We start from the raw sequence: 130872 nt of genomic DNA on the forward strand, positions 1-130872 counted from the left end.
GAATTTTATGTTTGCCAGCGCACAACTTCAACTAATATCTTTATCATTTAGTTAAAGATCATAAAAAAGCTGTTATTATGTAACTATATTTCGAGACAAACCCAATAACATTTTATATAATAACATAGTAGTATTAACAACAAAACTAGATTAATTTTTTAGTTGTGGAGATAAATCATTGAGTAATCAAACCTTCATTTAGTTGTATGATTCTTGATCACCTCAGGTGTTTGAAGTTGCGCCTTCATTGCATGTAATAGAATTGCGAAAAACTGGAGGTGACACATTGGAGTTTCATAAGGTAGGTGAAAATGCATTCGTAATGAACTTAATTGGTAGTGTTTTGAAATTCTGGAAATTCAGGTATTTCCTAGTGAATTAACTCCTTCCATATATGTTTTCTTTTCTATGACAGTTCTTCAAGAATTTCTCATCAGGATTAAAAGACGTCGTTTGGAAAACTGATACTATTGATGAAGAGTCAAGGTTATGAAAAACTATCACTACCCTGCCAACCATTATCTGAAGTATATAGTGTTCCTACATGATAACATGAACAACATTCTGAGTCATGTCAGAAATGGGAAACCCTTCTTTTTGGTGAGGGTGGCAGAAAAGGCGGCCGTTGGTGCAAGAAATGGATGCCTAAGGTAGAATTTAGATGCTAGGGCAAGCTATCTGATTGTTTCAAGTGATGGTTAACCCTCCCCCCTCTGAATTCAGAACCAGGGGTGTGATGTGGTGCACCAACTTATGAATTGGTTGGATATCTTGTTTATGGATCATAATGAAGTTGTTCAATGAACAGACTGTGTTTTGAAGGCTTAAATTTGTGTCATTGATCAAAATTTTCTGCATCTTTTTCTAATTTTCTTTCCGTCATTAAACCTCTGTTGGTTGTGGGTGACTAGATGATAGCTTGATGACATATTGTCCATACTATCGATGTATTAAGGGTCTATCGGTAGTTTTAGGGGCATTTGTGAATTAAATTTTAATAGTATTAGGTCATGTTTGGGTTGAGCTTGAGCTTGAGCTGAACTAAACTAAAGTGAGTTAAACTGAACTAAAACTCCCTAGGAACAATGCCACATGGCACAGTTTTTTTTTTATGCACGCCTTTTAATATATTTGTATAGATAATGTTTGTGATATAATGGTAAGAGATGGAACAATAGGTGATAGCTACTGTATTGATATCGTCTTTGATTTTCTAGGTCCTAGGATCAAATTTAATCCCTTCCAAGAGGGATTGTCAATCCCCCATCTCCTTGACAGAGGGCTTCAACATACCTGTTTCACGAGGGGTTTTTTGGGATGAAAATTCCTTATTTTTTTGCCACTATACATAGGTTTGAACAGTGAGAGGTTTTAGCTTAATAAAATTTATCTATAAAGAAAAAAGCTACGCAATTTATAGTTGTATAGAACAAAACAAGTGCAGTTATAGATGTTAGGATTGATGGCATACGCAATTATGTGTTAGAAACAGTACTATCGCGAAATTAACATAAGAAACAGCAATAAAGATCACACAAGAAGATTTAACGTGTAAACCTGAGAATCGGGAGAAAATCCACGAATGAATGCATTAAGACTTTCAATGATGTGTATGATACGGAGAATTACAAGATCTCTTTTGATCTAACCTAATCACCCTTGAACCCGAATCTCCAATACCGAGCTCGAACCCGTGTTTAACCAAACACCTCGCATCTTGGCTTTTTCTCTCTCAACCACTTATGCTTGCCATGACATTCAAATAACAATAAACGACTATGACATATTTATACTAGGTTAACAATTAGGAAATCTAGCTAAATGAGGTATCGCAATCAAGAAGAAAACGTGTCGAATAGCTCGAAAAAGCCAATACCAGACGCTCAAACCCGCAGGCACGGGCTGCTGGCTTGCGGGCTGGGGCTAGACCTGCGAGCTGACGGTCACTCAAGCCTTTTCGACTCTCAAACTTGCAAACCCGCGGGTTGCTGCTATGCCTCGAGGCTTTACATCTCATCACATACACACCCACATCTAGCAACAAACTCACCCCTACACACAAAATGCGTTACCCAAAAATAGATGCAACTTTAGATGTACACTTAATTCCTCCAAAAAAGAAATTGCTAGTTCTTTTCAGCTAGCTAGTTTGGGGATCGCTAGCATACTTTTAGATGATGATAAGCTCCAAATTTTTTTCATTCTAAACTAGTTTTTCAGGTCTCTTGCTATTAAAAATCCTCCTTTCTATCTATTTTAAAGACTTTTCTACCAAGTACAGTGTTCTTTCTCAATGGTTTATACAATATTGTAATCAACATTGAATTTTCGTCTACGATCTATACGTTCTACAATTTTTAAGGGTACATATATGATTAGCTTCTCGTTTGATGTTAACTTAAGATTTTTTTGGGTCATATAGTGGTTCAAGTTGGTTGTGTACATAATTAATTGGTTCAGTTTCTTGTTAGAATTTATTAGTAGTATTTCATTGTGTTATTAGTCATCTTATTGTGACGTCAAGTCGTCAATGCATGCTAATGTTTGTTTGATCATGTCATCATGATTCATGGCATCTAATTTTTTTAGTTCATCTTTAGGATCTACTCCCCTAAAAGAGTAAACGCAGTTTTTTTTGCCCCCCTTTCGGGAACCCATGGTAAGATGAATTACCTCTAGGCTGCCCTCGCACAGGCCACTCATTCAGAGGCCCAACAAGCCCCAACCTCTAGGGTGCTTATTTCTATTTTACACGGTCTCCAAGACGTAACGACTGTGACCTTTAATATCTTCAATTTCGTATTAATAAAAAATATAAAAAGTTGATATTATGAAACTATATATTGAGACGAATCTAACAAGATCCTACATGAATATGTTTTTTATATATACAAATGAGAATATTCGGTCAAAAATTTTAAAATTTGATCCACCAAAAATGAAGTAGGCACTGTATTATGGGACTGAGGGAGTAATATATTAATATAACACTATAAACCGTAGTCGTATGTATGTATGATAGATACTAATACGATGATACCAAGAATATACTTGTGATAGACCTCAAGTATATATACAACGAGGTAGCTATAAGCTATATGCATGTATGAGACTGAGAGCATTAACTGTGTGAGTTGCACAAGTCAAAAACATGACATGATGACGATCCACTATCATAGTATCATAGTCACAACTCACAACTTACAAGCGATCCAATTGCATGATATTAGTTGCAAATTAGAGTGGCATGATGTTGAACTGCATTAAAGTCGGACGTCTCCAACTTCATCAGCATGTTCATATTTATATTGCTGCATCTGCTGATCTGCATTATTCACTTTGTCCTTTCACTTTTTGATCATATACTACCAATTTAATTTTACAGAATTCCTACTACCTTTACATTTAATCCAAGAAAATGGGAGTCTGTCAATTTTTTTTCACCACTACATGATAGTAGGGTTACCTTAGCTTCTTTCATTACCTTAATAGATAATAGGAGAAGGTTTTTTTTTTTGACATCTCATCTATATAACGCTCTATAATACCTAATTAAATTTAATTCTTTATCAAAATATGTCGTTCCAAATTAAAATAGTTAAGAGATGCAAACAAAAGGATCATTGATAAATGAGGTACAACCATAATGATGATTCAAAACTTCTTTCAATTTTGGGGACCTTGCTATATATCTTTCACTTTTCTCCACAAGGGCAACTTTAGTAATGACTAGGTTAGTCAAGGCTACTATGACCATTTCCCTTGGTCATTGAGGAGAATGCTTGCTGGATTTAAGTTCGTTCTCTTGCAATTTAATGTATATGTTAAACATTACATACTTAAAATTTTATATATTTGAGTTTTATTTTGGGTTGATCTTTTTTATAGTCAGAAGTGGGTGTATATGTCAAAATGGATCATGAGGCATGATCAACTTTTGGAAGATGAGAGAGAGAAAGAGAGAGATAACATGTTTTTTAGATGATGAGTGGTCATGCTCTTAATAAGTCAGCTATAATAACTTGATTTCATTTAACTTGTTATACATGGTTCATCTAAGAGTTGGTTATTTGGCCTAATCTAGTATAGGGTACAAAATAAGACACACCTTTAATTTTTTCATAAATAATAGTAAAGAAAATGATCCTGATCAGACCCTCAACCCTCGTGTATTTTTAGTCCAATATTTGTAGATTAGACAATTGTGAATAGGGGGAAAAGGTAAGGAAAATCTCACCATCAAACACCTTAATTATCTTGGTAAGATTCAAAACCACGACTTTTAGGATATGAGGTAAGACTCTTACTAAGTGACTCACTTGATACTAGCTCCTCTGTCCTTAAAATATAATAGCTCAATTTTCTCTTCTTAATTTGTCTCACAAAGATTACTACATTTTCTTTTTAGGTGGCGTCCATAGGTACCACAATAATCTATTGTTATTATTCCTCCTACCCTCACAAAAAGGCAAAACTACCTACTCACTCAATACAACTCTTAAAAAAAAGAAATAGGGCATATACATCACGGAATGAAGGGAGGGAGTCTTATCATTAAACATTATTTTCGTGTAGAAATTGAGGATTGCTGAGTAGGAATGAGCCCCGAGAACGTTCGCTTGAGCTGATCGTCCGTAGACTACTTCGAGGTTGTTCCGGGATCGCCCCTCCAACGCTCAAGTCAGTTGAGAATTCCCATGTCCCCTAGAGCCGCGGAATGATGCTAAAACGGTCGTAAAAGTTGTTATAATACCCGTTAAAAGCCATGGGAGTTCTTAATATATTATTCCATGTCCCCTAGAGCCATCCCAAGACATTCGATGCAAGGGTCCCGTGGACGTCTACAAGCGTCACTTATAGCTTCAATTTTGACCGTTTTAAGGCTCCTTTGGGACCGGTCATATTTTTCGCCAAAAACCTTCCTATGGGGTGCGCCAAGACTTATAATGCATCCGGGATGCTTCTCACCATCTGAATTGCCCCAAAATGCCACCAAACGTCCCATTTATTATTTTATCGTGCAGCCACGGAATGACCCACAAATGGTCGTAAAAGCTATTATTATGCGCGTTCAAAGCTGTGAGAGTCCTAAATATACCATCCCATGTCCCCTCGAGGCATCCCACGACATTCGGTGCACAAGTCTCGTGGACATTTAAAAGCGTGACTTATAGCCTTCAATTTTGACCGTTTTAGAGATCCTTCGGGCCTAGTCATCTTTTTCGCCCAAAATCTTGCTATGGGGTGCGGCACGGCTTATAACGCATCTCGGGTGCTTCGCACCATCCGAATTGCCCCAGAATGCCACCAAACAACCCATATATTATTTTGTCGTGCAACCACGGAATGACTCTGAACGGTCGTAAAAGGTATTTTTATGTCCGTTCAAAACCGTGGGAGTCCTTAATATACCATCCCATGTACCCTCGAGGCATCCCACTACATTTCGTGCACGGGTCTCGTGGACGTCTAAAAGCGTGACTTATAGCCTTCAATTTTGACTGTTTTAGGGCTCCTCCGATCCCAGTCATATTTTTCTCCCAAAACCTTCCAATGCGGTGTGGGATGACTATAATGCATCTCGAATGCTTTGCACCATCTCTATTACCCCAGAATGCAACAACTGACCCATTTATTATTTTGTCCCGCACCTATGGAATGGCCCCGAAATGGTCGTAAAAAGTATTCTTATGTTCGTTCAAAGTCGTGGGAGTCCTAAATATACCATCACATGTCCCATCAAGGCATCTCAAGACATTTGGTTCACGGTTCCCGAGGACGTCTAAAAGCGTGACTTATAGCCTTTAATTTTGACCGTTTTAGGGATCCTCCGGGCCCGGTCATATTTTTCGCCGAAACCTATCCTGTCGAGTGCGGCACAACTTATAATACATCTCGGGTGCTTTGCACCATTTGAATTATCCCAGAATGCCATCAAACCACCCATTTATGATTTTGTAGTGCTCCCACGGAATAACGCCGAAACGGTTGTAAAAGTTGTTCTTATGCTCGCTCAAAGCCGTGGGAGTTCCTAATATACCATCCCATTTCCCCTAGAGCCATACCACGACATTCGGTGCAGGGGCCTCGTGGACGTCTAAAATCGTGACTGGTAGACTTCAATTTTGACCGTTTTAAGGCTCCTCCGGGCCAGGTCATATTTTTCAACAAAAGCCTTCCTACGGGGTGCACAAGACTTATAATGCATCCCGGATGCTTTGCATTATCTGAAGTTCCCCAAAATGCAACCAAACGACCTATTTATTATTTTGTCGTGCTGCCATAGAATGATCCCAAATCGGTCGTAAAAGTTGTTCTTATGCTTGTTCATAGTCGTGGGAGTCCTTAATATACCATCCCAAGTCCTTTCGAGGCATCCCATGACATTTGGTGCAGGATTCTCGTGGTCTTCCCAAAGGATGACTTATAGCCTTCAATTTTGACCGTTTTAGGGTTCATCTCCTCCGGGCCCATTCATATTTTACATCGAAAACCTTCCTATGGGATGTGGACGACTTATAATGCATCCCTGGTGCTTCACACCATCTGAATGGCCCCAGAATGCCATCAAACAACCCATATATGATTTTGTGGTGTGGCCACGAAATGGCGCCGAAACGATCGTAAAAGTTGTTTTTGTGCCCGTTCAAAGTCTTGAGATTTCTTAATATACCATCTCATGTCCCCTAGAGCCATCGCACGACATTCGGTGCAGGGGTCCGTGGACGTGTAAAAGCGTGACTTATAGCCTTCAATTTTGACTGTTTTAGAGCTCCTCTTGGCTCGGTCATATTTTTAGCCGAAAACCTTCCTATGAGGTGTGGCACGACTTATAATGCATCCTGGATGTTTTGCACCATCTGAATTGCCCCAGAATGCCATCAAACCACCCTATTATGATTTTGTGGTGCAGCCACGGAATGGCCCCGAAACAGTCGTAAATATTGTTCTTATGCCCGTTCAAAGCCATGGAAGTCCTTAATATACCATCCAATGTCCCCTCGAGGCATCTCACGACATTTGGTGTATGGGTCTATGGGACGTTTAAAAGCGAGACTTATAATATATAGCCTTCAATTTTGACTGTTTTACGGCTCTTCTGGGCTCGATTATATTTTTCAACCAAAAACCTTCCAATGGGGTACATCATGATTTATAATGCATCCCGGGTGCTTCGCATTATCTGAATTGCCCCAAATGCCACCAAACGACCCTTTTATTATTTTGTCGTGCTGCCACGAAATGACCTCAAAACGGTCGTAAAAGTTGTTCTTATGCCCGTTCAAAGTTGTGGGAGTCCTTAATATACCATCCCATGTCCCCTCGAGACGTCCGATGACATTCGGTGCACAAGTCATGGGGAAGTCTAAAAGTGTGACTTATAGTCTTCAATTTTGACCGTTTTAGGGCTCCTCCGGGCCCGGTCATATTTTTCGCCCAAAACCTTCATGTGGGGTGCAACACGACTTATAATGTATCCCGGGTGCTTTGCACAATCAGAATTACCTCAGAATGCCATCAAATCACCCATATATGATTTTGTGGTGCGGCCACGGAATGGCGTCGAAACAGTCGTAAAAGTTGTTCTTATTGCCCTTCAAAGACGTGGGAGTTCTTAATATACCATTCCATCTTGAGATAAAGAGAGAAAGTCTAGATGATGCTCTAGTTTGTTAGGTGAGAATTCAATACCCCTTCATTGATGGAATTGTTGGAATTGTTGGTATTTATAGCATTGAGAATTCCCTAATAGATAACATGGATGGGATGAGCTTTTTTGGGATCAATAGCTAAGTTGCCTTTTCAGGCATTTGACCTTTTCAGCCCCATTTGTGGATCCCTAGATGATCTGGAGCTAGGTCAACTCCCAGATGGCACCCATTGTGTCTGGTAACTTATGATGACGAGGCATATACATTGGGCGGACCCTTTATTGAGCCCAAACAATACTTATGATTGGTATATGTTGTGAACGCATTCAAACAATTATATGCATCTTTATATAGGCTTATATTTCGAGAAAATTTCAGTAAAATCCTTATGATTAGGTGAAACTGACAAACTATGCAAGATATGACTAAAAGGACATAATAGGTTCGCATCATTTGGGTGGTTAGCTTTGTTCCATTTGAGGAGCGAGTGATTATATAGCAACCTACTTATTGAGTTATTATGATTAACCTAATTGATAGTTGGTCTTTGATGCGAATTGTCTCACTTTATTTGATGTGTTATGGCCTTATGGAAGGGACACATAACAAATCATCCTTCATTAATTGTATAATTAGTCGTTCTCAACGCGATTAGTATAACAATTTAATTACCTAAGTTCGTTTTCATGTTATGCTAATTAGAACTAGGATATTGTTGAACTTGTCAAATGTTTCAGCTTAACTGAATTTCCAATCAGTTTGTTGCATTGAGTTGATCAAGTTGTCTGGAGAAGGCTCATATTCCATGCATTCACTAAAAAGTAAAAAGTACTAGTGGATATTTTTGATAGAATATCATATAACACCAATCGAAGAATGGAATATGTTCTTATTAATGTGACCATGATTGTTCCAATCGTAGCTCCCGCATACATTTCAATCCAAATCTTGTGTTCCCCAAATTATGTATCACTTGTAGTGTTATCAAATTATGCATCATTTTAATAATCACTCCCTCTTCCCAAATTAACTGCCGCATATTCCTGTTTTTGGGATGCAATTTAGCTGTAACATACTTTTGATAGATTTGCTCTTTACTTTTTCACTAAAGTTGCACCCCACTCCCGCTAGGGGTGTGCAAAAATATCCGATCCGAAAATCCGCCGATCCGATCCGAAATTTCGGATATCCGATCCGATTTTAAGATTTCGGATATTTCGGATTGGATATCCGGAAAAAAATCGGGTTTTCGGATCGGATACGGATCGGGATTTTTCAAAAATTTCAACGGACCCGATCCGAAAATCCGGTGATCCGATCCGAAAACCCGGTGATTCGATCCGAAAAGTTCGGATATCCAAAAATTTCGGATCGGATTCGGATCGCAATTTCCCCGATCCGAAATTTTCGGATCGGATCCGATCCGATATCCGATATCCAACATTGAACACCCCTAACTCCCGCCCTCCCACTTTTTTCTCTCTATTTTCCTTTTTCTCTTAAAAAAATTGTCTATAATTTTAGGGCAACTAAATTAGGAGGGAGAGAGTAAAAAACAAAAAAAAAATATAATTATTACTTGCTCTGTATCTCTCTCGTAAATGTTGTCAATTTTAAGGATCCTTCTGTTAGTTGTGACTTGAAATCTTGTGAAAATGACATAAGGTTGACTTTGAATACACATTTCTCTCAATCTATAAATGATTTTTATGTGATTCAAATTAAAAATGATAGCATGTTCCAAGAGTTTTCCAACGACAGGTCATATATGTCCAATTCCGCTGAGAAACGAAAAAGTTATGGTTGTTTTACGAAGAATGGTCGAATTGGAACTTCGACTCGCCCAATCTGACGGATTTTGGCCCGACGCGTTTTTCATGGGTTTTAAACCCTAATTTTTTAAGCCGTCATTAGAGTTATATTAGGAGATTTTTATAGGGTTTATTAGGGTTTTCTTATGTTATAAAATGACCCTATTGGTGAATGGTGATCATTGTTTGACACACACTTTAAGCCATTAAGATTTCAATGGCTCCTTTTATATTCTCTTCGTTTTTCTCCATTATAGTGAAGAAGCTCTCGAATCGCTCACGTGTGGACGTAAGTCTATTTTGACCGAACCACTTAAATCATTGTGTTCTTCTTTGTTTATTTTTTTTATGTTCTTCTCCTTTTATTATTTCATTGACTTGTTCCGCATTAATCAAACACTACAACACACATCCCAAACACATTCTATCATTATCTTAGAAATCATCAACACGTTTTTGTATGTATCTTTCAATATAAGACTTGAGTATTGTCTTCCACGATAAGAAACAAATAGGAAATTAAAGGTGGGTGTTTAACTGTTTATCTGTTAAGAACACCACTTAATATTATCTCATTAATCATTTTCCCATTATGAGTTTGTTGCTTAAACCAATTTTTGAGAGTTGCCCAATCACAAAACTGTCCTCCCCATTGCAATAAATGGCGTGCGTCATTTCTTGACGACTTAATAGTATAACTATAACCCATTATTCCAACTACATCCATGTGCCACAGTGCCACTCCAAGCAACAATATATTTAATGGTTGCATTTATAAGCACGACTATACTCAACTCAAGTAACTCAACCCCGTTTACAAGGACATAGCTACGTCTAAAGGACACGTTTTACAGCTATTGTAGAAAGGTAAAGATGGCAGTGGCCAGTAGGAGTGGGGAGCCTGCGTGCTTGGCCTGAAGGCTGAAGCACGGCAAGACCCGGTATGAAAGCACAGCACGACACAACAATAAACTTGAGCTACATTTTTGAATGAGAAAGCATGATACGTACAAAACTTGAGCATTAACACTTAAAAGTGTGCTGCAATCATGGTTTTAAATTTTAGGTACGGAATGACATGAGCTGGCTCCTAGGGTCAAGCCATGTTTGAGTCTAGAGGCGGATCTAGCGTGGACGATTCATGTGTTCAATTGAACCCAAGAATTTTTTTTTTTTAAAACAAAAAGAAAAATCTGGCTTAGACATAAGCCAGTGTGTCGTGTTAGGCCATATATTACTAGTTGCATATGCACGCGATGCGTGCGTCGATAATCTTATGTAGTCATATACAAATGGACATGTTTTTTTATCTAAATTATTTGAATAGTGATGTAAATTTTTGAGGTTCTTTTGTAGATGTTATCATCTTTTTAAATTAAAGGTGAATGATTTTTAATTGTTCATTACTGTCACTGTAAAATTTGGTTGATAATTTAATAATTTTCTTTTCAGTGACTTTAGTATAGTTCTTTAACAATTATAAATGTTAATAAACCATATTGTTTGAACTTTGTAAATATGAAATATTATGTTATCACGATATATTGCTAACTTTTTTTGGTTGAAGATTCTAATTGATTTCGTGAATTGATTGTGTCAATCTAGTTTTTGAAGTTATTAATGGTATTGCATATTCCATTTTTGACCTACTCATATGGCAAGTTTCGTTGATTCTCATTTTTCAATTTTTTACTAAAAGAAAAATATTATTTTAAATTATTAGAGGGTATTTTAATCATTTCAAAAGAAGACACCACACCTCCTCCCTTGACTTATATAATAGAGATATGTGCATGCACTACCCTATCCCGTGGCACGAGCAATGTCATCTTTATCGAAAGGACAAGCCCAAACTTTTTTATCTTCCTACCTTATCAATAAAGTAGCTCTGTTTTATATTGTGTGGCGAACTAGTAAAGTACGTACTTCTCTTGCTCAATGATATTGATATACTATTTATCTTAGATTCTAGTTACCTTAATTCACATGAAAAATTAGAATTGGGAATTATAATTTGAGACGGAGGGAGTAATATAAAACTATTTCTGAGGCCTCAACTATCAACTTAAACTTTTGGTTAAGTTTAACCTTTCATATGATACCAAAGTCATTGTGACATAAGGTCATAGTTAATCTCATCCACCCCTCATTTCCAAGTGGAGTATTTAGCCTCGGGTATGCGGGAGGCAAGTGTTGCATCCGTCTAATGGGCTCTTGCTTGAGGGGGCATGATAGAGTATATATATAACTAATTTTGGGGACTTAACTTTCAGTTTAAACTTTTGGTTGAATTGGTCCTTTGACATATTTGTTTTCGCAAAATATCAATATAATATTATTTTTGAGTCATAGAAACCGGTGAATTACTAATTAACATAATCCAAAGGTGTTTATAATCTTACAACAAATTATTAGGAAAGAGAAAGAGTAGTTAAAATTTACAAGTTAGCATACAATTAACACTACATGTATTTCTCAAATGTTATAATGTAGGTTGGGAGAATGACACATCTACCCTTGATCGTATTCACCAACTAACAATAGAAAATGAAGAAATTATTTGTACGTATTGCTTAATTGGATATAAACATTAATGTCTATCTGTAATGAGGGAATCACTCGTTGGATAAACAAGTAGTATTTTTCATGCATGTTGTTTTACGTAATCATGATAATGTTGCATCGTCAATATATACTCCACTATGATTAGCTCATTCCCTCTGCCCTCATCATTTTCATTTCCGGGTCATTATATCATTATGATTTCATTATGTTCATGAAGAAAAGGATGAGTCATGTGAATATGTGATGGGACTTGGGAGGGGAGGGGAAACAAGTAATTATGGATCAAATGGCTAGATTAAAGTTGTTCCACATGAATGTATTAGGATAGTACTTTTAATTAGGATAAAAAAGGTATTTGCGGTACAAACATCATTTTGTATTCAAGTGATTAGTGATTTAGAGTACAACAATGAACACTCAAAATCCAATTTGTTATATTCCCTTTTTATTTTGCTTTCATCTTTTTCTAAAATAAGATTAGGTAGCAAAAATAAATTAAACAGTTTTTTCACCGGAACTCCCGAGTTTTCACGAAATTCATCGAGTACCCTCGCACTTTTGAAAATATATCTGGTACTCTTCAATTTCAACATAATACACCCATATGTCCTCAAATCAGGGAGGACCTTGGAACCTTGACTTCATGCTAAACTTCATCCGCAACTCCCTCCATTCCAAACTGAAAGCAAAAATAATTCACAAGCACCGAGAATCAAATGTCGTAGCTGATGCTTTGGCAAAACAAGGACTCCGTAGGGAGAATGAATTCCTTGCTTGGATGTAAAATGAGTGAAACATAGAGAAATCATGAATGTATATGTGTAGTCCTTGACGCCATTCTCATTGAATTGGCTTGCTGTAACAACTGGGCTTGAGCCTAAAAGCAGCAATAAAAGTTACAAATTATCAAAAAAAAAACCCTAACCCTAACCCTAATTCTAAACACTAACCCCAACCCCTAACCCTCTCCCACCCTCCCACCACCCTCACCCTAGCAGTTCGCCCCACCCTCCGGCAGCTCCCCCTCACCCCCACCTTCTCACGGGTCCCCTACCCCCTCGACCCTCCCACAGCTCCCCCCACCCCATATTTGATTTCCTCACCCTCCCTCACCCATGTCGAATCCCTCCTCCTCCACATCTTCGTCGAATTCCGCGAACTGGGAGAGTTGATGAGCGAGCTGGTTGTAGACGACGAGCGAGAGGGTGGGGGATGGATTGAGTTGCAGACAACGACAAGTTGGGCTGCAAAATTGGGGGGGTGGAATTAGAATTTGGTGGGGGAGGGGGGATTCGTAGTAGAGATGGCCAACAGTGCGGGCCAATCCATCCCATCCAACCCAGCCCACCTCGTGGGTCATGTGGGCCGGGCTCGCAAAAAGCCCGGTCCAGCCCAGCTCAAACCGTGAAATTGGTGGGTGGGTCGTGGGCCAGATTTCTTGAGCCCAGTCCACTAAAGCCCGCTACTAAAACCGCCCAGCCCGGACCACGAAACCGGTTCAACCCAACCCATGAACCAGACCAACCCAGTCCAAGTTATTATTGAACAAAATTGTGTATATTTTAATCAAATTGTATATATTTAAATCAAATTGCATATATTATAATTCAATAAAATTTTAAAATACTTCCTCCGTTTTTGTTTAGATGTTACACTTTCTATTTTAGGAAGTTTTAAATTAGATGTTACACTTTTATTTTGGGTAATAACTTCTCTCTATCTTCTCCTATCACATGTTCACATGGGATCCTTTTGTTTTTCATTCTCTCTATCTCTCTCCTCTTCAAAAATTACCTAGGAGTCTGTGATTTGAAAAGTGTAACATCTAAAAAAAATGGAGGAAGTAATGAAATTATTCATTAATTTTAATAATTCTATATATTTTTATTCATTTTAAAGATTTTATATAACAATAATGAATAATTTTGAAAAAAAATATCTAATGTCGGCCCGCCAGCCCGGTCCAGCCCACTAGACCCACGAACCGCCAGAACCGCTTCTCGAACCGTGAAAACCGGTAACAGATCGGTGTGGGCCAAGACTTTTCAGCCCGCGGACCAGCCCACCCAACCCATGAATTTCACGGTCCGGTCCTGGGCCGTGAAATCTCAGCCCAGCCCGCTACGGCCCACGGTCCGGCCCGCCCAGCCCGCTACGGCCCACGGTCCGGCCCGCCCAGCCCGCACCAGTGGCCATCACTAATTCGTAGTGGTGGGGAAGGTGCGTGGTGGAATTCGACAGGGGATAAGGGAGCTGCGGGAGGGTCGACATGGGTGAGGGGGGAGCTGCGGGAGGTTAGGGGAGGGGGAGCTGCGGGAGGGAGGAGCTGCCGGGGTGGGGTGGTAAGAGGGTAGGGGAAGGTGGTGGAGGGTTAGGGTTTAGGTTTAGGAATTAGGGTTACAATTATGATTAGGGTTAGTGTTTAGGGGTTTGGGTTAGTATTTAGGGTTAGGGTTAATTAGGATTTAAATTAGATAATTAGGGTTAATGACTAAAGACGGTAAACGTCGTTAGTCATTAAGGGCATCTGGGTGTATTATGTTGAAACTGAGGGGTACCAAGTGTATTTCCAAAAGTGCGAGGGTACCCGGTGAATTTCGTTAAAACTCGGGGGTATTTGATGAAAAACCGAAAACTAAACCATCATCTCATCCCAAAAAAAATTGACAATGATAACTCTTCGGGATAATAAGAAAGGTAAGATAGAATGAAAGTTTATCTTTTTCGCAATAAATATACGCATACACTATATGCATTCACAAGTCAATACATTTATATCGTTATACCCCCATGAATCAAGGTTTGGCGTAGTAGTAAAAATTTGACCTCATAACTTCAAAATTATGAGATCAAACCCCACTAGGGGTTCGTTGGAGGGGGTGATGTTTCCCTTACCACCCTCCTTCCTCCCAAGGAATCTGACTTGCAAACTTGACTGGTAAAACTTGAGCGAAGTATTATTTCAGTATGGTCATCAATCTCGATCACATGATATGTAAACGACACTCAATTATTTAAAGATATAGAATTTTTTTTTTTACTATGAGAAATGATCGGCTCGAAAACCAACTCGTGTCAAGCTAATAGCTTGGATAACACACTAGCTCAAAGTCTGAGTATAAGGCTAAAAAGCCTAAAAGACAATAACCTAAGAAGATCCATTACAACCACAAGAGAAATCCTCGACATATGTTTGGATGGAGATTGAACCGTGGACAAAACCGTATACTTTTCCACTAAGCTACCACCTCTGTTTTTTTTTTCTTTTAAATTGTGTATCTTTACTTAGTTGCTTACAAACTAGTAGATACATACAAAATTAATTGAATCTTATTACCTTACCCAAACTTAAAATTCTTAAGATTTTGTGCTTTAAAACAACTTGGGTCCCTTTTTTGCCGCCCAATAAGGTCAATCTCTTCATTAATCTTTCCCATTTCTCATTTAATGCTCTCCCTCCATAATGGCCAAGTCACCTAAAAACCACCCACCAACTTTCCTAAGTCCCATGGTATAATTAAAACTTTAGAAACATACTTCTTAATTCTTATATATAATAAAAGGGTTATGCTATATGCAGCCCTTAGGGTTGCATATAAGACATAAATACACTACTTAAAATGGAAATAAGTTGTGAATTTATTGAAATTTTTTACATCAATCGATGTAATAAATGATTAATTAATGCAACTTATTTCCATTTTTAGCTTCTTATATACAGCCCTTAGGGCTGCATATAGCTTTTCCCAAATAAAATACTACTTTTTATATAAGTAACAAAAGTTCATGAAAATGCCACATGGGTCCACCCAAAATTATGCTTCTATATTTGATCAAAAAACATATACTAGAAACCCAAAGAATCAGAAAATCATTGTTCCTACTTCAAGGTTTACTTGAACGAAATCTACTAAATTTCCCCCCACCTCTTCTTTGGTCAATTGCTTCAACTTTCCCTACATATTAAGTATTAACACTTCAATATTATATCATTTTTTTTGACACAAAAAACTGTCAAACCTTAGTAGCTTACCTATTTTTATTAATTCCCTCTTCATTAAAAATAAAATTAAATCATATTTCCTTGTTTGGGTAGTTGAGCTATCTATCCAATTCCATGAACTACTCACATTCAATTCCTTAATAATCCAGCTTTCTAGCAGCTCATCTTCTCCTATTTGTATACTTTCACACTATACTATATATACCCTACCCAAACACACCCTTATTCTTCCATTAAACTACACAAAATCACTCCAAAATTTTTTTTTTCAAAAAAAAAAAAAGAAAAACCCATCTTCTTCTTCACATTTTCTCACCATTTTTTTTCTTCCATCTTACTAACAACCACACCTAAACGTAAAAGTATAATCTCCTATTTGATGGGATTTTGATGATATCTTCAATTTTAGGTGATCTTCTCTTAGACTTTTTTCTACACATATATATAAAAAAAAGCACCCATCAAATATTTTTAAGGTTAGATTATAAGAAAGGTACAATCTTGTTGTAAGAGAAGAGAAAAGTGTTAAAAAAAATGGCGAGTATAGAGATGGATAAAGAGAGATTAATGGCGGAAATGGCGTTTAAGGATGAAGATTCTATCGTCATAAAAATCCGTCGAAAATTACCAGATTTTCTTCAGTCTGTAAAGCTCAAATATGTCAAGTTAGGTTATGGGTACATTCTTAAATTACCCACTTCAATCTTTGTATTTCTCGTCGCTTTACCACTTTTATTGTCAACTTTGGTTCAGTTAACCGGTTTAAGAATGGACCGGGTTTCTGATTTATGGACCAATCGTGCGGTCTTTCTTGATACGGCTACCGGTTTAACCGGTTTAGTTGTGTTACTTGTGGTTTTGGCGGTCTATTGGGCGAACCGGACTAGACATGTTTATCTAGTTGATTTTGCATGTTTTAAACCGGAGGATGAGAGAAAAATGTCGGTCGAGTCGTTTCTTAAAATGACCGAAGATTCGGGTGCGTTTAATGAGGAAATGGTTCATTTCCAAAAGAGGATTGCAACCCGGTCCGGTTTAGGAGACGAGACGTATTTTGCAAAGGGAATTACGTCTAAACCGCCTAATTTGTCGATGGCCGAGGCTCGGTCCGAGGCCGAGTCAGTGATTTTTAAAACGGTCGATGCTTTACTAGAGAAAACCGGGGTTAGACCGGAAGATATTGATATATTGATAGTAAATTGCAGTTTGTTTAACCCAACTCCATCTCTTTCTTCAATGATTGTAAATCATTATAAATTAAAGCCCACAATTAAGACCTTTAATTTGGGTGGAATGGGCTGTAGTGCAGGGTTGATATCTATTGACTTAGCCCAAAACTTACTGAAAGCAAGGCCCAATTCAACTGCCTTAGTTTTTAGCACAGAAAATATCACTCAAAATTGGTATTTTGGTAATGACCGATCGATGTTATTGTGCAATTGTATTTTCCGGATGGGTGGTGCTGCTGTACTTTTATCGAACAAGGCTAAAGATGGTCGTTTAGCCAAGTACGAGTTAATTCATACGGTCCGAACCCATAAGGGTTCGGACCATAATAGTTACAATTGCGTATATCAAAAAGAAGACGAAAAAGGTATGGTTGGAGTTTCATTAGCACGTGAGTTGATGGCGGTTGCAGGTGACGCGCTCAAAACGAACATAACTACCTTGGGCCCACTAGTCTTACCATGGTCAGAACAACTTATGTTTTTGGCAACTTTGGTTAGGCGTAAGGTGTTAAAGCAGGTTAAAGTCAAACCATACATACCAGATTTTAAAAAGGCATTTGAACATTTTTGCATACATGCTGGTGGAAGGGCAGTGTTAGATGAGATGGAGAAGAATTTACAACTTAGTAGTTGGCACATGGAACCTTCTAGAATGACTCTACATAGGTTTGGGAACACGTCGAGTAGTTCGCTTTGGTATGAACTAGCCTACACCGAGGCTAAGGGTCGGGTTAAGGCCGGGGACCGGATTTGGCAAATTGCGTTCGGGTCAGGTTTTAAATGTAATAGTGCGGTTTGGCGAGCTTTGAGGGAGGTTCAGGTTGGGAAGTCTAGGACTAACCCATGGATTGACTCGATGGACAAGTATCCTGTGAAGATTAATCTTGCTTAGGTGCAATCATGTTATTCAAGTGGTTGGTTGGTTGGTTGGAACTTGGAAGGATTATTATTGGAGGGAATGTGTTTGGTACAAGTTTGGCCAATAATTTTTTGGCTATGGGATTTGTTTGTAGCAATTCAATTAGCTCAAGTTGTTTGTTTGAGATGAATATATATGTAATTTGTTTGATTATTTGAAGAAAAGATTCACTTGTAATTGTATGATGAAACTAAATATTATTTTCACAAGTTTATTACATTGACTTGGAAGTGAATAATATTCTATTTTATAAATAATTAAGTTGTATTAATAAGAAGTTATTGTCTAAGGTACAAACCAAATGTGACATGTCCTTCATTTCATAATAATACTCGTGACACAAATATTTTTGACATGCAATTCTAGTAGAGTGTTAGACAATGTGAGTGACAAAATTATGAACTACAATTCCTCCATTTTTCTTTTACTTGTAGCGTTATTGTTTAGAGAATAGTAAATTTGAGAATCAAGACTGGTTTAGTTGATGTCGTCATGTAACTGAACCGTGTTAACACCAGTCAGACGACTCATACCAATTTAAGATAATTGATGCAAGTAAAGATACTCAAGACCAATCCCATGGGGATATTTATTGTTTTGATGTAAACACAATAGGGTGCGGAGGAGGATTTTATGTGGAGATTCATCGGAGGAGGAAGATCATGAAGTTTAGTAATATATGCTATTATCTGGAGATGAAGGATTTTGTGTTTAAACTCTGAAGATATAGGCTTTTGACTTGAAATTCGCACTTGTAGATGATATTTGTGAAGACATACTGGTACATATAAGCCACCATTATCTGCAAGTATAATTGATGCATTTTTTTAAAACTTCCATATAGATACAAACAGGGGTTGCACGGACACGGGACACTGACACGGACACGGGGTTCGGGGACATGTAGATTCGCGGAAACGCAAATTCTAAAAGTTAAAGAATGCGAGGGAAACGTTAGAGAACACGATATTTTTACAGTTTTAATAGTAAATTAAGCTATATTTTCAGAGATTTAGAGATATTGAAAGGAAAAAGTAAGGTTGAGAGGGAAAACATTTCTTCTAGTAACAAAAAACTATTTTGGTCTCGTTTCAATCCACTATTTATCTTCAAGAGAAAATTCAGAGTGTCTGAAAGTGTCATGAAGTGTCGGAAACGTTTAAAGTATCGAAAACGCGACACGTTGACCCAAAAAGAGTGTCCGTGCATCATAGAATTACAAACAGGGGTTGATATAGATTGTGTTAAATCGATCTCCTGTAGTAGATCGTTTCTCATATAGTTCATTGGTTGATCAGCGTATTGGACTACAAAGGTTGGATTTAATTTATCACATAAATTGGAGTGCTGTTGTTAAATTTTGGCCTTGATTAGTGTTGTTAATCTATTTACTTAGTGCAGAATTGAGAATATATGCTTCTTAGAGAACATAAGTACTCTTATGTGGGTTCCCCTCAAAAAAAAAAAAGTACTCTTATGTGGGTTATAGTTATCAATTAAGTATTTATAAAATAGGAAAAATTGTTTTAAATAAGTCAATCTTTATACGGTCTTCTCATTTTAAGTCGACTTTTTGATTATTGTTGATTGAGTTAGGCTTGTATGCCTGTTTTCTTCTATTGAGACTATGTTTAGTTCACCTGAAATTTTCTGATCTGAACTTATTTTTTCTGATCTGATCTGATTTACAATATCTTATCTTTTAGATTTTTCTCAATATATAAGAAAAAATATAGTCATGTGTGGTCTTGTTTGATTCGTCTCAATGAGTACTTTATTAATATTCAATTATTATAATTTTTACTAATATGTAATGAAAGATATTTAATAGTAATCATAATTTTTAAATATAAGCATGATCTGATCAACTGATCTGATCTGATTAGATCTGAAATAAGCAAAAATAAGGTGAACTGAACATGGCCTGAGTTTTAACCATTTTGTGACTTGTTTAGTAAGTTACTTATAATAAGTGTTACAATGTCCCACCCCCACCCTCGCTTGTTTTAGAAGGAGCATTGTAACACGTATCATAAGTAACCTATTAAACAAGTCACAAACAGGTTAAAAAACTCAATAGAAGAAAACAAACCTACAAGTCTAACTCTGATAATCAAAAAGTAAACTTAAAAGGAAAAGATCGCGCAAAAATTGACTTATTTAAAATAATTTTTCCTATAAAATAATCACGTCCAATTGATGTCTTCGGATTATCGTTAATTTGGACTACACTAAGTCAAAAATTTATAAATTTGAGAATTGAGATCCAAACCGAGGATTTGATTAATATTTAAGTAATCTGGTTCCAATTGACTTGACTGGTCATTCCCATCTTATTCATGTGAAATTATGGACAACCTTAATCAGAGCACTAGCTCATTCTAATGTTCTTTCATTTACTTGCTTAGTTTGTAGATTTATCTTTAATTTTTTTTATAACTTGTTTTTCCCATATTTTTGTATGAGTGGCCTCAAATAATCATAATACTTTCTCTGTTTTTTATTATAATTTTGTAAGATTTTTTCAGTTTAAAATTGGTAGAAAGTTAGTCTATGAAAAATTTAAACACAAAAAACTTACTAGTCAAAATGTTATACACAAAAAACTAAGGGAAATTTGTTAGAAATCATTTTGTAAATGCCATTTTTTTTTAAGGAAACCACCCATTAAAAAAATATAGCAAGAAACCACTTTATTTTTATGAACTTTTTTTTTTCTTTTTGCGAGATGAAACTTTTTGTCGAAATCCAATCATTAAGTTATATTTTGATACATTGACTGATTGACTCACACGTGCACATCACGTGACTCATTTAACCTTTCGATTTCATTTCATTTCTTTTCCTTTTATATTTCTCCTCAATATCATTCTTTGTAATAACCTTTCCTATCTCTAAAACTCTTCACTACAAATCTGGCGGAAAATAAAAGAAACTGAGGAATGAAAATAAAAATCAATAATCGAAATTTAACAAGAAGTTTTATCTTACAAAAAAAAAATTATATAAATGATTTCGTGCCAATTTTGTTTATAGGTAATTTGTCACAGCTGACATATAACACATATGGTATTGGTGGCTAACAAGTTTTCCTAAAAGTTTTTAGGAATTGGACTGAGTAAGACATTCTGATATCAAGCCTAACATATCGATACTAATTAATTATGCATATGCAACCAATCAACGAAGGAATTTTCCTGTTTCCTTCATGAGCTAATTAATATACGAGTTTGACTTGTACTATATTATACTATTATATTATCATTATATAACAACGAATTGTTAGATGGTGGACTCGTGTCTACCATTCTAATGGTAGACACGGGACAAAACGCAACCCAAAAAATATAAAACGCGTGAAATTAATGTACATCAACTGTTTTTCAATGAACATCGATCTCGACGATTCTCTTTTGTTAACCTTTATCTTTATGTTTCTTATTAGTTTGTTTATTGCATATATTTCTTTGTATGTTTATTAGGTTGATTGATTGTTCATCAGATGTTTCCTCTTATATTCATCTTTTTTCTTGTTGTTCATTGCTGATTTAGATGTTCATTGAGCCTCGTGTGTTGTTCTTTTGCTTAGTTTATTCATTGAAGATATTGTTTCGTTCATTATTGTTGAATGATGCGTACCATTTAGATGGTAGCCTCGTGTCTACCATCTAAAACCAGATTAAATTTTCCTTTTTTTTAAAAAAAAGCATATAAAATCCAACCTGTGGACGCTAGTGAGATGAACATGCATGAAACTCCATCAAATTAAAACATGTTTATTTCCTTATTTTCTCTTTTTATAAAAATAATATTCAAATAACTTACTCCATACTCCATCTAAATTATTCTAACATATATAAGATCAAGTACTAATTTTCCTAGCAACTTCCTTTTCGTATTTCCTAGTGCATTATATATAGGAATGCACCTTGCCCAAAAACAAGTTGATATCATAGATCAAATTAATAACATATGGAATTGCTAGGACGCTTTAGAAGAGCAGTCAATAAGTTGACATTTTTGTTAAGTCTCCACAAGTACCTTACAAGCAGCACATGGCAAGTAGCTTCATTGATAAGATCTCGAACTCCGGCAGCCATCACCGGCCCCCTTCAATGGAGGCGTAGGCGGCGCCGCGCTTTTAGCTTCAACGATCGTCCAGGATTAAGAGCTTGTGTAGAGGTTATAGTTGTTGATGATGATGATGTTCATTGTACTCATACATATGATGTTGATTATGATGGTGAAGAAGAAGATAATTGTTGCCGATCAGAGGGCTCTAGTAACGCAACCTCACCTCATCCACTACGACGTACAACAAGTTATCCATTAGAAGCTGATGTAGATAAACAAGCTGAGATGTTTATTGACAATTTTTATAAGCATTTAGTTTATGAAAAACAAGTTTCATTGAATTTAAGGTATTGTAGGGAAACATCATCTAGCACTAGCTTCAATTCTTCTATTGATGATGCCATTCTTTTTCCCACATAATTTAGTATAATTAGATCTTATTTATGTCTATTCATCTTATAATTTCCTTTCATTTCATTTTCTTAGATCATGGTTGAGAATTTAAGAATGAAGAGTTTGTGATTATTAAGGGGACCTATAATTTTAGAGGTATCTTGATCAAATGATTGGATTTTTAACAATGTATTTTTTTGTAACATATTCATGAGTTATCTTTCGAGAACAACCTCTGGTTGACTGGTTGTGCTTTTTGTTTCATGCGTGTTAATTGTGATTAATACTAGTCAAATTATTTTTAAACACTTTTTTATGTTTTTTTTTATTGGATGTGGTTACTTAAGAGAGATATTTACTTCATTCGTTCAAGATTGCAACAGTGTTACATGAAATCCAATGTACTTTTTTTTTGGACAAGAAAAAAAGTCAAAAACCTCCATTTACATGAAACTTGAAAGCCAATGTTAAAATATGAGATATTGATATTAATTGTCACGATGCATTTTCCTCCTTTGCCATAGCATCTACCATGTGATCAAATGGTAGGTTTGGTGGTGTAGAGGTTGTGTGGCTGTATGTTTATTGCTTATTGTTGCGGTGGTATTGTTGCGGCTTATATATATGGTGGTGGTTAGTGCCTTAGTGGTGGTGTGGGGTGCAATGGTGGTGGTTGGCAATGATGATGGTTTTGTTAGCAGTGGTGCGTTGGTGGTGGTGTCGACAATGGAGTGTTGTTGGTGGTGGTGGTGGTGGTGTTTGCAGCGGTGTGTTGGTTCGTTGGTGGTGTTTGTTGATGGTTATCTTTTTAATTAAGTTAATTAAAATTTAAATTGATTGATTAAATTTGAACGAATTAGAACAAGACACGTGTGCAATTAACCCATTTTACAGGTCACCAACTTATTTCAACATGTTACAGTTCAATATAAGCAAATCGTACTAAAAGGTTATATTATTGAATAATAACCAAAAGGTTGGATTAATTGAGCAAACGATTCAAAAATTGAATTATTAGAATCAATTTTTCCTAAAAAATATCAAACTTTTTATATGGTCACACTCACGACTCACCGTATGGCGTATTGGTATCCAAAAGAAAGAAAAAAAAAATAGAAAATCAGATTTATTTTATTTGAACCGAATTGTATTACATCTACCTATTAGAGATTTATTATACCTCCAATTTTAAACCACAAAAAATTCGCATTCCTAAAAGTAAAACCTTAGTTTATAACATCCACATAATTTGGTTCTCGTTTTGGTTCTATATGATGCCAAATTTATGACATTCTTAGACCGTTGATTATACAAAATCATGTGGCTTACCACCGCCACTCAAACCTTCCATCCATCAACAACACCCTTCCTCCCCTTCTCGAAACTTCCACAACCACCGGCACAGCCCTTTTCCAACCTCCAATCACGTCCCAAAAACCGACACCTGGCAGTCACCGCCTCTTCCGAAAATGTAAGTGGGTTGGGCCAAGCAGTATTCAGCGCCACAAAATCCGGCCCAACAGCAGAAGAACAGCCCAACAAAGGGAAAGAGATAAGTGGGTCGGATATTTTGTGGGCTATGCAAAGAGCAAGTGTGAAAAAAGCTAATACCAAGAAGAAGCAGAAGAAAAAAGGGTCAGGAGATTTGAAGAGAGATAATAATGGGAAAAAAGTTGTTGATTATGATAAGATCCGACCCTTAACCGTTAAGAGTGATTGGGCTACCCGATTGGATGATTTGGAGAAACGTCTTCAAGAATTCTCTTCTCTGTGAACAGCTGCGTTAGTCTCTTGTTTTGCGCTCCACTTAAAAGAAAATTAAGGTAGGTCTTAGGAGTATTGTTAAAATGTTTATAGCTTTATATACTACATAAATGTTTGTGTTTTTCATCAATTTGATATTGATATACAAAACTCTAGTCTTGGGTACATCTTACACCTATGGCTGGTCTGTCAGTTTAGTTATACAGGTCAATATTTGAGCATTTGGGAATCCTTTAGGTAGTGAGGTTCGAATTTATAACCTCAAAGTCATACAAGATGAGTTTCCCACCACCTCCGATTAATGAGTTAATTGTATGCTGAGGTTGTCTTGTAGTATTAATCTAATGCAAATTGAACTCTTTGTCTAATTAATTTGTTAATTTGTCTGTTTGTAAGACAATAATCTTGAATGACTAATTATTAGTCATCTAACCTTTAATAGATTAATTAGAAAGTCAATGCTTCACATGTATTAAGGATATTTATATCAATCTAATGATTTTTAGGTGACTTCTTGTATATTAGCCACTAGGTTTCCTACAATACACGATCAAGGTAAATTAAGGAATGTGGAAAACTAGTCATTTACATAATTAGTGTTTGGATCAGTTCTAGTAGGGGGAAAAGAACACTCTCAAGTCTCAATCCACAAGAAAAAAGCAGGGGAAATGAGGCATCGCTTGGTTGGGCTTAAGTCCACTTATTAAAAAGTGGGCTGATCTATGTGAATTTGATATTAGTAAAATCAAATAAACAAGAAGCCATAGTTATGAAGCAATACTTGTACTCCGGCTGTTTTCTCAAAGTTTAGAATTCACATGCCTTTACTTATTATTGGGAGGGGAGGGGTAGTCTCAAAAATATTTCCGTACAAATTAAACTTAGTTTTTTTATCCATATGAGCCATGAAAGCAGTATAAAAAAAGGGGAGGAGGGTTCGAACTGTGACATATCGTTCACCATACCGCAATCTTAATCACTAGTACAAGACATTCTTGATACAAATTAACCTTACTACTATACTACTATTTGCATAAAAATTAAACTAGTATTATCGTCCGATTTGCATAAAAAAATGAACAATAAATTGTCGAAAGCTCAAATATATTGCAATACAAGATTTGATCAAATATGTTCGCAAACACAAAATTCGATCAACAGTAGCTGTTATGTGTTTAACAACTATATCTAGCTATCGTTTTTTTTTTTTTTTGAAGGGAACCCCAAAGGGAGATTATATTATATCATTCATCGCCAAAGACATAACATCAACCGGAATATCATCAACCAAATGGGCCAACAGATGAGCTACTCTATTTCTGGAATGTTTAACAAAAGACCAACTAACATTGTCAAAACAACCAACAAAAGCTAAAATATCATCTATAACACATACATTTTCATCCTTAAATAACTCAGGCCTTACTTCTCTTCGACTTATATTTCTCCATTAGATTTCACTTTTCTACAAACCTTAGCTTCTTTATAGACTCTTCCTGCCTTACAAAAGTACCCCTTATTAGGTGCACAATGAATATCTTCAGAACATATGCAAAGTCCTTCAAGTGCACACCCTTCTTTATAAATACTCAACCCTTCTTTCACTCCCAGAATTTGATCTGTCCACTCATTTGAAAACAAACCTAAAGGATCATATCTTTGTTTCACATCCAAGAACTTTTCGCCATCTTTGTACTTCTTAATCGCGCCTTCAAAGGCTATGTTCCGATTCTTCCCCCAATGTGGCATACCTCCATACTTAAACATGGCCATTTGCTCGATCTCCTCAAGTATGTCCTGGAACATCTTAGGAGCTAAGGGGTCTTTGCTTCGATAATAAGTAATATCGAAGTCTATTCCATCTTCGTCCTTTCCAAGATAAGCAGTAGAGGTAGTAACATATCTCATTAGGATGCCATTATAGAGTTCTAAGATACACAATGATTTTGGCTCAAGTTCAACTAGTTTTTGTACTTCTTGAATGAAGTTCTTTACCCTTGAAATACCTATACTAAATCCACTAATGAAGAAGAATTGACCATTAATTCTTGGATCCCATGCACAATATGATTTAAGTAAACAAGAACCTTGGTTAATGCATCCTCCTGCTGATTGAAGTTTATTTTGATAACCGATCACAGGGTAGCCCGTAAAGACTTTACCTGCACAAACAATTTAGATTAGCATCAATTAACATACAACCTAAATAAACAATTTAGCGTTGATCAGTTATGACCCAGGTCCCTCAGCATCTGATTAGAGCAGGGTCTGATTCAAAGTTCGAACTATGGCTTAGAACAATGCACTTGGACCGACTTAGGCTATGTTTAGTTCACCTTATTTTTGTTTATTTCAGATCTAATCAGATCAGATCACATTACATCAGATTAGAAAAAATAAGTTCAGTTCAGATCAGATCAGTTCAAATCATGTTTATATTTAAAAATCATAATATCTTTCATTACATATTAGTAAAAATTATAATAATTGAATATTAATAAAGTACTCATTGAGACGAATCAAACAAGACCCCACATGACTATATTTTTTCTTATATATTGATAAAAATCTAAAAGATAAGATCTTATAATCAGATCAGATCAGTTCAGATCAGAAAAAATAAGTTCAGATCAGATAAGTTCAGATCAGAAAATTTCAGGTGAACTAAACATAGCCTTATTTAGCCGCAACATGCCCCAATGCTATGGCATACATTTATAAGAAATTAGTGAAAATGAGATGAGAGAAAGAAGATGAGTACCATTGTTGGTAAGTCCAAATGCTATGGCCTCTAGTGTTGATGTTATTGCATTTCCCCAGAAGCATTTTAAGTCAGCATAGCCAAATGCTTCTGCAGACTCCTCTGAATGAAGAGATAAAAGCGATATGAGTATAATAAGCTAGGATGATATAAATTAAGCAACCAAAAATCTACAATAACATGTTAGTATCATAATAAGAATAATAACAAAAAACACGTTATGCTATTTGAAGATAAGTTCTAATAAGTTCAAGATAAACCAAGAAACCTACCTATTTTTCTATTAGCTCTCAAGACAGATGCGGCATTCGAACGGAAGGGTAAAAAATGATTAACACCATTGCCAGGAGTAGTAGAGGGAACTCTGTCGTCGATCCTATATAAAACTTGACGCTGGCTTGGATACCATGTTATGTCTGCGAATTCATGTTTATTCCCAAAATTTAAGGCTTGCTCTCCTAAATCATTGTCATTGTCCTTTGCACCATAAGTGATTGATCTCTTGAAGAGAGACTCCATTTTGAATGTTACCTTCACAATTCACACATATCAATTAACCATGCCAATTAGGCATTGGCTACTTAGTTCCTATGCCACGTAGTTGGACCGGGATGGCCAGGCCTCTCCAAGTCCCCCACGTAGCTTCGCCCCTGACTATGATAAACAAATTTATGATGTATTCTTAAAACTTCTTCAAAAGGAATACTAAATAGATCAGAGAGCTTTTTGCGAGAAGTGTTTATTTATTCCAGAAACGGAGGAAGTAATAATTATTATTGCGTTAGTACCTGAGAAATGACTCCAAGAACACCAAGTGAGACTTTGGCTGCATCAAGATCAGTATCGCCATCCTTAAGAGTTTGATTCTTATAGTAACCATCTTTAGCCTGACCTGGACTAATAATCCTGAGCTCCACAACATAGTCATGAACTGCACTTCCTTTCTGCCACCATGAACTTCCATGAGCACCTGTTCCGAGCATCCCTCCAACAGTGAGTCCCCACCAGTAGGGCGTATGAGGCAACGCTAGCTTCGCTTTCGCCGCCTCCTTGATCAGCTGTTTCAGCGTCATGCCACTTTGTACTGTAATTTCTTTAGCCTGTTTGTCCACTTTCACTATATTGTTAAGCTTTTTTGTGCTTATGAGTAGGCTGTCTTCTCCATCAGGGCACACCAATTTGGGAATACTGTGACTATATCTGGTTGCTACCTGTTAAATATAGATAGAGGTAATCATGTAGATGTTCATTATTGTAATCCACAATTATAGTTGCAGGTATTAGAAAAACATATGAAAATGAAGAATGTGATAGGTCAAGATTCAATTCAGTGGATAGCTAGAAGATGTATTTCCTAGTTTGTAATTATCTTTTAGGAGTATTCTTGTATATCTTTCCTAGCTTGTTTATAGGAAAGTTAGGTATTTTAGGGTTGTGTATAGTAGTATATATGGCTGTACATTACGTTTGATAATACACAAGAAATATATGTCCTAAACACATCTAGCCTTCTTATTCTTAACAAAATGAGAAGAAAACTTCCATGCCATTGTCTGTACTATTGTTTGTGTCGTGCAATGTTACTGGTCCACATCATCAAATTAAAATAGCTCATTAATTTTTTTAAAAATTAATACAAAAATTAATTGACATCAACCAATAAGAATGAGTCGCGTAAATTATGATACACACACATAATTAAGTAGGAGATTAATTAGAGTAGATTTTTTACATGTTAAACCCGTGATTTCATTAGTGATTCAAGGTTGTTTTTTTTTTTTTTTTGAAGGGCAAGGTTATTAATTATTAAATGGACAATTATTATTGAGAAGAGAATCACTTGTACGAGGAGTCTAAATATTCAAATTTCTTTCTTGAAAAATCAAACTTTAGATTTGACAAAAGCTCAACACAAAATTGTAATTCTCGTCAGCGGTAATCTTATGACGAAGTGACGTCCAAAGGTAAGGATAAAATTGCTAAGAAATTTGCTATCAACTAAATTTTTAAAAAAGAGATTTGGTTTTATATAAAAATCGAGAAATTTGGTACAGTAGGAGTAAGTTCCAAAAGAGATGGTAATGGAGTACATGCATGATTGCCATGATATCGTATAAATTCTACGACAATGCATGTTTGCCAAGTAGAAAAAGACGTAGTTGGTAGTCTCGACCAAATTTCTTTTGTATCCTTAATGTACTTAACTTGTCAAAAAATAATTAATACTCACTACATATCTTTTGGACATACATATCCAGGCAATGAAGAAATTAAAAGCCACCTCTAAAGTCTAATATCAGATGAAAAAATAGATATATGAGGAAAGAGTGATTAATAATAGGTAGTTTATATATTTGATCTATTCCTACAAACTAATTATCAAAATTTGACCCTTGGATTTAATGGTGTGATTTCCTATCTGTTATATGGGAGACCAAGGTTTAAATTTTGGTGGAAGCAAAAATTTCAATATTGTTGGAGAGGGGACTAAGGGGTTTGGGGCTTGTTGGACCTCTGGGTGAGACCCTTTAATTTGCGAGGGCAGCTCAGAGAAAATTTATCTTAATTACCACGGGTTTCTGAAGAAGGCCAAATTTTTTTTTTTGAAATTTGACATGTTATAGCCTTATAGGTCCAATGCATGGACTATTTGTTGTATTGATAAATTTGGATAACAAACCAGTAGTACTAACAAACATATATATATATATACCTTCATCTTTCTCTTTTTCATAGTAGCAGTAGCAACAGCTGAAATGAGCTCAGCTTCAGTGGTCGGATAAACAGCATCAGCTGCCCGGCAGACACTCCGATCAGGGAACGCGCCTTGTGAGTTGGTGATGGTGCAGTTCGAGTCGCCGGAGAAGCATTTGATTGGCTCCTCCGGAGGAATACAATCACATGTAACGGTACAACACCATTGAAGCACAAAGTAGCTAACTAGAAGAAGAAAACAACACTTTGACACATACATAGCCATTTTTTGTCAATAAGATTCTCCTCTAGTAAAATACATATGGTTAGGTTTATTTTTAGGTATAGAACAAGCTCTTATGTATTATTATTTGCACACAGCACATATATGGAGTTTTGCGGGAGTGGTTAAGAAAGCGATGTATCTTTAAATTAGGATCAATTTATTTGCTAGCTTATAGAAAAAGGTACCATATATTGATTATTCAAGGTCAATTTACTGAAGGATTTTCTACAAGTTTTACTCAGATTAATACAGATTTTTTTATGTAAGGCCATAACACGTTCTTGGAATAAATTTGTTCTTTTTTTGTTGGCTAGGACTTGAAAGATAGTTTTATTCTGATTTACATTATTGTTTTGTCACCGATAGTTCAAGGCCGGGAAATCAGGTTGTCTAATTAGTTTGATATATACCGACAACAACCAATAATCTTCCCAAATTATTAGAGTAGACGGTTTAATTTTAATATAAAATTAGTCGAATTTAATATTGAATTTTTTTAATAAGCTCGTTCCATTTTAATTTAGTGAAACTATTGGGTCAGACCGTCTGACCCAATATATTTCATCGGACGAAGCCGCAAGAACGGCGCCGCTGCTCCTTCTTCATCTTCTTCCTCCGCCTCCGCCGCCGCCGCTGCTCCTACTAATCCTATTGTTAAAGCTTTTATGTTTGTGTTCATCATTTTTTCCTTGTTGATTTTGATTTCAGATGTTTTTTCTGTATTGGAGAAGATAGAATGAGAGATTTGGATTTTAATTTTTGAGATGGATTTGTAGTTTTGAAGCTATTATAAAGTCAACGATACAATAACAGTAATACAATGAGGTTGTTGGATTTGGCTTCGTTGACTAGTATGTAGAGTTGAATATTTGGTTATACTTGTCACTTGGAATCAAATTTAATGTGGTTTTGCACCTCTTTGAGCACACGGAGTGACATGGGAGCAAGATGCCATTGATGTCGAATGAAGAAGAAGGAGAAAGTGAGAGGAAAGCAGAGGTTAGTGTTTATTTTTTTTAATTTTAGTTAGTTGTTAAATGAAAGAATAAAAAAACTAAGAATCCAAGTTACATTCATTTAGAGGTAAGTTACTTTCATTTAGAGGTAATAATTTACATCCAACTGAAAAAAATTTAAAACCAACTGAAAAAAAATTTGAAACCAACTGAAAAAAAAATTGAAGCCAACTGATTTTTTTTTGAAACCAACTGAAAAAAATTGAAACCAACTGAAAGTCGTTCGACCAAAAATTATGGTCGGACGGTCTGACACAATACCATCTCTTTATTTTAACTCAACATTATTCTAGTCATCCCTCCTCTTTTCCTTTGTTTTCTACAACAGACAATTTCAAAAAATAACCCAGTAGTCAAACTGAATGGATTGAACTAATAACTAAATGTATTAAACTGGTCACTAAATAGTTAGAGAATGTCATTACTGAATAGATTAAACCGGTCACGAAATAGATTAAACTGATCCTTAAATAGATTAAACTAGTCACTATATTAAAAAACGGTGTCGTACTCTCTTCTTAATATTGAGCTCGAGCCATGCCTAATTTTAAACTAAAAAGTAGACAGTATTTTACAAGACCAACTGAATAATCTTTGGCTGCAACTTCATTAAATTAAGGGATACATGCGAATAATTTACCTCCAATCCATGTTAATGAAATGGAACGATCAAAGTATTTCGTTTTAAATAATAGTGATGTATACGACTTAAGACATTTACGGCCCGTTTTGTAGTTGGTCATAAATGGTGGTAATGAGAATGAATTTATGTGTAAATTTATGAGAAATATCATTGTCCATTTCCATGGTAATGCTAATTTATCCTAAAGTGTCCAATTTCCTTCTTGAATTTTCATTCCCATCTAATACCACCTTGTAGGTGGTAATGAGTGGTAATGAAAATTGCTTCCCCTTGGAGACAAAAACACAAGTTTATTTTAGATATTTTGATTCTAAATGCAAATGGGTGAGATTGCTTACCCATGGAGAAAAAAATACCTCCCCATAGAGATTTTAGGGGTGTTTCCCTAATAAAATTACACTTAAAATTCATTCCCATTACCGCAATTTATTAACGACTACAAAACGGGCCGTTAAGAAAATCGGTAACATTTTCTAGATCAGAGAACTATATTAATGACTTCATGACTTCTCAACATAATTATCTCGAGTTTGGACTAAAAATGAGTGCTGAAATGAGAGGAGACACTTAGTTGGAATCTTTTTTCTTTTGTATATTGTGTTTATTGAATCGGCTTTTACATTATTCTTATGTGTTACATGATAATTTAGGAAGTATTTACTCGACTATGGTGAATTACATGATATAAAGGACATTAATTCTTAGAACTTTTGCATTAAGTTAAGCAAGAAGTATTGAGTAAGATTACTATGAATTATTAATTTTTTGCAGTACTACAAACTCGAGCATCTTTGTAGACTCTTCCTGGTCGACAAAAGTATCCCTTAGTAGGAGCACAATGACTATCTTGAGAGCATATACATAACCCTTCAAGGGCACACCCTTCTTTAACTATACTCAAACCTTCTTCCAACCCAAGCACTTGATTGATCCACTCACTTGAAAACAATCCCTTTGGATCAAACCTCTTCATAACCTTTATGAACTCCCCACCACTTTTGTATTTCTTGATCGCGCCTTCAAAGGCCAAGTTTCGATTCTTTCCCCAATGTGGCAATCCTCCATACTTAAACATTGCCATTTGCTCCATCTCTTCGAGTATATCCTCAAAGAGTCGTGGGGTCAAGGGATTCTTGCTTCGATAATAGGTGATGTCGAAATCTATGCCATCTTCTTGCTTTCCAAGGTACGCGGTTGAGGCCTTAACATACCTCATTAATATGCCATTGTATTGCTCAGTGCCACAAAAGGATTTAGGTTCTAGAGATACTAATTTTTGGACATCTTGGATGAAGGCTTTCACTTTAGACATGCCAATGCTAAATGTGGTTTGGTGGAAGAACTCCCCCTTAACTCTTGAATCCCATGGACATGCTGTGGTTAGTGCATCTTCTCGACTGTCTAGGCATGTTCCCGATGATTGCAAACGATTTTGGTATCCAACCACTGGGTAGCCGGTAAAGAGGACTCCTAGAAATTGATGATAATAATAAGAGTTATTATAGAACAAGTTTTGGATGTGTTGTAACAAAATCAACAAAGCAACAAAGAAATAAAGAACATTCGACAGATGAATTTAAGTGGTTTACTAACAATGTGTTAGCTGCTACGTACACAATTAAAGGGATAAATCGTTTTTATTATCTTTGAGGAGAGAGTACAAATTACGGAATGTGAAGGCAGAAGTTAATTATAAAGTTTATATAGTACCCTTCTAGTTAACCTAAACGAAATAGGCCAGATAAGACCCTTAAACATAGAAACTAATCCCCAATGCTGGGTTATTTCGAGTGCGACTACAAATGTAAGGCATTCCAGCAGGGTGAAACCTTGCCACATAGCATTACCATTGTTTGTGAGTCCATATGCATTAGCTCGAAGTAGAGACGTTGTAAGTTTAGCACCGATGCATTTGCCTTCAGCATCTCCTCTTGATTCTTGATTCTCCTCTGAACTCATTAGCATTAGCTTAAGCATGAAATTATACTCAATTAAGAATAATGTCAACAACAAAAATAAATTTCTTCTTGTTAACATGAGAGTCTATGAATTAAGCTTGAATGGTACCTGAGGACCTAATGATCGCTAATGCAGCTGAAAGCGTTGAGCGAAACCCAGTGAAGTCATTTAGACCATTGCCTTTCGTCGTAAGGGGAACTCGATCATCAATGCGATACATGACTTCTTTTCTGCTCGGATACCATGTTAGATCAGCGAATTCATGCTGGTTACCGAAGATTAGGGCTTGATCTCCCAAGTCAGAATCTATCTTTTTTGTGTAAGTGATGGACCGCTTGAAGATGGGTTCTAGTTTCAAAGTTACCTTCAATGTACATTGAAATAAGTCTTATAAGCTTCTCAGATCAATCTTGGGTATTATCACTCCAAAAGTTTGCCAACTAATCTAGTTGGCATCTAGATTCGCCAATGCATATTTTTAACCATTAATATCTTTATTTCCCATGCTAAATTTAGAAACAATACGAAACGGACCCGGGTGACCCGAACAAGGAGGATGAGAGATTTGGTCTACTTTATAAGCTCAAAGGAGGTTCCATACTAAAACCAATTGGTGGTAGGAGGAGTGACTCGTAATTTTATAAAGTGGTTTAGTCTCTTCTCTTTCTCCAATGTAGGACACTCACTTGTGGTGATTAATGGTATTCAACATAGTCTAAGTAAAAATTATAAAAAGTTGATATCTTGTTATGTATAAGTTGAGAAGAATCTAAAAAAATCCCACATGACAATATATTTCTTTTTTGAAAAAGCATAAAACACTGTCAAATGATAATAATGTGAATAGTGCAAAAGTCAAATCGTGTTAAGTATTTTCAAACGAAGCTTTTCAACGGAACACTTGTATACTTATTATAAGAGTTTGCTCTTAGGATTTGTTATTATTTAATATAACTAGTTTTGTTACTATTACCTATTATTATATTTTTAAGTTTTTTTTCCATCAATTAATTAATCATAATGTTGTCGTGCCTAAATCTAATCTCTCTTTCAAACCCTAGCATCTATTAGTATTCTAGTATGGGATTCCATCGATTTTATATCGGCGGAGAGCCCTAAATACTGCTATGTTCATTGCTTTATTATTAGTTTTATTAGTATATAATTAATTTTTAATAACTTTTCATCCTCTTGTAGGGTCGTTGTTATCTCCTTCTTGTGTAAAGGTTGTCTCCATTAATATGATGGATTTATCTACTCTCGTCTTGAGAGTCTTGGTTTATTATTTAGTTGGGAAGTTTCAAAATGTGAAAAATCAAACTTATTGTTTGAATATCAAAAATAACAAGATGAAGGTCGGAATTCAATTTACTACTACATCAGGCATAAAAAATGTTGAGTCATCAAATTTCATTTATGGTTAAAATATTACCATATCAAAAAAGTGGATACGAAGAGTTGATAATAGTAAATTGGATAAAAAATCTCAAATTAATGTTTTAGATTATCATTTCGTTATTTTTTTTATTCTTTAGATTACTCCATTATGAGAAGGATATCCTAATTTTATGTCATGTACTAAAAAAAATTGGTGCAACTTATGGTCCTACTCGAACTGATCAATTATTGTCTTCAAGTTAATGTTATTCATACCTGCGAAATTACTCCAAGAACACCAAGGGAGACCTTAGCAGCATCAAGATCTACATCAGTCTCATTAAGAGTTCGGATCTTAACATACCCGTCTTTAGGTCCACCGGGGCTAACAATCCGGAGCTCCACAACATGGTCATGAACTGCACTGCCCATTCCCCACAATGAGCTTCCATGTGCACCAGTGCCTAGCATCCCTCCTATGGTAAGCCCCCACCAGTAGGGTGCATAAGGCAGCGATAAGTTTGCCTTTGCCGCCTCGTTGATCAGCTGTCGGAGGGTTACTCCGCTGTCGACCGTCATTGTTTTGGCGGTAGTGTCGATTTTATGTATCTTGTTGAGGTTTTTGGTGCTTATTAGAAGTCCATCCTTCCCGTCGGGGCATACCAACTTTGGTATGCTATGCGAGAAACGTGTTGCTACCTGTTATCAGTTAATAAGGTCATTTCATTTTGGGAGGAATTTGCGTCAAATATCTAGTTAAGTACTCTCTCGAAATCTTTTTAATTATCGAACTTACATTTTTTTACGTATGTCAATGCAAAACTTTAAACATTTATATTTTTGTATTTGTAAAAATCATAAAAAAGTACATATTAATAAAATACATGTTAAGACGAATTTAACAAGATACTACATCACTATATTTTTATTCATGTGTAAATCATAAACTCTGGTCAAAGCGAAATTTGTGAATAGTATACTGAAAAATGTCAAAATATAACTATTAAAAATAAACAGAGATAAGTACTGATGATGTTTAGCATGTTCAAAGAGAAGAATATGACCATCAGTTAAAGATAGGTGGGTAGCATGCATTAACAAACTCGCAAGTGACGAGGAGAAGAAATTAACTTATAGATATAAAGAGATATTTAGAAGAGAACAATCCTTTATTCCTTATTTTAAGGGTGTATGTATACATGATCATATATAACTCACATATAGTTCCTAATTATCCTCACAATGAAAGTACGGTTTAAATTATTTGTGAGTATTCAATTTAGAGGAGGTAGTATTAAATATCATGAAGTGAGAAATCTACCTATTGTACATTAAAGTTTAACTCCCATCAGTCCTTAGATCATCTATCTATATTGCATAAATTTACTATTTGTTTAAGAAATTTTATTTTGTTAACATTTTCAAACCTTTCCCCTAAGAAAATATTGAGAATATGTAGGTCAACTAGTATCCATTACACCCACACTTTGAAGAGGTAATACTTACTACAATACTACCAAGAATCCTTAAGTCAAACAGTATGCATGGTTTCCTATCTCCCACATGGGAGACCAATGTTCAAATATTGGTGGAAGCAGATTTCAATGTTCGGGGGTTGAGGTTCTTGTTGGGCCTTTGGGTGAGTGGTTCCATGCGAGGCAGCTTTATAGAAAATTCTTCTTACCAAGAGGTTGGGGCAAAAAAAAAAAACCTTACTACAATACCTTCATCTTTCTGTTGTTCTTGGTTGCTTCAGCCACGGCCGCAATAAGCTCGTCTTCTGAGGTCGGATACATGGCTTCAGCCACCCGACAAGTGGTTCGATCCGGAAACATTCCATAGGAGTTGGTTATGGTGCAATTTGAGTTTTTAGTTGAGCATTTGATTGGATCTTCAGGAGGACTGCAGCCAACATTGTAGAGTAATAGGCAAAAGCATAAAATATGAATTGTTGTTGGTGAGAAATAACGTTTTTTGCAAGAGAAAAAAGACATGATTATTTAAGAAGATAGCTCTATGACCATATATTATGCATTATGTAAATATGTACTGTGACCTATATATGTCATAGGGCGGATATACATATATATATATATATATATACACATAATTACAAGCATATATCATGTAAATAGAAGTATATATTTATTATGCTTTAAAGTCAAGCTGAGGAATTAAAATTTGTGGGTAACTAATTAGTACCTTGTATGGTTATAGATGCACGCAGTTTCTAAGCAATTGCTTTTGATTGAGAAGTTACGTGGGGCTTGGATATTTCTACATGTATGCATTTAGAACATATAATGGTGGAGTTTAAGGGATTGATAGCACCAAAAAACATTGTTTAATCTTTACTTCTCAAAAGCTAGAAGTTATCTCGCTCCCTGAATGTCATGATCATGGTTTTTGCTACATTGAGTACTAACTGTATCTTTATTTTCAACCACTATTTAATCTCTCTATATATTTAAAACCTAAGACAAACAAATGTCATGTTGTCATATATACTTTCCCCTCTTTCATACAACTAAATGAGACATTAAACAATAAAAATGTATGTTTCAAGACGCAACACAAATGGTGTCAAGCACCCGCTCAAAGTTATAAGTCACGTCGGCTTTCCTAGGATCGTTTCGGGAGATCAAATATGACCATGTCGGAGAAATCCAAAAATGTCCCAAAAACAACCAAAATGGAAGGTAATCATACACACTTTTCAGACTTTCGTGGGGCCCGAGCTCCAAACACCACAGGATGCCTCTTACGGACATGGCAGGTCATTGAAAAGGAGTCATGTAGCTTGGAACCAATATGAGGATGCCTTTACGTTCGTTTCAAGACAGTTTTATGTTTCACGAGAAATGAACAAATGATGTGTTTAGAGGCTTTTCGAGGCAACAAAAAATGGTGCCAAGCACCCGCACAACATTAATGACTTCGGCTTTCCTATAAACGTTTAGGAAGAAAATATGGCTAGGCCCAGAGAAGTCCAAAAATGTCGCAAAAACAACCAAAATTGAAGGTTATAATACACACTTTCGGACTTTCTCGGGGTCCGAGCTCCGAACGCCACGAGATGGCTCCTAGGGTCATGGGAGATCATTAAAAAGGAGTCATGTGGCTTGGAATCAATATGTGGTTACCTTTACGTTCATTCCGATGCAGTTTTAGGTTTCACAAGAAATGAACAAATGGGGTGTTTAAAAGCTTTTCGAGGCAATACTAATGGTGCCAGACACTCGTGCAACGTTACAAGTCACTTCGGCTTTTTCTAATGAACATTTCGGAGGGAAACATGGCCAAGCAAGGAGAAGTCCGAAATTTCCCCAAAAGCAATCAAAATTGAAGGTTATAATACACGTTTTCGGACATTACGGGATTCGAGCTCCAAACGCCACGGGATGGATCTTGGGGACATGGGGGAACATTGGAAAGGAGTCATATGTCTTGGAACGAATATGTGGATGCCTTTATGTTGATTTCGAGGCAATTTTGGGTTTCACGAGAAATGAATAAATGGGGTGTTCAGAAACTTTTCTGAACCATGCAAATGGTGTCAAGCAGCCGTGAAACGTTACAAGTCACGTCGGTACTCCTAAGAATGCTTCGGAAGAAAATATGACCAGATCCGGAGAAATACAAAAATGTCGCAAAAACAACCAAAATAGAGGTTATACTACACACTTTCGAAATTTCCCGGGGTCCGAGTTCCGAATGACACGGGATGCTTCCTAGGGGGCATGGGAGGTTATTAGAAAGGAGTCATGTGGCTTGGAACGAATATGTTGATGCCTTTACGATTATTTCACGGCAATTTTCGGTTTCACGAGAAATGAACAAATGGGGTGTTCAGAGAATTTTCGAGGCAATACAATTTGTGCCAAGCACCCACGCAATAATATAAGTCACGTCAGCATTCCCACGTTTGTTTCGGGACAAAATATGACTAGGACCAGAGAAGTAAGAAATGACCCAAAAAATCAAAAATTAAAGATTATAATACATACTTTCGGATTTTCCCGGGTCCCGAGCTCCGAATGCCGCGGGATGCTTAGCTCCTAGGGGCATGCATGTAAGGTTATTGGAAAGGATTCATGTGGCTTGGAACGAGTATGTGGACACCTTTACGTTCATTTCGAGGCAGTTTTAAATTTCACGAGAAATGAATAAATGGGGTGTTTATAGGCTTTTCGAGGCAACAAAAATGGTGTCAAGCACTCGCACAACATTACAAGTCACATCGGCTTTCCTAGAAATGTTTCGGGAGAAAATATGATCAGGCCCGAAAAAATCCAAAAATGTCTTAAAAACACACCCAAAATTGAAGGTTAATACACGCTTTCGGACTTTCCCGGGGTTCGAGCTCCGAACGTCACAGGATGCTTCTTAGGGCCATGGGAGGTCACTGGAAAGGAGCCATTTGGCTTGGAACGAATATATGATGCATTTACATGCATTTCGAGATAATTTTAAGTTTCACGAGAAATGAACAAATGGGTGTTTAGAGGCTTTTCGACGCAACACAAATGGTGCCAAGTACCAGCGTTAATTTACAAGTCACGTCGGCCTTCCTAGAAACGTTTCAAGAGAAAATATGACCAGGCCTGAAAACGTCCAAAAATGTCCCAAAAACAGCCAAAATTGAAGGTTATAATACACGCTTTCGGACTTTCCCTGGGCCCTAGCTTCGAACGCCAGTGGATGCCTCGTAGAGGTATGGGAGGTCATTTGAAAGGAGTCATGTGGCTTGGAACAGATATATGGATGCCTTTATGTTCATTTCAAGACAAGTTTAGATTTCACGAGAAATGAACAAACGGGTTGTTTAAAGGCTTTTCGAGGCAACAGAAATGGTGTCAAATACCCACACAACGTTACAAGTCACGTCGGCTTTTTTAGGAATGTTTAGGGAGAAAATATGACCAGGCCCGAAGAAGTCCAAAAAATGTCCTAAAAACACCCAAAATTGAAGGTTATAATACACGCTTTCGGACTTTCCCGGGGATCGAGATCCTAACGCCACGGGATGCCTCCTAGGTCCATGGGAGGTCATTGGAAAATAGTAATGTGGCTTGGAATAAATATGTGGATGCCTTTACGTTCTTTTCAAGGGAATTTGGATTTCACGAGAAATGAACAAATGGGGTACGTGTTAGAAGCTTTTCAAGGCAATGCAAATTGTGCCGAGGACCCATGCAACGTTACAAGTCATGTAGGCACTCCTAGGAATGTTTTGGGAGAAAATATGACCAAGCCCGGAAAAGTCCAAAAATGTCCCCAAAAACAACCAAAATTGAAGGTCATAACACATGATTTCAGACTTTCCCGGTGCCCGAGCTTCGAACGCCACGGGATGCCTCCTAGGGTCATGGGAGGTCATTGGAAAGGAGTCATGTGGCTTGGAATGAATATATGGATGTCTTTACGTTCATTTCAAGGCAATGTTGGGTTTCACGAGAAATCAAATGGGGTGTTCAGAGGCTTTTCGAGGCAATGTAAATGTTGCCAAGCACACACGCAATATTATAAGTCAAGTCGGCACTCCTAGATGTGTCGGAAGAAAATATGACCAGGTCGTGGAAGTCCAAAAATGTCGCAAAAAACTGCCAAAATTGAAAGTTATAAGTAGTAAAAACTAAAGGTGACCCAATCCGATTAAAATTTATATGAACTAATACTACCTATGTTCTTTTTTTATTACAACAATATTTTTGGACACAATTTTCAAGAATTTGGAACAAATGAGTAGTTTAGCATAAAAAGTAACTCTTTAATTAACTAGAGTAGGAGAGAAATCATCCTTAGAAAATAAAAGCAATTTTATATAGCAAAGTGATTAATGCTGGTTTTAATAAGATAAAGTAAGGGCAATATTGTCAATTAAAGTTGCGTTTTATACCGAAATTGGAATTGTTGCGATAGATGTGAAACTACCCAAAATAGTATTTATTGTAATATAAAAAGAACGGAGGAAGTATATTGTAACCTCGTCTCGCATGTATGAATCTATAATATGTAAACTTTTGTGTATTATAGGAGCTTTAGTGTTTTACCATTTAATACAACCATACATCATCTATTCTAAAATAAGTAAGATGTTGATGGAAACTGTAAAATTAAAGAATGTAAAGAGATAGATTCAAAAAAAAAATTGTGACCTATGTGCAAAAAGAGTCGATCTTATAAGAGACTCTAATTTTAATTTAAAATTAGGCTCTTTTTTTTGTAAGATGAAGGGGACTAACTTGAGGGAGATATGGAAAATTACTCAAATGAGTCCTATAAGGTTTGATCCCTTCTCAGGATAGCAGATGGGAAGTGGTACCACTACGTATTCCGCCACCTCAACCTCAATTAGGCAACTGTTCAAGTTCAATATTATGAAAAGAATAACCACTTTTTGAATACAGTGAATAGTTTAAGCTATGTCGATTAACAAAAGTAAAATTAGCTTGCAACAAGATTTGAACCCGGACCTCTTGCTATAATAACATGACACAATTACCATCTCAATCAATTTTTAATCATGCTTTAAGTGTCCACATTATTATATTTGTATCTTTTAAATGTTGAGTTTTCCTTAACATATTTTAGTGGGAATAAAAAAAATGCATATTAAGTGCGGAAACACAATACCAACGACGCCAGGGTCTAAATACTAGTTGGATATACAAGTCCGAGTAATATAACTACATAAGTACTACGTAGTTACGTGTGGCAATATTAAATTGAAACTAAAGGAACCGCAACTTAATTATTATGGAGTAAAGATCACACCAGTTCTAGTTGATGTTCAATATAATGACGAGAGAGACAGATAGATTGCTTCTTACATAAAAGGCCTTCACCGGAAAAATAAGGCCTTTATCAGTTCAGCACTCTTTCTTCGACATGATATACATGCATTGAGTATTTGTCTGCTATTATGAGGTATGTTTTTCCTCAATCTCACTACCTCAGAATAGCTATACAAATTGAAAATTATAGCTAATTATGCTCCGTTCTATTTACCTAAAAAATTATTTATATTAAGATCAATAATTTTTTATGAGTTGAAGACTTTGTCTATGTATATGTTTATAAGATAATAGAAATTTGAAATGGAAGTGCAAATCTTTCATTCGACTAATTTATATATGGTCAAACCACGTGTTAGTTCGTAGAAGGTAAAAATATGAATATTGATATTAAAAAATCTGCCCTTTTTTTGGTTTCATTTTCTATTAAAAATATGAGAGTATAATATATCAATGTTGTTTTTAGTTGTCCAAGATGCAACTTTCACTCTTGATATTTTTTATTGTGTAACTTTAAAAATTAATGAAAATTATGTATTTTGAGAAATACATTACATCCAGATGAATCTAACGAGATTTAATGTACCTATATTTTTATTATGTATAAATAGCAAACCACAATCAAAGTGAAGTAGATGTTATTTTTGACTTGAAATTTTGTGAAAATGGTAAATAAGGCTGACTTTAAAATGCACATATCTCTCAATCATAAATTTTTTTGATGTGATTAAAATTGTAGGTGATAGCTTGTTCAAAGAGATTTTCAATGATAGGTCAAATGCTCAATTCCGTTAAGAAACGAAAAAGTTATGGTTGTTTTACGAAGCGTTGTCGAATTGGAATTTCGCCCGGTAGCGAAGTACGATTGGGCTTACAACGCTCGATCGAGCCCGAGACATCAGCCAATTTGAATTGATGACGGAGATTTTGGCGCCGGATGCACGATTTCTTTCCGGATTTTGTATGGAGTATATTTTAGGGTTTATTAAGAGGTTTCCTTATGTTATAAAATAACGTTCTTGGTGTTTATTATACACACAAATTTTAGCCTCTAGTATTCTTAGGACTTCTTGTAATTATTCTCTCTGTTTTTTCTCCATCATATATAGTGAATTGAAGAAGCTCTCGATTCCCCCACCTGTGGACGTACGTAGGTCTATTTTAATTGAATCACGTAAAGTCTTGTGTTTCTTTCTGTTTATCTTCTTTATTGTTTGTCTCATCCTTATTATTTCATTGACTTGTTCTGCATTAATCAAATTACAACACCCAATTTCCTAACAGTAGATAAATAGTGTTGAAATAAAAATGAAAAAACTAAAATAATGAATGAAGTATCTAGTAATCTGATATAATGTTCCTGGTAAGGCTTATTCAATCTAGTACCTACTCAAATCGAAGAGGTGTTCTTGCATCTCATTGTAGGTACAAAAATGTCAAAGACAACAAGTCAACAATGATATACACGGAAATCAAATACTTGTAGAGATGAAGCCATTGACATTGAAGTATTAAAATTGGTATTACTAAAGCTCAATTACTTGTAGAGGTGAGGAAATTGACATTTGATGGTGCACCAAGTAGGGACAAAAGTGTAGTTATCATGCTTATATTCAATTAGTAAAATTGAAATATATCCGCCTATATATATTAAATATCTTGAATTACAAACCAAAATAACTTACTCTTTCTGTTTCAAACATAAAACAAGCAAACACGATATTCGAGGTTGAACTTTGACCTGCATTACTCTCAGTTCATATTGATATAAATTTATAAAAAGAATAATATTATACTAAGAATTTTCACAACAAAATCTAATGGTATAACTTTTAAAAATCTAACTTGTCATATTGTAAAAGATAATTATGATAAAAAAAAATCATATAATATGTGTACTTTATATTTTGAAACGAATGAAGTAAGTATTTCACATAATTTCAGGACAAACAAAAAGTAACATGAATTTACTTGTTTGACAAGTTTATTCTTCAAATCAGTTCATTTATGTTAATGTTTTAAACAATAGTAAAAATTATTTAAAGTTACCTATTACTCGAAGGTAGTAGTGTAGTACTCCCTATGCTTGTTGTTCTATCTTTTGGGGATTTTTTTTCCCTTCTCTCTCTCTTATTTCAAAGTTCCTCACATGTTATTATAACCTCACGAAATTCAAAAATTATTAAAAGAGACAGTCTAATTTCAATATAAAAGTAAATCTAGTCACTAAATATATTAAACTAGTCACCAAAAAAAATTAACATAGTTATTATTGGGCTAATTCTCTTTCTAAAAGTAAACGTTCATCTGTCGTATTTTCCAATAGCCAATAGGCTGTAAAGTCAAATAGAATTAGTAAAATCACAAAATCGATCTTCATCGACATCTTTTTATCCGTGTCTTTATTTGCCTTGCATTTTTATGAGATACTTGAATTATAATTCCTCCAATTAAAAATTTATGCACTTGAATGTTAAACGTGTCGGCGTGTAGCATTACTATTTTTTCTCTACATTTTTACAATAATCAAAGTATATTCACTTCAGAAAATAAATTGTTTTTATGGTATCGTTTGAGAAGTACAAGTGATGTAAGAAGGTTAGCGGATAAGTTGGATGACGAAGTTCGTCAAAATAGACTGAAATGCGTCAAAATAGACTGAAATGCGTCAAAATATACTGAAATGATTTCTACTAATCGGGCCTCCAGAGTCCGGTTACTTATTGTAATACCTTTCTGGAAGCGGAACGGGCCAACGAGTCAAACTCACCGTTATGCCGTGATCTATAGGCTTTTTAAGCCTTCCGAGTTCGTTTAGGGCCCGAAAACAGTATGTTAATTATTTCCGGATATTATTATTTCCTTAATTTCGTATTAAGGTTTTGTGTTAAGTATTTAAACATTATTAGGTCATTATTGGGAGGCGGTTTTTGATCTTCAATAATATCTCAGATTTCCTACTATTTTCTGGTGGATTCCAGATTTTTACAGATTTATCGCTTGTAAATCTGTTTGTTCTTGATCGAAATTAGCACTTATTTCTCTGAATTTTCCGACTGCGTCAACAAACTTCAGCAATTTCATGTCAAACAATAAGCTATAATGAGAAGGGTGAAGCTTTGTTTAAAGTTGGTAATAGACGTGTGAACTTCAACATACAAGGATCCCGTATAATATTCCAATGACTATCTCAGAAATCAATGAACTCCAAATATACAATCACTTTCATACTTTAATTTACGTTGGTGAACTAATCAGAGATTTAAGGACCTACGAATCAAGATTCAGTTTAATCTTTATAATCGTTTGACATCAATTACCATAATTTTGGTATTTGAGCTGTTCCACGCGTGACACCTGTACATGTTTTCTAAATTATAAAACGTGTAAAGAGTCTTTGCCACTTAACGTGAACCTTAATGCACTTCACTAGCAAATTTGTGGCATGTTTAATTTTCAAGAGGACTGTACTAAAATGGTGTCAAGTGAGAGCTTGATTTTGGGGGGTTTTTTGTATCACTTCTTTTGTTAGGATGTGCATAGTCATTATCTTATCCTTTCACAATGGAAACGTATGGATTATGAAACTTTTACTTGAGAGTACTTTACAAGATGTTGAACACAAATGTTAGATTTATTGGGTTATTAGTTTGAATTTTGATAGATTTGGACATGTTCGACAATAGTAGATGTGGTAGTAGTTTATAGTTATGAGAGTAGCTGTTAGCTATGTTGATAACTATTAGTGGTTGGTGTGTAGGTGTTCACTATTAGTTGTTCAAGTAGTGGTATAAGATTTTGATGTTTGGTAAAAGAAGTTGTCAGAATAGCTGTTTACAAATAACTAGTTAAAAACTCAAACATAACTTTAATGTATAATTTATACAATACTAAACGCTATTCCAAAAACTACAAATTGTAGCTTTTGACTAACACTACTAAAACACTACTATTACACTACTACCTTACCAAACACTACTATTTCTCTTAATTAGTGTTTTAATCGAATCAAGACACTAAAAGTTACTTAAAAAATTTATATTGGACAGACTCCTAGTGGGTTAGACTACATGAGAATTGAAAAACATGTTATTTCTAGTTTTGACTAGTTTTAACACGTTTCAATTCGAAGGTTTTTTTAGGGTTTTGATATTTACTACCCTTAAGATTGCAAATAAACATTAAATAAATTACCTAAAATGGTATTATTTGAGGAATTTATGACATAACCATGATATCACGCATCAATTGATATAATTAATGTTTATTTATCTCTTAATATTTTCACTTTTGGCTTTTTATATGCAACCTCAAGTACTGCATATATCATATATTAGTTAATTAGTATAAATAACATTCAAATAAAATTAAAGCCTTTGAGTAAGAAGCCCAATTCCAAACATCGACCATTTTCATATTGATGGCAAGAGCCCACATGTGAAATGAATCAAATAGTCCAGGATATAGACTTTCAACGGCCCATATCTTCTGTACTTGAGTTTCTGCAATATAAAGACAATCCAGGAGACTATCTCTACGAAGTACAATTGTACAAACAAGTAAAATCCAAATATAACATCATTCTTTATACTCTCTTCATATTTGTTTACCTTGCTATATTTTGAATAATTGATATCTCTTTTTATTTGCTATATTTTTTAATTTGGTAATTATGGTCGACCAAAAAATATTAATATTCTCGTTTATATTTGTCATCTTTATATCTATCGTATTTTCTGGTGCTAGATAACAATATAACATATTATTTCTGTTTTTCTTTTATTAAAAAAACAATCACAAATTGAATCTAACAAGGGATGAAGTATCAGATAATTTTGACAATTTTAATGTATATGATCTTGTTGTTTTTGACATAAAGATTCTTGTCCTTAGAAAGATTTTCATGATGATAGTCAGTGGCTACTAGTCGTGTAACTAGTCAGAAATGGTCGTTGCATTTCATCAATTTCTGTAATCTTACATAATTTTCAGTGAAGTTGATTTGTTGACTAATAGCTTTGCAATTTTTTTGGGTCCTTTCAAAATCTCTGTAGCTTATTTGCTTTCTGTAAGAACACTGGAAAAATGAGTCTACAAGTAACAGTGAGAATCTTTTACTAGGTTTCAATGTGACTAGCAATTTCCCTTGAGTAAAAGGTCAAAAATTAACCCGATATAATTTAGTGAGAGTAAAAGTGTGAAACAAAGTTATTGAGAGGGTTAAAGAGCACATAACATTTTCAAGTAAAGTTGGCATCAGGTTAAGTTAGCTCAAAGCACGATACGACCCAATATGAAAAAAATACAACTCGACAAGCACATCTCAATATGAGATACTAACTTCAATACGAAATAAAAAGCTTAATCACCATTTTTATGCTCAAACACACCCCAAAGGTTGTGTCATGAGTATACCTTAGTCCAAAGGTTGTGTCATGAGTATACCTTAGTTTTAGGTCTAGCCAGCCCTAGCCTAGCATGGGCATGAGCCAGCGTGTAGTGCATGGCCAATGCCATCTTAATATGATACAAATTACATTAGTTCACTACAAGTCACTACTGAAAAATGACGTATACAATTAGGTTCAGTAGTTAATCAATTTGAATCGAATTCAAGTAAATGTCTAGCAAAGTTAGCAGCATATGATTGCATTTGGTTTTGATTTGCTTCATGGAAATTCAATCAAAGATTAGTCACAAAGAGCTTAGACTCGGTTCAATTATATTGAATCAATCACATTATAGAGAAACAGGAAAAATCGTAGATTATAGTCCACGAATTTGAGCGTCGCGGGGCCCGAGCATCGGTGCCCATGGGGTGCACCCCATGGTCGTGGGAGGCCCTCTAAAGGCACACTTGTGCCCTGAAAGGAGCAGGTGGTGCCGACCGGAGACCCTCGTAGGCCTACCGAGGATCATGCCAAGCGAACTGATGAAAGGCAAAATTGGGAAGGAAATGAGTGTTTGAGGTGCCCTGGGGATCCTCAAGGACCCCGAGGACCGTATGGAGTTCCGGGACGAAAAAACTCGCAGGACTCCGAGAAGTCGGAAAATGGCCCGAAACAGGAAAAATCTTGGATTATAGTCCGCAAACCGGTGCCCATGGGGTGCACCCCAAGGTCATGGGAGGCCCTATAAAGACACACTCGTGCCTTGGAAAGGGCATGTGGTGCCAGCCGGAGGCCCTCGTAGGCCTACCGAGGGTCGTGTCAAGCAGGCCAAGGGAAGGCAAAAGTAGGAAGGAAATGAGGGTCTGAGGCTCCTTGGGGATCTTCAATTATCCCGGGGACCCTATGGAGGTCCGAGACGAAAAAACTCGTCGGGCACCGAAAAGTCGAAAAATGGCTCGAAAAGAGGAAAAATCGTGGATTATAGTCCACGTATTCGCGGCCCTGCGGGTCCCGGGCACCGGTTTCCATGGGATGCACCCCAAGGTCGTGGGAGGCTCTATAAAGGCACACTCGTGCCTTGGATAGGGAATGTGGTGCCAGCCGGAGGCCCTCGTAGGCCTACCGAGAGTCGTGCCAATCGAGTCAAGGGAAGGCAAAAGTGGGAAGGAAATGAGGGCCTGAGGCTCCATGAGGATCTTCAATTACCCCGGGGACCCTATGTAGGTACGTGACGAAAAAACTCGTCGGGCCCCGGGAATTTCGTGAATGGCCCAAAAACTGAAAAAAGCGTGGATTATAGTCCATGGATCCGGTCCCCTCGGTGCCCGGGCACCGGTGCCCATGGGGTGCACCCCAGGGCCTTAGGAGGCCCTTTGAAGGCACACTCGTGCTGGTAAGGATCATGTTGAGCCGTCCGGAGGCCGTCTTGAGCCTAGTTAGGGTCGTGCCTAGTCAGCCAATGGAAGGAAAAAGTGGACGGAGAATGAAGGTCCGAGGGCCCGGGGGATCATCAGGTACTCTGGGGCCTTGAATGTTTTTCCGAAACGTGAAATATTTTTCAAGTATTTTCCCCTATTTTTCACTTTTTTCGCCTATTTTTACCCATTTTTCGAAATAAATTACTTTTTTGAAAAAAAATGTAAATTAAGTATACGTCCAAATATTTTTTCCAAATATTTACTTACTCCATGAGTCCGAAGCGGGGCACTACCTCTTTTTAGACCAAAGGTCTGTTTTGCGGGCCGATCAGGGCGGAGGACATTATCAGTTAGGGAGTTTGGCTGGGGCGGCACATTTGTTATCGTCCTAAGATGTGCTCAACGAGAACAAAATTCTCGTGTGGAATAGAAGGGTAAAAGCTCGTTTGATTCTGATTTTCTGTACGAATACAAACCGTGAAAGCGTGGCCTAACGATCCTTTAGACCTTTGGAATTTCAAGTTAGAGGTGTCAGAAAAGTTACCACGGGGATAACTGACTTGTGATAGCCAAGCGTTCATTAATTTGAATCAAATTCAAGAAAGTTAGCAGCATTTGGTTGCATTTGGTTTGCTTCATGAAAATTCAATCAAAAATTAGTCACATAGAGCTTAGAGTCAGTTCAATTATATTGAATCAATCACTTTATGGAATGGAGTAATAAGCTATACTATGTTAATTTTGCCAAGTCTTCACTTTACAAAGATAAATTTCAGGTCTACTAAATTAAGATAAGTTCAATTAAGTACAAACAAGTTTGATTAAGTTTAAATTAAACATAACACCTTATATCATAAACTTCAATAAGTTTCAATAAGTTCGATCAAAATAAATTCAGTCCAGATAACTTCAGGAGAATTTAAGTACAAGAAAGTACTCTAGAAATTATATTATCATATATTTTACTCCTTTCAAAGTTGCAATGAAATACACATGACATATTCCAATGAATGTCTCTCTCGGAAGTCCCTCAGTTAGAAAATGGCATCTTTAACTGGGGCATAGAAATTACCACCATGGTAGAGAAGACAAGAAGCATACAAGTCTTATCCTTTGCTGGCTAAAGGGCTGGTATTGAAAGATCCACGTAGAAGCATTTACATTTGAAAAAACAAACAAATAGTACAAAATTGCTCAATTAGAATAACATTTAGAATGTCACAAATTATATGATTACATGGGTAATACACAATTAAATGATAAAATCAACCAAACCACAGGGTGGAGAAGATACACCCAATAAAACTACAAACATAAACATTAATGAACCAACTACCAATATCAAATCATTGGATTCACATTTCAGAAAAATTAATGAAAACTCCCCCACCCTGATCTTAATTGTCTAGCAAAGTTAGCAGCATATTATTATCTCAACCACCTTCTAAGATCAGTGGTTGAGGAAGGAGAAATCTCACCTCCAAGGCTATCAGTACAGCAAGATGAATAGTTTGACTGTTGCTCCATCATCCCCAATTGAACATTTACACTCTTAAAACTTGGGCTCCTCAAATTATAACTCCCATACCCCATCCCACTATATGGGTCAGGATTGGGAAATGACAACCTCTTTTTAGCCCCGGCTCCGGCACCTGGCCCGCCTCGGTCTCGCTCGGGTGTCGAGGGCCGTTGCCTTGGAGCGCTTTGAGTCCGGAGTCGAGCCTTAGCTGATTCGGTGGCTGCCATGTAATTAGGCTTGGGTCCACCACTGCTGGTGGTAGCAGCATTGGCAGTGGCAGCTCCCCTCTGATTTGGTTGGATGTTACCATTATAGAAGTAATTTGATCTCAAACTTGGTGTTTGACACACTTGACTGTTGTAGCTCCTTTCTTCTCTAATACACCGTGGGCTTGCAGAGCGGACTTGTATGGGCCGAGCCCGAGATGGAGACGGGGTACTGGATGGTGGATGTTGATGTTGATGTTGTGAATGGGATTGAGCCCTACTGTGAAGAGGTGAGGACGGACGTTGATTGTGGTATTGAGCTTGATAATGATTTGCTGTTGTTGATGTTACTGATCTTCTGAAGTTCGGAACTAAATAAGAGTAAGGCTGAGAAGTGTCCATTTCAACGGTTTTTATTGAGTCTCTATGATCAGTTGAAGCTCTGCCTCTCATAGAAGGAGAAGGAGCAATGCTGGAATCCCATTGTTTAGTAGCCATCCACCTATCTAGCCATCTCGGTTTCTCCTCCAACTCTTCTTCTCCAACTGAGCTCCTATCGCTTCTCCACATCTTTTTTGTCCAAATTTGACACACAAATAACACTAATGAGCTCCAAAATGCACACAAACAGAGGCCTAGAAATTCCCATTTCACAACCGAACATTTTTGGTCCGTAATAGTTATTTTTTGGTGTTTAGAGAGCCACAAGGGCATGTGATGAGAATCGATCCCAAGATATCCTGGAACCCAGAGGAAAGCTCTAACCAACTGAGTTATCCCTCACTCTCTATTCGTAATACTTTTTGATTGTATATTCAGCAAAAGATAAAAACTAGTATCCTGAATCATATACTTCATGTCGTTAATGAAAACTAACATATCACCACCATCTATTCACATTAATTTTATGATATCTTGGTTTCAATAAGCTAAGTTTCTGCTGGTATGAACAAAAATATGTCCATAATCGGATATGAACTAGGGAGCTCTGCAATAAGCAAAATAAGGCGGAGGTTGGAATACCTGGTGAGAGAAGGCATGGGAAAGGCTCTTTTCTCGCTTTAAAGCAGCATCTTTCCTATTCTGCAACATTGCTTTAACTTCTTCAATGGTGTGTGGCCTTTCATCCCAATCATCTGCTAAGCTGCTTGGCTCTCTCGAATGTGACTATTACATTTAATGATTCCAATTAAAATGAAGGCAAACAACAAAAAGAAAAGATAAAGATAAAAGAATAGCTAGAATTGGGGCTTACAAGTGATCTTCTCTCTGCTATATCCTGAAGATAGCGGGACTCTACAATACTATTTGTGTCACTGAAAGTAGATTTCCTGCTACCATCATGAGATAATCTCATGCGTTGATCAAGTACTCGAGCTTGAACTCTAACCAAAGCTTGCATGCATTTCAATGTCATTTTAGCTTGTTTTCTTACATTATGTCCTCTAACTAAAGCTTGCAACTTTACCAATCCTTTCAACGCTCTGAGTGCCCTCCTAGCCTTTATCCCAATACACCCAAAATCAATCAAAATCAATCAATCAGAGATTGTTGAATCTTGTAATATTTATTTGAAGGAAAGTAGTACTTACCAAATATCCTCTGAAGGCAGTCTGAATGAGAGTAGCTGCACAATCTTCTCTTGGCGGATTAACATTGGTGGGTGATGGATGAGTAAGCCTAGCAGCCTCCATTGCAGCATGTGCGGTAGCGACAGCGGCTTCGGCGGCAGCAGCTGTGGCCACAGCCACAGCAATGGCGTGTCTCTGCTCAGACACATCACTTCCTGTGGGTGCTGCATTCATAGGACTACTCCCTTTCACATGTGGGCTCTGCTGCACAGCTGGTGTTGTAGATGATGATTCTTGTTGGTTATTGGCTTTCTTGAAAAGCCATCTTCTTTTTTCTTTCTTCTGAAACATGAAAAAGGATAACACCATTAACACCCACAAAACTATTTGCAGGAAAAATCTAATACTTTTAACATTTGAACAGAACTATAAACAAGACCTTTTCATCATCTTGATCCTCTAATGGAGGGTCATGATGATCTTCTTTTCTTCTGCAATTTCTACCCTTATCATGACTTTCTTTAGTTGGAGATCTAAAAGCCCTTTTAACTGCAGTCAACCAAGAACTACCACCTTTCTTCCCCATAGATCATGACATTCAGATCTTAAAACTGTACATTTACCCCCCAAGTTACAGCATTTTTCATCAATACAAAGCTAGTAAAAGAATGAAGAAAGCTAAAATCCTATAAATTTATGAATGAGATTTGATTAATAAATGCAGATGAGATGAGAGAAAGGAGGGAAACAGTGCTACTCAAAAAATGACTATGGAGGGAAAGAAAGGTGAACAACAAAAATAACTTCACTGGTAAAGGTGAGAGATTTTTAGTGGGCATAAGCGTGGTGGGTGTCAGAAGGTGCGTCATTTACTTACAACTACTAAAATAATAGTATTGCTTTAATTTCATAAAACAATAAAATTCTAGATTCTAGAGTAAGTACTCAGTCAAGGTAAGATAACTCAGAAATAATAATAATACATGAAAAGTACTACAGATCTCTTTCTTTATTTTGCTTTCTTATTCTGGGGAAAAGGATAACAAGAATAAATAAAGCCAGGCATTGAAGGTAGTGATTTATAGTGAGCAAGCTGACTGATAAAATCGAGAACTTTGAAAGCTTTGAGAGTGAGTTGGAGAGAGAATAATGAGTAGATCAGAAGTAAGGGAGAAAAAAAAAAACAGAGGAAGGGATGACATGCACAAGAATCAAGGGTAGTTGTATGAGTGGGAAAGCTATTTTTATGAATTTCTAACTTTACTTGAAGCAAATTGTAAAGAAAAATATAAATGAAGATTGGGAGAAAAGCTTAAAAGTGTCTCTCCAATTCTGGTCACTCCTCTCATGGCATCACGTGTTGTGGAGCAGGGAAGTAGGCAAAGTTTCACTCACATACCAAGCCACTTGATATATTTTTCATGTACTACTTCCTCCGTTTCTTTTTACTCGCTACATTTTTTATTATGGGAAGTTTTACATTACTTGCTACACTTCTTTTTTGGGCAATAAACTCTCTCTATCTCTCTCCTCCCACATGAGTCCCTTTTCTTTTTACTCTCTACCTCTCTCTTCTCCAAAAATTGCCTAGGAGTCCGTGAAATGAGAAGTGTAGCGAGTAAAAAGAAACGGAGGAAGTATTATGTTTGTTGAAAATCTATCATATATAGTATTCCATGGTTGTTATAAGTGTCTCAATGATACTCCTATCGAGCTACATCATAATAGAATCTACTAATGAGAAAATTTTATGTGGTTTGCGCTTACATATTGGGTTTAAATTAAGTTTCTTATTATAAAGTGGATATATAATCACATTTATCCGACTAAAATTATTAATTAAGAGATGACGATAGAAGCATCATTAAGAGTTAAGACACTCCTTAAACCAAAAAGGTATTATAAAGACTTTGAGGAAGGTGGTATAAGTGGTACACTATAGATTTTGAACTTGTATGAACATACAAAACAAACAACACATGGCTACAAGAATAAGAGAGAGAGAGATTGGAGTACTAGTACTGTAGAGTCTGTAGTAGGGCTAAGCCCTAGGTGTGCGGGGGGTCATTGAAGAGCGTTGCATGTTGGCAAGCTGTCCCAAAGTTTGGTGGACTTATATGATAATTGACCCTCATCTCTAAAGTACTACTGTTCTAGTAACTTGGCAGCAGCCACTCAGCCAGCAGTTGAAATACCAGAATTAAATAATACTACTTGAAAATTAATAAAAGGGTAATGGGTGGCTTTCAGTAGCAGAGCAAGAATGACTGGTCAAAAGTATTTAAGATTCCTCAGGTTGGGTACTGGGTAGCAGGGTAAATAATACAGTAAAATGACTCTCAGGCCTCAGCTCATGTTATCTGCCAGGTTTATTTAATTATCCCTCTGCACGTAATATCTACCATCTCATTCTACATCCGAGTGTAATTTCAACCTTTTACATACCCGGTTGTATGATGAATATACTGGACCTCCAAGCTAATACTCCTAGTCCTCGCTATCAATAGCCTGGGCCTCCTAACTAATACTCCTAGTCCTCGCTATCAATAGTTACGTACTTGAGTTTACATCAATGTTATGCAACTAACCACTAGTTTTTAGACCGAAAATGATTGTCACGTTTTTTCTATTATTGGTCCCTTTTTTTTTGAGGGGATTCAACTATTGGTTCCTCAATTATCTTAAAATTCGAGTACCCTTCATCATTAAGAGTCCGGCTATTTAGAGAATTATTTTCCACCAATTTGATACATTTAGGCTATGTTTAGTTCACCTGAAATTTTCTGATCTGAACTTATCTGATCTGAACTTATTTTTTCTGATCTGATCTGATCTGAACTTATTTTTTCTAATTACAAGATCTTATCTTTTAGATTTTTCTCAATATATAAGAAAAAATATAGTCATGTGGGGTCTTGTTTAATTCGTCTCAATGAGTACTTTATTAATATTCAATTATTATAATTTTTACTAATATGTAATGAAAGATATAATGATTTTTAAATATAAGCATAATCTGAACTGATCTGAACTGAACTTATTTTTTCTAATCTAATCTGATCTGATCTGATTAGATCTGAAATAAGCAAAAATAAGGTGAACTGAACATAGCCTTATTTCACTTGGGCCTCATACCAATACCACCTCCTTCGCTCGAGAATTAATTTAACCTTTTTCCACCAATAATAACCTTAAGCTAGGATGAGGGATTGGTAATGTACAGACTATAGAGCATTGACTGACAGTGAGTCATTTGTTAAGAAAGGAAACATACAACTGGAAATACTAGTTTTGTTTTTTTTTATAAAATAAGAAAAAAATATTTGGAGCGTCGCTTATCTATGCACGCACGATTCAGCCAGTCATGTTTATTTATGTAAAACATGCTAATTATGCTATAAGAACTAGTAATTAAGTACAACTGTCCTAAGTTTCCACTAATATAGATACTACCCACATCATAACTTCACATGTCTCTCGGTTGCTTCCCTTATCATTTAGGCAATATCCATTCCATCAAATTATGAACAATACAAATTCATGATCTGATGTCACTAACAAATGTAGTAAGTTATAAATGCAAATCTGTAATGGTAGGTCTAATGCAATGAGTTTAAGAGGGCCACACAGTAAAATTTTTAGGTAGGTTTAGTATAACAACTTCATATCATAATTCGACATCATGATGCCTAATCTCTTCATGTTAGCTCATGGAAACAGACATTTGAACACTTCACATTCAACAAAATAGGTACCTATATACTTCTTTCGTTTTTTTTTTAATTACAACATTTTGACTTTTCTACTATTCACAATTCACACTTTGACCGTACATGATGATCTGTACACAAAGATAAACATAGTCATATGAGATCTTCTTTGATTCGTCTCAATATGTAGTTTTCTAATATCAATTTGCATAATTTCAATTCCATAACTAAAGTTATTAAATGGTCAACATTGTGCCTCGTCAAGTATCATAATGCAGATGTTGCAATTAAAAAAGAACGGAGGAAATATACATGTATGACTAATGAAATATCCTAGTCTTGGCGTCCCAGTGATAGCTTTACGTATCATTCAGCATCGCTTCCTCATTCTTTATTTCTACAAATTCCATTTTCCAAGGAGTACCTAAAGTTTTATGGATTGGTGCTATATAAAGAGTTAGAATCTTATCAAACTCTATCTAAGCTTTTTTGGTTTCTCTTTTCCCATAATACAATATTTTCAAGTTTTCCGTACTTAGAACTAAGAACATAAAGAAATCTTGTTCTCCCAACTTTTTGTTAAAATCAGCTTTTCCTTTCTTTTCTGCTAAGCTAACATCAATCAGTGCATCCTCCAACCACCTTAGGCAAGACAATATTTCATCATTAACCACAGCATGAATCAAGTACTAGTGACTAGTGAGAAACAACATATCTTACATTACATGAATGTGACCTTTTCCTTGTTCTTGACAATAACACTTGTAATACACACAATCAAAGACTTGAGAGCAAATAACAAACGGAGTACGAGGAAACTTACAATATTGTTAGGCTGTAGAATAAGATTGCCTCTGGCTCTTCCAGTGTCAGCCAAATTACTAACGAGTGTAATGCTATAGCATTAGCAAGCACCATGTTTGAGATTATTCAAATGTGGTTACAGATACAGAAGTAGGATTCTCACATATCAAGTTTGAAGGCTGTTTAGGGCCAGTGCAGCAGTGCTCCACGTCTGGAGATCTGGGTTTTGGGAGGGCCTCATTCACCACGATTCCGGCCTGATCAATAACTTGGATAAGAGATTTAAGTCGGTAATGGGAACTATTCTTCCAGCTAGTTGAACAGTATGAGGACTAACTCTGAGAAAAATTCGGCAGGCTCATTGAGAGAAATTATTTTGCCAAGGGTCTTCCACCTTACTGTTCCCGAGAACTGAAATCTTCATACGTACCTAATCCATAAGGACCATAAGAAAGAGGAGCTTGAACTAGTTAGTGGGAAAGATCCAGAGTAAATCTGCAGAATGATAATAAATTGTCAGAGGAAACTCGATTCAGAACAGCGGATAGTCTTCTAGCTATATTAGCAGGATCGAAAACAAGTTTAGTTATTCAGAAGATGTCGAGGCCATCCTAAGATCAATAAGAGAGGGAAAAAAGGCTTCATGACACTGAGTAGGAAAAAGCAGCACCATTTCAGAACACAGTAGACCTTTGAATTTCTTTTTCTAACAATGAAGTTCAGAATATTAGCGGGTAGGCAGTAACACACTAATATCAACATAATCAAAGTCGCATATGCCGAGGAGATCACCATCATGATTCGTACATACATTGCACCAGAATGTTTTGTGCAACTGCATTAAAGCCTACAATGAGTTTGGAAAATAGATGATATAGGAATTCTATTTGGATTAGAGTGCGAGGGAACTGATTCTTTTTGCGCCTAGAGAAGTTGATCATTTCAATTCATCTGATTAACACAATAGAAGATTTCAGTGAAGCTAATTAGCACAGCATGTTCCATCACAACAAGAACTAAGCAGCTAGCATATGATGGTGCATCATAATAACATAGTGTCAACACTTAGGTCCTCCGTCATAGCTTGGATACATACAGTGCTCCTCTTACAACAGTCCGAAACTTGACTCACAACTTCTTGAAAGGCAGAATCGATGTTGAGTCAACACCCTTGTACTTAGGTTGATGCAGGACCCTTCTGAAGAAGCATAAAAACCTTTCCCTCTGATTTCGCCCAACAATAATGGAAGCAATTTAACAAAGAGATATATATTTGATGATTAGGATCCCATTAAAACCCCACATCCCTCATGAATCAAAGCCAAGTATTTTCTTCCACTCTCAGCTCCAAAGCAACAAACTAGATTTCAGCATTAGTACATAAAGAGGAAACAACAAAACCTTTCCTTTACCGATCAGAAGGTTGTGCCATTTATAGCCAGCTAATTTCCGAATGAAAGAAATCGTCAAATCGCTACAAAGGCATCCCCATTTCCTAACACTCGTTTTTAAGATACCTAATGCACCATATCGCCGAGGGGAGGGGGGTGGATTTCTCAACTCAGCATAACTATCCCGACCCCTTTGTAGTGTGCCCTCCACCAGTAAACCTTGCTTGAAACCTTATCATATACAAGCTCATTGATAAGTCCTAGCACTAACAGAATTCTTGGCTTATTGATCATACTCGTTATGGATGATCACTAGTTTATCACCATGTAATAAAATAAGTGAAGGAATGTCGAAATAAGTAAAGATAAGTTCAAATAATACATAAGCTCTGACATTTTATAAAACAAGTTCATATAAGTCAAATAAATTCTGATGAACTTCAATATAAGCCAAAATAAGTTGGATAGAAGTATAGAACACACCTAAGTCATTCCAAAGCCTCCATAATCTCCCGAGCATACCTAGAACTAGGTGCACCCTCTCACATCTTTTTGCACATTATATGTTTGTTCATTTGAGCAAGATCTAAGACAAATGCGCCAAAAATGTGCTTGAGAGCACATAGTTCTAGATGCTCCCGAGAGCACCTAAGAATTTGCAAAGTCATTTAGGTTCACCCTCTCTGACATTCACGTATTACTAACGCAACACCACTAAAGTCCATTATAAAGATACGAAAACCATCTATTGATTTCTGAAACTAAAATTACTTCCATTGATTGGAAGTCATACTATCTAACTAAATCAAGTAAAATCCAACCATTGCCCTAACGAAAATCAGACATTACGATTAGGGTTAGGTTTTAGCATAAGTTTTAACAAATTTCTCATTTAAAAATCATCATTTGCTGCTTGTTATTAGGTGATTGTGGAAGTTTAGCCAAATAACTGAAATTTCAAACTTCTAACAACAACAACAAAAAAAAAGGCGGCAAAATCATAGCAGAGTAACAAATCGCAAATTTACAATCACACTTAGACAAAACTTGAAATAAAGAAAGATAAAATCGAGGAACAACAATAATATAACCTAATTCAAGAATTAGACGCAAAAACTATGCATAATTTATTATCAACACCATGAATTCTGACCAGCAAAATTCAACCAAAAAAAAAAAGACGATTATGAATTTTCAAATGTAAGAATAATACGTAAACAAGAATATGAAAAACTGGAGAATTTAACATTTATTAATCGATAAATACGGTACCGTTTGACCGTCTGCGATCGATGTTGAAGATGATCCATCAGACCATCATAAGCTTCTAACCAACCAAGTGGTCTTGATATAGTAGTTGCTCACTTTACTTAATCAATTGATCAGGGTTCGATACTCGATCTTTGTGAAAGAAAAAATAGATTCTTGGCTAGCCTTCTATCCTTAAGTGGAGCACTCGAGACGAGGAGATTAGTCATTACTATCGGGCCGAGTTAAAAAAAAGAAAAAAGCTTTTAGACTTTTTTTTCTTTTTTTGTAAGACTTGAAACCAGAGAAAAAAGAAAGTGCTATAATGGGCCACATAAAACTGGGCCAAATTTTACTGATTGGATTCACAGGCCCAAAAAAGGAAAATCACAACATTGAAGGTTTTGGACTTCTGGTGCAAGTACATAAACTGTGAATTTGTGACTAGCTTGTTTTAAAACTAGTTGTTTGATTGGGATATGCTATATGTTGTTAGATGAAAGTAATTGCAATATATACCTCCATTTAACAATACATGCATTGCTTCCGTTTTTTTACATGTTACACTTTCTATTTCAGAAAGTTTAAAATTAAATGTTATACTTTCATTTTGGATAATAACTTCTTTCTATCTCTCTCCTATCACATGTTCACATGGGAGTCTTTTGCTTTCTTTCTCTCTATCTCTCTGCTCTCCAAAAATTGCCTACAAATTCGTGATTTAAAAGTGTAACATGTAAAAGAAACCGATAAAGTACTACTTTTATATAGCACATAAATCAAGGTTCAGGAGAAAGAGGGTTGTGATTGCAAATCTAATCCATGTGTTTATGTTTAAAAGTAGGGGATGTATTGTGAAACATTCAAAGAGAAAAATGATGCATGTATTGTAACATGGAGTTAGTACTTCATTTATTTATGTATAACAGTATAAGTATCACATTTTTTATACTTATACATTTAATAATCATTATAACTTATCACGTTAAATTACATGTCATAAACTCATAATAAATGTTCAATTCTTTCTGGAACGGAGTGAGTATTTTAGGGCCCGTTCGTTATCGTTTTTTGTTTTCAGTTTTCAGTTTTCAAAATCATCATGTTCCCAATAAGTTTGACTAAGTTTTTATTCATTATACGGGTATCATATGACTTTGAAAATCAAAAAACCAAAAAACAGAAAACCATAGTAATACCGAACAGGCTTTAGTTATTTTCCTGTTTAATCTTTCATTTGGCTCAACTCACAGCTCTTATACGGTTATACCATATCAAATTTCAATTCATTATGACCCACATTAAAAAAGAGCTGATCGCCTGATCACGTACAAGACCAGTAAAGTTTAGACTCAATATTCCACTGCTTTAATTTACATGTTAGTCATTGTTTCTTTATTCTTTCATATAAGACAACTAACATGTGCCTTTCTTGTTGGAGTACCTTTAATACAAACTTAAGAGTAACTAATAATATATGGACGTCTCATTATGAAAGATTAAGATTTCTATTTAAGAAGAAAAGTGCAAAAGGCATTAGACATTTACGACTACTGTTTGTCAAGCTTGTTGGATGATTGGAGCATGGTCTAGTATTTAGCTTTAAACATTATGGTTATTTAGCAAGTTCATTTTGTAAAAGAAGCTGCTTTTATAGGTGAGTAACAAGAAGTATTTTATTCGTTTTGAATCCCGTATGGATTAATTAAGTCTGGTTATATAAACAAGGTTGTATGGAACTAGAGGGAAAGAGTAGGGAGGATCCCAACTTTACTAGATTTCGAAGTGTCTTTAACGTATAATTTTGAGATGATGTATGCGAACTTTTATTATTAGACGACAAAGTAATAATTGGCTAAAAAACAAAAGAAAGAACCAGATCGTAAATGGAAAATGGTATCCCAGCAAATACACAGATAAATTAAAGGAGCCTTTTGAAGGGAAAAAAAAGGGTGAATGAAGAAACTCACTTGGTATTTCTTACCTTTAAATCACATCAAACACAGAAAGATATGATTTATAGTTTTTGCAGCCATTTCTTGTCAAATAAGTGATATGCTTTATACTTTAACTAAAAGATAAACCATTGATTGAAAGATTGAATATTTATCATGGGATTATTTTCTCGTAGCTAGTTCTTGCATAGCTAGTTTCCAAACGAAAGGATCATATAATTATAACTTACAAGTTACAACCAAAGATGCTTAAACACCTATCATCAACCATAAAGTTTATTGCATTATTTACAACTAACATACGCTGGCTGCTGGACTGTGGGAACAAACTAGGCAGGGCCGATGCGGGTGCCACATTAATTAGGCTAGGCCTAAAACGGGTCAAGGAGAAGTAGTGTCATGTAGCCATGTAGGGCTCATGTCACGTTTTCAAAAGAGGAGTCCATAAACTGTTCAACTCACGTCATGTCTCATGTGATCGTGTCAATAAGCCCATGTACCGTCTGATCAAACGGACGTGTTATGTCGACGGACTTTCTTTAAAATTTTGTTTCGGTTAAAGATGAGCATACCGACTCATCATGCGAATGCCAAATTTTCAAAAGTGGAGTCCATGAACCATTCAACTTACTTTTTTTTCGTGTGATCATGTCGATAAGCCCTTGCACCGTCTAACCAAATGGACACGTTATGTCGATAGGCTCCCTTACGATTTTGTTTTTAAAATGAGCATATCGTCCCATCATGCTAATGCCAAATTTTCAAAAGAGGAGTCCATGGACCGTTCAACTCATGTTTTTTCTCGTGTCAATAAGCCCATGCACCGTTTGACCAAACAGACATGTTATGTTGATGGGCTCCCATTAAGATTATTTTTCAGTTAAAAATAAGTAGAGAGGGTCACTGGTGCGGTTTGGGTGGACTGGTACGCGGGCCCTAGTAGGCCAGACTAATATTTCACGGCCCACGATCGGACCGTGAAATTCACGATTTGGACGGGCTGGTCCACGGGCTGAAAAATCTTGGCCTACATCAGTCTATTACCGGTTTTCATGGTTCGAAAAGCGGTTCTGGCGGGCCAACATGAGAATTTTTTTAAAAAATTATTTAATCATTGGAATCATTTATTGTTGTTACATAAAACCTTTAAAATTAATTAAATATATACAATTATTAATATTAATGAATATTTTGTTATTTTTTAATTTGATTGAATTATAATATATGAAATTTGATTAAAATATATACAATTTGATTAGAATGTACACAATTTGGTTGAATAATTACTTGGGTTGTGCTTGTCCGGTTCATTGGTCAGGCTAGACCGATTTCCTGGAGCGGGCTTAGCGGTTTTATTAGTGGGCTTTCGTGGGTTGGGCTCAAAAAAACACCCACCAATTTCACGGTTCGAGCTGGACTAGAACAAACTTTTCGTGGGCTCAACTCACACAATTCGAGAGACAGGTTGGACTGGATGGGTGGATTAGTCCGTACTGGTGGACCATCTCTAAAAATAAGCATACCGGCCCATCAGGCTAATTCCAAATTTGAAATTAGTGACTATATATAGCCAATAATAGCCTATAGCCTGCTAATGTGCCTTTCCAGCCATGCCGAGTTAGGGTGCGTTCTCTTCACCTTAAAAAATTAACTTTTAGATCCAATAAGTTCAGTTCAGTTCAGATAAGTTTCAATCAGGTCCAATCAGGGCAATAAGGTCCACTCAAGTCTAATAAGATCCAATAAGTTCCAATATAATCAGGTGCAATAAGTTTCAATCAGGTCTAATAAGGTCCAATAAGTTTCAATCAGGTGCAATAAGTTCCAATTAGGTCCAATAAGATCCAATAAGTTTTAATAAGATTTAAATAGTCAATGATCAATAAACATTTGTATTATTGTCCATTATTTTATTATGTGAAAGTATTGGGTCAGACCGTCTGACCAAATACTTACTGTCAGACGGGCTGACCCAAATGAAAAAAAAAAAATTCTGGCTCCAAAACGACAACGTTGGCGTTTTTGTTGGTCTCAATTTCGATTTCAGTTTCTGTGGGTCGTTCAGCTTTGGAGATTGAAATCTCCATTGGAGTGCTTATTTTCTTCGCGAAAGTTGCTTTGCTGAATATGGCGGAATTGAAGTATCCGAGATGATGCAGAGTATCAGAGAGAGAGAAACAAGTAAAATCGCATGAGAAGGGAAGAGAAAGAAATCAAATTTTTTATGATTTTGGGAATTTGAAGGAAGCCGAAATTTACAGTTATAGTTTTAAAATCTTGATGAAATTGAAACAAAATTGAGACAAAAATAAAGAGGAGAGAGAAAATGGAGGAAAGTGAAGTAAAAAGAAAGCGTATCTGTACTCCCAAGTCTGGAAACCAGATTTGTAGAGAAGAAAGTGCAAATTACTCTTAAAGGTATTATTTTTCATTTTCACTTGTTTTTCATTCATTTGGTCTTTTGTTTTCTTTCAGTTGGACTTTGTTTTCTTTCAGTTGGACTTTCTTTTCTTTCAGTTAGACTTTCTTTTCTTTCAGTTGGACTTTATTTTCTTTCAGTTGGACTTTATTTTCTTTCAGTTGGACCAACTGAAAGAAATAATGGGCCAACTGAAAGAAATAATGGACTAACTGAAACAAAATGAAGACTACCTGAAGAAAAATGTAGACTACCTGAAAAAGAATAAAGACCAACTGAAACCCAAGTAAGTCTAACTGAAGCACAAAAACCCACTAAAAAACAAAGAAGACTAATTGAAAACAAAATGGAGACTACCTGAAAAAAAATTGGAACCACCTGAAAAAAAAATGAAGACTACCTGAAAAAAAATTGGAACCACCTGAAAGTCGTCCGACCAAGATTATGGTCGGACGAGTCCGACACAATACGTTCTCTTTTATTATTCATATCACTATTAGTTGATTATGTTACTATTAGAATTTTAATTAAAGTACCACAATGATTATATCGTATTATACTTGTATTATTGTCTATTATTTTATTATTCATATTACTATTAGTTGATTATGTTATTATTAAAAAAAATTGAATTAAACTACCACAATGTATAGTATTATACTTGTATTATTGTATTATTTTATTATTTATATTACTATTAACAAGACTATTAGATATATTAGTGGTCAAAATTGTATATAGGCAAGTATATAAATTGTTTTTTTTTTTTGTTAAATTGTTTATTGTAAGAGATAATTAATAGTAATTATTTGTTAAAAGGGCAAATTTGAATAATAATTATTTCATAATAAATTTTGAGGGATAGTACGTTAGGGGTAATATTTATGTTATAACTCATCAATTTTTTTTGTCTAATTAGGTCAAATAAGTTTCAATTAGGTCCAATAAGGTCTAATAAGTTTTAATAAGGTCCAATAAGTTTCAATCAGGTCCAATAATGATCTAATAAGTTCCAATCAGGTCTAATATGTTCCAACAAGGTTCAATCAAGACCAATAAGTTGAATCAGGTCCAATCAGTTCTACTAAATTCAGTTCAGGTCCAATAAGTTAAGTTCAGATAAATTCAGGATTATTCAGGTGAAGAGAACGCACCCTTAATAACAGGCTCAGGTAAAGCCAAATAGCTTGTGCCAGGCTGCTAACCATGGACGGCTCGAGCCGTCATATTTTGAAAGCTATGTTGCAGAAAAGACTATTCATCAACCTGAAAATTATTACCCGAAAATCCAAATAGATACATTCATCGGATAATACCTCGATAGTGAAAGCTATGCTGCAAAAAAGACTATTCATCAACTTGAAAACTATTGCCCCAAAATCTAAATGGATACATTCATTGATTCATCCGATAATAGTATGATACCTAAATAACAAGGACGTATGTAATCCCCTCTCTCGTACGTTGTATACTTGTATGGCTTATACGTTCACACGTATCGAATTAGACAAAATCGTTAGTTAATCAAGTATCAGTCTCATATTGATGATATGAATAACTACTGTGAATTTTACGTTACTTTTGAATGTGACAAATATGGCATCAATTACAAAAGAGATCGTCTTTGATTTTCCCCTGAGATCTTTAAAATGCGGCTATCGAAGTGGAGAGTTAGCCCTCGATCTTTTGAATTTATAGAATTGAACGGTGTTAATTATGACTTGAAATCTTGTGAATGGCATAAGGCTAACTTTGAATGCAGATATCTCCCAATCTATAAATGGTTTTGATGTGATTCAAATTGGAGGTGATAGCTTGTTCAAAGAGCTTTCCAACGATAGGTCATATGCCTAATTTCGCTGAGAAACGAGAAAGTTATGACTGTTTTACGAAAAACTGGTGAAACTGTTTCGTCCCGGGCCCGACCGGGCGGATTTCGCCCGACCCTGTCGGGCGGTGCGCGGTTTTGCGCGCTGAACGCGTTTTTCGATATATTTTTCGTTTTAAAGTTATCTTTTAGGGTTTGTACGGGGTTTCTTATATCATAAAAGGGTTTCCTAGTGTTCATTATTATTGACACAACTTATGAAACACTTTTAGCCTCTAGATTTATGACTCCTTGTATTATTCTCTCTGATTTTCTCCAATATAGTGAAGAAGCTCTAATCCCCCACCTGTGGATGTAGGTCAAATTTGACTGAACCACGTAAATCCTTATGTTATTAGTTTGTTCATCTTGATTATTTTCTCACCCTTATTATTTCATTGATTTTATGTTCCGCATTAATCAAACTACAACACCCTATTTCCTAACAAACGGGATATTGAAGTAAACTAAATTGAGAGAAACTAAACGACTGAGAGTAGTGCAACTAAACTGAACTTAATTGAGCTAAAATAAACTGAAAATAAGTACAAAAGAACACAACCTTATCGCCTTCACTTATATTTTAAACTTAAAAAAAATTGATTGTCGTAAGCCCTTATACTATGTATTATTGGTTTTATTGTTTATGGTATCTTACTAAAGTTGAGAATTTCATTACTGCTCAAGTTTCTCTAATTAAGGGATATTACTACTAAATGGAGATGGACATGGACCCAAGCCACGTCAACACCCAGTTGAATCCGACCTATTTGAAGAGTACGGGTCTAAAATATTGAGACTTATTGGGTTTGGATCGAATATGTTTCTATGTGGTAAAATTCAAATTTGAGTTCGGGTCTCATGAATAATTTCAGAATTTCAGACCTAGGCCCACCGTCCTGTAGATACATTTTCGGTTTTACATATTAAATATATGCATTATATATGATACAAAATATATAAAGTAGTTATAAAACTTTTTACCACTCAAGTCAACTTGTTGTGAATAATGTTTTACTTTTAAATATTTATACAAGAATTAAGTTATTATTTTGTTCTTTTCTCATTTTATAACTAAAAAAACAGTTTTTAAAAAATCGCAGGTTAAAAAAACAATCCTAATAAACCTAAGACCCATTTTGAACCCAGGATTCGCCGGATCCATTGATATGTATATAGGTCCGGGTTTTAGACCCTGTGAGTTCGGGGGAGTCTGGATCTAAATCCGAATTTGTGGTCTTGGATCTAGGTCTAGCGGGACCCATCCCAGAACCTACCCATGACCATCCCTACTGCTAAAGTTTTATTCAAGTTAGAATGAAGATTGAAGAAGAATATTTTCCCTCATCTGATGACTAAAGGTGATTTGTTTTGAGTTGATTGGATTTTATCTAATTAAAGAATTTTACTTTTTAAATTACTAGCCGAGAGATTTAGGACATGTTTAGCAATAGATTTTTAGGTAATTTTTAGTGTTTGGACTAAGTCAAAACTCTAATAATAATGGTAAAAAGTTGTGTTTTGTGAGGTATTGTTTGGAGTAGTTTTTAGTGGTTGAACTAGTGTTTAAAAGAAGCTATAAATATTAGCTTTTATGGTACAACATGTAGCTTTTGGAGTAGTTTTTGAAGATTGAATATAGTTTTTTTTTTTGTTATTTTCTTAAACTTCAGTTTACCGAACACTAATTATCAAAAAAGCTAAATTCACAGTCAAATTATAACAACTGATATCTATTAGCTGAGTGATGACAACTAGTACAATAACTGCCAACTACTTCTAAAAAAGCTAACCGCTATCACAACAGCTACTTCTGCTGAACATGTCTTTTGTATCAGTAATCCCAAATATTAAAATGTTGTTGGATCAATCACAATATAAATTTTAAGATGCCAACTTTGTAAATTTTGACTATATAGATATTTTAAAAAATATATAACTATGTTGCATAAGAGAGAATGTGATTCATAGTGTCATAACCTTAATTTAAGTCATACTTGGAGAATTTTATTGAAAGAAAAGCCTTGATCTTTATTTTCTTCATAAATGACACAAAATTTAGAATGATACAAGTAAAATAAACATGATTATACAATAGATACTCCCTCTGTTTCAAAATATAAGGCATTCATGTTTTACAAAAATTTACTTTGATCACAAATATCTTTCAAATACGATAAATAAAAATTACAAAAATTATACCGTTGGATTCGTCTTGAAAAATATTATAATAATATTATTTTTTGAAATTTTCTTTCAACATAAATTGAGAGTAATTAACGGTCAAAATTCGACCTCAAACATCGTACGTGTCTTATATTGCGAAAGGGAGGAAGTAAATAAAAATAGTACAAAAGGAAGAGAATGGTTTTGCCAACTACCACTTGAGAATTCAGATCCAAGGAGCTAGCAATTAGCATGATGGTCTTTTAAATCTGTGGTCACTCACTCCTTATGAATAATGACTTGCTATCCAACTTGTTACTTCATTAGGGTTAGTACTGAAAAAGTATGTCGGCGATTCTCACTTCTCATTTTGTCATTTTCAATTCGTTCGTGTAGCTTATTTCAGCAAGTTGAATTTAACCCTTAATTTCAACTAATTCATGAATTCTTAACCAAATCATTTATATATATGTTACAATTTTCATGTAATACCCCAATTATTATTGAAAATATTTATAGTACACTTGGGTGTATCAAGTTCATGGTACATTCAAGATTATTTTCTCCAAATGAGCAAAACGAACAAATGAGCAAATGAGCAAACATTTCTACTCGTTTAAGAAAATGAGCAGACACTTTTATTACAAAATGAGCAAATGTAAATGAGCAAAATGCCCATATGAGCAAAAATTTAGTGTCAAATGAGCACTTGAAATTCTAATTTATTACAAAAATATCTTTGAGTGTACCATGCTCATGGTACACCCGGGTGTACCATGAGTGAACTCATTATCATTTATGTATTTTCAATTCGTTTCGGTTTTTTGTGAACCCCACTATTATGTCAATTTGCTCTTTGGTGTCTTCCTTATAATGAATATGCATGCGAAATTTAACAAATGTTATTTTCTCCTTAATGATGAATATCAACGAAATTTTACTAACTTTTATTGATTAAAACTTATTCAATTGTGTCTCTATTATATGAATTGAAGTTACAGAGGATTTTTTATGAAAGCTAAATCTTACTGAATAAATTGATTTCTATTAGATGAAATTTATTATTACTAAGAAAAATGATGAACACGCGAGTTGATTTTTTTTAAAAAAAACTTCCTTCGTTTTTTTATTTGCATCATTGAAGTATATGATACATGGATACGAGAGAGAAGAGAGAAAAAGAGAGACAAAAAAGGACCCTATGTGATAGGGGTCCGATGTTCTGTCCCACTTTCTTATATCATTATATATAGGGATGGCAATGGGTCCTGGGCTCGATCCAGACCCGCCAGAACCCGACCCATTTATAAGGGTCTGGGTCTAGAAATTTTAGACCCAATGGGTCCGGGTCGGGTCTGGGTCCCAAAGAGCGTGGTCGGGTCTGGGTCCGGGTCCACATATGCTAGACCCAGACCCACCCCGCGGACCCATTTACATATTAGAATTTTTTTTTTTACCTAAACTCTAAAATTTTATGAGAGACATTAACTTTATAAGTTGTAACATTTTAATATTTTATCAGTTAATTCTTAAAATTTTATTTAGAAAATTCTTTAACCATGGATACAAGAACCTATATATATTAGGGGGAAATTTTTTAATTACATATATTTAAAAATGTGATGAAAACTTAAAATTAAGAAAGACCCGTTTAGAACCCAGTAAGGACCCATGGACCCGTTAGACCCAGCGGGTCTAGGTCTGAAAAATCTAGACCCAACGGGTCTGGGGAGGGTCTAGGTCTGTGAAAAATAAACGGGCCGGGGTCCAGGTGGACCCGACCTAGACCCGCCCCATTGTCATTCCTAATTATATGTGTCACTCAATATTATCGATTCACATCATTAGGTATAAATAAACTTCTTTTTTTAAAAAAATAAACAATGCAAAGAGTAATTGACATCAACCAATAAGATTAAGTGGCACGGTAATAGTATGAATAAATACGGCATAAGATTTTTTTCTATGATAGGAGAGAAAAAGAGAAATTATATGGTAAAAATGTCAATGTTGCAGGTAATTAATATGCAATTTCCCAAAATGAGAAACATTATTAGTGTAAAGAAAAACAGATGAAGTATTATCTATTTTAATGCTATTAGAACCCGCAACAAGGGCGAACTTGAAATTAGCTATCGCAAGAGATATTATAATCTAGCTTCTATCAATATCCATGAGTCGCCTCTTCAGTATGAAAAGTCATTGTTATCTGATCTTACCATTTACTTCGTATAAAAATAGTTACTAGGCTTCCCTCTTAGCAAGATCTTATGTGTCGAACTTATTTCGTAGTTTGATTTTGCAAATATGTTCTTTGCCTGTAACACCCTTATATTTCGGTTAAGCTCGGTTTAATTTAGCTAGTTTTTCTCACAATTTCAGTTCAATTTAATTCAACTAGACTCACTTCTGTATAGTTCAGACTAGAAGTGATCATTTTGACCCGGCCCGATTTTCTTTTGGATTTGGGCGGGTTTTGGGCAAGCCAAAAACGATTTTTTAGTATATTTTTTGGCCTGACCCGTTTTGGCCCGTAAAAACCCGCTAATTTAGGCCCGAAATAGCGGGCTTTGGGGGCAAAAATTCGGCCCCAAATTTAGGCCAGGCCCGGCCGATGTACATTTTTTTGCCTCGTCGCGGCCAGGATTTGACCCGGCCCATAATCACCTCTAATTCAGACTAATAGATTGATTGTCTCATATCACTTGCGTTGTGTTAACTTCTTTCTGAACTGATCACAATACTAATTACTGAAAAACTCAGCAATTGTCCTTTCGTAACTTTCCTGATCCGTTGATCGCGATGTACGAATTAATCAGTAACATCAATCAAGAATAATTGAATCGCGCATATGAAAATCGACTTCTTTTTTTCTCTTGGCGTCATTGACTAAGGGTGCTAAAAGACGATCGAATCTTTAATCTTTTTGTTTTGCTTTTTACACTTATTAAATGACCCAGCAAGCAAACCAAGTTCTTTCTGCGTTGTGGTTCAATAAAACTATAAGCCTCCGTCATATAATATAATGTTTGTTTCTTATTGACACGATTTCTAAAATATACTTTTGACTCTCAATATCTTCAATTCCGTATTAATAAAAATCTAAAAAGTTGGTATTATAAAAGCGCATATTAAGACGAACCTAACAAGATTCTACATAAGTATGTCTTTTTATTTGAGTTTAACTCTCAAACTCGCCTCCAAACTTCATAATATGCCACATCAGCTTTTCACTAATTTTTAATTTTACAAACTCACTTCAAACTCATTCCGATATTATACTTTATTCCTCGGACTCTCTTCAAACTCACACATGTCATTTTTTACTCAGCAAAAAAAAATATCATTTACATGGTAAGAGTCTTGAATATCAAAACCCAGCTCAAGACTATCTTATTTTGATTTTATTGATTCAATCAAATTCAAATAAGATAATTTTGTCCGAGACTTTACTTAAATAAGCCGAGTCTTGTTGAGTCTTACCATAAGACTCCCCTAATCAAGACTCCACTTAAGACTCCCAATATTTTTACCTTTATATATTGAAAATATTTAGTCAAAACTTAAAGTTTGACCTCAAAAGAGAAAAAAACAGACGATATATTATAAAACGAAAGGAGTACTACATCTATATGGTACCAAATCAAACTAATATAATTGGACGAGAATGAAATTATATGATTAATTAAACGTTACACGAGTGTTATTGTCATACCTAAAACTAATGTTGTCTGCATGCTATATGTCACTTGGGACTATTGACAGCAAAAGGTCGAATAATAAGCTGAGACAAGGTGCTCTAAAAGCGTTACGAGCATATATCATACATGTCAATGGAGCAAACAGACAAAACAAGAGGGAGATGGGAGAATCAGCTACAGCAGGTCATGTTGTTATATATCCAGTGATTTACGGACTGATACTAGTGATAAAAGTGGTCCGATTTTATTTTACGAAAATGCTATAGAATGTGAAATATATTTCATAATGCAGTTGTCTCTCATAAGTATTTCAAAATTACGAAAAAAACTTAAATAGACCTAATGCACATTAAGTTTACCAATTTGTCGAATTTCTTATCAATTGGGTTGGATCAAACATACAAATGTTTTAAATGTTCATTCGGGTTAGGCTGGATCATCCCGTATGAGGCTATGACCCAAAGTATTCAACCGATCAAACCGGGTCGGAATTAAGGGGGATAGATGAGGGTGTGTAAAGAGTCCAAACAATATATGGTTCTAAAAATTACAAGGGCCCTATAAATATAATTTCTAAAAAAATTACTTTAAATTAGAGGAAATCACCCTTGTTTCCCAGTCTTTATTTTTTTGAAGGGAACCCTCAAAAGGCACTTAATTAATTAGATCACTCATAATATCATTCTATTATTTTATTGCCTAAACAGTAAACAAACATTTTAGTAAAACAAAAATTTATAATATCTATATGTCTTCCAATTAATCTTATGTGTAGCGGTTGTATAATAAATTTATTGTCAAAACAGATCATTTTAAGTCAAAATAAGTCATTTTTCAAGTCAATATGGGTCACTTTAAAACAAACTGTAACTTTTAACCTTAAATAGCATGCACTTCTATGTAGTACTCCTCCGCTTTTTTTTATTTGCTACATTTTTAATTTGGAAAATCAAACTACTAACTTTGACCCATTATTTTGATCTTATTTATAAGTAAAAATATAGTTATATGTGGTTTTGTTAAATTCGTCTTGTAGATTCATATTATCAAAATTTATAATCTTGAAAACCGTGCAATTCTAATGTAGCAAACAAAAAAAAGTAGATGGAGTAAATAAAAGCGGTCTGTTTGGAACATATAGTTACCTCTAACAAACTATTGTACACCCGTCTCATATAAAGATTTGCATATTTCTTAATATATATTTTTATTGGCAGCGGATGGAAGTCAAAAGTTAATGTACACGGTAATATTTTTTGAAAAGATAAGAAGAAATTATCCAATTTGTCCTCAACTCCTCATACATGGCCCCCACCTAGAACCTCATTACGAAGAAATAATTCATTTTGTAACAAATTCTATTTATAACTTCACCTATGATGAGCCCATCAAAAAGATTTCTCGCAACAATTCAAAATATTTCCCAAACACAAAAACTAGTTTCATTTTGATCTTGGTGCTCCATATCTCCAACTTGGTTTCCCACTTTCCTGATTGGACAATTTTATGATAAAATCACAATGTCCTTTCTTCACTTCACTGGTTATTTTTAGCTCATCAGGGTTTACTAACTTGCACTTCGAACATATTTTGGTGTGTCATTTTTATTGGTTTAAGTTTTTTTTTCCCTTTTTCACCACTATAAATTAGTCATGACGGAATTATGATAAAGTAAATAATGAAATAACTAAATGAATGTTACAACGACATTACTTAATTAATTCCTTTTGCCGTGGAATAAAAAGGTGGCGAATAGAAGCTGTAGCCCCACTTTGAACAAGACTTATCTCCTTATTACTGAATTTTTTCCTTGAATAATGCAAAAGTGGGTTTTAATTCCCAAAATATGCCCAAAAAAATTAAAATTCCCTGCGTACCGTCCACGTAGGACGGCGCGCAAGAAAATTGTTTTTTTTTTGTTTTAACCCACAGAAACCGCTACTCAAAGTAGCGGTTTAATTTTAAAATAATCCGCTACTCTGAGTAGCGGTTTATAAATATAAACCGCTACTCTGAGTATTTTATACAAAATCTAGCTACTCTTCCGTTCAATCCTCTACATGATCATATTCCTCAGTAAAAAGTATTTGGTCTCCTTCTTAACATATTGTTCAAATCATTCAAGATATCCCAGCTCTTCTTTGCTCTTTCTCTTCATATACTGTACTATTCGTCATGTCTATCGGGAAGCAAATAAATCAACAGATTGAATCGCCAACATTGATCATTTAATTAATTTTTCAGTTTAATATAAATGATTGTACTCATTCTGCTCTTCACAAGCTGGAGCTTCCTCGTAGGCAATGTCTCCTTCCTTTTTTCATCATTACCTTTATATATATATAAAAAAAAATCCTCACCTTATGTTACAAAACGCTATGCAACTTACGTACGTCACATTATTATTGGTGTGTAGTATTAAAAGTGTAAAAATTTAAACCGCAGAATAATTACCCTTATGATAACCCTTTGACTTTAACAACTAACGCCATGATATATACTACTGCATAATCATTCCTAAGATAACGAGCATGTTTTTTCACTTGGTATTCTGTTATATACCACTGTCCGACACGTGGCATAATGGGTCAATCCCCAAAGAAGGTGATGATGATCTTGTAAAACTCCACAAATGATCAATGTCGTTGCTGCCGCCATAGTTATTATCCAGTGTGGTTGTAGCACTAGTAATAGTGTGGTACATCTTATGATCTCCTGATGATGATGTTGATGATGATGATCTCAATGGTGGTAATTCATCAACATCATCATGCTGATGATGATGAACATCATGATGATGATGATGATGATGATGATCAGTTGATGATGGTGAAAATATGGATGCCATAGTTTCTGTAGTTTGAGTATTTAAGTGAGTTGCAACAAGTCTGTCTAGGGTAGCCCAATCACTGAGTTCACTCAGCCCGGTTTCCGAGTTAAAGACCGAGTTGGGATCGGTTTCGATTTTCGCCATTGAAACGAGGTCGTTTTCAGGTATTGTTTGGTAGTAGCTAGCTACTAAGAGTGTGCTTGGGCTCTCAAGGTTTGGGAGCTTCATGAACTTATCAACTTGGTTTTGGGAGGATGACTTTGTAATATTATTGTTGTTGATCATTTTTTGAGATTTACCCCCCATAAATTGAAATATTTGCTCCAAGGCCCCTTGATCATCATGATCATGATCATGTTCATGGTCCTGGTCATGGTCATGGTCATGGTCATGGTCATGACATGGGGAATCAAGCATGGTTGATGATGAATGTGTTTCTGATGGTGCCATGGTTGAACACTTGATGGGGCTATCTAGGGCTTTGACATTGTTCTTCTTCTTGAATACTCTACAAACCACCCATCCTTCTTCTTGTACAAATTCTCCACTTCTCACAATTGTAATAACCTTCATACATTATAAAATAAGATCACATGAATTTTTTAAATTAATAATCATTATTATATTATCACGTTAAAAATTGACTCATACAGCCGATCTTAACCTACTGATGATCGAGAATAAAATATTGTTGTTATTGTTATTGTTATTGTTGGTGCGCTTGTCAATGTTGTATTTATGTCACAAAAATGTCTATGATTATAAAGATTGATATATCGGTATATTAAAATTTATTTATCTCATCAGTCCCAATTTGATATAGCAAAGAAGGTATTATTTTTCAATAGTACAATATACTTACATGAGTACTAGCTAATATGATATGGCTATTAAAGAAATTTTTCATTATGTGGTTTCTAATGAGAACATACCAAATTAATGATAGAAGCAGCTGATTAGCCAGTCATTATTAGTTTCTAATAATAGGAGTTAGGTTACAGTTCGTTTTCTTATCCCGTCGTACTACAAATTTCATAGAAACATCACTTGAAAAAGCATATAGTAGTATATCTGAATACTTATACCTTTTTTTTTGACTTGAAAACCTATATACTTGCGTAGATCACTAATTGGCTATAGCTAGCTCAATCAATTAGCTATGCAACTAAGTAACTAATACTTTCAGTAGACTTACATACTTCCTTCATAACAAAATAAATGTTACACTTTAACAACACATTTTTTAGACAATTTTATAAAGAGCGGAGAGATAGAGAAAAAGAAAAAAAGAAAACTCGTATAACAGGGAGTGTAACATCTATTTTGTATTTTGTTACGAGGAAGTAAATAATCTCAAAATAAAAACATTGGAGAATATAACATGAAGCTAGTGATACTCGATCAAGTTCTATGCTGAGTAGTATAAACTACAGTCTATTTGTAGAATATACTATAGAAAAATGTGAAAAGTAAGAATAATACAATATTACAATCATTATAAAAAACATATAGAATAGTTTTGTTTTTAAGAAAAAATAGAGAATTGTCCTATAAATATATAGCACTTATATATACTTTACTATTATTTTTTTTCAATGAAGGAAAAGAAAAGATAAACAATCTTACATGGGAGTCATTGTTAGTGTTGGTGCTTTCATCAAGACGATATTCATGCATAATCCAATCAGATTTTTGACCATGAGGAGCTCTTCCTTTGTAGAAAACAAGTGTTTTCCTCATCCCAATCCTCTTACAATTACTATAGATCACCTTATCTCGCCCCGTGGCCTTCCAAAACCCGGCAATAGTTGCCCGGTTCGTTCTTGTTCCAGTAGGGTACTTCTTATCTTTATGACTAAAAAAGTACCAATCATTTTGTGGTGTCGTTCCTATCTTGCATTTTTCTGAAAAAAAAAACGTCTTTTTTTACATTTTTTACCTATATAACATACGCAACAGACAAAAAGAATATTTCACACGCACATAGATACAGTATACATAGATACAGTATAATAATATCGCGTTTTTAGGGGTACGTATGTAACATACCTTGAATATCCCAAGGTTCGAGCTTATTGAGATCAACTTCAAGAATAACATCCAAATCAATCTTCTCATTAGCAACCTTTTTTCTAAGGTAATATAGCAAGAGTTCCTCTTCAGTTGGATGAAATCGGAAACCAGGAGGTACCCTTGATTGCCCATTTACAGAAATATTCATTTTCTCTCGCATTAACTACACTTACTCTTATGATTACTATTAATTAAGAATAGTTTAGAACATGATCTAAGAAGTTTAATTAATTAAGAGGTAGATTAAGAGAGAATAAGAGAGAGAAAAATAAGGGAGACAAAAAAATATTGGAAGAGAGATTCATGAATTGATTAAATCATTGATGTCAACTATGGTGGTACCCGAACTGGGGTATAGAGTGGTCTATTATTTATATGAAAAAAAGGTAGCTAGGGCAATATAATATAAAGTCCAAAAATACTATTGGTGGGTGGTAGTGTGGTACTAACTAGCTAACCACCTTACTAGGAAATTTTCACATTTGCTATGTTATCTTGCATATGTAGCTCGTGTAAATTGTATACTGATATTATTATAATGATATTGATGGACAAAAAATTTGATATCCTAGGTTTAGCTTAGACAGTTGTGAATTGCACAGAGAATAAAAAGTTCATTTTTTTATTCAGTAATTTGTTTACATAGTAAATTTAAGGTATATTTTTCATGATATCCTATGTCGTGCACTTTATATAAAATAAAAGGATGGTCTTCCTCATTAATTCTGTCTATATTTTAAAGTACTAGTTTTAAGATAGTTAAAAAATTATATTAGGGAAAATTCCTCAGGTACTCCTGAGGTTTGGCGTAATTCCCAAATTACCCCCCACATTTGGGGAATTCCTCAAATGCCCCTGAGGTTTGTGTTTGGGCTCAAGATACCCTTACTATGTACGGAACCCTAACGCCGTCTGATTTTCTTTCTCTCTCCCAAATTTTCCCTCTCCTCCCATTCTGCCACCTGCTACCAAACCCCCCCTCACTCCGGCGTCGGCGACCTACACCCTCCTTTCCCCATTCCCGATTCCCTTACCCTCGACGTTGGCGCCAACCAGAATAGCAGAACAACAGCCTAGGGTGGTGCCTCGGGTGGTTTTGAGGGCGAGTTAAAAGGTTTGGGGGCGGCGTATCTGGGTGGGGAAGGGGAGGGGGTCGACTCATGATGGGAGACACAGAAGGGGGGCCATTTTCGAAAGGGGGAAAGGGGGGAGGGGGTGGTGTCGGGGTGGGGGAATCGAGAATGGGGAAGGGAGGGCTAGGGTGGGGTGTCGAGGGTGGGGGAAAGGGATAGGGTGGGGTCGTCGGGAGGTGCTGCTGTTCTGGCCGGCGAAGGGAAGAGGGTGGGGTCGTCGGGGGTGCCGCTGTTCAGTCCGGCGAAGGGAAGAGGGTAGGGTCACCGGCGCCGAAGTGGGTGGTGGTCGTCGACTGTTGGTCGCCGGCTGGGGGAGGGGGGTTGGCAGTGGGTGGGGGAATGGGAGGAGAGAGAAAAATTGGGGAGAGAGAGAGGGAAAACCTAACGGCGTTAGGGTTCCGTCTATACTAAGGGTATTTTGAGCTCAAACACAAACCTCAGGGGTATCTGAGGAATTCCCCAAATGTGGGGGTAATTTGGGAATTACGCCAAACCTCAGGGGTACCTGAGGAATTTTCCCTTTATATTAAGATATGAGTTTTTTTTTGTCAGAGACAACCTTTTAAATACAACTTTTTGCGAAAGACAATTTTTTAAATTTTTTTGGGCAACTTCGGACCTTAATGAATTTTTTTTGTGAAAAACAACCTTGACCAGAAATCTGAAGTTGACTCACCGAATTTCAGTGTTGACCATAGTAAATGAATCACGTGCCCTCACGTGATTTTATTTATCCCGAATTCCCCCCGTTTCCCTCCTTTTACCCCCTTTAATCATCTCACCATTACTCACCTCACAACACTCCATTTTCAGTTCTTCCTTCCTCAATAGATCGCCGAAATTAGCCCTTGAATCCACCGGAAAAACACAACCCAAACAAGCCTCAAGGATCATCTCTCTCCTCTATTTCGGGCTACTGCCCACAACACCAACACCACCACCGCCTGCCACCTTGCAAAGTAATGTGAACCACCCACCACGCCCCACTGCTACCGTCGTTCCTCAGCCACTAACGCACCTGTCCGCCACCCTTCCGCAAGCCTCGCTTGATCCCTCCCTCTCGCCTACAACTCCTATATTCTCTCTCGTTGGCACTCACGCACTCTTAAACGCGAAAAAAAACTTTTTATTATCAATTAGATCACTTTATACTAATTCTTGCTAACCAAGTTACATATTATAAATTTTCACACAGTCAAATTTATATCAAAAATTCAGAATAGTAACATATACTCCTGGCTTGATACTATATATCACATGTTTCCCTTTCTTTCAAGAGCCTGAATTTTCTCTCATTTCCATTGAAATATGTCCAATTTTACAATATTGTTTTGTGGGCCATAATACTTATCCATCTTTTTTTTATTAGGAAAGATAATTGATCCGAACACCAGCTCATACTAAGCTAGCTACTAGCCTACAGGGTACACCAGTTCATAAGTAAATGCCCCAACAACATATTATTAGAATGAGAATTTTGAATCCTAGAAAATGCTCCGAAATTCAAGATGGTATTGTACTGAGCTACCACCTCTTCCCCGTTGGGTTTCTAAACCCCATACCTTATGGGTTTGAGGTATGAGTTTTAATTTAAATTTATTAAATAATTAAATAAACACTAGGTATGGATTTTGCTCATTCTAAACCCATACCTGATACCAGAATCATGTGAACCAAACGCTCCCTAAGAGATATCTCGCATTCTTTATCCAAGATAAAAACAACATAACATGAGACCTTTTGAGCAAGTTTATACTTCATTCTTAGCAAACTAAATGTTATACTTTGACTTTCACACTTCTGGATGCAATACTTTAATAATTACTCCCTCCGTCCTATAATATAGTGCCTACTTTATTTTTGGTGGGTCAAACTTTAAAATCTTTGATTGAATATTCTCATTTGTATATATAAAAAAACATATTCATGTGGGATCTTGTTAGATTCGTCTCAATGTGTAGTTTCATGATATCAACTTTTTATATTTTTTATTAATATGGAATTGAAAATATTAAAGGTCAAAATTACATCTTGGAGACCGTGTAAAAAAGAAACAAGCACTATATTATGAGACAGAGGGAGTAATAACTTTAATTATGTATTAGTAAAAATTATATCAATATTATGAATGTATACATTAAAATGAATCTAACAACATATCAGTCGATTTTATAAAACTAAAAAAATACATGGTCAAATATAGTAGGTGAATAGTGTAACTTTCAGAGTTTAACATCTATTTTGTTATGGAAAAAGTATATCTTTTTATGGGTTTATTGAAAAGAAAAATAAGAAAGTTACCCTATCATTTTTATCAAATTCAGAATATAAACGGCGTGTATGGTAGTTAGCCATCATACATGGTAGGCTTGGTACCTGGTACTGGTAGCATGTGTAATGAATAAATATGCAATCTCCTACCAATTATACAGTTAGTACTATTTGTCTAATCCCCATATAAATAACCTAATTTTATAAATTTTTATTATCGTTTATTGCTACTTTAGATGTGAAAAAGAGTATTATTAGTTAAAATTTGCATTAAAAAACTTATTTTTTTTGATGAAGTTGCATTTATTAATAAGCTGGTTACTTTAGCCTGCACTTTTTATTCTGTTTACATAAATAAAAAACCTCATTTGACGTTGGAGGTTAAAATTTTTGATTAATTTTTGCAAAAAGATTAACGAAGAATATGAAATATCACCACCAATGATGATTTTTCCATGTTCTTTTGGCTGGAGGACTTCCAGAAAGGGTCACCAACACCAAACACTTTACAGGAAAATATTGAAAGAGATGATACTTCACTTGTTATAGCTAGGTGGTGCTACTGGCCGGTATAGTATACTTGGACGTTTCTCAGTAAGGAATTTAATTTTGCATATCATTTAGTATATATGATAAACTGGTCTCATTCAATAAATTTATCAATGTTTTGTTTGAACGTTTTTTTGTTATGTCCTATATATTATAACTAGTCAGTCTTATATGCAAGTTATACGTGCGAAAATATGTAAAATTCTTCATATACAATAGAGATATATAAACAATTATCTTGTTTTTTTTGTTGAATTAAAGCAAGCAGTTCCTTTCTTTTCTTTTCTTTTCTTTTTCTATTTTTTGGTATCCTCCATATGTTGCCTTATATAATAGAGATTTTGTTCATTTTATAACCGCAGCAATTCTTTTAAAAGTCTATGTCAACTTTGCAATCATATTATCACTTGTAAATAACTCTTCTATTAATCACATGCATGAAGTAAGGTTATCGCTCTCAACTTCAATCGAACTCACATTGCATTAGATGACAAGCTTCAAACCTAGAGTGATCGTCTTAGCTTCTACAACATCAGATCAATAGGTCAAGGAACCATTAATCAAGTTTAAAAGAATTATCGTCTAGCTTTTGCTACATTTTTTATCGTTACATATTCATATTAATTAACCTAGCTAAGAGTTTTAAATTTTTATATTCTTTATCTTAAGAGAAAGTCCACTTCACAAGACAAATAAGGTTCCATCTTGAAATCATATGGCAATAAGGAGAGTAGCTCCTTAACTCATCCTTCTTTTATCAATGCGGGATACTCACATGTGTTGTGCCCTATACATCATAGCTTCAACACCCTCCCCTCACATGTGCTCTGATACCATGTTAAATATGAGCCTGAGCCACATCCATCATAAGGAGAGAGAGAGTTCATTCCACAGGAAGTTTCACCTTAAAACCATATGACAATAAGGAGAGTAGCTCCTTTACAATATAGAGTGAACTCATCCCTCTTCTTTTACCAATATAGGACACTCGCGTTGTGCGCTATACATCATAACTTTTTTTTTTTTGAGGGGACTATACATCATAACTTCGACAAGAATATTTTATACCATTTGCACCAAACAATTACTAACATTATAGTTTTGTTATAATAATTTTTTTTGGAAAAACAACAAAAAAAAATTTGCCACTTCAATTCATTAGATGGGACCCTCCAAAAAGAGAGGAAAAGTGGGGCCATAAGAAGAAGAGGGACGTTGTGGAAACAAGAATGTAGGACGAAGGCCGCTTTCATAACGGTGACTAGCGACCTTATGATCTCAAGGGAAAAAGCCCTTTTTTTTTCTTTCTTTCTTTCTTTCTTTCTTTCTTTCTTTGTGATTTGTGAGTGTTAAGTGTAAAAGTGTTAGTGAGTGAGTGAGTGAAATGTGGGTCTCTTAAAAAGCTCCAATTAGCCTTCTTTTAATTTTTATCTTTCACCGCAACAACCGCAACAACAAGGAGATGATGGGTTGGGAGGCATTTTGCTTTCATTCGAATATTGTGGGGACAATCTTGTTGATTTCTCTACAGATTGAGAGATATTCCAATAAAGTTAGTTCATGCTTTATTATGGATCATCAATGTTGTAATTTTGCTTATTCATATATATAATTTCTTTTTCTCATTGTAGACTGTAGTGACATGTTTGTAGTTTTTTTATTAGGTCACTTTTACATGTTTAATGACTCTTACTTTAGGAGTATTACAAATTTATTTTCTATAATTCTTTTTATGACTCACGTTTTTCCAATCTTTTAAAGGTGAAGAATTCAAGTGATCGAATTACGTTAAAGTCAACAAGGAAGTAGAGGTGGTAATTTATTGGAGTATATCTTGAATTTTTAAGAATTATTCAGGATTAGAACCTTCATCCCAACAATATGTTGGGCATTCACTTGTGATGGCAAATTATGGTTGTTGTCTTGTACTCTTGTACCCAGTCTGTGAGCTAGTGTGTCTTGTATGTTAGTAGCCTATACTAGTAGGACTTGGTTTTCGAACCAATTATCTTTCTTAATGATAATAATAATAAAAAGTTAAAGTCAACAAGGAGGTAGAGGTGGTATCTTATTGGAGTATCACCCCGAATTTCAGAAAATTGTCGAGGATATATGTTGGGCATTCACTTGTGGTGGCAAATTGACAATGGGCCTTTAGACCTGTTGTCTTATGGTTGTTTAGCCTTGTACACAGTCTTTGATATGGTGTATCTTGTATGCTGGTAGCCTATACTAGTAGGGGTTGGTTTCGAACTAATTATCTTTCTAATATAAAAAAAGTTAAAGTCAACAAAAAAGAAAAGATTAATGATCCTATGAGATATAGGATATTGAAAATTATTAATGCAATTTTACAATATTAACTTGGTTACTCATACATGAGAAAGAAAGTATTTGTAAGGGATAATTAAGTAAAAGATCATGAGCATGTACTTAATTGCATTATTGATATATTTTTATAGTCAAACATATGGATTCCATTCATTTATAAAGGTGGTGTAAAATTAATCTCTAACCACCTTGCCAGCGACATTTTTTTTTTGAAAGAATCAGCGACATTAAGGACCCAAGCTAACAATACACCACTTTCAAGTTTCATGTATATATTAGGCAACAATTTCAATTTTGATATTTTACCCCATATAAAACAATTAAAATTTGATATAGACTCTTGAGTTTACATCTATTTGATGTTCTTAAGAGCACCAAAGGAATGCTTCTAGATGTATAGAGCATATGTCTTTTTCAAAAAAAAAAAATGTATAGAGCATGAATTTATTTTATGCTATGACATACGTTTGCAACGTTCTCACAAGTCACAATTCCCAATGTTCCTAATTAATGAAAATAGACTTTTAAAATTAATTAGCACACATTATTATTAATTAATACTTTGTCACATGGCAATTACTATAAATGAATTAATGCCGTTTATAGTATAAAAAAAAGGTAGATTTTCTCTAATCTATACTTTTAACATACATTAACTATTAAACATTAGTAGGACCCTTTTAGAATTTGAATTACACCGAACGAAACTGAATTACAAAAAGAATTTGAATTAAATTGAACTAAGCTAAAGTGACTGAACTCTAAAACTTTTTTAAAAGCACATTTAAAAATCCAATCGAGAGGTACATGATCAAAAGACAATGATCTTTCAATTTTATAATGGTTGAAAGTTAGAACTAATTATATAGTGTTATTTTCTAATCACCCTTAAAAGTGTTCCTCTAACATTAGATTAGAACAGGATTAGTCTCAAATTAAGATGAAAAGGCTGAGTTTTTATTTTATTTTATTTTTCTTTTATGGAGAAAAGGCTGAGGTTGACAGAAGGAGAAGATGTGTGTGGGGTTTCTATTTTAGTCTCGAGACAGCCTACTTGTTTACCAAACACAAAAATTATAAAATCAAAATATAATGAAAAGGGAGCTGAAAATTGGGGACTGCGTAATAATCTATGTTATGCATGCACACATTTATAATGAAAATAATGTGCATGGCACTATACTTGTTCTTCTGTAGGATTCTTTTGGCTTTCTTTCTTATGTTTGCACCACTTTTCAAGTCAAGTTTAGAGAACTTCTCTACAACACTAACAACAGTACTAAGTAGTAATAAAGTATTTTGTTCGTCTCTAATTACTTGCTATATAATGTAAAAGTATCAAAACGCATAAGGGGTAAATTTTTTCTTTTTTCTTTGGGTCTTTTCAAGAAATCCGTTGTAAGAAGAATTTCCTATGTATTGTCCTCGCACAAAGCCACATGATTTATTGGGCGACACACGTGCTACAATGGCCGGGAGAAAGGGTCGCAATCCTGCGAGGGTGAGCTAACCCCAAAACCCGTCCTCGATCAGTTCGGATTGCAGGCTGCAACTCGTTTATTGATCTGTCTTAATTCTGTTCTTTATTCGAGTAGTTTTTCTTCACCAAATTACCCGAGGCCTCTGCTTTTTTGAGTCCAATCGTAGATACAATAAGTTTGGTCTACAAATGAATTAAAGTATGCTTTAGGTTAACAAAACAAGAAGGAAATCTAGATAATAGGGATGTTTTGGGCTCGTCATCAATGCATTATATGTAAAACAAAAAGATTGAGCACTCAATCAAATGAAGGAGAGGAGGATGCATGAAAAAGAAACAAGTGATTTGAGCTTTAGAAGAAGTTGTAGTACTTATTATAAGTCTCTTTTTAATCTTAGAAAAAATGGTACTTAATGAAGAGTTTAATTATTCACCTTTTTTATTTTTTGAAAACATCAAATAGAATCAGACATATGCATCTAATTGATAAACAACTTTTTGTGGTCACCATATAATGATAGCATGGGCCTTTTGCAAAGAAATTAGCTTCTCATGGAATATATATGTTTAAGTTGATTATCGACTGATTAACCACTAAAGCTATGTACAACTAATCTTTTTAGGAAGATAATTTGTACCTAATCCTCGGGACAAGTCACAAGACCAAAATATATATCATCATCAACTTAATTTTCTTTTTATTTCTTTTCAAGAGTTTAATCATGATCAACGTAAAATAGAAGATTAAAGTAGAAAGTCTAGAAAGTCTGCAATGACGGTAGCTACAATAAGCCTTATAACTAGGTTGAACTGAACTAAGCTAAATAGAAATTAACTTATCTGAAATTATGAACTAAATTATAACCCTGTGAGAGAAAAATAATTGAATTGAATTGGAACGAGCTAAACTGAATTGCAGTTATCCCCCAAAAAATGAAGTCTATTTTTTTAATATATTTTTTCCTTCAAATCGTGTATTTTAGTGTTTATTGAGAATAAAAGGCATAATACAAGTGAAATAATATTAAAAACATAAATGTGTGACATTACCTTTTTTTTTTTATCCATATGTGACATTGCTTTTTATGTTCATGTCAATATTAAAATAGAGAGACCCTAAAACAAAGGTTAAGTGTACACAATATTATGACGCAATAACACAATTTCTTTGAGTTTGTCTGGTAAGAGACCGCCTACTTATAAATTAAAATTAGGCAACGATAAGTGCAATATTACAAAAAGAATTAGCCCAATAGTGACTAGGTTATTTTTTCGATGACTAGTTTAATCAATTTAGTGACTAGGTCTACTTTTATATTAAAATTAGATCGTGTCTTTTAATAATTTTTGTTCTTTTTAATTTCTTCATAAACAATACCATCATATTCTATTATCTATTTTCAACTCGTCTTGTTTATCTGTTCACAACAAGAAAATATATAGCAAGAAACTTTCAACCTCCCTATAATTTAAATGAGGGCCCTCAAATAATCATTTTATGACCTCCATAAATTATAAATGATTCAAACCTAGAATTCTCAGCTCTCACTTCTTAACATTACATAAATCCGACAATGAATTTAATTAATAGAATTATATACTTCATCAGTTCTGAATTAAGTAAAACACATTTATTCAAAAGCTCGCCCATCAAAGAAAGAAGCATTTCACTTCTTTTAGAACGAAAAAAGTACTTTAGATGGATGATTGTGTCGATAACTTTAACTTATTTCATAAAAAATAAAGTCTTATGAGATACGATTAGATAAAATGTTAGACACACACAATATACTATCTTATAAGATAAAATCATATAAGATTTTATAAGATCTTATAAGTTAAAACAAAATAAGTTGAATCAAACAACCCTAATAAAATGGATAATAGTCGTCCGTTTCCAAATATATTTTGACATAAATATTCAAAACCATCAATTTTGAGTGATAATGGATTTAGTAAATTAAACTTCCAATTTGCCTATATTACGCTTGATCATACGTTTCAGTAACAATATTTGTTGTGACATGGTAAATTCAACTCAATTCCTTAGAAATGAACCTCAATCAAGTACAACCTACTATTATTGATCAAACCATGCAGTATACATGTCCAATATTCTTTTGACGTAAATATTTTTTCCGTCAAAAATATCTCCAAACACTAACTAGAACAGTCCATGCCACGTAATTTCAGACACTAAAACAAAAAAAAAAGCAGACAATAGAATGAAGACACAGACTTCTATTACCACTAATTATAAAGTTAAATGGACATTACCTTAAGATAATCAAAATCCCAGGTTGTAAAGCACATAGTTTAACGTAATAACTTACCTAGTTCAACCATTCAAAACCGTGTACAATACACAAAACAATATGGAGAATGGAAAATAGGTAGTACTTCAGTTCATTGACACAAGTGGCTCAATATCAACTTCTTCGAAACTTCAATATAAGTTCGTCACAACCTGGTGCAATCGTTTGCAATAGAACATGCCGCCATCGTCACTTTTAACGAGGAAACTCGATTTCGTACCAGTTTACTGCAGCAGAAGGCCAGAAATGGTCATTTTGAGACCACGGCGAATTATTGAACTCATTCGTAAAAGATTTGCCATTTTGAGAAAACACAGCGAATTACTATACAAGATCTGCTCCTGCCTCCCACCCTCTGCGCATGTTTTGTGTTCTCAAGAACACCTAAAAAATTGTACTCAAAAAAGATAGATTGCAATAGGTAATGGTGCTGTGGGGTTCATAAAGAGCAGGATAGATGGATATGACAATTAACAGTGATCAGAATGACCTTGTATAGTAATTCCACCCAACCCCTTCCAGGAGAGATGAGGCATACCGCAGCACTCGTTTCGCCAAACCGATTTGGCAATAGAAAAGGTAATCTATTTCAAAACGAGAAAATTAAAGTTGCAGTTTCAGCAATTTTCTAAGTCAAATACCTACAGTTGCTATACGCTCCATGCAGCATGATCATGCATAACATGAACAGATAATGCAGGTTACATAAATCAAAGAAGCACATGCCCTGACAAAGTGCAGGCAGAGTCTTCACAATGTCCTGGGCATACACCAATAAGATCACCGCATCGTGTAACATTTGTACTTGTTTGAGTCTGGGAGTTGGTTAGGAAGGTGTTTGCGCAACATGCTAACATGAAGAAGTAGAGTTTAGAAGGTAATAATACCTCTAGATTAGTTTTTGCTTCTTGATCAAACGCTTTACACAGGATCTCATAATTCTTTCCTAATCCTACCTGCAAACAACATATTAAGGAGACACTAGCGCAAGCCCTATAAAGATCAATAAAACAACCACTATCTTGAAAGTGATGGCAGGCATCAAGTGAAATATCAGTGGACATACCTTTGGATCTACTCTTGATGGCGAAATACTTGATATACAATACCTGCAAAAATTATTCATAAAAACCAAATCCACAGAATTCTCATATACAAGAAGCAAGAAACCAACATGAATAAACACAAACACAAGCAACAGCATCCGCTTCTCATGGTAACACAGACTTCGAGTAGCTTTTTAGCGTGTTTATTGTAATTTCATTTGTACAATTTTTCCAATTTTAATTACGATGGAGTTGCTCAATTTGATGTAGGATGGCTGATCACAGGAAACTCCGATTACTTCGGGGATTTTGCCACTAGCTAAGCGACGTCTCACATATTGTGGGAAGATTTTCAAAGAACTATATAATGTTCTTATATTGCTGTAAAACCAAAAAAAATCCAGATTTGAAATACTCAGGAAGTATTGTTTGCTGTGTTTTCATACCCCACCAAACTACAGGATACTGCACCACCTCTGCCATCAGTAACATACGGCCAGTCTATGCATAAAACAATACAAGTTGTTAGGTCACCAGCACGATACTATTGTCCTCCCACTAGAAACAGATATACAAAAGCAAGGATATGAAAGGAAAAGTTGTAATCCTGTTTCTTAACATATTTCTCCACACAAGTCAGTTATTCCCAGCATTGTGATCCCTGTAGTTTAGCTTCAGCATTACTAGTCAGATTCAGATATGTTAACAATATCTTTAAGTAAACACTTCGGTGCTATGTTACTCAGACACAGATTGAGTGTCTACTCGGATACGGGTGTCCAAGTTTCCAACTCGGCTATTTTGTAGAAAAAAGTCAAAATGAAGTATCCAAGTGAATTGTCGTGTTGGACATGACACCCGGTTTTTGAGGTAAATGAAGGTGTTGAAGTAACATCGCTTCGGTGCACTACATCTGTCTATGATCTGTTGTCTGGGAGTACAACAGTACATGTTAGCAGGTTTTTGGGATCAATGAACACTACACGGGCATTTTTAAAATATTGGGAAGACATACCAAACAATAAATATACAGAACTTACCCCAATTTACTGGTGTAGAAAAACATAGCCGATAAGTTTGACTTTTGAACTGTAAGCAATATAGCAGCCATACAATTCTGCACAAGTGAAAAGGACAGGGAAAGGCTATAAATCATACTGGAGACCAAAATTACCCAATAAATCACACGGAAAATCTAGGATTTTGCTAGTGCGCATTTATTAAAAATACCATCCAGCATTACCCATAAACCCCAAACTAGAACAGTCCAAAGCCAAGAAGGAAGATTGAGAAATGTTAGATACATTAAAATCCTTGGGTTCTTTGGATGAGCCATTTAAGCAGTGTTACTCAGACCCGTCATCTCACCTTGACTACCCTTATTAAATCCTTGAGGCTTCGGCGAGGGTATAAACACTTGATAGTTAACAGTTTTAACACTTTATTTTGGAGAAAACGACGGTTTTTCTCGTTCATAATAAAATCAATTCTAACGCTTAGCGTGCCTGACATGATAACATTTAGCATTTCTGACATGAGTACTTAAGTCTAAGTAACATAACATTTACACGAATATGCAGACTTGCACATTTCAACTACTTGCACTAATGTGAATTCCGCTTGGACAGTTGTACTAGTGTGCTTATACTTTATGCTGTTCTTCACGTTTAGAATTTTGACCTCTTAAAGAATTATTTCTAAGATACTTTTCGATTTCGATTTACCAGTCAGACTAGAAAAATAGAGCTTGAAAGTTAATAAACAAACCACCTTATGAGCAATAAGCTCTAGAAGTTGCATCAGGAACTTTCCAAGTCCTTTTCCTTGTATCCGCTGCTCAAGTTGCAACTCATATACATAGAGAACTGGAAGCTCCTCCTCCAGTATAAAACGATAGTGCACAAATCCAGCAACATCACCCTTGTGCTCAATTGTAGGCGTTAATCTCTTCTCCTTATTGCTAGTTAGAGTTGGAACTTCATATACGAATATGTAGTGTGCCTCTGGCGCAACCATTTCTCTATATTTCACCTTTTCTTCTGTGGGCCACTCAGTTCCATAGTGTCGCTCCATGTTTAGCTGCAAACATAAAGAATCAACACTATTGTTTAAAGAGTGATCTGAATTATGTTTGCACAATATTTTTGTACAGGCTCTGTAACAGTGCAGCCTGCTGATTAAAACAAACTTCTATACATTATAATCACATCATAACAAGGACAAGTGATATTATAAATAAACCAATGTGGATGTCAATGCAGACCACAGTTGAAACCTAATAGAATTACTTATTCTCCTACAAAAGCAAGAACAAGGGTAAAGAAAGGAAAACAAAGTAACTACATCATGTAATACCTAGATGGCTAGATCACAAGGCAATGCATAATAGCAATTCACAAACACAAAAGAAGTACAATTCTGATGGTGATTACCTTGAGTAGCTTCTGAACATACTGCTTCAAGGAACGTGATAGCTTGTCACCATGTCCTCCCTCCAAGCACAAAGAGAGACCTTGAGTAGCCACATTTTCATAAAGACAAGTAAACTGGGGTCAATCGAAAATAAAGTTGATAATATGCACCATAATCATCAAAGCCGAACTTCCACCAGAACAGCTATTTCTTCAGAGAAGATTGTTTTCAGATTACCTGTCCAACTATACTAATAGATTGAAAATTATCCCAATGTAATGACTATGTTCTATCACATCTCATAAATTCAATATCTACTAAACCTAGACAATGTGCTGATAACTGATAAGCCAACAAGTGTTACTTGTAGCGAGAAGACAAATTTCCCCAACATTGATGTCTACTGCCTAGATGAATGGTGGATGTTTTATTTAAATTATTGGTCTTTGTAAACTTTGCTTGTCGATAAATATATCAATATCAACTATGTCTTAAGTGCCATCAACATTGTGCTTAACTATTTGCCTGATTGCGTGGGAACATTTCTGTCTCTAGGTAATCAGCCAGCATGCAAAAGGCTATTCTCGAGATATTACAAAGGGAACAAGTGTTTGACTAACACGCATAGTAGTGAAATACAAAGAGTTGTGCAGGGTAACTACTATAGCACCAATTCCAGGGATGATGGACGAGACTTCTAATACCTAGCCAGACCTTCCTTTCATGAACAAATCCCATGCATGAAGGATAAGGTCTGTTCACAGAAAGCAGGATCCTTTTCATTTAGCACGGCGGCTGCCTGGTAAAGAAAGCATCTCAGAGCACTTTTTCACGGAAAAGATCTTGCACATAGCCCTCAAAACTCACATTTCTAATCTCAATTAAGGAAGAAAGTCCCCCCCCCCCCCAAAAAAAAAAAAAACCCGCCAAAATCCAGCATAAGCATGACTGTCAATGAGTTTCATCTTCCATCCCTTTAGCAGCCACAGAAACTCCAGAGCTAGCATTAGGGTGGTGAGCCTTCATTCCTTACATCATTAAGCACTAAACGGTCTAGTGAGGAATGGTGAGATCATCATGAAGTTGAAGTCAATAACCTCGCCTTCTGTATTTATTCTTTGTGAAAATTGTAGCCGCTTTTCATTCTGGTCACACAAACCCATTCTAGGGTCAATTGCGACTTGACAAGTGGAGATTTCAATCCTTGCTTCAAACGCTATATGTTTCATTGTGTTTTCAAGCCTCAATCGAGAGGCTATATGCTTCAACAAGGCAGCAATTTCTCACTTTAAATATTGTCAGCTAACTTGAAGCACCATGGAGACACTAACACAACCACACTTGCATATCAGGATTCACTATTACAGTGAACTTTTTAATCCCCCATATATGAAACAATATGCATTCCTTAAATTGTATCCTCGGAATTTAGAATAATCCCTTGTAATCAAAATAGACCAATCCAGCTTCACCAAAATCATCTATACAATCCAACAATACCTGCAAACTAACCAGAAAGAAGCTAATTGTTCAGGACATCTCCTATCCTTCCTTATATTTGTTAAACCTATGTCTTCTATAAATGTGTCGTGAGAATTTATTTCCTGACTTTCCTCGAAAGACAGTAACCACTTAATCCCAGCTTTTAAATAAGCATCAGTGCACAAATCAGCCTATGTTTCTCCGACTCAGGTACTCATATCGGAACCCATACATGTCTAAGTTTGAATTCTCCCATGATTTTGGCCGAAATTGGAAAGTGTAAATAGTGTATATATCCAAGTGTGAAGAATCCGACAAAGGTACTCTTGGGGAAAAATAAAGAGCACGTAGACTCAGGTCCTACAACATTGAGAGCTTCAAATTTACCTGATTCGATAAAGAACTAATCTTTCATACACCTAAGTCCTAATCCATCTAGTCTTTTGTTAAACAGCATATCAACAGTCAACACTACCTAATTTTCTACTTGAAATATAAACCAATCACATTCCATCTTCTCTTGCCTTTAGATAACACACTTGACACTACTCTATTCAGCAAGACAGCAATTAAGACCACTAATCTCAATCAAGGATGCCATTGTTCATAGAATTCCATAAAATTAATCCCTTCAGCAACCCATAATTTTTATCCCAATTAATTTCACTAACTAAGGGCCTGTTCTCTTCGGCATAAAACAGTTGAATTGAACTGAATTGAACTGAAATGAATAGTGATATGTTAGAGTAAAAATATTGTCTAGAGCTGAATTGAATTGAAATGAAAATAAGCTGGGGAGAACAGGCCTAAAACACATATTTACCCAAAATAAAGAAATACAATCAATTTAGAAAACATTTACCTTGCTGATTATAATGGAGAAAATCTGGAAAAAGTGCAAGAGGGTCTTTGAGGGAAGAAGCAGCTTTAATAAGCCCATCAGTAACTTTCTTCTTCTCTAAAATCTACCATTAGTATATGAATATTACCCACCAAAATTCTGTAAGAAGAAAAACACAAAAATGGCTGCATTTTCCAAATAATTGAAATTAAAAGAAAGTTTTTTTGTGGGTGATAATTACTCACCTCTTTTCGCTTCAATGTTCTCTCTTTTCTTCCATAGATTTCTACATTTTCTCTCTCCATAACAACACCCTTGTCCAAAAAGTTCGAAGCTTTAAAATTTCCTACATTTGAATTCCATGGTTTATGTGCAGCAAGTCACTTTATGGAAATCCATAAACCCTAATTTTGATTTTTGATTGCTGCTGATAATAGTGACAGATTGGGAGATACTTCAGTTTTGATTTTCTTTTCCTTTTGATGAAAGAAAACTGGTAAGTTATGTATCGCTCCCAAAGATTTTCTAGGACGCAGAATATGATCAAAGGGAATGTTTTTTTTTTTTTTTTGTTACAAAATGAGAGGTGAGGACATGTTCTCTTCGACATAAAATAATTTAACTAATTGAATTGAGCTGAATTGAACTGAATTGAATAGTACTTAACTAAATTGAATTGAACTGAACTAAATAGTGATATGTGACAGTAAAAGTATTGTCCAGAGCTGAATTAAACTGAACTGAATTGAGTTGAGCTGAACTGAACCGGATCGAACCGAACTGAATTGAACTGAATATAAGCTAGGGAGAACAGGCCCTTAGGGCACCCTTCTCTCTATCAAAGGGAATGTTGTTTTTAACATAATATAACCAAATTGAATTGAACTGAACTGAACTAAATTGAATTGAACTGAACTGAATTAAATTGAATTGAACTGGTTGTAATTAAACTAAAATTAAATTGAACTAAATTAAAATGAATTAAATTATAATTAATTGAAATGATAATTGGAGCTAAGCTGAATTGAACTCAACTGATTGCAACCAAACTGAATTGGTTGCAACTGTATTGAATTAAACTAGAATGAATTGAAAATTAGTTGGGCATAACAGACCCTAAAACCTAAAGGCTAAAACCCTATAACTAGGTGTATTAACGAGTCAAATTAAGACCCTGCTTGGCTTTATTCGGATTGGGTTGTGATATTTACTCTCGAACTTGAGTTAAGTATTGAAGCTTTGCGAGTTTAAAATTTTAAGTTCAATTTATGTCACAACCCAATTTAGGTTGAAAAATTATGCTTTAAGATTAGGTTTTTTCTAGTTCTTTTGAGCTTCTCATTACAATGGTTGACATTATCATCGTCAAACCTAATCTAATTAATTTTCATAATTTACATGATAAAATAACTAAAAGAGAACTTTTGGTTGGTAAGTTCACAAGTTTTTTGAGTCAGAATTAGCTATGTGACTCATGAAAATTTCGAGCCGAACTCGAATAGTTTACAAGTAACCTAAGCTCATTAACACCCCTAATGTCGACAATGAAAGTTAAAACCTAATATTCAATTTTTCGTCAACCACATATTATTTTGTACAATTGAGAATTGAGAGTAAATTCCATATTTTATTCATTTTGAAGTCCTAGTCCTACTATTTTGCCCATTTAAGTAAAAGTTCAAATTATATCAGTTTATCTTTTTTATTTCAAAACTTTATTGGAGCTCAATTCACAACTAACTTTTGATAAGTTCAAATAAGTTATAGTAGAGGTTAAAAAAAATTCCGATAAGTCAATTTTATGTAAAAAAGACAAAGTAATAAGGAATGTTTAATGAAAATCACAATAAGATAACTAACAATCACTGGCTAATAATATTACTAATTTTACATACGGATGGATGTCAAATGAAAAGAAAACTACTAGACACAAGAATGAATATATTGGACATCTTGAAGCCTGAAGGATACTATATGGAAGTAGTACTTGTGTTTAGTTGCACCATTTACTTTTCACATAAATTCTAAAAAAAGACGATATAAAAGGAAATTGGACTCCTTTACGGCTTTGCCCATCTAATTAGTTCTCTTATTAGGGAAGAAGATAGGTAGTAACAAGGAAGAATCAATAGGATTAGAGAGTTACATCTTGCTAATGTACAAAACGATACATTTTGCATCTTAGTTTTATGCTCTTAAACGATATAAAAAATGAAGGGAAAACTTTGTAGAACCTCATCAATTCCTTTCTTTGCTTGATTATAGCTTGTCACTTGTGACTTATAGATTCTTGTCTAGCCCATTCCCTATATATACTTTCTTCCCTTGACCTTCTAGCTTGCTTTGTGGTTAACCATATCTTACGTACAAAACAAATTATAAATAATTAATATATACTCCCTCCGTTCTTTATTAGTTTACCCAATTTGACTTATAACACTATTCATTATTGTTCCTTTGACCATCATTTGTGCTTTATATGTAAGAAAAAATATAATCATGCGGGATATCTTTGATTCGTCTCAATATGTAGTTTCGGAATATCAAATTTTTATAATTTTTTACAAATACATAATAAGAGATATTACTACTAAAAGTTTTACATCGATAAATGTGAAAAGTCAAAACGAGTAAACTAATAAGAACGAGGTAGCATTTGTTAATTGATAAAACTGTATCATTATTTTAAAACAATTGATGATGATACATATTATCAATAATGATGAATTACTGAATTAGATCGATCAGTCAATTTCTCAACATTATATCTATCTAGAAAATGGGTAATGTAGATTTGTAACACTACCTTTAGAGGTACATATTTTTACAATCATCACAATCAAAAGGATAGGTCAATGGCTAAAAGCTTAAAGCCTATCTCTTGATTTCACGAGATCAAAAGATTTATTCTTCGTTGTTGATTTTGATCATTATTATTTTTAATTATGTATCAATAAGAAATTATAAATAAAAAGAGGAAAACTCATATTTGAAAATTAAACATTGAGATAAATTCAACAAAATTCCGGTAAATGACCAGAATTTCTAATATAATATAATTTATATTATCAAAGTTTATAAAATTTGACCTTGATTTTGTAAGTGTTGCATGAATCACGAAACGTAAAACTACAAGGTTGAAGGTACTACACTACTAGTCTACTACCACAATTCTTGAGGGCAGTAAAGCTGGGCCACTACCAACAAAAAATCTCTCAACATTAATTTTATAGTACCATGCCAAATGGAGGCATCAATTCTACATCTCTTCAATGCTGTCAAATGTCAATTGTTGCTAGCTAGCAATTGCCAATTATCAGCCAAATAACATAAAAATACTTCTTCTAATTCTTAATAAATGCATTATATATTGAGTTTTTACACTATTTAATTATCAATTTTAACCATATTTAATTACAAACTTTTACAAACTAAATGTTTTTATTTCAATTGTTATTAGTTAATCTCAATATATATTTCAAATTATTATTATTTTCATAACCTTTAATAATACATAATTGAAGAGATTGATACTCAAAGTTTTTTTTTTTATTAATATGAGGCACAAAGGCAGTACAAAGTACAAAGAATGGAAGAGAGATTCAAACATGTAACCTATCAATCACAGCACCTCAATCTTAACCATTAGACCAAGACATCCTTGGTAAGATACTCAAAGTTCTTAACAAACAAACAAAGTAATACTTCATCCGTCCCATAATATAGTGCTTGTTTCTTTTTTACACGGTCTCCAAGACTTAACTTTGACATTTAATATCTTCAATTTCGTATTAATAAAAATATAAAAAGTTGATATTTTGAAACTACACATTGAGACGAATCTAACAAGACCCACATGAATATGTTTTTTTATACATACAAATGAGAATATTCGATCAAAAATTTTAAAGTTTAACTCACCAAAAATGAAATAAGCACTATATTATGAGACGGAGAGAGCATAAGAGTATGTGCAAAATCATAAAAGCAATATAGTAGTCCATAAATTTCCCTAACACCTAACCATATAATATACACAAATACGCTACTATTATTACATGATATAGACCAATCATACAAGTAAATATTTATAATAATAAAAAAAACCATAGTAATTCATTAAATGTTAGAAAGAACCTTTAAGATGAAAATTACAGCTAGACACACTACACTGATCAGAGTTACTACAACCTCCAACCGACGAAGAAGACGACGTCGTATTAACACTCCCACTTCCACACTTAGCAACAGTCCTAACACTCTCAATCAACTGTTGAGTTTTATTATCTTGTGACAAAATCTCTGACAAATACTCCGGGTTTATAACTAACCTTACCTTCCATACACCCGACCCGTTATACTTACGTACAACATCCGGGTCGGGTTGTGTTTTGTACACCATCCTCGTAGTTGTACCCACTTGATCAACTGACATTCGATACGGCGTCGTTAAAACACCGTTAATTGACGTTGTAGATGATGATAGTGTGAGAGGTAATAGGTAGTAAAACAATCCGGGTCGTAGGTTATCATTGTGTAAGAGTGGCGGGTGGGTATTCGGGTTCGGGGTAAGAAAAATGCCATGGTTTGGAAACTCTGAGGTGATTTGTTCAGCTGTGATTGGTGCATATAGTTCCATGATTCCACCTGTTGTTGTTACTACTTTGATCATTGATGTTGTTGTTGTTGTTGTTGTTGTTGTTTGTTTGTTCATGGTAGTTACTGGGTGTTTTTGGTAATCTAGCAACGTTGATGAGTTTGTGGTGGTGGTGTTGTAGTAATCTTTGAAAACACAGTTTCCCATTTTTTTAGTTGTGAATGAGAGGAGAGAAAAAAAAATTGAATGGAATTAAGGAGAATGGTTGAAGGATTATGATATGTATGAATGTATGATGGGTTAAATACTAGAGGTAAGAGTGTCAAGCAGCCGACACAAGTATCCTTTGCTTTGGCAAATGAAAATAAGATTTGCATATCTACTGTTAATTTTATAATAATACTTCATCTGTCCTGAAAATGGAACATTTGCTTTTTCACGCAATTTAATATGTTTTTTTAATTATTAATATAGTATTTAGTTATACACACGTAAAAGAATATAAAAAAGTTATAATTTGATAATATGAATTGAGATGAATCTAACAATATGTCACTTGATTGTTTTTTGTTCTTTATATAATGGCGATAAATTGGAATCAAAATTGATCAATGTATAGTGTTATTTCACCCAATATTTCATTTAAAACAGAACGGAGGAAATATAACTGTATAAGGTCTTGTCATTTATATTAAAATGTTTGATATTTTGGACCTACATCTACTTTGGTTAATTTGGAAATCCAACTATTTGGGCCCTCTTAATTTATTATGCTAATAAAGTACTCAAGTAGTACAATTAATTATTAGGGGATAATATCGTTCATACAATTGAGACAAGGATTTGCCTATTTGGATATTTCTAGGCACATTCGTTTTTGGTGAGTGAGTGAGTTGTGCTTGCTCCCATTAATTAGCTTTCCATCAAACGTGTGGATTCATTTCTGTATGAGTGTGTATGGATTGTGGTGTGTTGATAAATTATTACATGCATCTAACTCTCTAAGAGTATTTAAAATGGTGCTTTCGTTGGTGCACTTAAGTCACGCACGCGATTAAGAAGTACTATTTAGCTCGATATTATACTGATTTATACTCGTATAGAATTATAGAGTTTACCCTCAAAAAGACATGAAATGTAGCACAAATGCACAATTGTTGTCTTCTTTTTAGTGAAATCATTGTTGTCTTTTGTGCACAAGTCTCGTGATCCATGTTTGATGCCCTATTGCAAACCATATTATTGTACCTTAATAGTAATTCTAGTTATCAATACAAATTCCACTAGAAATAAGCAGGTGATATGACTACTATCAAAAGGAAGAAAATTCAACTCTATGAATAATAGTACTATCTCTACTTCCAAAAACAAGCCAAAATTATGTCATAATCACAAATATGAATATATATTTTTATATATACAACCAAAATGAACATTTTTTTTTATCATCAAAGCCATAAAATTTGAAGGAGTTCTGTTAATTTGAACATAAAATCTTACGTATGATCATGAGGTAGCAAGCACAATCAAACTTAAGTAGACAATTTGAACATAAGAATATTCTTGTATTAACATAATTAAACAACTAGAGTAAGATAAGAGTACAAGTATATACTAAAAGTATACAATCTCTTACAAGACAAATTCTATTTCGGACAACAACTCTTTGCCGGCAGTTCACTATATTACGAAATTAAGATTGAAGCATAGAATCTTGAGGTTGACGGTTCAGGTGGAAGCTTATAAAGAGAAGATTACAGTCAAAAGGCTCAAGATTATGAACGTGTGGATGCTACTGACTACTTTCAGCGTGAGTCCTATCAAATTCTGTTGGTTCAAAGTTGACTAACAAATTCTACAAACAGGTAAAAAAGCTACTACTGCTAAAAAAAAAGGTAATGGATCTTCAATAAAATGTTTTGTGGGAGATTTTGGTAAGTAGTCGGCATCATCATGACATTCCTGAGACCCCTTTCCTCATATTTCTTTCTCACTTGTGGCAAGTATCAGCGTGGACTCCATTTTGCCGCGTCCTCGTCCCATCCTAAACTAGAAGAGTACATTAAAGGACGGACCTGTTTTTTTGGACGGTGAGAAATTAAACTGCAAGAAAGCTAAACAAAAGGAAATATTTAAACTACACTGCGAGAAACTGAAAAGAAAATAAGTCCATGAGAGCAGGATTGAAAATATTATTTGCATTCTAAGTCTCAACTCAAAAAAAAAAAAAAAAATGGAAGCTCGATGGTAGAGTTATAGAGCTCTCACCCTCATCACCCTTAAGTCGAACACATTGTGGTGATTTTTCTCTAGGCAGAACTCATAATTAATAGAACATTAATCATATTTTCGGATATATCGTGTGTATTGTACATCCACCGCTAATTTTTTGCTCATTTGGAGCATTCCCATTTGTTTATATTTTGCTCATTTGTATATAAGCAAAAAAATAGTAACATACTCACTGTGCACCTATAAATGCATGATAAAAGTTGTATATTATTAGTGTAGAAGAATGGGTTTTCCTCATAGATTAATTTCCTTATAATTCCTTGAGTCTTAAGTTGTACTATCATTGACTATTTAATTAATATTTCTAAATAAAATTTATCATAGTTATGAAAAATTAATGGTGATTTCTTAATATCTAAGAGCATATCTAGCATGTTTTATGCTAAAGAATGTATCTTAGGCCTTGTTCACTTCAGCTTCAAAAAGTAAAATAAAGAAAAATCAGCTTTAAGATGTATAAATCCATTTTTATCCAATAAAGCACCAAAAAGAACCAGTCTCAATTAATATAAATCAATTCCAATCAGCAAAAATCAGTAAACTAACATAAGATAAAATATGAAGGAATCAGCAAAAATCCATTTCAATCAGTTTTAATAAGAGAAAAACAATTTAAAATGAAATAAGTTGTAATCACTAAAATTTACTCTCCATCAGTAAAAAAAATCAGGTGAAATGCAAGATAACATTTTCAAAATACAAATGAGGAATGCACACACTCTAAAACATGGGTGCTACTCTCTACATGCTAATGTTTCTCTCATTAGCCATAATACTATTTTGCACAGCAAAACATTAAGAGCTTGTTTGGTTAATTTTTAAATGCATAGAAAATTAGAATTCTTAGAAAGTAAATATATGTTTCGTTGTTTGGTTGGCAAAAGCATGGGAAGTAAAACTTCCTAGAAGTTCTATTTCCTACGAAATGGAGGAAAAACTTACTTAAGCCCTCCTAGGTAAGTGGAATTTCCCATGTGCAACCAAACAGAAAAAGTACTTCCTACAAAATAAAATTCCATCGATATTGCAAATTCATGGGAAGTTATACTTTCCAACTTCAACCAAACGAGCCCAAAGGTCTAAATTTCACTCCTAAATCAGTAGGAAAGTGTTCAGGAAGAGGGTAGAAAGAGGTAACTTTTGTAACTAGTGTGTAATTTTAAACTAAGATATAGTCAATGATTGATAGTATTATAATTAGCACTCAGACATCCTCCAGATCATGAAAGTGACCAAAAGACTATTTGTCTGGCAAAAGTGTTGGCATCTAAATCTTTACCAAATCAATCAAAAGCATAGAATGTTCATTAGACATTAAAAAGGGATTGAAAAATCCAGGATATGTGGCACAGAGACACCAGCAAAAGTATGAAGCAGTCAACATTTGCATCATAATCTGTGCGAAGAAAACCAGCAACAGACAAGGAGGAAGGTTAAAAAGGAAATCTTACCTCATTCAATATCTAGCCTCTCAACTACTGAGTAAGATATCTGATTTACAGTTTTATAAAAGTGGCAATGACAAAAATTATGAGCATTTGGTGAATTTTCTCAGCTAATAATGTTCAGCAAACAAACATGCATGCTTGGAGGGAGCAAAACTTCTTCCCTTGTTAGATCAAAATGCTCGGTAACGTTACCAGTTTAAAGAGATAATACTAATGCTGAGAAAGCATGCAAGGCTTTAGTAAAGAGAACTGTAAGTTGGAGTTTGGTAAGGCTATAACTGGAGATCTAGAAAGACTATCTAGGACCTTTCGTCTCGTGAAAGATAATCTAGCTCAATATGCTTGGCGTGTTCAGGAAACATAGAGCTCTTCGCTAAACTCATGACTAATATGCACGCCTGTCTGTTATATATCACTGCTGAAGAGTAAATATTTCAAGTGATTACCATTTAGTGTTGTAGAGAAATATATTTCTTGGACTTTCCATTTCACCTTATGTAATCGTGTCGAATTCTTGACTAACATGAGTATGGACACTCAAGACACTAACACTACGACACAAAGAAGAGGAAAATGTTCATAAACTTAGCCAAGTCTGATCCTTAGAAACGTACATGTGTTTGATATGAGTACCAAGAGTCATAGTTTATGGGAGGTTATGCTGCAATGTATGCCCACCTCTTACAGAGCACAAGGAAACAAGCTGACAAGTCACATGTGATGGCTAATTGTCCATTACTGAGCTGAGGGGTGAGAAAAGACATGACAGATCCACCCTTCTATGCGTTCTATAACCACCCAAGAAAAGGAACAAACAAGAAGCTAAAGCCTAAGTGTAAAAAGGAACAAACAAGAAGCTAAAGCCTAAGTGTAAAAAGGGTTGTTTGCAGTTTGTCTTTAATGATAAAGAATCTGACATACATAAAAAAATGGCTTAGGACAAAGTAACGAATGCATTGAGGCACCGGTCGTACGAATGCTCAGCTCAAACAAAGTAACGACTGTAAGCAAAATTGGCATACTGTTAAATCACGTCTATCACACCAGGTGAAAGGGGGGAGGTTTTCAATGGTAGACAATCTAAAATCATTGACAAACCAATAGTGCATAAGTTACTACTCACAACCGCCAACCAAGTAATTGCTATTGCACCGCTTTGTTTCAAGAAAACTAAAATTCCAACCACAAATCTAATCATATGCGATTAAATCCAGCACTCCAGCAAGCTGGACGACCCATTAAGCTATCAGTTAAGATTTACCAGCATTGGAACTGAATGACCGTGATTAGCTAACAAAAAAGTGTCAGCTGACAATAATTATACGCACTCATAACCAAAAACATAATTATCAATCAACATGCATGAAACACAAGCTCCTCGCATAGCACATAATGAACGAATCCATTCCTAAACCAGTGTTAGTAGGACTCTTAAATCCAACAGATGTAGAAGGTCTAAAAATACATAATTACACACAAAAACTATACTTTGAGATAGACAATAACAATATGAAACTATCTAAATCAGTAAATCTGAACTCTGTATACAATTATCAAATATCAGAACCAAGCCCAAGAAACATAGCTCCAACACCGAACACCACAATGTCCCAAAGCTTCATCCTCCAAATATAAAAAAAAGTTCCCACTGCTGGACGGTTGTTATGTGATTCATTATCTAAGATGCATGAATGAAACACATTCATGAATACAGATAGGCACATGAAGTTTTGGCTCCATGAAATGTCACCTTTCGTATTTTATTATTGATTGCAAGCACATATGCAATCATCTGGTGAGTCTACATCCATCAAATCTAGTATATATAACAAAGAGTACTCGTCCATCCAAAATATTATCGTGGAAGCCATTTCTATAACCATCCAAAACACCATATCTTGAAGCTCAAAGATGCTCTAATGCCTTACAACTTGACCATTTCTTTTCTTGTTCATTTCGCATTCTCTATTCCTGTTATCCAAACCACCATCTCATCCTCTTCCTTAATCACTTCCTTGCACCTATTCGATACAAAACTATCTTTTATGCACCTAAGAGGAGTATCAGAGATACAATGAGCCTCAAACTAGCAATACCCCTGCTTGCTCTCATCAAACTCCTTATAAGTTCCACTTATTTGCCAATTTGTTCTTTTAGGTTCATCCGGGAGAACTTTCAGGTAATATGACAACAATAATTACTCGAGACTATATCCAACAAAGAGACACAAAAGGCCAAATGCTCATTCATTTTCTTCTACTACTCATGATGTAGAACTTTGTTATTCTAGTTTTTAGCTAAGCTCAGATCATTTCCAGCTAATATAACAACAATCACACATACAGTATCAGCCAAGACAAATCCAACAAAGAATCACATTTCACTTCAAATTTGCTTATTTATGCAATGCAACAAGTAACATTCCTTCCTACAATCCATGATGACAAAATTCACCAATTACCATATCATCAAAAAAAATTACAAAAATCATTCTACAAACAAACAATCTATATTACTTGGACTCTTCATTTTACCTCAAGTCATCCGACACGGGTATGAACACTTAATACTTCATTCTTGGCCTTTGACCGCATCCAGACACTTGAACACGTACTCATGTCCAACATGGGTATTACCCGAGTCCGAGTAACATAGCGAACAATAGAACTCACAAGATAAAATCATTCCAATACCACAGTAGCACCAAGTGCCTTCAATTTCTCAATAATAGCTTCACCTTCTTCTTTAGTAACCCCTTTTTTCACAAATGCAGGAGTTTTCTCCACCAAATCTTTCGCTTCCTTCAACCCTAAATCTGTAAAACTCCTAACCTCTTTTATCACCTTTATTTTCGCACCTGCATCAAATTTCTCCAACTTCACATCGAACATTGTCTTCTCCTTGGGCTCAGCCTCCGCAGTGGGCTGGGCCGACCCAGATGAAATCGGCCCAGATGCGAGCGAAGATGGGCCTGAATTCTTCAAACCCATCTTCATACGAAATAGTATAGCGTAATCGTGAAGCTCAACTGGGTTGAGTGATAGTAACTCATCTGCAATTCGATCTAATTTCTGGGGTTTTGTTGATGTTGATGTAGATAGAGAATGAGAGGAGAGAGAAAATAATGGAACGCATCGTTTTAGAATGTTCTTTGAGGGTATTTTGGTGATTATTGAACGCATCTTCTTTTTCTTTTTCTTTTTTTGAGATTTTAAGCTTTGAAAATGGAGGAGAGAGATTAATGATTAATGAATTTACAGGATTTCTGGGTTTGATTTTTAGGGTTTTACAGTCGGAAATTGATTTGTTGAAGAAGATGGAGTTGGAATGGGCTAATCAAATGGATAGAAAAGCCCAAACATTACAAGGCCATTATATTGCAATTTGTAAAGAGCCCAAAGGTCCATGTATAGGTGGTAATGAGCTTAACTTGCTTGCAAATTATTTGAGCACAACTCAGAATTTTCTAGAGTCGAGTATAGCATAGTTCAATTCGAAAAATTTGTCATCAAGTTCGAAATATGTTTTAGCTATATTATTTTCCAAATTATAAAAATTAAGTGAATTTCATACTCAAATTGTGTAAAGTACTTGTGAAAAACTCAAAGTAGTCTAAATTGAACTAGAAAATTTAAGCTCGGAAAAGCTCGAGAATCGATTCGAGTTCGAGTAGAATTGTTACGAGCAAGCCGAACTGAGCAACCCCAGTCCTGGTCTTGATTCGGCTTGTTAACATTCCTTGGTTTTATGGTTAAAATTTTAGGGTGGGGCATTGGAAATACTTTGGTGAGTATTATTATTTGGTCTAAGGTTATGTTTATTGAATGACGGGCCCAAGGAAAAGACAACTTCCATTAGACAAAGTAAGAAGAGGATGGGCTGATGTTGTCTGCTGAATGGATTAAGGTAGGGCCTGTGGCTCCACATAAGGGGCCTTTTGTGGGCCTTACTACCCTGTATAATCCAGTCAAGTTTTAACGAGATGTTTGGATTGATTTAAGATATACTGATATGGGATTGGACTCGTCCATTTTACTAGTAAATTCAATTATTTTGTTATTTCTAGGCCTAGGGTATCCCCAAACTTGAAATTTCGAATTATTATAAAAGTGTCTCAAGCAAGTAGCCGAATTCTAACGGCCCATTTATTAGTCGTTAATAAATATTATCAACAGTCCAAGAGAGGAAATATTGACAAAGTATATATTGATAAATGAGATTATTATGTATTTGCTGAATATTATTACTATGAATTAGTGACTGAATCTTTGCTATCCGTTGTTATGTTAAAGTTGTTGATTTAAGGTTTTACATAGATGACTTCGAATTTTGTTGAAGGTATAGTAGTTAAGTGAGAGAAGGGTCATTATTAAAGGAATATACAGCATGGCGAATGTAATACTTCATCTATTTATGAACTAAACAGTGGAAATAAGGGAAATGGAAAGATCATTTTGAAACTGAAGGAGTAGTATTTAGTAATTCTATTTACTAATAGTACCCAATAAGTGCATAATTTTTGGATGATTGACATTTGACAATATTTGCTGTAAAGATGTAGGACTATGGAAGAAATGAATAGTTTGACTTGATACCAAAATACTAGTATCAAATCAAACAATTATGTAGGTAGGGACGACAAAAGCAAAAACCACATAGGGTGTTGAAATTAAGACTGAGCATAAACTACTAGCTTTTTCCATTTAGAATACAAAGTTTGCGCCAAAAATATTTAGAAAAAACGGTGTATGTTGTATATTTCTATCCAGCAACAATTGTTTTTTATAACATAAATTATTATAGTAGGCGATCTAATTTTAACATAAAATTAGACGAAATTAATACTAAAATTTTCTAACAAGTCCATTTTATTTCACTCTAACCTAACACTATTCTAGGTATTCCTTATTTTCTCTTTTCCTTTCTTTATTTTCTTGATTCTCGGACTACAACAAGCAATTTCAAAAAATAACTCGATAGTCTTACGAAACGGATTAAATTAGTCACTAAATGGATTAAACTAGTCACTAAACGAGTTAAAGAATATCATCACTGAATCAACTAAACTGGTCAAGAAATAAATTACACGGGTCCCTAAATAGATTAAACTAGTCATAATAATTAACCTTCTCTTCTTAATATTGAGCTTGGACCGTGCCTAATTTTAAATTAAAAGTAGACGGTCTTTTACAAGACCAATTGTTTTAATAATATTGCAATGATAATTTACAAAGGATATATGCAAATCCAAATTCTTTAACATCTATTGGAGTAATATTACGTCTTCGCAACATCTTTCATCTTTTAAAATCATGATATGGTCAATATATATCAACGAAGTTCATTGGAGAAATAAATTTAAGAAGGTCTTTACGTTATATCAGTTTTAAGACTTGTTTATCATACCATTTAAATATTAAGTCTAGGTTAGACTTTAATGTAGCGACTATAGATTTGCTAATTAGATGTGAGTGTGTAAACTAAATTACAATTCCATATGTAATTTCAATTAGGAATTGAAAATTCTTTGAAATAAAAACTTACTTCGTCTGTCTCGAAATATAGTTTTTATTGTTTTGTATAGTCTCCAAGACATACCTTTAACTTACAATATCTTCTATTTCGTATTACTCCCTCCGTTCCAAAATATAGTTCCCATTTCTATTTTGTGAGTCAAATTTTTAAAACTTTGACCAAATATTCTTACAATGTATACAAAAAAATATATTCATGAGGGGTATTGTTAGATTCGTCTCAATGTGTAAATTCGTAATATCAATTTTCTATATTTTTTACTAATAAAAAATAGAAAATATCGTAGGTCAAAGGTACGTCTTGGAGGCTCTATAAAATGAAATGGGAACTATATTTTAGGACGGATAGAGTAGTAAAAAATATTAAAAGTAATTCATCAATTCTTGTACAATTATAGATGTTAATAGTTAGAAATGTATACTAGCTAGTAAACATGCGAAACTGATATGTCCCAATTAAAAAACACCGACAGGTTACTCCACAATATTCAGTAACTCCATTGACATTATCAAAGAGCAGAATGTTATCTAAGTGGACAACAAATAATTGAGGGTATGAAAGTTCTTTTGATCAAGCTTTTAGGATGTTTTCGGCACAAGTTTTATAGGTAGCTTTTAGTTGATTCAGTCAAAACACTAAGAAAAAATAATAGTGTTTGGCAAGATAGTAGTGTAAGTAGATTTTAGTAGTACAAGTAGTGTTTAGTAGTCTTTGTCAAAATACTAAAGTGTTGTTTCAATTTTTAACTAGTTATTTGTAAATAACTACTTTCACAGCTTCTTTTACCGAACATCAATATCTTATACCGATACTTAGACAGCTAACAGCTAACAACTACCAGCAAAGCTAACAGTTACTCTCACAACTAATAGCTACTACCACAACTACTATTGTCGAACAGACGAACACGTCTTTAAACGAGCTAATTAGGTACATTTTTTTTCATGAGTGAAAATGGCAAACATCCCCCCCAAAACCCCTGATTGGCTAGTCCAGTGGAGTACATGGTTAATTGGTTACCACCAATATGCAATATGCAATATGCAATATGCAATATGCAATATGCAATATGCATGGCTGATTAAAGCTAGCGATGTAATTCCCACTTCTTTTTTGTTTCCCTTCCCCACCACACCACCACCCCCTCCCCCTCCACACAAAAAGGTACTTCCATAAACGTTAACATATTGTGTAACCTATAATTAGGATTATTCTTCGGATCTATAAATTAACAAGGATCATTTTAGATTATAAAATTGCACACAAAACGATGATTAATCGATCAACAAGAACTAGAAAATTATTTTAAGGTATATTTGGATTGATATAGACATAGTAAAGAAATTCAAAGAGATATTTTAAGGTATATTTGGTACAACGATTATCCTATTAATTCCTAATCACTTCTTTTGTTTAATTTCTTGTTTCTATATACTTTTACCAATTTTCATTGTAAGTTTTCCTATAAAATAGTTGCTCTGTATTAGGGTGTGTCTGTTTAATAATTTTGAGCTATTATCTGAACTGATATTGAAAATTATTTCTATAATTATTTTTATTAAAACTCTTCGTAACTTGATTAATCAACTTAAGTTATATATGAACTAAAATCTAAAATAAGTCAATATAAGTTGAACCTAATACTGCATTACTATTGGCTCCACGACTACTAGATGATAAGAGGGTTTTCACCTTGAAAATTGAAATTTAAATATAGATGTGATATATTATAGATTTTTTTACGCATAGTACACTCGGTTCACCAGAGCTTAGTCCCGACTACATCCGGATTGACTTGTGTCACAAACCTGCTTTGGGTGGGTGAATCTCCCAATAAGAGTTTCTGCATACGATGAGCCTCGAACCCGATACTTTCCTTAAGCGACATCAAATTGATTGCCACTTGAGCCAACTCTTATAGATTTTAAAGATTTTTATTGATTGAAATATTAATATACTTCATCAATTACTTAATATGGCACATAATATATATATATAACAATTGCACCACCATAGGTCCATACCCTTTATTTTCCCATGTCATCCCTATTCTAAAAAGACTACCAACATCCTACTAATAAGCTAGTGATAAGTGATAACTACTAGTCTACTACAAAGGACCACAACCAAATTAGCCAAAATCAAATGACCTTTTTTTGACATATCTTATTTATATCTGTGGGTCTTTGATCTTTATATATACCTCTTAAACATAGAAGAAAACAAGTACTTACACCAGCAATTATGTCATGCATCTAGATGATCTAGCTAAAACGTAACAAGACAACATGTCAACATAGATGAAGTGCCCTAAAACTTTGGGAATCGAAGAATACAGATATGGTCAAATTGGTCAAAAGAGGGAATGAAATGAGGTTGTTTATTAAGCATATAAAACAGTAATTAATCAAAAACATATATACTTATAGAGTAACAAAGAGCTAAGAATAGCCAAGAGGTCCGAGGCTGTCAAACTGGCAAAGTGCATGTGCAAAGGCCTACTGACGTATTTGTCTGTCTTTTTGGTATGCCTCTCCTTCCTTTCTTCCTTTGGAGTTTGGAGTTTTAGGTTGTGCGGGACTGTGGACTGTGGACTGTAGACTGTGGGGGCGTGAGTTGGAGTTGCCTTTCCTTTTCTCCCCTTCTTGCCTTTGCAGTCTTGCATGTGGATCATTACTGCTCCTCACTTTATCAACCATTATTTTTCTATTGGTCCGAAATCCAAATACCAACTCCTGTTAGGCTATTATTATCTTGTAGGCCACATCAGCTCAGAGGGCTGAGTACAAGGTTAAACAACTCAGAAGTAAATGTCACAACATATTGTTGGGAAGAGGATTCGAACCCTGCGGAAATGTCCTCTAATTCGGGGTGGTACTACACTGACGTACCACCTCTCCCTCATTATTATTCTATATAGTACTCCTATATACTAACTATATTAAATCATACGGTTATTTCTCCAAAAATCCAAACAAAAGAGACTTATGCAGTTATGCTCCTTTTTTGGGTTGAAATGAGCTAAATAACTGAAGTGAGATGAGTTGGACAAAACTGAAATAAGCCCCCAACCCCTCCCCCTCCCTTTGGCTGCCAAGGGGTAGGGTTAGGGTAAGGGGGAGGGTTTAGGGGTAGGATTAGTGTTAGATTAGGGTTAGGTTTAATTAGGATTAGGGGTTAATGATGGTAAAATCGTAAATAAATCTAACGGTAGGTTAACGGCAGTTAGGAAAAGGATATCTGGTGCACAGTTTTCGAAACTCAAGGATATACGGTGCATTTCTGAAACATTGAGGGTATATGATGAATTTATTGATTTGTCATAGGTATTTGGTGAAATAACCGTATGTTTTATTATATTCGTAAACCGTAATATTCCTACTACAGTACATTCGCAATTTTTTTTGTTGGTATTGCTATGGTTTTAACTTTTAAAGGGACTAGCATTTTTCATTGAATATAAGTATATAACCTGATACTGGACTACATGTTAATTAGTTCCTTTCTTATAATAAATCGAAAGGCACCTGGAGTAGAGCCTTCAACTAATCATTCGCAGATGCAGTATACACCAACAATCCAACATACATATTCTTAATTTTTTACTGCAATACAACTAACTTTAACCATAATCTTTAACTGAAAAACCGTTCTCTCCTGGTCAATTGTCAAAGTTCATAAATTCAACGTACTATATTATACTCTAAATCATATAGAGTACTATTATACGACTAATGTAATTTTTATTCATCTGTTAAGTATAAATAACTGAGTCATTTATGTAACTTTTCAGTAATTAAAATCAACAATGCCTTTTTATGAATGCATGCGCATTTAAAGAGAAGATCTTTAAAGGTTAATCATGAAAAGAAGAGCATAATACGAGAAAAAAAATACTCTTAATTAACATTATCATAGTGTCAGGAGTTGGTACTAAACATTGAGGAATGAAGATCTCAAGTAGTTGGGTAATGCTACTTAATAATGGCCCCCAAATTTGTTCGTATGTCCGACCATCATGCAAACACAAATTAAAAGGTGGTTTTAATTAAGTACGGATAAGAGTTGTATATCATCTTGGACAAAAGAGATAGAGTACAAAATTAGTGAATAGCGGAATTATTTACATATTGTGTACATTTATAATATCAACTTTTTATATTTTTTTACTAATACGAAATAAAAGATATCATAGATCCAAAGTATGTTTTGAAGATTGTATGAAGAGAAACATGAACTATATTTTGGGACGAAAGGAGTAATAGTTTATGAAAGTAGTTTGTAAATAAATAGCTAATTGATTTACTTTTTAAAAAGTAATCTACGATTTCACAAGTAGTATGCATGTAACTTATGGAAATAAACAAAACCCTACCATCCCCCTCTCTTTTTTTCTCTCTAAAATCCTAGCCTCCCCTACTCCTTTTTCATCAGTTAGGGGTTGCCATGGATGATTTCATCCATGGTAAGCCCTCCTTTCCTTTTTCTTTTCACTTTTTAGTTTATTTTCTTGTTTTGTTGAATAGATTAATATCTCTTTATAAGATTTCTTCAAATCCTGTCATGGGGTTTTTAGTCTCTATTGTGGAGATCTCCTTCTCCCCTATGGAAGTTGTGAGTGTGGTTTTTTTGTTTTTAGGTATGAGAAATTGTTCTTATTGGTTAAAGTTCAAGACTTAACATGAAGGTATTGGAATCTCGGATGCGGTTAACATGCATGGCTCGATCAAAAATGCTCTTCCCAAACTATGTCATAATGATAGATTTTCTCATGATATCATCAATAGTTGTTTGATTCAACAAATATAATGGGGATGCGGTGTATTGCTCAATCTAGTTCATTATAGTTTCTTCGAAGATGAATTTGATTTAACCTTGTTTAATTGTATCTCGTTTTTCTTTAATATCCATTGTAGATGTCGTTTGGCCTTCAATTAATGAAAAATTCTCTTTCAAAAAAAATCTACTATTTCACAATCTCGCAGATATTATTTTTGGCAATTAATTACTCCTGAATAAAACTTTCTTTTATGTTTGAAGACCTCATTGAATAGAAATCACGTGTCTATTACTCCCTACTGCCTACACGAGGCAAATTAAAGGAAAAGAAAAAGTCATACTATTTACATTTAGGCTTCGTTTGGTAGGGCGTAGAATATTTTTAGTGTAAAATGATTTTCATGCAAAATAATGTATAATGTAGAACGCAATTCCAAAATTAGTTTTTCGTTATTTGGTTCCATGTAAGAAAAATAATGAAATGAAATGAAATGAAAATGAAAAGGAAAGTAAGAAAAACTAGTTTTCCTTTCATTTTGAATGAAAAATAGTTTTCCATCATTGTGAGAGTAATTTTACCCCAAGAAATAATGATTTGATACTACTTTACCGATCAAACAATGTAAAACTGAAAATAGAGGAAAACAGTTTTCCACAAAAATATTTTACACTCTACTAAATGGAGCCTTAACGTACAAATTGTGTTATATTCCAGTGAAACAAAACTGCAAAAGTAAATCATGTATAGATTGTGTGAGCGTTATATATATAAACACCTAGTAAACTTTTTCAAAGTGATGGATCAACTATAGTATTTAATTAGTACAAGAGTACTACACTTAGTATCAAAGTGAATATACGCCTAGTTAATGGACCAAAAGTTGATTTAAATTTAGTATTTCATGCAAGAAAGAGATGTGCACAGCTAAAAGCTGAATACTGAAGGCATCATAGTACATATAATGGGGATCACATTACACTTTTGACACTATATATATTAATGTTTTTTTTAAAAGAAATACTATATTAATGTTTTAACTTTTATTATTAATTTGTAAACTAAGGAAATTGAAATAAGGAATAGAATTTTCCGAATAAACTGAGTTAGATAAACTACTCTTTTTATTTTCTTTTGTTTTTTTAATTTGGATTTTTTAAAGAGACAAAAAAGTCAAATTAATTAGGATGAATAAAAGAGATTGAAGGAAGTATAAATCATCAAAGTTTTCTAACTATGCCACAAGTTAGATGATCAAAAATAGAGATAATTATGTATGATTTTTTTAATTTGGATTAATTTTGAAATAAACTTTTTTTATAATGATATTTTATATACGATTTTGATACAAGGCATAGGTTAGAAAAATCATATATTATGGGTTAAAATAAATTATTTGTCAAATTATTGATAAATAATAAATTGATAGAAAAAAATTATTCTTTTAATTTAATCCTGTTATTGTAATATGATCACGTGAATAAAATTAATCTAATAAGATAGATATGTAGATAATTTTTTTTGGTAATTTGTTGTGCTATTGAAAGATTTTTAATAATTGATATTTTTGAAGATTTAATATTACGGAAAATTATCTTTTCGAAAAAATGACTTTTAATATAATCGTGTTATTCTAATCTGATGACGTAAACAAAACAAATCTAATAAGTTAGATATGTAGATAATTTTTTTTGGTAATTTGTTCTACTATTGAAAGATTTTCAATAATTGATATTTTTGAAGATTGAATATTACGAAAAATTATCTTTTCGAAAAAATGATTTAATTTTTAATCGTGTTATTCTAATCTGAACACGTGAACAAAATTAAACAAATCTAATAAAATAGATATGTAGATAATTTTTTTTGATAATTTGTTGTGCTATTGAAAGATTTCAATAATTGATATTTTTGAAGATTATTACGGAAAATTATCTTTTCGAAAAAATGACTTTTATTTTCGATAAAAGTACATATTACGAAAGATAAAAAGGAAATTAAAGAGAGTTGGATTTCATTTTTTTTTTAAGAAGAAATAATTCTAAAGGCTTAGGTTTGACTTTGACCGATCACTCTACTTCAAAGACAGTGCAATGCCGTTATTTGTGGTAGCGACTGTCATGATTCCTTCACTCTCTGCCATACACCTTGTTTTTATTACCTGGCGTATCTTCATTCTTAAATCTCATTCTTCTCATCTCATTTGACTACAATCTTGTGGTCTATTTTATTGCTTTTCTTATCAACTTCATCTGTATTAAATACAATTTGTTTATAAGTGCGAGTGATAAACTAAATTAAACTAAACTAAATTAAATGTCTATCTAAAAATCTATCAATGAAAATCTACGAATGCAAACATATATGTATGCTTGTCTATACGATTCGTAAGGTTGAGTTATGTTATTCTAATATTGTAACCTAATTTTCTTTCCTTTTCAAAAAGAAGTGTGTATTTCATGTAAATCTAAAATTCCAAATACTTAAATATTAGTTTTTACTTGTTTGAACCGAGAACATATCAATCAAAATTTGTGGTTGTTACCTTTTTTAGATCTTAAATTTTCCCTTTGTTCCTTACCGATGTTCAACATAAGATCTTCATTATTTAGAATTACATAGAATTTTCTAGAATTTTTAAGAAAAAATTCAGTCATGTGAGACCTTATTTGATTAATCTCAATGAGAAGTATAATAATATCAATTTTTTATAATATCTTACTAATACGTAATCACATATATCAATAGTCAAAGATTTGTATTGACAAATCTGCAAGTCAAATTAGAAACATAAATGAGGAGCGAATTGAGTAGTAAAAAAATGAAAAAGAATTACATTTTTATTTTATTTTATTTATAGAGCATAAATTTTTCTAGAAAATTTTTCATTGATAATATTTTATATTATGTCCTATAAAATAGAAGTATGGAACCTAAAAGGCTAAAACAAATTATCATCAATAAGAAATAGTAAAGATCAAGAATTATATATCCATAGAGGCGACGTAGCTAGCCCTAAAAATAATGTTTTAATGTATTTCTAACCAATGAAACTTCACTAATAAGAGGGTTGACAACCCTTAGGCAGGGTCATTCAATCAATCTCCTATATAACAAAGATAATCATACATGAGGAGAATTAAGTTTATTGAGTAGTAAATGTTTAATCTAGTGATATATTTGTTTCGTAGTTATATAAATTATCCACTGACAAACACTTGTTCACTTTATAAAATGTTAAATGAATTTTCGACTTGTACTTGTGACAAAATGTTAACCTCAAATATTAATTTTTATTTCTCCAATAATTAATTAAATTTTCCTAGGGATCATACGAGGATAACAACTACTAGTTAGAATGTCTAAAAAGGGTTGGAGGGATTTCAATTTCTCAAGTAAATATTCCTATTTCTATCTTGTATGGGATCCCAACCCCCATAATTAAATGTCGTCATGAGAGATCAAAGTATCAGAACTATTCAGAAATATCATCTATCATGTGTCACATTCACATATACTACATTATGCAATGCTCATTTTTCCTGTACTTTTTCCGTTGGCCGCTACTGTGTTGCACCATACATATACAAATCATACTCAAGGAAATCAAGTTAATTAGTGCGTTGAACTAGGCTTTATGCTTACTAGAGCATCTTCAATTCAATGGTATGAAAAAGGAACCTGCTTGCAAATTAGCCAAAATTTCAAGCAAGTAGCTTATCATTGGAGTGGAAAAATTAGTTGTAGCCGGAACGAGCAATCTGCCCAAACAAGCTACACTACTTGGTTGAAATAAAGAAAACAACCTCCACTGAAATTGTAACATGTGTCTAATTTATTTCATTTTATTTATTTATTTTTCAAGCAAGTTACTTTTTGCTATAGCTAACCACTGGAGTACTTTGTAGCTTGAAAATGTAGTAGCTTAGAAAACTGATGTGGCAAGTCAAGCTACGAGGTGTTGTAGCTTATTAATGGAGTTGCTCTTATTGTGCTAATTATAACGGTAATCCAACCAAAAAAACCACTAACAAGTCCTCATAAAATAATATAATTTGCTTTGTTTAGCAATAGAGTATTATTTTATGAGGACTGAAAAATAATTGGGGTAATGTTTGGAACAACAAAGCAAAAAAAAAACTCTCCTTACGAACAAAAAGGCTCAATTGCTAAATAAAGCAAATTATTTACAGAACTTCTACAAAACTTATCGAAATGGTGTATAAAAATATCATAGTTTCCAATAAGTTTGACTTGTTTTTTTCAAAGGTAAAACAAAGGCTCGTTAAGATAATCAAGATTATAAGGAAAATCACTTTAAAATAATATTGGTGTTATCTAACTCTAGTCTTTCCGTCTAAAAATCAGAGAATTAGCCAAATGCTCTAATTTACTATCTTGTTAATTGTATATATATAATTTATTATTAGTCCATGCATATAACTAAATCCAGCATTGTAGGAAAAAAAATGGTAACAATGATGTATGTTGTATTACTAGTCTAGATTGAATTTTTTTTTTTTTTAACATCAATTAAAGGTACAAAATTAAACATGAGCCGAAAATAAAGCAACAAAAGGTACACGAACTCTAAAAGAGTCCATGCGGCGCCTTCTACATCATTGAGCTATATGATGGGTTGTATCCACCTAATTGCGCGAGACCTTAAGAACTTGACATGACATGAGATCCTTTGCTAGGTTGCGAATATATGCGATGGTTCATTTGATAGTGATATCCTTAGCTTTCTTCGAGCACAACAGTTAGTTGCACAAGAACGTGGGAGTCTGTTAAGATATATAGATTCATATGATCTAGATTGAATTTCAAAGTAATCAAACTTATACTTTTGAAAATGGTTTACAGAAAATTGGAAACAACTTTTTTTTTATATATAATATTCCCTTTTCTTGTTTATGAAAAGTGAAAAAAAAAAATAACAATCAAGTAGCTAGGCTCCATATATATAAGTAGCAAAAGCTTGATCTAGTACTATAGTCGTGTTTCTTACTGAACACAAAATAGTTATATAGTTTTTCGTCTGAATATAGTTTGTCATTATGCCATTCAATTTAGAGTGATGGAGAAGAGGAGGGGAAAAGTCCAATTATATCATGATCTGAAGAGTCTTTTCTGTAAGGATTGGGTTAATGTGATAATCAAGATTATTAGAGAGTGGGAGAGTACAAACTTCAACATGGTGTTTTTGAGGGGTACAAAACTTAGCATAAGTCTATTTGATAAAATCAAATCAAGGCTCTTTATTAACTTATTTTTGTTTGACTTGATATATTCTTGGTTAACTAGACTTATCCTTGCATTACTAAATCGATAAATAAAAACCTATATTGGCTGAAAGGTTATGAAGAAAGATTATTGGTCCGAAAACTAACTCCGGTGGGCTGCAGTAATCTAGCAGTGCACATCAGCTCACATACTAGATACAAGGCTAAACAATCAAGAAAACAGCATGCCTAAAAGTGCACTGTCTCCACGAGTGAAATCCCCAACATATTATTGAGATAAGGATTCGAATTCTGAACAATGTCATAAAATTCGAAGTGATCTGATACTTCATTGAGCTACTATCTCTAACCTCTCTTTCTACTAAAACTTAATTTATTAAGTTGAGCTTAAATTGTGTTACTATATATTATTGACTCTTTAACTCATATTTGAACCTCACATCAACCGTTACAAAACTAATAATTTAATAGAGACTTACTGGTTAATGTAGGAAATATTTTAACGGGAAGAAAAGGATTATGATGACTTTTCCTAAATTGTGGCAGTGTGTATACATGTCCATTTAGAAATATTGGTAGTCAATGCATCTAATAGACTTAGCAAAAAGTAACCGTTTCATGTAGATCTCTCAATTTATATACGTGTGTACGATAGCTTGACTATACTCAACACTGGATGATTTCTCCATTTTATCACAAAACCATGTAACAAGATCGATGACGAGATCTAACTACTTAAAAATCTATATATTCTTCCAATATTGTCAAATCATACGTTACATGGTGGCATATTTTCTAAAGTGGAGACACTACATAACATGGAGTAGACTTGTGACTATTTATGCGTCAAACCATTCTTCATAGTGAAATCGCATAACGTTTATTTGGAAGGGAAATCACAATACTTAAATACACACGAAAATTATACTCCTTCCGATTTTTAATGTTTTGTGCATTTACTATTTGGGAAAAAACTATGAATAATTTATTATAATATAAATGGGGTTAAAATGCAAAAATAGATTGGAGAGAGTGTGTGTAAGAAGGGGAAAAATAAGGAAAGATGGGAAAAATAAGGGAAAGTGGGTCAAAAAGCAAAAATAGATTGGAAAGAGAGTGTCCCAAAATGGAATAAAGTGAAATGCACAGAACATTAAAAATCGTCCATATGAGGAAATTGCACGTAACATTAAAAATCGGAGTAAGAAAAGTTTGTCAGAAAAAATATTTTAAATACAAGTTTTTGCAAGAAATAACCTTTTAAAAAAGTCTGGCAAAAATAAGACTTTAAAAGTAATTTTTTTTGCGAGGAACAACCTTGACCCATTTTTCGATCATTGACAAGTTTTTTTTGATTTCGATTCAGTAAACCAAACCTGGCAAGGCATGTAACCCACATTTCTTATGTTTCAACCTCATTTTCCTTCATAAACGGATAAAGTCATCATCATAACATAGTTTTTTTTTTTTTTGAGGGAATCATCATAGCATACTTAGTCAATGTTGAACAATGGAAAATAGGGTTGAAACATAAAAGATATAGTTCACATGCCTTCCACATGTTTGGTTTTAACGAGTTAACTCTGAAAAATACTTGGCCAATGCCTCAAAATGGGTCGAGGTTATTCGTCGCAAAATATTTTCTTCTGAAGGTCTTGTCTTGCCAGATTTTTTTAAAAGGTTGTTTCTCGCAAAAAAATGTATTTAAAAGTGTTGTTTCTGACAAAATTTCCAAATTATAAACTCCATTTTTATCTATATTATGAACTCATCATTTTTTATGGTCATTCTATTTTCTCATTCTCTGTATATAATAAAAAAAATTCAAGAGGTATTCACTTGTTCGAAAACTAATAATATTCAGCCCCTCTTTGGCCTCTTGTAGCACTAATAATTATAAGCACCCATCAAAAGAAATTATAAGCAGATTAAAAATTAATCCAGGTTTGAGTATGATTCTTTAACTATTATAGTTGAACAAATTTATGTTGTTATAAATCTAGACCTGTTTAGATGATGTAATGCTTGATTCAACTTATTTTGTGTTATTTTATTTTATTTGATCTTATCTTATCTTATTCTTTTCTGAAATGAGTGAAGATAAGTTGAATATAACATCTTATTTATCTTACTTATCTAATCTTATCTGATCTTTTCTTATAATATCTTAAATAAGCTAGATGCCTCTCATAACCCCTCTCTCCAACGCTCAGCAATTGGAGGGAGTCCTTAGGAATGATCGAGGCGACTTCTTATGTATATTCTCATGTCCCATTCCGCCCATGGAAATCAACGCAGCCGAAGTGATCGCAATACACCGAGCTATACAGATTACTCTCAACAACGAAAGGTTCCGCAACTTCCCCATTGAAATTGAATCGGATTCTCAGAACGCAGTCAAATGGGCTGCTAGCCCAAATGGTGGTCCGTGGCATCTAAATTTCATTTTGAAATTCATAACGTCAGCCCCTCAAAGGGGACTCTCTCTCTCAATCTCTCATCATAGAAGGTCTCAAACATAGTTGCAGATGCGTTTGCGAAACAAGGGCTACATCGCAGCTCTGATTTCGTAGCTTGGATGTAATTGAAAGAGGAATATTAGAATGAGATGTACTGTAGGAAGTTGTACTTTAGTCTCCTTGAGAGACCAGTTGATTATAAAGCTATCAAAAAAAAAAAGTTAATATAAGTGGAACAGAACAGGGTCTTAGTATTGACTAATAATATAAGTACTCGTCAACCAAAAAAATAGGAAGGACTTATTTTTATTTTTATTTTTATTTTGAGGGGAAAAGTGCATAGCATTAGTACTATGATGAGGACACAAAACGTCTATAAGCACATAAGGAGCTATATTCGTGGGAGCGTGACATTTCCATCTTTGCTCAACACCAAAAAAAACAAGTCTTGTCAGATGATGCGCAACATAGTTGCAATCATAAATTTATTTGAACATTTTATTTTCAATCAAACATATCCCTCTATTTTTTTAAAAAAAAAAAATCTATAGATATGATAATATAATAAAAAATTACTTAAGATTACCCTAAATTAACTAAAGACCCTACGATCGAGTTTTGCTTACCATATCACTGTATTTTAGGTCCTTTTACGCTTAAAAATCATAATTATATTACTTGAAGTCCTTAATTTTCTGGATTTTATAAAATATAACTTTGTAATTTTGGTGTTCTAAAATAACTCTCACTTATGAATGCTATATTAGTAAATTTAACGATTTCAAGATGGTGATCATGTGGTATGTCACTCATAAAGGTCTAAGCACTCTCTATTTTCCCCTCAAAAAAAAAAAAACCTGATCTCTATTTCTCAAACCGTACGAATTTTGTATCCAAATTGATGAAATCGTCTAACCAAACTACGATAGTTATAGGCAAACATGAGAGTTGTTTATGAAAAACACCTAAAACATAAGATTATATGATGTCATTGGATAAATTAAGGATTCAATTGACACTATAAGTTTATCTTTTTATCTTTTAGCGCCATTTTCCAATACACTTCTTTGGCCTTATATATTTTTTAATAAAGTAAAACTTACAAAGAGATAATATTATTAAAGTATTCGTTGATACAAATAAAAAATATATATATTGAAGATAATTTAGAAGATTCTCTCGATCTAATCGTAAAAAGTGTCAAGATTTTGAATGAAAAAGATAAAGAAATACATAGGGCATAGAGACTTAACTAGATAAGTAGTTCGATACAGATAAAACTTGATTGACTACTCTCTACTAATAGAATTCAATGTAGGTAAAATTTGATCTCATACTAATGATTATTTTTTAACGATCTTTTAAGAATTTAAGAGTAGGTAGATGTACTTATTTAGGGGTGTTCATGGGTGGTTAACCGTCTTGAAACAACATTTCGGTTCACTCTTTTGTGAACCCTGCCTGTAACCGTTCACACCGGTTACCGCATAAGCGGTTAACCTTTTTCAGCATGGTTTCTCGGTTAACCATTAACCGTTATTTAAATTATACTATTATGTTTTACTTAATCTACATATATATTTTTTATTTTTTGGTGTATATATTTTACATAATATGCTCTAATATACAATATATTATAAAGTGAATAATTAATTTATTGGAAAATATAACTCACACTAAGAATTCACTCCATTTAATTTCCAAATTATAGTATTTATATTAGCACTAGAGTTTCCAAATAATCACATACTTTCTCCAATTATTGTAACTTAGTAACAAATATTATAATTAATATAACTGTTTGAAATTATTTCACAATAATCATATAGAGAAAAAATATATTTCGACTAACCGTTTGCTCAAAAATCATAACCGTAAACGTTACCGTTAAACATTTTTTGATCGTTATGGTTACCACCGATTCTAACCGATTTTTCGTTATTTTTATTTCTGTACAGTATTTCAGTTTCGATTTTTTATGAACACCCCTAGTTATATCTGATACACACAGGGTTATCTGATATAAAATCCCTAAATTTATGTGATTGGACAAACCTAGCCCCCCCCCTCTTGCTCAACTCAACCCAATTGTTTGTGGGTTCCCACTAGCAGCTTTCTTGTCCTTCTCTCTCCTATACAGTTTCCAATTTCCAGCTAGGCATTATCTCAAAACACATAGTGCGCATACCCCTCTTCCTCCCCATCCATGATACTATATTAATTACAATATACTACTATATCGTATATATATATATATTTCTTCTAAGGGCATATTTTTCTGTTTCTCTCTTCTATCTTCTCAAAATTCTCAAAAATAAAAAAAAAACCCTCTTTCCACCATCAACAACAACACACAAACACTAATGATTTTCTCGTTAACATCATCATCGTTATTCTGGATTATTTTCAACCTTACTTCTGCAAAAAAGTGACAGTTATAGTATCAGCATCAACAAACTTTGAAAGAAAGCACAAAATATTTTCTGGGTTTTTTTTTGAATCATACCTCAATTTTTATTCTTTTGATCTGGATTTTTCTTATTATTATTTATTTTCATAGAATTGAATTATTGTTATTTGTTATAATTTTGTTACTTATGTCTCATCAACCAAGACAATTCCATACTAATATGGTTGGAGGAAATTATAATTATGGAGGTCATCACTCCATGAATGACACAACTTATACTAAAATTTTTGTGGGTGGTTTAGCTTGGGAAACTCAAAGAGATACTATGAAAATTTATTTTGAACAATTTGGTGAGATCTTAGAAGCTGTTGTTATTACTGATAAAGCTACTGGAAGATCTAAAGGCTATGGTTTTGTAAGAATTTCTTTTTTTTTTCTTCAAAAATTCAATTTTTTTTGTTTAGATTATTAAAAGTAAGAATTTTTAATATGTTTGATGTATTTTTAGGTGACATTTAAGGATCCAGAAGCTGCTTTTAGGGCATGTCAAAACCCATCACCAGTAATTGATGGGAGAAGAGCAAACTGTAATCTTGCATCTCTTGGTGCGCAGAAGAACCGTCCACCCACTCCTCAACATCATGGTATTATCATATCTTTCTCTCTCTAAAATAAACTAACTTTCTCTCTCTACCCATCAAAAAAAATTATAATTTTTGGTGTTTTGGGTTTATTGGGTGGATGATTTATTGATTTTGACTAATTTCAATACAAACTTAACTTCAAAGATCAAGAAATTTGGACCACAATATATATTACTAGTACTGTTTTGAGAATGCGACATTGTATTGTACTGTATTGTATTGTATTAACTCTCTATACCAGAACATAATATAAGATTTCATGTCATATAGTTTTGGATCTAGCTTTGTAACATGCATGCAGGAAACTTAGTAAAGATTGTAACTTTACTTTATTTAATTTTCTGGGTGTTATTTTTTGGTTGAATTATAGTTGCAGGAACAGGAAGATTTAGAGCATCACCAGGTTTGATGAATGCACCTACTGCTTATCCAGGTTCATCTTCATCACCATATTTTCATCAACCTCCAGCTCAACCTCCATTTCCTTATTCAGCTTATGGGTGAGCAAATTTAAATATTTTTTATTATTATATTTATTGAATTTTAAAAAAAAGTTTAAATATAGCTGCATTTTTGTTATTGGCTGATTAAAAGATAGAGAAAAATAATTACTGCCCCCATTTCCAGATATCTCCCAGGTACTGAGATTTTAGCCAATAAAAAACCCTGCAATTTTTTTTTTACCTTTTTTCTTTTTTACTTTGGTCAAAGACTCAAATTAGTGAATTTGACTACATAATGTTGCTGTAGAGAGAGAGAATGAAGTGGGAGAAATTGATGTAAATGGGTAAATGCTAATTTTAAGAAATTACCATTATTGGAGAATATATAATTGAATTTAATGAATATTTTTACTTTTACTAAATTATTTTTCTAGGAAACCATGTGATGTGGTGGTTACCCTTTCACTACAATATTTCTCCTAAATTAGTAACATGGGTAATGTGATATCTCCATCATTATTTCAGCCAAATTGCCAATGAAAAATAACTATGTTTTTCTTTTTTGTTTATAATGTTAAAGTTACACCTTACCTGTTGAAAAATAGTAAGAAAGTAAAATGGGTATTATGATATTATTGTCACACAAAAAAAGTTTACCCCTAGCATTAGTTCAAGTGGGTAGAGCGCTCCTCCTTAGTCCTTACCCCCTGATGTCAAGGGTTCGATCCTTACCCGCAGTATTATATTGGGGTATTTCCTTAACATGTTATGCATGCCTTACTAGCCAATGTGTTGGTCTTTCCTACATACTAGTAACCTTCTAGGAATTAGCCCTTAAGCTGACTAAATAACCTAATAAAAAAACACAAAAAAAAGTTTACATTCAATTCATCCATAACATTGTGCAAGATTTGTTTTTTTATAGTCATAGTTCATCAATTTGAACCATATTTTCTTACTATCTGATGAAATCTTGTTCAATTTATTTCAATACATGTTTTTGTTATATTAAGTTTTCGTAGTTTTTAGTTTTACTCCCTTTCAGTTCCTCGAAGAAATAGATGTTACAACTATATTTGGACTCATACAACACTTTGTACTTATTGAAAGGAGTATATGAGAATGAGCTTAGCAAAATCTTAACTACCTGATGACTGGCTATCATTGTGTTTTTAAGTGGGCACAATTTTATTTGTCCTTGTTCTTAGTGTTATTCACAATCCATTAATCTTTGCAGATATACTGGGTATGCACATGATTCCATGTACCATATGGTAAGTGGTAGCTACATATATTCAATTATATGTAACATAATTATATTTGGTAAAAGCTAACAGACACCCGAAAGCGCTAGATAAGAAATATATTGTTCTACTTAATTACTCATATTTATATAATAATATAATAATGTATAATTCCAATACATACAATGCATTTAAATGCTTTGCATTGAAATTATATATTATTCTATTATTTTGTATAAATATAAGTAATTAAGTAGACCAATATATTTCTTATCTAACGTCCCGAGGAGTCCGTTAGCGGGGTCGATTATATTTTGACTGATTTCATACATAAATCTTATGACATGATAGAATTACTATGGTGTATATGGTCAACAATATTCACCTTACTACCCAACAACTGGAGGAGGAGCAGCAACAGGAGGTGCAGGATCAGGGACAATAGGGTACTTTCACAACTACTATCCATATTATGGCCCTTATGCCCAAAGTAGCCAAGGTAGTTTTGGGGTCCAATATCCTCAGATGGTACAACAATACCCTTTCATACCACAACACATCAACTCCAGTGGAATCTTATCACTTCCCACTTCAACTATGGCAATGCCTACTAATTCTACCCCAGGTTATTTTTGCTACCATTTTTTCTATTAGGAATATTTTATATCTCACAAATAATACTCATTTGTTGCATTTATTCTGTTGTGGATAAAGTATTTGTTTTCAGTTTCTACTAACAAAAGTTATTTATGTACTAAAGACACAAAATGATGTGGCTTGACTTTGGAATGACACGTGGAGATACCGGTCAAATGTACATCTGGCATACAGTCCACATCATTTGTTGACTAGGACAACAGTTATTGGTCATACTGTAATGACAGTAATACCCTTATCTTAATATGATATCTTTGCATATAGATAATTATGATCCTAAATTCCTAACCTTCTAAGTGCTAACTATAGTTAACCCATCTAAGGACATTATCGACATTTCAGTATTTCACCTTATGCTAATTATCTAGCCTGTTAATGAGCATGTTATTCACCTAACCGTTCTCTTAATCTATGCTGCCCATGCTAACGTGGTTTAGATATGCCTTGAATTATCGGCAGGATTAACCAAGCATAGGGGTCTGTGGTCACGCCCCTAAAACTTTTCGCTATACGTAGTTTAGTACACATTTTTTGTTTTTGGTTTGATTTAGCTCATTTTGTTTAGGTTAACTAGAAGGGTACTATATAGACTCCATAATTATCTTCTACCTGTATTATTATGCAATTAGTACTTTGAGCCTGTTCTCTCCAGCTTATTTTCAGTTTAGTACAATTCAGTTCAACTTTGAACAATACTTTTACTCTCACTCAATTCAGTTCAGCTGTTTTATGCCGAACAAGCCCTTTCTCTCCTAAAAGATAATAAAACATTTCTCCTTTGCCTATTGATATAACTAACACATTGTTAGTGAATCACGTTAATTCTTACATCGTTTGCTTTTAAAACATGGTTGCTTTATGCGTTTGTTATAACAGAACGGGTAGCATTGTTTAATGTTTAGTGTTCTTAGCAATAGACAATGAAATATACTCATGTTCATGTAGTATTATTATGTATAATTGTGATAAACTTAAAAGTTTTAACAATCCTTTCAACTTGACATAGAAAATGACAGTATATATAATCACAACTGATAAATATGTTGCAGGTGTAACAGCTACTTCAGGAGTAGTGAGTGTATCAGCAGGGTCAGGTCCTTCTCAAGTCATTACAACTGGAGCAACTACTGAACAAACTTCACCTACCTAGCACTAGCACTAGCACTAGCACTAGCAGCTGCTTGTTCTATCTTATAAAAGACTAACAAAAATTATTCAAGGGTAATTACTTGATCTACTACATATGCAAGCCATTGAAGATTACAAGCAATAACAAGAGCTTTTCAGAAGATTAAGCAATGGTAATTATTCAAGGTTCAGAGATTGATGATCATCTAATAGTGTCGTTTACGCGTCGTTAATCTTCATTATTATCATACATGTTTCATTCTTATTTAGGATTATAGGTAGTTTTAGGAGTCATTAGCATTTAGGATGATGATTAAGGGGAAAAAAATCATATTGATTTAATTTTTTTGGGATATTTTTCATGGGGTAAAAACCATATATTGGTCATGGTTTTTTTTACCTTAGATACTCCTATATGCCTTGGATGCATGCAGCATTTCTAGGGCATAATCTTGTTCATATTGTAGGAGCAACATTTTTATTATTTGGTTCAAAAGATTGGTTTTATGACTTTTGAGCCAAGAATTTGTTGGTTTTTTTTTTTTAATAGGTAAAGTTGTGAAGGGAAGATAGGGTTCAAACCCCTTACCTAATAGTCAGGGTAACTAATGTGGGGGCCATTTAGGCTCTTTGATTTATCCAATTGTATTTGTTAATTTTCAACAAAAAAAAAAGAAAAAAAAGGACATGCTTGGATGGTTTTGTCCATTTTTAACTTGTATTTGTAGTAATTTGTATAGCTCTTATGTTGTATTAATTTTTCTTATCCATATGAGCCACGAAAGCAATACAAAATATAAAGAAGGGGAGGGAGGATCCGAACCTGTGACCTATAGTTCACAACACCTCAATTTTATCCATATAGCTCCTATGTTATGTTAATTTTTTGATACAATATTGTTGTCTCAAAGCCAAAGTTCACATACGAGTTTTGGTAACCATCTTTACATCTCGTAATTTTAAATTATCGAAACGAGTAATATTGTAAGATGGGATTAATCTAAGAAGTAAAAATGTAAAAAGTTTTATAGAAGAAAAGATGTTAATTGTCTCAAGTCTTTGTTTTACTTATTATACTAGTACATGGGAACTTTTTTTTGCCTGTGATAGTTCACTTTCGCCATCATTTTTCTTTTTTCTAGGATATTTGTTGTGTCTTCATATATGACTTTTGTCTCCTTTTTAGGTGTAACCTGTAGAATTTGTTTGGTATCCAAGGGATCTAAGAAAATGTAATGGATTTAATCTCCCTTTTTCATAGTGATCTCCCTAATAAGTTGAGCATGCAGGTCTACATCATATGTAATGGTCATGATTCCATAGGATTCTTACCAGACAAACAAAGACGTTTCTGTTGTAAAAAAGGGAGAAAGTAAAGGTAAGAATCCAAGGCATAATAGTATAACAGCATAAGCAGTTTGTATATAACACTCATATATTAACCTTGATAATGACCAACTGGAGTTGGCGTGAGTGGTTAAGGACCTCTCGCTCCTTAATCAAGGTCTCGAGTTCGAGCTTTGGGTATGGAAAAAATCCTAGCTGAAAGGGATGCTGCCCTTTGAGATATCCATGCAAACTCCTGCAAGAGATTAGCTCGTCGAAGGTGGTGGGAAACTGCTCGTAGTAGGACAAAAAATATATATATAAACCTTGATAATGGATGAATTATTATCGTTAAAACTATGAGTTTGTCGCACTAACATGAAATTTTCAACATATCTTACCGTTGGGCCTAAGTTTTGATAGTTAAAGGTGTATCTAGCCCATTCCAAATTATAGTGAAGATGTAACGGTCTAATCCATTATCATTTGTCAGTGCGTTGACTGATTTGACTATACCTAGACCAATGTTAGTTGGGACTTAGATTCCACTAGTTGTCTTGAACTTCATGTTTAGAAAGCTTTGTTATCTTCAAAACTAGACCTTCTTATATTACCAAATAGAAGTATGTTTAGTTCTTTATATAGAAAAATACATATTAAAATAAATCTAATAAATTCTTATTTGATAATGGTTTTTTCCTAATAAATTAGCATCAAATATGATCAAAGCTCAAACTTAGAATCTAAAATATTCATATTGAGTCAGACCATATCTGTTTATGTTAGGTGATGTCGTGAAGACAACAAAAGCTTGAATGTCATATCTGACTTACAATTTAAGAAAAATATTGCATGTAGGATTGTTCGGGTTCATAATTAACGAGTCGAACATTACTTAACCCAAATTTACTATTAAACGAGTTATCCGTTTAATCCATTTATGTATTTCTTATTATTAAGATTTAATCAAAATTAATTTTTTCTAACAATAAATTCACCTAAAAGAATGCATGATTAGAGATTCTTTCTAGTAATTGTGTTCTATAATTAGTATTTATTAAATTTTTACAAATTTCAAAACAACTTTTTAGAAAAATTATACGTAAATGAGCTAAATAGGTCAAAGCAAATTGATTTCAGGTTGAAATTATCAACCTTAACCAAATCGTAACCTGTTATTTTCCTGTTAGGTTCGAATCGAGTACAAAAAGAAGTGCTATATATCTACACTCTACCCTCTTTGTCAAAATGTTGGATATCCAAAACAAATAATACTACATTAAAGGTAAAATGAAGAACATACAAATGACACTTCTTAAAAAGTTTTTCTTTTTAGCATAGAAGGCATCATATATATGGAAGAAGTTAACGCACATGGATATGCTATTGGTAGTTTCCTAAATGATAAGATTACTACTATAGTAGATCATAAATGGCTGTGATTGCGGGTAAATTGGCTCAATTGCACTTGAAAATGGCAACAATCCACCAACTTGTCAGGATTCCCTTTTTTAGCACTATATGTAGCAGCTAGCTGTAGCTCATACCAAAATTCTTGAATTTACTTCTAAGGAATAGATAACCGTTTGAAATCATTGAGTTTTGGTCAGCAAACATGTGTTATTCAAGCTATTTTCTTAGCTTTTTTAACGCTATTCATCATGCCTTTTGTACGTTTTATACTCCTAGTTCTAAAGAATAAGGTACCCTAAGAGAAATCAGTAAGAGTTCATTTTTCACTCCTAGTACTTTTAGTACCAATTTGAATATCTAAACCCTAAAGTTCTTAAGATGGTTTTATAGTACTAATACAAATTTTTATGATAAATCTTAGTACTAGTGTCCAAATAATACTTATAGTTGTACCCAAAAGAATATGTAGTTGATATATTTTGCTATGTGTTAGAGTCAAAAGCGTCAACTATGGGCCTGTTCTCTTCGGCATAAAACAGCTGGACTGAACTGAATTGATCTGATTTGAACTGAACTGAACTGAACTGAATTGAATTGAAATGAAACTGAATTGAACTGAATTGAACTGAAACTGAATTGAACTGAAATGAATAGTGATATGTGAGAGTAAAAGTATTGTCAAGAGCTGAACTGAACTCAACTGATCTGAACTGAACCGATCTGAACTGAACCGATCTGAACTGAATTGAACTGAACTGAAATGAAAATAAGCTTGGGAGAACAAGCCTTGTGTCTATTAGTGTTTTCAGCAACCCTCACTAGTCACCCCTATACACAAGATCTTTTATTTGTCTCCCCGTGAGAAAAATTAAATTAAATTATAGATTAGAATTTAGAAGTAATTATGAGCAATTAGTCTATCGAGTGTGAAGGTTGAGTTAAGATTGAGGGTAAATTCTTTTCACGTGAACTTATCACTTATTAGACCTAATCAATCCTCATATCATAATCCTCATATCATCATACATTTATATATAATTGGACCTAACTAAACCTTATCAACCCTTAAAAAAATAAGTAAAGAGCTTGTACAAAAATGCTTTTTTTTTTATATATATAGTTGTGAAAGTCAATACAAGGAAAATATTGTATCCCTTCAAATAAAAAGTAATAGATGCGAATTTATGGTATTACTTGGCCAGCCCAAAATGTCATGCCTTCACTGAGCGTCGAGAAAGCCCAACCTGATCTACATGACGGACCATTACTATTATGGCTTTCGTGTCCATGAGTAGTAGTAACAAATGCTACTAAATAACGAGCCCCACAACTTGGACTGTAAGCGTGGCCCATAGACCATTTTCATGTCGACATATCATATGTGTTACTCCCTTTGTCTTTTTTTATTTGCTACAAGCACTTTTTCACAAAGACCAAGGAGGGAGTGGGGACCATTGACATAAATGGAATTAACAAAAAAGCAAATAGGTAAGTGGGACCTATGTATATATATGGAAACATTTACAAATCAAGAAGGGAGTGATGGCAAATTTGTAAATAAAGTGTGGGACCTATGTACTATATATAGAAATATTTGCAAATGTAGCAAATAAATTGAAACACCCCTAAATGGCAAAATGTAGCAAATAAAAAAAGACGGAGGGAGTACCTACTATTGCTTTTCTTTTTGTTGATAAAGGTAAGGAATGGAATGGTATGTGAGAGTGTGGTGGTGGTGGTGGGGTGGGATCTCACTAGATGATTGGTAATTAGCCATAGTTCGTAGTGTCTATTCTTTGTGAGCAAAATTTGCTTTGTTTTGAGACTATTGTGATTTTCCAAGTAGCGTGTTCAAAATAGGAGGGTTGCGCTCGTTTCGGATACTCCAAAGGATAAAGATAAATTTACTTAGGATGATACCCATGGTCGCTTGAGAAAGTTTGATTGTATAATTTATACTATAAAATTACACAATTCTATCTCAAATAGTATGCTAAAGATATTTCACAATCAAACACGACCAATTAGAAACAACCTAAATGCTCTTAAAATCAAATATTTTCCAAAGTTTGACGAACATCATGGCACGCCCCATGCGCCCCCTGCTACATACTCACTCATACAAGTATACAACATGTTCTATTGAGTTGGTTTATTAGGGTTTGCATCTTTCTTAAAAAAAACTCTTACAAGTCATACTAATGACACTGATGACAATTTAGCAAGTCAACGAGTTATTATATCAAGTTCATAATAGAAATTTAAATCCTAGAATGACATATTCACATATTAAATCATGTTACGTCAACCCACAAACAGAAAGCGAAATAAAAATCTTAACCCAAATCCGCTAATTTCACATCCAATTCAAATCAACATGGTTATATTTGCAAAATCTCCCATCTCTTAAGCATCATCATATATAATATTAAAGGAAGAAAAATTCTGCCTACGTGTCAAGCCACCATTATTCAAAGCCTCACATTGCTCCTCGATTTCTCCTTTGCTTTTCATCAATCTGCACGGTCATTAGCCTTGAGATCTATTTTTAGCTCATAATTTTAGGCGTAATTGAATTCCTTTTATCCATCATTCTAGCATTTTAGGCAACAAATCAATTAGATGAACCAGTTATGTTAGGATTTTAAAATTAAATCAATTACTTGCCACATAAGTGTAACCTTTAAGGAAATAAAAATCATTTACAAAACCTGTTTGATAGCAGAAAACTTGACCAAGCAGCATATGGAGTATTATATTCCTTGATTTTCGGCTATCAAAGATTGTTTCTTCACTTTATTTTCATAAAAAAAAAATCCTTACTATATAATAACTTATTGTATATTTGTGGTACTAAAGAATTTGTATAAATGAAATTGTCAATCAATGTTTTTTAGTTTTCTAATCAAAAGAAAACTTCTTCGTGCATTTTATCATGACATTAGTTACACCAGTCACTGAACACACGGGTCATAAGCCAGTTTTAAAATATATTTTTAATTACACGATATGATTATAAAAAATTAAATCATGAGCTAATATTCAACCATGATTTTAGGAGAAACATCCTAAAATCTTAAATTTATAAAATATTCCCCCGCATTTTAATGTGTTTTTTTTTCATTTACGTACCTATTTATAGATGTATATATCACGATTAAAAAGATTGTTTAAAATGTTGT

General features: G+C 34.3%; 11 protein-coding genes across 19 annotated transcripts in view; 4 read left to right on the forward strand and 7 right to left on the reverse strand.

Annotated features, from left to right (window-relative positions):
• LOC104904209 (CBL-interacting serine/threonine-protein kinase 9) overlaps positions 1 to 829 on the forward strand; it is a 6080-nt gene extending 5251 nt beyond the window's left edge. Inside the window, exons 13-14 of the mRNA XM_010692423.4 lie at positions 227 to 301; positions 416 to 829. Coding sequence (XP_010690725.1) covers positions 227 to 301; positions 416 to 493 — 153 coding nt within the window. The 3' untranslated portion in view covers positions 494 to 829. The remainder of the gene's footprint in view (positions 1 to 226; positions 302 to 415) is intronic.
• A 15108-nt stretch (positions 830 to 15937) lies between these two features.
• LOC104904140 (3-ketoacyl-CoA synthase 1) lies at positions 15938 to 18456 on the forward strand. Its single transcript, XM_010692359.4, has one exon. The coding sequence runs from the start codon at positions 16566 to 16568 to the stop codon at positions 18150 to 18152; it is 1587 nt and encodes a 528-aa protein (XP_010690661.1). The 5' UTR covers positions 15938 to 16565; the 3' UTR covers positions 18153 to 18456.
• A 5508-nt stretch (positions 18457 to 23964) lies between these two features.
• LOC104904055 (hypothetical protein) lies at positions 23965 to 24420 on the forward strand. The gene has a single exon (XM_010692267.3). It carries the CDS (start codon positions 23965 to 23967, stop codon positions 24418 to 24420), a length of 456 nt encoding a protein of 151 aa, XP_010690569.2.
• A 1066-nt stretch (positions 24421 to 25486) lies between these two features.
• Positions 25487 to 30219, reverse strand: LOC104903969 (probable L-gulonolactone oxidase 4). Its single transcript, XM_010692161.4, has 5 exons — positions 29885 to 30219; positions 27960 to 28382; positions 27444 to 27702; positions 27172 to 27273; positions 25487 to 26572 (listed from the first exon to the last, which is right to left on the reverse strand). Exons 1-5 carry the CDS (start codon positions 30149 to 30151, stop codon positions 25848 to 25850), a joined length of 1776 nt encoding a protein of 591 aa, XP_010690463.2. The 5' UTR covers positions 30152 to 30219; the 3' UTR covers positions 25487 to 25847.
• A 2167-nt stretch (positions 30220 to 32386) lies between these two features.
• LOC104903879 (probable L-gulonolactone oxidase 6) lies at positions 32387 to 37432 on the reverse strand. Of its 2 annotated transcripts, XM_048646803.2 has the most exons (6): positions 37349 to 37432; positions 36871 to 37048; positions 35423 to 35845; positions 33878 to 34133; positions 33658 to 33759; positions 32387 to 33280 (listed from the first exon to the last, which is right to left on the reverse strand). In XM_048646803.2, exons 2-6 carry the CDS (start codon positions 36979 to 36981, stop codon positions 32568 to 32570), a joined length of 1605 nt encoding a protein of 534 aa, XP_048502760.1. In that variant the 5' UTR covers positions 36982 to 37048; positions 37349 to 37432; the 3' UTR covers positions 32387 to 32567. The 2 variants fall into 2 exon arrangements, with proteins under 2 accessions (XP_048502760.1, XP_010690348.2); XM_010692046.3 differs by lacking the exon at positions 37349 to 37432 and having other exon boundaries at positions 36871 to 37213.
• A 12499-nt stretch (positions 37433 to 49931) lies between these two features.
• On the reverse strand, positions 49932 to 59322 carry LOC104903788 (protein IQ-DOMAIN 17). Of its 5 annotated transcripts, XM_048646735.2 has the most exons (8): positions 59225 to 59322; positions 56899 to 56991; positions 56725 to 56818; positions 56581 to 56638; positions 52069 to 52389; positions 51732 to 51977; positions 51500 to 51643; positions 49932 to 51046 (listed from the first exon to the last, which is right to left on the reverse strand). In XM_048646735.2, the coding sequence occupies exons 5-8, from the start codon at positions 52279 to 52281 to the stop codon at positions 50180 to 50182; spliced, it is 1470 nt and encodes a 489-aa protein (XP_048502692.1). In that variant the 5' UTR covers positions 52282 to 52389; positions 56581 to 56638; positions 56725 to 56818; positions 56899 to 56991; positions 59225 to 59322; the 3' UTR covers positions 49932 to 50179. The 5 variants fall into 5 exon arrangements, with proteins under 5 accessions (XP_048502692.1, XP_048502656.1, XP_057251718.1 ...); XM_048646699.2 differs by having other exon boundaries at positions 56581 to 56818; XM_057395735.1 differs by having other exon boundaries at positions 56725 to 56991.
• A 14239-nt stretch (positions 59323 to 73561) lies between these two features.
• On the reverse strand, positions 73562 to 76513 carry LOC104903714 (NAC domain-containing protein 43). Its single transcript, XM_010691852.3, has 3 exons — positions 76188 to 76513; positions 75765 to 76042; positions 73562 to 74705 (listed from the first exon to the last, which is right to left on the reverse strand). Exons 1-3 carry the CDS (start codon positions 76369 to 76371, stop codon positions 73863 to 73865), a joined length of 1305 nt encoding a protein of 434 aa, XP_010690154.1. The 5' UTR covers positions 76372 to 76513; the 3' UTR covers positions 73562 to 73862.
• Positions 76514 to 86196: 9683 nt separating this feature from the next.
• Positions 86197 to 92753, reverse strand: LOC104903568 (uncharacterized). 4 transcript variants are annotated; one of them, XM_010691741.4, is made up of 8 exons: positions 92317 to 92753; positions 92093 to 92195; positions 89769 to 89848; positions 89107 to 89415; positions 88377 to 88453; positions 87357 to 87399; positions 87178 to 87246; positions 86197 to 86517 (listed from the first exon to the last, which is right to left on the reverse strand). In XM_010691741.4, the coding sequence occupies exons 1-8, from the start codon at positions 92374 to 92376 to the stop codon at positions 86515 to 86517; spliced, it is 744 nt and encodes a 247-aa protein (XP_010690043.1). In that variant the 5' UTR covers positions 92377 to 92753; the 3' UTR covers positions 86197 to 86514. The 4 variants fall into 4 exon arrangements, 3 of the variants coding, with proteins under 3 accessions (XP_010690043.1, XP_048502553.1, XP_010689954.1); XM_048646596.2 differs by having other exon boundaries at positions 86197 to 86874; XR_791510.4 differs by having other exon boundaries at positions 87178 to 87399.
• A 3245-nt stretch (positions 92754 to 95998) lies between these two features.
• LOC104903507 (uncharacterized) lies at positions 95999 to 97006 on the reverse strand. Its single transcript, XM_010691563.4, has one exon. The coding sequence runs from the start codon at positions 96873 to 96875 to the stop codon at positions 96198 to 96200; it is 678 nt and encodes a 225-aa protein (XP_010689865.2). The 5' UTR covers positions 96876 to 97006; the 3' UTR covers positions 95999 to 96197.
• Positions 97007 to 102769: 5763 nt separating this feature from the next.
• LOC104903444 (uncharacterized) lies at positions 102770 to 103841 on the reverse strand. Its single transcript, XM_010691499.4, has one exon. It carries the CDS (start codon positions 103588 to 103590, stop codon positions 103090 to 103092), a length of 501 nt encoding a protein of 166 aa, XP_010689801.1. The 5' UTR covers positions 103591 to 103841; the 3' UTR covers positions 102770 to 103089.
• Positions 103842 to 120614: 16773 nt separating this feature from the next.
• LOC104903365 (uncharacterized) lies at positions 120615 to 125802 on the forward strand. The gene is made up of 6 exons (XM_010691413.4): positions 120615 to 121250; positions 121344 to 121479; positions 121850 to 121979; positions 123160 to 123196; positions 123518 to 123791; positions 124873 to 125802. Exons 1-6 carry the CDS (start codon positions 121023 to 121025, stop codon positions 124971 to 124973), a joined length of 906 nt encoding a protein of 301 aa, XP_010689715.1. The 5' UTR covers positions 120615 to 121022; the 3' UTR covers positions 124974 to 125802.
• Positions 125803 to 130872: the final 5070 nt, after the last annotated feature.

The sequence above is a fragment of the Beta vulgaris genome, chromosome 1 (genome assembly GCF_026745355.1).
Source record: "Beta vulgaris subsp. vulgaris cultivar EL10 chromosome 1, EL10.2, whole genome shotgun sequence".
Taxonomy (NCBI): Eukaryota; Viridiplantae; Streptophyta; class Magnoliopsida; order Caryophyllales; family Amaranthaceae; genus Beta; species Beta vulgaris.

What these genes read in the sequence shown, in the direction of transcription:
- LOC104904140 (XM_010692359.4), top strand. Translation starts at nt 16,566, where the DNA reads ATGGCGAGTATAGAGATGGATAAAGAGAGATTAATGGCGGAAATGGCG.
- LOC104904055 (XM_010692267.3), top strand. Translation starts at nt 23,965, where the DNA reads ATGTGGCTTACCACCGCCACTCAAACCTTCCATCCATCAACAACACCC.
- LOC104903969 (XM_010692161.4), bottom strand. Translation starts at nt 30,151, where the DNA reads ATGGCTATGTATGTGTCAAAGTGTTGTTTTCTTCTTCTAGTTAGCTAC. An exon ending in TTCTTGGAGTCATTTCTCAG is followed by an intron (nt 27,703 to 27,959) that starts GTACTAACGCAA and finishes TGAATTGTGAAG; the next exon opens with GTAACATTCAAAATGGAGTC. An exon ending in ATTTGGACTTACCAACAATG is followed by an intron (nt 26,573 to 27,171) that starts GTACTCATCTTC and finishes TTGTTTGTGCAG; the next exon opens with GTAAAGTCTTTACGGGCTAC.
- LOC104903879 (XM_010692046.3), bottom strand. Translation starts at nt 37,140, where the DNA reads ATGTCTTTTTTCTCTTGCAAAAAACGTTATTTCTCACCAACAACAATT. An exon ending in AGAACAACAGAAAGATGAAG is followed by an intron (nt 35,846 to 36,870) that starts GTATTGTAGTAA and finishes AACTGATAACAG; the next exon opens with GTAGCAACACGTTTCTCGCA. An exon ending in ATATGGACTCACAAACAATG is followed by an intron (nt 33,281 to 33,657) that starts GTAATGCTATGT and finishes ATCAATTTCTAG; the next exon opens with GAGTCCTCTTTACCGGCTAC.
- LOC104903788 (XM_010691935.4), bottom strand. Translation starts at nt 52,633, where the DNA reads ATGGGGAAGAAAGGTGGTAGTTCTTGGTTGACTGCAGTTAAAAGGGCT. An exon ending in AGGATCAAGATGATGAAAAG is followed by an intron (nt 52,390 to 52,486) that starts GTCTTGTTTATA and finishes TTCATGTTTCAG; the next exon opens with AAGAAAGAAAAAAGAAGATG. An exon ending in CCCATGCCTTCTCTCACCAG is followed by an intron (nt 51,047 to 51,499) that starts GTATTCCAACCT and finishes TGGACAAAAAAG; the next exon opens with ATGTGGAGAAGCGATAGGAG.
- LOC104903714 (XM_010691852.3), bottom strand. Translation starts at nt 76,371, where the DNA reads ATGCGAGAGAAAATGAATATTTCTGTAAATGGGCAATCAAGGGTACCT. An exon ending in CGAACCTTGGGATATTCAAG is followed by an intron (nt 76,043 to 76,187) that starts GTATGTTACATA and finishes TTTTTTTTTCAG; the next exon opens with AAAAATGCAAGATAGGAACG. An exon ending in ACACTAACAATGACTCCCAT is followed by an intron (nt 74,706 to 75,764) that starts GTAAGATTGTTT and finishes TAATGTATGAAG; the next exon opens with GTTATTACAATTGTGAGAAG.
- LOC104903568 (XM_010691652.4), bottom strand. Translation starts at nt 92,376, where the DNA reads ATGGAGAGAGAAAATGTAGAAATCTATGGAAGAAAAGAGAGAACATTG. An exon ending in TCTCCATTATAATCAGCAAG is followed by an intron (nt 89,849 to 92,092) that starts GTAAATGTTTTC and finishes TGGCTACTCAAG; the next exon opens with GTCTCTCTTTGTGCTTGGAG. An exon ending in ATGTTCAGAAGCTACTCAAG is followed by an intron (nt 89,416 to 89,768) that starts GTAATCACCATC and finishes TTATGTTTGCAG; the next exon opens with CTAAACATGGAGCGACACTA.
- LOC104903507 (XM_010691563.4), bottom strand. Translation starts at nt 96,875, where the DNA reads ATGGGAAACTGTGTTTTCAAAGATTACTACAACACCACCACCACAAAC.
- LOC104903444 (XM_010691499.4), bottom strand. Translation starts at nt 103,590, where the DNA reads ATGCGTTCAATAATCACCAAAATACCCTCAAAGAACATTCTAAAACGA.
- LOC104903365 (XM_010691413.4), top strand. Translation starts at nt 121,023, where the DNA reads ATGTCTCATCAACCAAGACAATTCCATACTAATATGGTTGGAGGAAAT. An exon ending in GATCTAAAGGCTATGGTTTT is followed by an intron (nt 121,251 to 121,343) that starts GTAAGAATTTCT and finishes ATGTATTTTTAG; the next exon opens with GTGACATTTAAGGATCCAGA. An exon ending in TTTCCTTATTCAGCTTATGG is followed by an intron (nt 121,980 to 123,159) that starts GTGAGCAAATTT and finishes TAATCTTTGCAG; the next exon opens with ATATACTGGGTATGCACATG.